This window comes from Haemaphysalis longicornis, unplaced genomic scaffold (assembly GCF_048455015.1).
Source record: "Haemaphysalis longicornis isolate Haplotype H1 unplaced genomic scaffold, Haemaphysalis longicornis Haplotype H1 scaffold_1, whole genome shotgun sequence".
NCBI lineage: Eukaryota > Metazoa > Arthropoda > Arachnida > Ixodida > Ixodidae > Haemaphysalis > Haemaphysalis longicornis.
In genome coordinates, this window is record NW_027526203.1 from 457,210,256 (window position 1) to 457,354,434 (window position 144,179).

A 144,179-nucleotide genomic window follows, 5' to 3' on the forward strand; every position below is an offset into this window, starting at 1 on the left:
ATAGCCCTGCTGGTCCCAACTGAAGTTCTGCTGGTCCCATGGTGTTTAACGAGGAAGCTAATACAGCACCTGTAAGGATTCAACAGGGAGCCATACCATTAGTAAATCAGTACAAATACTTGGGCATCCGTGGCTTAATGAAGGAAAAGGCTAGCTGAATGCCCATGAGCACTTCAAACTGAAAGGTAATCTAATGAAACATAGAACACTTGGGGAGGTAATACGAGGCATTTGGAAGGGGGTAATGGTGTCGGCGCTCACGTTCTTTAATACCGTATTTTGCTTAAAGTCAGATATCCTGTCGGGACTGGAGGTTAACCAAAAGGAAGTCGGCAGAATAGCACTGGGAGGTCGATATGGGCCGGTTGGGCTTAATCTGAAGCGAGGGAAGAGCTAAGTAAAATACGTTTTGAGGACGTGAAAGCTGGCCGCGGCAAATAAACAATGGAGGGGGGGGGGGGCAGTTAAAAAGAAAGTGAAGGAAACAGATACGCTCATGAGGGTGGAGAGGATGGAAAAAAAAGAATCATTGGGAAGCAAGCAAGCAGACTAAAGCAAGCAAAGCTAAAACAAGAAAGCAAGCAAACTAAAGATCCGGATCCAAAAGATAACTTTCACGACAACAATAGTGCGTTGCTCTTTGAGGTCTGGGCTGTCTGCTTGAGAGAACTTACAGCAGCAAATATTTGCCCCAGGATGAGACGTGTGGGAGGTTGGCAGGGATAAAGAAACAATCGACCATGTCAAAAGATTCAGCCAGCTAGAATTGGGGGAAAGTCCAGGCCCACGTCCTGAGGCACTGGGCTTTGCAGCTGATCGAAGCATTAACTGGCCAGCAGAATCCTCCCTGTTCTGTGGTACCAGAGTCCCTCAATATAAAGGAGGTATACGGTCCCTACATATTTCCAGGGACCATAAAGGAGGGAAGAAGTCGATAAAGTGTCATCACAGCCAGAGATAGCGGCAGGGCAGAATTAAAAAGAAATACGAGTTGAAGGTTAACTAAATTTAATTAAATGACTAGGACAGGCGACATGGCGCATGCCGCCACCCTATTCATAAGGGAGGCCATTCATCGTCATCATCATCGGCGTTGGGGGGTGACATGCGCGCGCAGCCTAAAAACTATCCCGAGGAGGCCTAGCGTTGCCCAAACTCTACTTTCAACTTTCAACCAATTCTATTTTCTCTCTTTCTGCGTATCAATTGCTAGTTCATAATTTTCGGGCGTTTTAATTAAGCGCGCGCATTAGCCCCCTCACGCCCGATTCCTAGCCAATCCCCCACGTGGGTATATGTGCCAAGTAGAGTGAACTAGTTCTAGTTCACTTTGGTGCCAAGTCACCAGGAACAACAACTAAAAACGTTGCGCGCAACCGCGCCACCGTCAGTTGCTCCTGTGAGCGTGCCTGTGTCACTCCGCGTTCAACCCTGGTCTGCGTTCATTCGACCCGCGTTCGAGCCAAGCCCGAAGCTTTGCTGAACAGAAGTGCTGGACCACGCCTGCAAGGTATTTCAGACGCCGAACGCATGCCATTGCCATCTAATGCCTAATCGATTAAGTGAATAAAATTAAGTATCGCACAGATTCGCGCTTTGCTACTACAATAATCCGATGTTTGCTATGACATTTGAGCCGGCTTGAATGGACCTTTTGAATGGACCTTTTTTCAGTACCGGTCCTCCTAGCGGCCGCCACGGCGAGCCTAAACTGGCAGTAAGGCGCGCCCCTTAAAACGTTTGGCTTTCGGGGAACCCGTGCACGAAATATCCTGGCCCTGCAATACCTCCCGCAACCACCCATATCACCCGTGCCTTTCACATGAATGTCACGTGCATGCTCGCGGGACTAATCTGCGGTGGCCGAAGCACCCCTTTTTTTTTTACTTTTTTTCCATTTTCGTTGCTCCCTTACTGGTTGGTAGCCAAGTGCTCGCAGCGTGGTCAGCCTCAAAAATTTTTCTCCTTTGATTTCTTTGTAACCGCTGCCACTCGCGCGGCAGCACGGCTGCGGCAGCACGGCTGCGGCTCCGCGTGACGGGTGGCTTTCCCGCATGGCTTTAGAACTCAAGATGGCGGATGACCAAAAATAATTATGTAGTAGCAGAAATAAGATCAATATGCTCATACGCTTGTTCACACTGTGACAAGTGTGTGGCGTGACCCACTTACATCATATTCCAGATGATGTAAGTGGGTCATCACGGCGCATGATGCGGAAGAGACTCTTATCAGCTCCTTCGTCACTCGCACCTTTCTAGAATCAGAACATCAGCACCCGTCGTGAGTGCAGGTGGCGCCGATTAATCGCGCTTTGCTTAGAAATACAGTAGACTCGCGATAAACGGAACTTCAAGGGACCGAAAAAATTAGTTCCGTTTAACAGGAGTTCCGTTTACCGAAATCGATGTGTGAAAGCGCAAATTTATGTGCGTACACACTATCAATACCATTTCATGGAACTCGAAGCATCAGAAGGTGAATGCAGCTGATAGTTTTTCAGAAAGCATAAAAACTAAAAGTGGTTTAGGCACAGCACTCACAAAGTTAATTTGGCAACAATGAGTCCCTGAGCATCAAATGCATCAAATATGTTTGTTTGAGTCCTTGCAACAGCATCTTCACGGAGGCTAGAGGCCTCAATTTCGCGAGTGCTTACGAGCCACCGAATGTAGAAGATGGCAACGCGGTAATGAAGCGCGAATAGCACCACGATGGCACGAACGAGGCAGTAGGAGCAGAGCCCTGTAATCTCGGCGTCTTAAATCGAGACCATACGACTGGAACAAGAACTGCGATGCTGCATTCGTTGCGCTAACACGGCTGACCATTAACGAGACGAGGCTTATGAGGAGGGAGGAAAAAAAAACAATCACGAAACAGCCGGAACCGTAAAAAGCTGATTCTCATGCCAATTAGTTTCACAAGAAGTTCCATTTCTGGTTCCGTTTAAACGGTGACGTGGAAACTTTAGTTCCGATTACCGAGAGTTTTTTTACGTTATCTGAATACAAAACCAACCAACTTACTGGCTACTGTTCCGTTTAAGCGGCAATTCCGTTTAAGCGATTTCCGTTTATCGACATTCTACTGTAGTTTATACAGCGGCAAAACGGTATATATAATAGCCCACTCGCTTTTTGTGCCGTGTATATTTGTAATTTTTATTCGAAATTTTGCCCTGTGGTATGAAGATACAAGAGTTCATAGGTACACGAACAAGTCGACTTCGTGTATTGAGTAGCTATTTTCCCGTCTGCCTTGGCTACAAGTTTTCGGTTTTAATCACTCCACCTTTTCGCATACTGGCATTGTTTTCCGTTTTGGCGCAAGGCGGGTTATTTGAACACGAATATGTTACTCGCCATGCTTTCGTATGATTTCAAGGTGGCATTTTTCTTTCTGTTGCTCACAAGCTAAAACCGGTTAAAACAATTAATCGAGACTAAAGCTTTAATCTATTAATCGGCAGGTTAGTCGATCAATAACCTACCCCTAATAATAAATAATTGATTTGGGGTAATAAGCGAATGCCCTGGTACTCGCTTATTTCTTCACAGAAAACAAGAAATCTTGATAAATTTTAGTTAATTGATCTGGCTGACAATAAAAAAACGTAAGGAGGTTCTATTTTGTTAATTCCTGTCTTATCCTTTGCCTGCATCTGTTGGATATGGAAAGAAGTGTACGTGCATGAACTAGTGCAGAAAAATTTAAATCCTTTAAGTAAAAAAAAAAAAGCTCCACCAACCCAGCTGGAATTCGAACCCACATCGCTGCAGTAGTGTGGGCGCTTGTATCACGGTCCCGACCACTCGACCGAAGGGAACCGGCACTGTCGAGCATGTTGCCTATGATTTACTCATTCCGAACCGGTTTGGCTGTAAAGCAGCAACATATGTGCTTTCGAATTTGACGTCATATATCGTACAAGCGACCATTTCAATAATTGGCCCCCTCGATTTACCCGTCCGGAAGGTCCGCCGGCAGTCCGAGGACTGCGTTTGGACCAGAAGTCCCATAGGAATACGTGGGAAAATCGAGCACCCGATCATGTCTCGGGCAGTCCGCGGACGATCTGGGACTGATAATCGAGGAACCCCAATGTTGCGTGTGAATTACACATATAGAGCGTCACGGTATTTGTTGCCGTTAGGTGTAAAATTTTTTTGTGCTTTACGTTACGCCGGTCGTAACTCAAAACATTGGCTTTAAGTTCCGTCGGACGTAACTTTAGTTTTCAATATTGCGTTACGGCAGACGTAACTCGAGTTTTCAATTTTGGTTTACGTAGGACGTAACTCTAGAAACTGCAAATTTTTTTTGCATTTGATTGGCTTTAAAGCAGACATGAATTGAAGTAGCAAACGATAAACCTGGCAAGCTTTCACCGTTGCTGGTCCTTATATCAGCTGTCTGTTCGCCACGTACATCTTTATTGCCAAAAATGCTCCGGCAGTTTGCTTTACAGTCAGTAAAACCACAAGAGCATCAGACAAACTTGCTATCTCGAAGCAAAATGGGGCAGTGAAGATGGTTTCAGTGCATGCAAGCCACTGTGGACAATCGTGCCACTCGCTCAGTTCGCAGCGCAGGACACTGTGGGTGCTACATTCCAAAGGAACGAGACGCTGCGGGCAAAATAAAAAAAATTTACATGCATTGAGTACCGAAGGACACGCATACCTGCAAAGCTATCGCGACAGCAGGCGCTGGTCCTGTAGGTGTTGTCACACACTGCTTGCTTGGTCAGTTTTATTTTGTCGCCACCTGTATTACCTTGTTGCACACACCCCATCTGCTTTGAAAAGGTTAAGAACCCTGGTGGTCTTTATTAATTCATAGACTCTCTGTGGCACATCACATGTCTGGTGCTTTTTTGTTAGTGCTTTGGTACCGAATTTCGGTTTCTTTGTCCACCTTGCAGGTCCTGCACATGAAGACCTGCATTATGCCGCAGCCCGGTGACCCAGATTCTGTCGCATTGCACGCAGCAGATGTGCACCACGGCCCACACGGTCTTCCAGCAGCGTGGTTGGTCCCTGGGCAGTGTTCCTGACTTAACGGCGCAACACGGCGAACGGCAAGTCCCACCCTGGCGGGTGCCGGTTTCCCTTTGTCCCTCGTCTTGTTGCGCTGTTAAGCCAGGAACTTGCCCTGCCCCCCTCCCCTCAGCCTGAAGTCCACTACCAGCAGGTACGAAAACTCAAAGGGCAGTTGTTTGATGCGCTTTGTCTCTGCCACCCTTTGTTCCTCTGATTTGTTGGTAACGTCCAGTGCTTTCTGGAGTGCACAGGGCCAGGGGAGATCGTTGTACAGTGAATCGCTCCAGCTAGTCCAGTACCAGCTCCTAATCTGTTCCTTTATCCACATGTGCCGGCAATCAAAAGGAAATGTTTGGCTGAAGCTCTAAATAACCACCTTATACATATGGGTGCTGTTTTTTTTTTTTTTCAGTGTGATGCTGGCAACAAACTGCAGATCTAGTTTCTGAAAATGCAGTTTTATGCAGGCAAACACAAGTGTAGACCAACATCAAAACTGGGGGATATACCATGCACTTTAGCAGTGGCCTTGGGTGTTGCCCGGGGATTATAAATGGTGCCTGTCCGTGTGTTAATTTTTCAAGCCTGCACTCGTGCCATTTGTATTTGGCACAGCTATAACATTCTGACCTCCTTGCCAGGTTTGGTCGAGTAAGGCACGTCTACTTTAGTGGGATCTTGCTGCTAATAATTTCTTGGGAAGTTAAAATTGGCACTTTTACGAGGGGCTTTTACTTTCGTTTTTTTTTTTTTTTTAGCCTTGCCTTCCGCTTTGGTATTGCCTGTTATTTTACAGCCCTTAGATTCCTTAAGGTTTGCAGGTAGTTATCCCACCACCGTTGCGACAGTCACGCAGGTAATGGTCTCCTTGAGACAGGTGGGGGGAGCTGGGTGAAATCAATCGCATGAAGGAAAGCGAGAATTTCCGGGGCGCCATGTGATGCGTGTCTCGCAGTCTGTAAGAATTGGGCAAAGCCTGGTGGGAATCAATGGCTTCGCATGCAAGCCCTTGTGTGTGTGGATTCGATTCTCGCTGTGGGAGCCGTTTTTGTGGTGGTGGACAATGGAAGCACCCTTGCGTTGAAAATTTGGCTCGCGTTATAGACCCCTCCCTGGTGGTCGAAATTTATCTGCTGCACTCTGCTACAGCGTGCCTATAACCCCGCATGTAGCTTTGGAGCATAAAATAGCCTTATTTTTTTTAATCCCTTTACAGGGGCACATGGGCTTTCGGGACCAAGAAATACCCCAAAAAGCATTGTTAGATCTCGACTTTTTCTGCAATTTGCAGTTTTGCTCCGAAAAGTTGGTACTTGAACAGTACCAGGTACTTATAAAAGCCGTACAGGCCAATTTCGATGAAAAACATTTCAACAGTGAAGCTGTTCGAAAACTCCCCGAGAAAAGGCCGAGCGCTCGTGCATGCGTACCTCGAGCGCACGTTCGTCATGCCAAGCATACCCACTTAGAGAATTTGCCAACATTGGCCACAAAAACACTCCAGTGTTCGCTGTGTCATGGCAAAACTTGCTCAGAATGAGGAAGACACGTCATGGTGTACGCCTTTCATTCGTTCGTCCTCGTGTTGTCGTGTGCATGCATGCGTTCCGTACCGTAGAAGAGCTTCGACTTGAATGTGAAAGCTGCTGTAGGGGATCATTCACTCCACATGGCCCAGCCGCGGATAGTTCGCCCCGCTGAGGAAGAGGCCGCGCTTCGAGAGGCTCGGCGTGCAAAGCATCCGCTAGAGACGATAAGTCGCGCTTGGAAAGTGGCGTACGAAAATGTCGGCCAGCCAAAATGACGAGCTCACTCTGGCCTTGCCCAACGTAAGGTCATTGATATGGCATGCTGCCGGCGTCAACCACGACACCACAACGATACTAAAAATCCACTTTGTGCCCATCAGTGATCACCTACAACAGCTTTGGCATTCAAGTCTTGCGCGTGAGTGCAAGCTTCCCTGAATTTTTTACATGGTTTTTTTTTTTTTTTTTTTTTTTTCATTTTCGCCACAGGAAATTCTCGAGGTACGTCCCATCCTGTAGTGCAGCTGGGAGATCATTTCTTTTGCAGTGTAAAGTTTAATATTTAAACCGTGCAATGTTGGAAACATTCATGTTTCAATAATTGTTGAATTAGTATTATTTATAATTGCTTAGCAGGGCTACTTCAAACGTAGAAGTTAGAATTGATGTAAACTTGCATGTGATCGCCATACAGAAAAACATTGCATTCTCCAAAACTTCTAGTATCTATTTGGGCCTTGCTTGTAATTTTTTGTTGACTAGATTTTTTTTTCGGTTAACCCTTTCGGCACTGGTGATGTCAATTGACGCCATCATACAAAAGTTCCTCTAGCGCATAGAGAACGAAACCAAAACTGCTACATAGTAACACAGATTGAAGGCGGGCCAGTTGGTACATAACTGAGCTATAAAACAGCGCTGGAAACAGGACTTTTTTTTTGTGTTCTCTAGTTGTTATTTCTTTCTTCACGTGTCTTTCTTTTCGTATTTATTGCCCGTTCAGTGACAATAAAATCAGTTATTAGTCAGCGCCCCGTCTGCGTGCCCTTTCTGTAGTCCTGTTTCCAGCGCTGTTTTATATAGCGCTGCTACATAGTTTTTTGGGGAATTGTTCTTCAATGATGCCTATATTGCGATAGATATCACTCTTGTTTCATTTTAGTGGAGCTGCACGCTACAAAGAAAAAGATCCGGTGGCGATGAAATTATGACATTGAGGCTGAAAAAAAATGGCGGTCTCAGTTTTATTCCCAAGCCTGTAAAGCGATAAATATGTGCACTACAAAGCTAATTTTTGTTTGGTTCATGTAGTCATAACGTTTAGGAAAAGCTGCAAAAGTGATGTCTGCTTAACATAAAATTCTTATTTGCCAGATGACCTAGCTAATTAATCGTATCATTAATAAATCTGTGATTACTTTTACTTCCAGCCCTATTTTTTGTTTGTAGGCATATATGGCACCCTCAAATTTAGGAAAACACAGAAAACACCGTTTTGCTCGAAATAAAAAAATCGGGGCTGAAAGGATTAAGAACAATCAAAAAAGGTATTTACCTCTGAAACTAATTACCTTCCATCAAAACTAATTAAATATTAGAAATTAGCTAAAAAACTTAACAAGCCCATGAAGTTTCATCAAAATTGGTTGGACAGCAAAAAACATTTCTAACAGTGTGCCCCATTAAAGGAGCCATGAAGACAAAATACAAGTTGGTGTATTAGAAAGACTGCTTAGTCCCGATAACAATGATACCAATATCATCGCAATCTTCAGAAAAATAACGGAGATATTAAAGAAAACATGTGAAGCAGTCGCGACTCCCTAGCCAATTTCCCGCAGCTTTTCTACGACGTCACGGAACCTTGTTTGTGCGATTGGCAGCCACCTAACTGACCTGTCGCAACGACACGACTGGACGTCTGTAATGGGGCCTCTAGTTCCATTTGACTGCATCACTTGAATGCTAACGTGCAGTTAGCGCACTGAAAATTATGCTTTATTGTTGGCCCGTATGACGCCATTCTTGCTCATAACACGTCACTGTGGCGCAAAATTTGAAAGTTTTTAAATACTTCTCGCTTTTTTTTTTTTTTCATTAAAAAACATCTTTTGTGGCTGTAATGGAGCTGAGTGAGATACTGAATCCTAAGTCTTTCAAATTAAACGAAGTTGTATTTTCTCTTCATGGCTCCTTTAAAGTGGCCAGGCAGGCAAAATACAAGTTTGTTTTATTCAAAAGATTTAGTGTTTTACAGTGCCCTCGGCACTTGTCTGGAAGCACATGATGCTTTATTCTCTGAGAAATTAGATTTTAAGTCAAAATTTTAATTCTCTCACTAAACCGTGTTTTTGTGATGTCGACAATGATGTATTCAGAGCAGGGCCTTAAAACTAGATAGCCTGCTGACCAGGGCTGCTACCATCTTGCAGACGGCCGTTTGGTTATCTTGTTTATTGCCCACTTTCATAGTGCAATACTGCTGAAGTGTCAGTGTTCGCACTTTGCTTCTGGCTGGACTTGTATACTTGCTGTATTTTTATTAGGGTTCATACTAATCGTTTCCTAAAACGTCAGCTGTGACTCGACAAACACGGCCATGTCAGTGATCGTGACACTTATGTCAGTCGGTCAGTGTGTCCAACACGTCCGACGGGTGTGTTAGGCAGTGTCAGTCGGCGAAGTGCCGCACTAACTGCTTGGGTGTTTACGTGGTCGTTTGTAACTTTAATTGTTCACCCCACAATTCTTACTGCTATAAAAAGAATGCGCCTTAAGTTTAAGCTCGAATAGCTCACTCGGCAAGCTTATAAAAGTCCTGCCTAATTTGTGTTTGCTTTTGCCAGCCTCAGCCAATCGCACAGCTGGGCATATGGCATCATAGGTTCTGTTGCAGGAAATGAGCCAGTGGGTTGCATGGCCATTATATTTTTTCCTAATTATGTAGCTTATTTGAGCGATGTGTACTTAAAAGTGGTGTCAGTAGGATTCTACCGAGGCAGTCTTTCGAATGAACCAAAGTTGTTTGGTCTGCATGTCCCCTTTAAGCTTGACAACCATTCTGTTCACACGGTCCTAAAGTTCTGCAAAAGAAATTACCTTAACCCTAAGCTGCATTTGTACTTTGCAAAGTGACAGTATTCCTCTCCGCTTTCTCGCTACGTACCCAGTACTCATAGGGAAACGTTGCGCAGTGCCATGGGCTCACGCGAGTCAGGTGGGGCTCCTGTCTAATGGTGCCATCTTTGCCATGCTGCAGGCCACCAGGCCCCTCCGGTCTCCCTCGATATGGCCAAGGCAGTGTGGACTTTGGTCCTCGTTCACAATCGGTGAGTGGAGAGTCAGCACTTTCTGCTTGTGAGCATATGAGCAGAATCCTTTAGTGCATTTACTGGTCACGTAACTTTGGTGCCCGTTTTATACAGGGACAGCACCTGACTTATCCTGCCGCAGCTTGAGTTAACTGCTTCCGTGTCCTCTGGCTTTGGGGCACCATTACTGATACCTTAATTTTCTCTTTTTTTTTTGTGTGTGCTTGTTATAATCCATATACAGGCGGAAGTTCCATAGCAAAATGAAAGAAAAAGACTGAATGGAAGTAAATACGCGTTGTTCAGAATAGTGCACAGTTGACAAATCTGTTAATTTTGTTACAGTGCGCAGTACACAACAGGAACAGAGTAACACTCGAAGCAAGAGCACAGTGTTTTTGATTGGGTGGCTTTGTGCATACTTGCAAGGATTTACCGTATTTACTCTGGTAACTAACTTGATCTCCACTTTGCTCCTTGAGAGCTAGCCTTGTTGTTACCTTGATAAAAGTCCGATGCGAATGTTGTGCTCAATGTTTTTATCTCGGCGTGATTGGTGAGGCCGTCGACGACCGCAGTAACTTTATATCAAGAGTTGAAAGTTGGGCGAGTTGGTAATGATGCGTCTCAAAAAACAAACTGCGCGAAAATTAACGGGGACAAAAACACTTTCTAGTACAGTGGGTGATTCGTTATGTAGTAACATTAAACTGCGCTTGTGCTGTCTTCATGTGTTCTTGTCCCAGTTAATTTTCGCGCAGTTTGTTTTTTGATATCAAGACACAGTACTTGCAAGAAGGGAGAGAAAAGCATTTTAAAAAATCCTGTAAATGTCAACACCATCGCCTCCTTTATTACTACAATGCCTGCGGCGTCACCCCAAAGCGTGCCCGTCTTGCCCTCTCCCACTGCGCCTGAATTCCGTGTGGTGGCGCCACCCACCGATCCTCCCGCTACCGATCCTCTCCCGCTAGTCCCGTCGCACGGTAGCAGACGATCCGCGGGCAAAGCGCGCACTGAGCATTCTCGCTTCTTGCCAGCATTCCTGTCGTTAAAGCCGAGTAAGTAATGACTGCCCGCTAATTAAGCGACGATTTTGCTCGTGAAATAAGTATACCTTCCCAGCCGAAGAATGCGATGTTGCTGCGTTCCATTCTGTACATCAAGCGTGCGGAAGAAGGAGCCCAATGTCTCCTACCATGAGTTCCCAGTGGACGAAGCCCTGAAAACGCAGTGGTTAAAGAACATTTCTAGGAAGAACTGGGAACCGAACTCAACGTCGAACTACTCAGTGGTCTGCAGCCTTCACTTTCGGCCGGAAGATTTTCGGACTGACACGAAAAGGCGTAGGTTGAAGCAAAATGCTGTGCCTAGTGTTTTCCTGCACTACCCTAAGTACATGAAGCCGGCTCCGAAAAGAGAAACAAGAAGCGACGCCAGCATCAAAAAAAGAAAGCGGGAACCCTCACCAGCAAGAACGACTAGTGCTGCACACAAAGCATCATCCACGTTGGTGTTACCAGCAGTGACTTCACGAGATGCTGCCACGGTCGCAGCATGTTCAACTCAAGGCGAAGTCTCAGAGATGGAGGGAATCGATGTTTTTGGCCAACGCACGTCTTCAAGCGACTGCCAAGATTGCGAAACGGACATGGATGAGGCAGAAACGATGGCAGCAACACCTCGCCCTGCGTGTGCCCTACGGACCATTGGCACGCAAGCAGAAGTACGGTACACCTCGGCAGCTTACTTGGAAAGGAAAAAATGGACAGATAAACAACGAGCATGGAAGGCACGCAATGAGAGGTTGCAAGCAACTGTTGATGCCTATAAAAAGGAGCTTGCTCGTCTGAAAGAAGATAACAACGTGGTCAAGTTCCTAAGCATTGTGAATGACGCGCACCAGGGAAATGCAAAAGCAAGGCTCATCATGGATCAGGTGGTCAACTACGAGGCGAAAAAGCCGGCATGGAGCGAAATTACCGTCAGACATTGCATCATTCTCAGAAACCTTTCAACAAAATCCTATGAATACATCAGAACTGAAAACTTGCTCGGCCTTCCATGTCGCACCACGTTACAAAAGTATTTGGGAAGCGCTTCAGGAGAAACCGGTTTCAGTGACCTGGTGAAGCAAAGGCTGAACACCGAGCTGGAGTGCCTCCAAACGCCGCAGGCAAAGGTCTGCAGCCTTGTTGTGGACGAGATGCGGATTAAGCAGAGGCTCGAGTACCATGCACAAACAAAGAGACGTGTTTCTTGGAGACGTCGACGTGAGCAAGGATCTTGACCACCTTTTATCTGCATCGGATAAAGGTGAACTCGCCAACTCACTTCTCTGCTTTCTGCTCTGTGGGTTGCACGCCAAATTTAAGATTCCCGTGGGATATTTTTTTACGAAAGGCTGCACGGGCGAGCTGCAATTGCAGAAACCATCAGACATGTCATAAAAAAAACCGAGGAACTTGGATTTCAAGTTGTCCGGCTGGTTACGGACAATCACAGAACTAACGTTGCAGCGATGGAAATCTTGTCGGGAGGGCAGCTGCAAACTCAAGTAACTCATCCGGCCGACCCATCTAGGCAACTGCTCCTTGCTTTTGACCAGAGTCACGTTATCAAGAATATTCGATCACAGTTTTTATCCAAGGACTTCGGACAAAACCAAGAAATATCATCGACGTATGTTAAGGACCTCTACGAGCTGCAGCGGGGAAGCAGTGTGAAGCCTGTCCGGTTCCTCACCAGAAGACACCTTTACCCATCGAACCTCGAAAAGATGGGAGTCAAGACTGCACTGCAAGTGTTTTCGCCAGCTGTAACCGCTGCCTTGAGTTTCATGAAAGACCAGGCAGGACACACCTGTGACGCAAAGTTTGCAGGAGTCGGCCCAACAGTCGAGTTCATGAGCAACATGCACAAGTGGTTTGTGCTTATGGATGTGAGCAATTGCCAACAGCACATCCACCAAAACAATCCAGACACCAAGGAATTTTCTGACCCTGACGATCCACGACTTCAGTGGCTTGAACTTGTATTCATCGAATACATTGAAAACCTCAAAGAGACAAGCTCAGAAGACAGCTTTCTCACAAAGGAGACCTACCATGCTCTCGTGTTCACCACTGTCTCTAACGTGCAGTGCATCAGGCTTCTGTTGAGTGAGCTTCGGTTTCAGTTTGTTTTCACAAGGAAACTTTCTAGCGACCCAATAGAATCATTCTTCGGAATACTGCGGCGCTGCGCGGGCTGTAACGATATGTTGGACGTGCGGAGCACCCTTTGCGGCATAGAAAAAATGCTGAAGACCGGAATCGTGGCTTCTTCAAAGAGCAGCAATGTCAGCAGCTCGACATCTTTCTGCTCATCCCGGGCCATTGTCGGAAGCAACGTGCACAGCACTGAGATCACCCCGTCTCCCACCGTTAAGCTGGCACAGCAAGCGCTACGAGACGTCTGCACGTCGGCGACACCATTCCTGCCAACAGCAGACATGGCCGCGCTTTCATTCGTCGGAGGATACATAGCTCGTGCTGTCGCAGAGAATATCGCATGTGACAAGTGCGTTGCTTTGGTCCAGAAACCGAGGGGAAGCTGCGCCGGACGGGCTGATATCCCACCAGGACAGAGGTGGGCTGTCATATCCGACGCAGCAGCTAGTGCGACTGCTGCATGGATTGAAGAAGTTTGTTGACGCCATGCTTTCTGATCGTCGCTCACTTACGAAGCCCCTAGAAGCATGCTTGACGCACAGTGTTGAGGTCATCACGTCAATGCCAGTCTTGGTGTGCGCAAATTCCGACGAGAGTCATCGGCGAGAGTTGGTGGAACTTATATGCAGAAAGTTCATCAAGCCGCTGCTGACCAACCATGCATTTGATATGACCGATAAGAATGCAGTGAGAAGGATGTGGTGCACAAAGCCTCTCTCACGAAAAGTTCTCAAACTTTGAAAATCGGCTTTCCACATGCACGTGCAGGTGCGGCGCATGCAGTGTAACATAACAACTCTGTTTTCACATCTGTTTTGTTTGTGTTCATTTACAATTGTTCTTGAGCTGTTTTATGCCGGTTAATTTGTCTGAATTTGTAATAAACGTACGTGTGTTGTCGGATGCGCGTCTCGATCGTATCGTTGCCCAATGAAACCGACAGCTTCACCGCTGCTGTCATGAGTCGAAACACAACCATTCAGAACATATCAGAACAGCAAACTGTACAGGAAGCTGATTACGTGTAGGGAGTTACACCTGTCTATTCAAAGTAGCCAATATATCCGCCAAAGAGCAACAAAACCGATACAGTTAAAGCGCGTACCCATACACTGTACTAGGGAAACAGAATCTGTTCATTTAATGATTGCACTATAAAGCACTCTGGAAAAGAGCACAGTCATCTAAAATAACAACAAAAACGCAGGGATACAAGTTTTATTTTGTAATATACTTCAGATGGAAGCAAAATCGCGCACAAAAACCCGGCATGAGCTGACGCCAGCAACCGCTACCGAGGATCGGTCACTTGCGCCACCCAGCGGTGAGTGAGTGAAATAGGCTGGCGATCTGGCAGCAATGGGAACCGGCGCGACGCTGCAGGCATCGTAGTAGTAAAGGAGGCGATGGTCAACACAAGCATGAATGCCATATGGGTCACAGCTTAAAAATTGCACCCTATGAATGAAAATTAAATTGGGATGTTACATAATTGCATAGGTGTTTTACAGAAAAGGTAAGGTTTTGATAGCTCTGCTGAGCACAAGGCCGCGGGTTCGATTCCCGGCCGCAGCAGCCGCTTTTCTGATGGAGGCGAGAAGTAAAAACGCCCGTGTGTACGAGATTTCGGCGCATGTTAAAGAACCCCAGGTGGTCAAAATTAATCCGGAGCCCTCCACTACGGCGCGCCTCATCGCCTGCGTTGCGTCGGGGCGTTAAACAGTTCAATCAATCAAGGTTTTGATAGCTATTCTTACTGTTTGAAATGTCAACTTGTAATGATTTGTTGAACTTTCTCCCACATAATCACCCCACCCCCCAAATTCATACTGAATATTCTGCGAAAAAAAAAGGGTGGGTTCGTTATGAGAGTAAGTACGCTAAGTGCTTCAGAAAGACAAGGGATTAAAATATCAAGACATAATGGATCGTTTGCCTTTCAGCTTCAACACCTTTAAATGCTTGCAAATATAAGAGTTTGGGCTCAGTGATCGCAATTCAAGTTACCTATGCGAGGGCATTCAAAATAGAGAAGGGAGGTGGTACGAGAGTACTGGCATGAACTTCTAAGGATGGGGGTGAAACAATTTGGCAGGTGACTGCACCAACTTGCCACAGTTATTCAGCATTGGCTTGCCTCGAGCTTCTGCCTCCTGTGTAAAATGTCATAAATTATTGCTGGAATTGTCAGCCACCGCTGTTGCGGTTTTCCAGTTGGTAGCTGTCTTGCTGCCTTCAATGCAGTACACATGTGCCAGGGGTTGAGCTCCCTTTAGCGGCGGGCCTTGGTGGTGATGATGCTGGTGCATTATAAATGACCGACATTTTCACCCTGGCAACCAAGGCTGTAAAAAGTGCACATCTAAGCATGTGGATCCTTTTTACTCTATCACGCTGAGACATTTGCCATACGGAAGGAGGAGCATGAAAGCAGGTTACTCCAGCCAGAGAGACATTTTATGGACTCGTGAGCAGGAGGATATGGCTATCGATTGAGCATGGCATTTTATGCACTGCCCTTCGGGGGAGCTGAGGCTACTAGTGACAGTAAGCTTGTTTTCCGGCACGAACTGAAAGTGTATTATCTATTGTTCCATCCTTCGAGTGCTAAATTTCCCAGTTCTCGCAAGCTGAGCGGCAGAGTGGCACGGCGTAGCTAGCACACGAGGCGCAGCTGCTCCCACATCGTGCGGTCAGTGCGCGTGTGCCAGCTGGCAGTCTCCGATTCTTGCCACTTCTTGGTGACTGCACTCAGCAGTTCCCTTTAACAGCGGACCTCACTGTACATGAAACAGACAATAGTATGTTGATTAAGGCTGCTGCAAACAGTGAAATGTGTCTTTTGTTGTCTTTGTTTGCTGTCTACCTTCAAAGGTGGTACCACAACACCGTTCTGAGACTGCTGTCCACATTTGTTGTGATTTTAACCGGACTTGTAATTGGCTTACTTGTGTTACGGTTGATACTAATCGTTTAGTGAAATATTGTGTACAACTCAACAGGAAGGGTCACATAAGATGTCGCTTAATTCCAGTTGGCCAGTACGTGTCATGCGAGACAACCCCAAAGTGCCAGACTGCTGTACAGCTGTAACCAGCATAGTGCCCGCAGTATGCACTAGTGCTTCGATGTTTGTCTTCATAACTTAATTGCATGCCCGACCATTCTTCCTGCTGTAAAATATAAAAAAAAAAGTGCACTGAATTTAAGTGCAAGAAGCATGTTCTGCAAGCTTTAATCCTGTTTAAATTGAGCTGGCTTTGTCGGCCTGAATCGCAACTATCTGCCCATAATCAAGGGCGTCCGCAGAACTTTTTGCAAGGGGGGGCATCCATTGGGGGGGGAGGGGGGGTACGGTTGGATAGCAAAAAAGGCGCTATTTGTGGTCACAAAAATTACAAACAGCGAATTAGAATCATACTTGGAGAATATACATGGGATTTTATTACCGAACAAATAAATAAAGTTAATAAAGAATATGCGAAAAGTTACCGTCACTTTGTAAAGAAGAGTGGCCAGTCTCGCTGCGTGAGGGTTCTCGACTCACGCCAACTGAGCACCAGCACACAGCACAATACGTTCACATACTCACAACCAACTGAGCACCAGCACACAGCACAATACGTTCACATACTCACAACTGCACTCCGTAATTCTTCCTTGAATAGCAGCTGCAGACACCTCGGGTTTTTCTGGGCAAATTGAGAGATGACATGCGTGACGAAGTCTGCTGAAATGGCTCACACAATAAAGATACTACTGGCCTCCCTGGCTTTCAATGCCAGCACAGTCTCTTTCACTGCGGTCACATGACCGGCAATGTTAGTCAGTGTATAAAGTGCAATGTTGTCCGCAGTCCTGAAGGGCGTTCCATACAGATACGCAGGACCTGAGTGTGCTAATCATTTGAGTAGCGTGGACTGTTGGGCTAGTTGGTTCACGTACATAATTAAAAATAAAACCTTTGTGCTAAAGGAAGGGACAAAGGAGAGAATGTCGGTGTCGTTCTCTCCTCTCTTCCGTCCTTCAGGGCAAAGTTATTTTAATTATGGGCTAACCAAGCTGTGCAGCTTTTTTGTAGTGCATAAAAATATCCGAATTTCGAAGGGGGGGCAGTTGCCCCCCCTTGCCCCCCCCCCCTTCCGGACGCCCATGCCTATAATGCATTATAGGTTCAGTATGGAAAAGTAGCTAGGGTGTCACATGCCTATTCTTTTTTTTCCTCATTATGTAGCTTATTTGGGTGAAATTCACGTTAAAAGTGGTTTCAGTGTTATTCTAACGAGGCAACCTTTTGAATAAACCAAGCTTAAGCTTGAATTAATTAATGAATTCATTTGTCTTCATGGCCCCTTTAAAGGGTAAGGGTGAAACAAGAGTCTTGAGGGGCCCCTCTGGAGTTGCCTAAAATGTTATTTAGTCCAGGCAAGTGGGGAAATATTTTGTGGACATTTCAGGAACCACCTCGCACTTCAAATAAGCCCCAGTTTCAATCGTAGTGCCATCACTGACGTTACACCTTGGCTATGAGGTGCGCTGTTGTGAGCAGCTTCAGCTAAGGGGGAACTATCGAAAGACCAGACAGATCTCTGGATGGTATACCATCCAGAAATCTGTCTGGTCTTTTGATAGTTCCCCCCTAGCTGAAGCTGCTTTTGTGTTCTCCCGTTTTGGGGGCTGTGGCTGAAGACAACACTGTGCCCACCACAGGAACCACGTTGGAGACCTAGCGGCGTGGCCCCCACGGTCACTACACTGCTGGTGCTCCACCACGACTTGCGGCTGCCTGTGGACCAGGCTGTCCGGGTGGGATGGTGGTACTGCGGCCGGTCGCCCAGAGCGAATCCTTGGGACCACCCCAGTACTGGCCTGTGGTCGGCAACCTGCATGGTAAGGGTGCCCATGACACGCAACATAGTGCTGCTGTTCTGGCACGTGATGGAAGCACCATGCGTATTGACATGGAGGGCATGGGCAACCAACCATCCATGGGGAGTGCGAAGTTCTCCGTTGGAGAGGGCATCAGACAAGGGACCTCACAATGAATGGAATGGGGTACCATTCCATTCCAATGAATGGAATGGAATGGTACCTAGGGGCCCAAGGACAGGCCATTTCACTGAGCTGACCTGCAGCTAGCCTAGACAAGGCGTTTTGGAGGCTTAATTTAGAAGAAATGGACAGGAGGGCATACTATGAAATACATGTTTATTTATAGGAATAAGAGTACTTGTGGCAAAATCTGAGATACTAGAAACCACACAAGAAATGAGCATGACCACGTCCACCTCCTTTTAGGCCGTCGTCAAATGCCTAAGTCGTTGCTACGTGACCGAAAACATAGCTCCTTGAAGGCGTTTTTCACTCAGTGTGAGGGCCACCACAGGTGACAAAGGCGTCACCCCTATCAAGTCTATGGAGCTTCCACATATGGTCTCAGGTTAGCGCATGTTTGTGCTGATACAAACGCACAGTTTTCCTAAACTGCGGGCCAATATTTCCCATGGTATGATTAGGCTCGGCTAATTTCTGATGCATGCTTCCTTAATCTAACACGTTAACACCACCTTCCTCTCTGACCGACAAAGTACATCCCTCAGGAGAGGGGAACACTGTACACATACGTCTCACTGCGCTACTTTCTTTGCATGTGAAACCACACACACACTCCTGTCTGGCCATGGTCATTTCTCGGTTGAAGGCAATTCAGGCAGTATTGATTTACTGGCATGTTTTAAACACAGTGCTGTAGAGTTCATTATAAAACCTTGTTAAAAACGCCTAGGTGGGTCAAAATTAATGTGGAGCCCTCCACTATGGTGTGCCTCATCACCTGTGTAGCGTCGGTGCATTAAACCTCATAATGAATCAATCAAGCCTCCTTGTTTAGTAATGGACGACTGCTATCAAGTCTACTCATTCAGTTTGGAGGCTAATGCGAATGTATTCCCCCAACTTGCTCAATTACGAAATGCCAATTGTGTCAGTGTCATTTAGTATACTCGTGTAGCGCCGAACTTTGGTGTGTGACATGGGTATACATAGTTTGTTTTTTAGTGCATAAAAGCCTGCATTACGTAGTCAAGTGGCCAGGCAATACACAAGGGTATCTTTTCTTTTGCTGCATCTTTTTTTCCGAGTTTTTTTCATGTGTCTGTGTGTGTGTGCTTTCTAGAAAATTAAAAATTGCAGCTTGACCCCAGAAATCTGCCCCCAAACAGACTTTCACTGCTCCAAAACTCCTTTTATTGCTCCAAAGCTTCTCCTAAACAGCATTATTCCTGCTTCCTGAGCTGCTCCAAATGACGCGTACAAGCCCGCTTTTATCCCGGTGTATGATACGTGTCTAACACGTGTAGTTTGATAATTGGTTTTTCGGAATACTTTTGCAGCGCTCTCTGCCAGCTCTGCTCCTCGGTATGTAAAAAAAAAATTAGACTCTGACCATGCCATTGAAATTGTATTGTACAGTATATGTGATTTTTTTTTTTTTTTTTTTTCCACGAACGGTGCTAGGAATTTTTTTAGTTTGATGTTGAATTGCAGTAGGGCGCCATATTGGGGCTTGATCTCATCTAGGATGGATGCGGTTATTGCTTACCATTTGTCTGATGCTGGTTGCAGGTATCTTGCCACTGCAGATGTTGGACTATTGCGAACAGGGAGAGTAATTTAGGAATGGTAGCCGGTACCGTGTTGGTTGATAGCATAAACTGTATTATGCGTGCTGTCTCCTTGCAGCACTGGAGCTGTGGCCAGGGCACTGCTGGCTTGTGCTGCCTGCTTGACTCGCTGGATCAGAGCACGTTGTTCGTGCTCGCCTCTCCCCGGTGAGCACGTTTAACCCATTTTTCTTCAGGGGGTTGATGGGCGACCACACTAATCGGTTTCAGCTTCGGCGCATCTCTTTGTGGGGGCATTTGCTACACGGGGTGTATACGTCTGTATGCTAGGCCATGTGTTATGTTTAGTAGAATGCCCTGTATTGCAAATACCCCCTTCTGGCTGCTGACAGTTGAGGGTGTGTGATCCTTGACCTCATAGCATGATCATGTAGTGAACTGGAGACATTCATGCCATCATTGTCAGGAAAATCGTATCAGTAGGTAAGATGTAGGGCTGGTCAGGGTAATCTTCGGATTGTGTGGTAGATACAAGGGGCAGAATGCCCTCGTGGAATATACTGGAAGATTCATATACAGAAAACGAGTACAAGTGGTCTTTGGTACTTCTACACTTTTGCCTTAAAAGTGAATTTGTCAAGCTCCCGTTTTTGCTTGCACTGCGTAGACTGGCTCAAATTAGCACACTTTTCATCGTTTATCCAGTTGACAAATCGGTAATTATTTTACACAGCGCGAAAGAAGAAAAACTACTATGCGCGGTTTGCGGTGGCCGCACCAACTAACGCTGTGACGTTGGGAGGAGGGAGCACCGTGATTGGACGATGCCCAAGGTTAGCAATCAAACAAGTTTCGGTTTCGGTTCTGTAAAACACAACCGATGGCGTTGTTGGATGGGCATTCTCAATATCTCAGTAATCATCGTACCGCGCTTCTGCCATGTTGTCGGCTGTAAAATGCATAAGATAAGCCTCCCAGGACGGCTTGGAATCGTAGCATTCACTAGCAGAGGCCTACGCATTGCATGAACGCCCTCCGCGTCCCCGCAGACGCTCAAATGCCATGCACTTTTCCCCCCATTTTTGTAGCTTGCCTCACTCATGCCTGTATCGTAAAAAGCGTGTTCGCACCAGGCCAAGGGTCTGTTGATTCTGGCCTGTGCCCACTGCCTGCAATCATTCGGTGCTTATGGCAACAGCACGCCAACGAGAACTCGCTAGCGCGCCAGTGCCAGCCTGCGCGCGTTCTGTGAACTAGTTCGCGGAGCAATGAACGTTGCGGCCCAAAAAAAGGTGAACTCGGTATATAAAACATCGGCGGAAAACGAAAAAGTTAACTTATAAAGCACGTACCCGCGGGGATTCGAACTCGCGACTTCCAAATCACTTCCGATGACATACCTAGCGCTCCAGTATCACTTCAGTATCACAGTATCACTTCAGTATCACTTCAGTATCAGTAACGCTCCAGTATCACATATCACTTCAGTGTCCCTTTAAACTTCACTGAAGCTACATTAAATTTTGGTAGATTAATTCAATGTTCAAATTTCAGTTTGGTAGCTAATGACTAGCTAATTTTAATGAGTTCACCTGGTATGGGACAACTTCCAAATTTAACGAAACAAGTAGATTTGCCAACTTTTGCAAGCCGATAAATGTTGCAAGACAGGAAGACAACAAAATATAAAGAACCACAATGAACAGCATGTCCCATCGGGGTTGGGGGCAGTGCTGGTTGCAGATGGCGACAAGTCTCCGCCTGTAGTTTGGAAGACACACTATTAAGAAATCTTTGCATGGACGGCCTGGCAAAACGTTTTTTAGCCCCTGTCTGGCTTGAAACTGGACGGCAGATACTTGTTTCTTACTTTGAGTTGCTGACTAATTTGTGCTCGCCCTACAAATGGTTAGTCTTCCTGTTGGAACAGTTAAGGGGGGATGGATAGTGGATGCAGGTGTCCCACTACGTCTCCGGCTAAGTTCGCTGCTTTTTGAGCAATCGACTTGAAATCTTGGCGGGTATGTATGAGTCTACTAACCGTGTGCAAAATTTCATACAGAAATATGTAATAGTTCTTACAATAGCTTTTGTCTCGTCTTAAGGAACATTAGGCTTTCTTCTGAACCAAAATAATAATGGTGGTTGTAACCGTTTATTTTTAAAAAATGTATACACACCACAAACACAAATTGTATTCATTTTTGAGAGAAAGATGGAATAAAAAAAAATTTCGTTGAGAACATGCTTTTTCTGGTTCAGAATGTGTATATTGCATTGATAAAGAACTCGCAAAAAAATGTTTCGGGAACTCAGATAGTCAAGATGTTTCTTTTCTCTGCGGAAATGGTGTTTTGAGAAATCGCACTTCAAATTTTGCGTTTCACTTTTTCTGAAATTGTCGCTTCTTGCGCAGATTCGGAGAAAAATGAGACTATGCTACTAGCACAGCGAACTTCAGGCTTAAAAGATCACTCTAATATGTAGGGAAAAAAAGTGTGCGTGCAAACAGAATGATGGGCGACCGACCTTGCGTTCAGCAATGCATGCGCAGTACTATTTCAACTAACGCAGTGCCATTGAGGCATACAGTGAACTGCAGAAAAATTTAAGCCACTATGCGCTATATTTGTACATAATTATAAAAATAAATGTTATCACGTGTTTTAAAAAAAACAACAATCTAAACACCACTGTTCATCACAAGAATTTTGCAGAGATCAGGCGGGGCCACATGGGGGTACGTTTGGTGCCATTTTTAAGACTTCTGGTGTGCATCTGAGGATGCCACTTTGTGGGGACATTCTCAAAGAGCGTTAGAATATTTTGGAACTATAATAAAACAATCCAATTTTCAGTCGGTTGTTCCCTCCATCCCCCGTTAAGAGCAGCTGCTCCATGTTCAAAGCGGCCATGAAGCCAGATACAATGTAAAAAAGACTGCTTTATCCAAATAATGATTCCAATTTTACTGCAAACTTCAAAAAAACAGTTGAAATGTTAAATAAAACAGATAAAGCAGTGGCAACTGCCCAGCCACTTTCGGGCAATTTGACATCACAATTTTTTTTAGAGATCAGCAGCGGTCGGCATAAGCCACCACAAGAAACGTGACTCGGTGATTGTAGAAAGGCATCTAGTTCCTTTCGATCGTATCATTTGAATGCTGTTTTTAAAAAAGTGCTGGCCCATAATATGTCCTTTCTTGGAGTAGCTCTGAGGATGTACACCCGCCCAATTTTTTACCAATATCACGGGAGCGTCGACTGTTCGGTCGATCAGCGCTGCGCGATGGAGTGATACGGCAAACTCGGCGAGAGTAGCCGCATGCGTGCTAAGCAAAGGCCGCTGCTGCCATCGGCTGCTAGGCTGTTCCAAGAGCAGACGACCGCCCCCGATTTTTATTACTAGCTTATCACACTGCTTGCCATAATTGAAATTTTTTTTCAAGACCAGGCACGTGGCGCCAACTGAAAACAGAGTAATCAGCGTTGCCGAACGCAAAGTTTGTTCAGCGCAAGGTTCCTTCGACAATGCTGATTACTCAGTTTTCAGTTGGCGCCACATGCCTGGTCTTGAAAAAAAATTTCAATTATGGCAGGCAGTGTGATAAGCTAGTAATAAAAATCGGGGGCGGCCGTCTGCTCTTGGAACAGCCTAGCAGCCGATGGCAGCAGCGGCCTTTGCTTAGTGCGCATGCGGCTACTCTCGCCGAGTTTGCCGTATCACTCCATTGCGCAGTGCTGATCGACCGAACAGTCGACGCTCCTGTGATATTGGTAAAAAATTGGGCGGGTGTACATCAAGGTATGCAAAACCTAGGCATTTTGACAGAAAGCACACCTGATCTCTTATTTCTGTTTCACGTGGCTAGCCTTTGTTTCATTGGGCTACTTGGTTAACTCAACTTTAACAGTTCTTGCCAGAGTGCCAGGAGCATAGGCGTGCGCAGGGTTCTCGATTAGGGGGGGGCAAAGTCTTACCTGAGCCCCCCCCCCCCCCCTCGGGAACTCCCGACCCCTCCCACTGAAGGCTTAAGGTCAGAACGCAGTGTGGAAAGACGAGGAATTGTTATAAAATTTTTATTTCAATGAAATGGAATTGTAACACATACAAAATATTTCTGGGCAGAAGTTTTTACTTTCATGTGTAACATCGGCAAAGGGGGCAGGTCCCAGGGCGGATGCGGCATCAATTTCACAACGCACTGCCGAAAGAACTTCCATTCTCCCTAAAGCACATGACACATCTGTCTTTTGTGAACTGCAATGTGGTTCCATGCGTAGCGCTCGAATGCTAGCTTTTGAAATTCGTAAGAATTTAAGAAGGTAATATTTTCTGTTCTGAAATTCTTTTTATGCGGCTATTTTGCTCAGTACTATAGGCACGTTATTTGCGAGGAAAAGTAGGAGGACAAGCTCCGCAGTAGCTGCAAATATGAAAATTAAGTGATAACATGTTTCTCACAGCGACCTGCTTTTAGTCCTCGCATTTCCGGGGCTGAAAGTAAACAGCTTTTGGAAGGTAACCTGAGGGTTCTTCAGCTGCCATGATCGTGAAAACACACGCGTGGTCGACTCATAACCCTACGGGACAGGTTCGATTGAGTTAAGGCATGGGGCAAATTTGGCGCCCCCCCTCCAGATTATTAGGGGGGGCGGCCGCCCCCCCTGCCCCCCCTGTGCGCACGCCTACGGCCAGGAGAATGTCCGTAAATTTTTGCGAATTTTGTTGTGGCATGTTGCATGCGATTGTATGCTTTGGAAGGCATCCAGTGTGCAGCGTCAACCCGTTAGGCTCCACACTTTAGGTGCCAACTATGGTGTCCATGGTCTCGTGAGCTTCATATTTTTGTGACAGTCCACAATTTTTCTTTCCACCTAAAGACCTGAGGGTATGGTGTCCATGGTCTCGTGAGCTTCATATTTTTGTGACAGTCCACAATTTTTCTTTCCACCTAAAGACCTGAGGGTATGGATGCTCAGTTTGTTTGGCTGTGACTACGCCTAACGTGTGTGAATCGCCAGTGCAACACGCGTCTAAACCATTCAGTGTATCACGAAAATATAAAACACAACCTACAAATAGCGCGATTTCTTTCGATTCATGCGAAATTGACATGTGGCTTAATTACAGTACCGAAGTTTCGAAATCTGGCTTTCCAAATATACCAACAGTGCGCCATTATTGGGCCTCCACGAACAGTATTTTTCTATTTTGCATGCTCTGCTTCTTATTTTCGTGTTTGGATTTCATTTGCTCATGACTGTACCTACACAATTTCTTTTCTCCGCAGGCAAGCTGAAAGGGCTGGTCAGAGCCACCAAAAGTGTGGCTCTTTGTGACACCAGCCACACCCCGGAGACATTCGCACAAGACCTGGTCATTAAAGGCCATGCTTCAACCGCACCCTGGAGGTATTTGTGCAGGACCTGGTTGTTGAAGGCGAAGCCGCACCCCGGAGGTGTTCGTGCAGGACCTGGATGTTGAAGGCCATGCCTCAGCTGCACCCTGGAAGTGTTCGTGCAGGACCATGCCTGGTGGCTGTATTGTTCGATATTGTGGATCAAGAATTATACAAAAACCTGAGAAGGACAATCCCCCTAGGGGTGTGAGGCAGTTAGAGAGATGGGCTGGGGAAGAGGAAGAGGAAGACAAGGAAGGAGATTGCGGGACCGACTGGTTAGGACGGGTGATTTAACTAGTGCTGTGTTCTTGTTAACCGATGTGTCCTTGTGAATAGTCGCCCATGTTGCAGTGCACAGGTTTGCTCCAATAAACCTGATTTCCTAAAAGAACCTTGCATTTTTATTTGCCACTATATAATCAGTGTGCTACGAAGAGTGGTCAGCTGAAAAGCTGCTGCCTCGGGTGGCACAGGGGAGTGTTGTGGTCACGGGCCGAGCACCTCGTAGGTGCCATGCACGAGCAGCCTTGCAACAAGGACATGCATGACTGGCCTTCTGCACAGTGTGGCAAAGGCTGCAATGCTCACTCGCAGGCAGGTACAAGGACTGCGATTCAGATTGTCACGTACACTAGATAGATGGGCCACGGTGTTCAGGGCTTGGCATGCTGCGAGGTCGAAAGCTGCTAGTTGCATTGCAAGCAGAGGGTGGAATGCTTCAGGGCATGCCTTTTGCAGTGTAGAGTTAAGACTGCAAAGCAGCATTCAATGTTGCCAAGTGTTTCATCATTTAGTGTGGAAGAAGCTGTGCAAATGAAGCAGTGAAAACTGCCACAAGGAAGTGTCCAAAGACTGGTGCTGAAAGCTTGCTTCAATCGTAAATCGCCAACGGCAGCTACAGGTTGGGAAATTGAAAATCTGTGGACACTGTGGGGACCCTTGTTTTCCTATGCCTCATCTGCATGCAAGGCGAACTGGGGGGGGGGGGGGGGGGGTACCATTTTATTTTGGCAGGTGTCTTGGTCCCAGGCTGCATAGGGAGGCGAAGCTAAAGTTTGCCGGAGTGCCGATTCTATCGTGAAGCGGTGTCCTTTTCGTTTCGAGGGAGTGAGCGGAGTTCCCGCTGCCCTTCGTGCGTGCTGGGTTGTGTCCCTGTCTGTTTACTACACAGGCTACATGGGTGGGATGGTGCGGATAAGGAGATGCATCCGGGCAATTCTTCGGGGGCCTAAGTATGCATTGGTTATCTTCATGCACTTTATTCGGGAAATGTGGTGCGCTTCCTGTACTTCTTCCCAACTGTTATGCACGTCTAATTGTAATTTTTAATGTCAGTCTTGGAGGGCAACCTGAAGGGTGGTTTTACAGGCCCGGCAGATATTCGTTTTAAGTTCCATATGCGATTCTACTAATGAGTATGGCTTGTATAATTCTATGAGAGTGTCCGATTCTTTGAGGCCGTAGCAATGGTGCGTGAGACGTGCTGAACAATATGCATGAGCTGGTTAAGGAGAGGGGCGATTGCGTTGATTCCGGACAAAAAAATTTCTTGCTTTGTACTTTTTTCAGACCTTATATAAATGAGGAAACAGTTTTTTTTATTTATTTATTAGAACTAGACTTTCTTCTTTATCCGAGCAGCCTTCTTTTGCCCTTTCTTGGCTCCTTTCTGAGCAGCCCAGAGCAGTTTCTTGAACGCCTGTGGCTTCTTCTTGAACCTAAAATGAAAGCCAGTTGGAAAAAGCACTTCAGCAACAATGCGCAAACAACCATGTGCAGACACAATCATTCAATGCTGACTGTGTTCCATCTCTTCAGAGTCGCTGCTGGATTGGTCAGAATCGCTGAAAATATAGCTAGTTTAATACAAGAAGATTGCCACGAAACTCGTACTCTGAGAAGACAAGGAAGGAAGCCACTCGCATGCCCACCTTTTGTTCAGAGACATCCGACTCAGGGGCAGATAGGCATAGGGCTCCAAGTTGCCCTTCTTGGCGTCTCCATCGGATGCCTGAAGGTGGGGAAAAGGAACAAGCTAGCAGCACGGTTCGTTCACAAACACATGCACCAAGGAAGAAAGCGTAAAATTATAGCTGCCCACCTTATCCACCTTCCTTTTCTTAGAGGGTCCAACAGCTAGTGGGGAAAACATGGCTTAAGTTACCTACACTGAAAGGCTGTTCAATAAAGCGGGACTCGTAGATGTGGTGGCTACTTACAACTGGCCGTCTTGGACGTTCCCTCACCAGCATCCGCATCACGCCCCGCTTTCCGCTTTCGGTTCTAGAACGTCCAGATAGTTTGGCACATTAGGAAACACCACCACACAGATGCTTGTGGGTACTGACCGTGTAATGGGAAAGCGCTTCCAGGAGATCACTGGCTGCTTCTTCAGCTTCACTCGACTCTATGGGGGAGAAAAAGGAAACCTCCAGTGATGCAAACACCCACTTGAATGCCTCTCTGTGTACACAGTTTGTGCTGCCTGCTCACCATCTTTCTTCTCAGCTGACTCCGGGTCCACAATAAGCAGCCGTCCGTCCTTACCGATTTCAAATGGGCATTTCGACTTCTTCTTTGGCACTGCCTTTGGATTGGTAGCTGCACGCAGAAACCAATGCATATGGCAGAAACTTTGAAGATGGCAGCAACAAGAAACAGGATTTTTTTTTTTAGCCACAAAATACATTTCTTTAACCAAAAATATGCAAGAAATATTAAAAACTTTCAAATTTCACACTACAGTGATGCAGTGTGGTCAAGAGACAGTTATTGGGGATACAATCAAACAAAACTAGAGGCCCCACTACAACCACCCAGTCATGTTTCTTGGCGATGGCTTAGGTCGGTGACCGCCCATCGCATAATATTCTGTGACATCACCGAGAAATTGCAGGAAAGTGGCTGGGGAGTTACTACTTAATCAGTTTCTTTAATATCTCCTTATTAGTTTAAAATTTGCAATGAAATTGGTATCATTGTTGGCAGGACAAAATTTTTTAAAGAATTGAACCAAACTTATATTTTGTTTCCATGACCCCTTTAAAGGGCTACTGAAGCGCTTTTAAAACAGGGCAAAACTCTACTTTTTACAATTATTACATTGGTCAGTTTATGCCTGTAAAGTTTTTTTCGTCATTTTTAGCTTGGGGACAGCGGTATTCATCATTAAAGCTGACGCTACGCCCCAACCACTGCTCCCTGACGCTTCGCCGGAAGAGCGAGAAACTGAGCGGCAGCGACCGGAAGTAGCGTCATATTCGGAAGACGGCTAGTGACGTGCGCTGCCGCTTTGCTGCGTCCCAGTTTTCTGGGCGAAGTTCCGAATTAAGCAGGCGTGTAATCTGCACTTTATTAATCATCATTGTCTAGAGTTGCTTCCGTGTTTTTTTTCCGATTTTTAACTGGAATGCTACTGCGTGATGAGATTTCCTACCCGAGTGCCCGTGGCTACCACATTGCCTTCACGAGTAGTCGCGGGGCCGGCCGTGTCGTCGGGCGCTCTGTGCTTCATACGCGAAGCGACGGGCTCAAACAAATATGGAGGTACCCCAAGTTCCTGATCCATTATTATAAGGGAATTAGAAAATTTGTGGGACCACAGCGCTCTGGGCCTCCCGAACTTCTTGCTCGTTTTCCCGATCAACGTTGTTGGCTGTGACAACAGCTTAGCTGAACAGCTAGATTTTAAGAACTCAAGCAAGCTAAAAGAATGAAGCATTTTCTGCGCGTGGAAGCGCTCCACACACTCGCCGGTCGTGCATGCCCGTACGGCGCACGAAACAGCTCGCACCACACATGCCGCGGCAGCGACCACTCTTCGCTGCCGTCCAAAATCAAGGCCGCCGCGAAAAGCAAGGTAAACGTTCAAGAGAGGATGATAGTGTGGTGAAAAATTGTGCTAGGGATTGTCATCCAAGGTTATTTCGAAAGAGGTGAACGAATTTGTATCGCGATGCAGAGCGCCGACCGGTCGCGGAGGCTCGTCGACGGCAGCAAACGAACCTGCCCGAGCACGAGATGCGGCGAGAGGCCGATGGATGGCGTTACCTGCGCGCAAGAATGAGCACAGCACCGATCGCTAGAATGACTATCAACGTAGGAATAAGGTTCCACATGCGAGAAAGGGGATGATAGTGTGGTGAAAAACTGTGTTAAAGTCATTTGCAATTGTATAGATAGCAGCGACCAACTATCTCCCTTGGTGGTAAGCCTAAAGTTCCCAACATCAGCGGTGATCCGTGCAACCTGAGCCGGCTGGAGCTGTTGGGGAAGGCGTTCTACAGCTCGTCGGGGACCAGCATGCTGCGCTTGGGTTCCTCTACATTTTGGGGGGCGACCAACGTTCTGCTCCCCTATGCTAAAACATGCGTATGTGCAGCAATGCCACGTTCCGCTGACCGGCCGAGCAGCGACCCGTCACCAACACCTCTGCGCGACGCAGTGACCGGCGGCGGCTGCGCTGCCTGTGCGCACCGCAGGCCACTGCAGAGCTTGTTGCCGCCTGTCGAAATGTAAGAACAAAGTTCCACATTCGAGGATGGGGATGATGGGTTGAAAAATTGTGCTAGGAATTGTGACTAGCGCTGGTAGTGCTCCCCTGCACCCGAGAAACAAGTCGGCCATAAGTCGTCGGGGGAGAACCCCTTTCTAAAGCTCGCCGCGAGCGAAACTTGCGTTTATACTTCCCTCAGGCTCTCCTATTCTAAGGAAAGATTGTGTGAGCCCTCCATTCACCAGAGGACCTTCTTGCCAGTATCTGAACGGGAACAGAATGAGATCTTCAGGCCGAGCAGTCCCCGCAGCGCCGGCACTTCCGAATATGACGTCATCTGCCGCCAGCCAATCGCAAAAGGCCGCCAGGGCTCTCAACGCGCCCGCGGGCAGGGGTCGTTTGTTTTGACGAAAAAAGATGGTTTGGGTGTATTTACACATAAAATAAACATGTTTTTCGAATTCAGCATTAGGAAAACCATAATGTAATGCCCCCAACAAAATTTTTTTGAGAAGCTCTTCACCAGCCCTTTCAGAAGTGGTGCCCCATACATAACACAGCAGCCTAGTTCAGCTAACAAGGGCGTGAAGTGTCATGTAGACAAGAAAATTCGTTTAGTGGGAAGATGAGCCGCCCATCAGTTCGAAGCCCTTCAACCTGCAGCGGACAGATACAATGATGATGACAATGACAGCGTCGCCTTTGCTACATCAACATAGATGACCTATGTCGCCATAAGCTATCTGTGGTTACACCTTAAATCCTGCGAAAATGGCCAGTTTCTTTAAAGGGAAGGCTATCTGTGGTTACACCTTAAATCCTGCGAAAATGGCCAGTTTCTTTAAAGGGAAGGTGAAGCGGTTTTAGAATTAAAAGAAAAGTTGACTAGCAGCAAGTACACATTGAATAGTTCATGTGTACGAAATATGTTCGCAATACATGCAATAGAAGCGGCGCAATGAGCAAACAAAAGTGGCCCGATGCCCCACCCCCATCTCGCCGCGCGATGCCGGAAGACCGAAGAGCACGGGCAAAAACCGGCTGAAAAACGTCATACCTGGACTTCCGGCCGGATCGGCCGCCTCGGCCATGCTCTTTTCGCCGTGTTTCTTTGTGAATGATACTTGTTGTTGTTGTGGTTAATAGCACTCATTTGTACAATTTTCGTGTTCAAAAAGTATGCACGAACGCCAAACAAGGCATACGTTATCATGCCGTATTCCTAAGCAGAATAATGCCACGCCGGGATGCTTGATAACATACAGAAGCGACAGCCGAGGTGGCTGTGCTTGATGACAGAGAATATACTACACTACGTTAAATACTTTGTAAACCGCTCCAATGCGTTTTTTTTTTTTTTTTTTTGATGTGACGTACGTGAATGTTTACATTAGATTCTAGATTTAGGAAGGATGGGGAATACTGCTGTACTTTGGCCGGGGATGTTTCGTTCCATTCCAGAAACCAAGTCACATTTGTTCAGGAAATACTTGTTCGTTAAACGCGTCGGTTTTCTTTCTATGGGCTCAGGACAGTGTTCAAAAAAACAATTTTTTGGCGAAACTAAAACAAGGGGCCAATCCTGATAGAAGTTCTCTCCCGGCTAAGAGGTAAACAGTATTCCTACAAAGTAAAAGAACCAAGACAACCAGATTACTTATTTTGCAAGTATACATGTCACGATAAGGTGATGTTTGTCTGGAATTAAAAAAAAACACCACTCCGAACCGCCACCGTGCCATAATTTGTGTTGACTGCGGGGGCCTAATTTTTTGCCCAAGATTCCGTGTGGCTGCATATTATAACCTGGCAAGCACTTATTGTCACTGAACCTCAAGTGTGCTCCAGTGATAGTCGGTGATATATATAATGATGATACTAAAAAAATTAGGTGCAAAGAGTAACTATACGGCCTCTGTCCGACTAGTGCGGTAAATGCTTAAATCTAGAAATGCTGAAACAGGCCAACGATTCATTATCAGAAACATTTGGTGATTGTTACCTAAAGTAACGTAACTACAACGTAACTGCCTTGTCCGACTGGTCTGTTAATTATAACGAGGTGGCCGTAATATTGTAGCAGAATGCGCAACGCACAAGTGAAAATCAAGCCCTACTACAGCAAATAATGCTGAGTAGGCACTAGTATGCTGCAGTGTTTTCAAAATAAATGCATGTGAAGCAGTAAGACGCCACTCATCGAAGTGCAGCTAGCAATCGCGGAGGCGCCGTAGCGCCGCTGCCGAAATTGCGCGCGCGTGTCGGTCTATGTACGGGGATGAGTAACGGGGCTGTGGTGGGCGACAACGAACAAAGGAAATGCGGAAGCAGATCTGCTGGTTGGTTTATGCGTGTACCGGCAAGATGTAACTCGCATATACGTTTACAGCGCATGAACGCTATTTTTTCGCGCAGTGCACGTACGTGCTTTTCACTGGTAGATTGTTTATAAAACGCCCATTAATCTTTGGCATAAATGGTTTTGTGTATAATAAGAAACAGTTAAGGCAGTACCTAATATTAACATAAGGTATAAAATCCCCCTATGCTTGTTGCCTAATTCAAAAATATTTTGATGGAACCCACTAGTCGACGTCACAGTCACTGCTTTGGGGTTCTCTTTCGTGTAAAGCAAATTTAAGCTCCAAGATAATTGAACCAACAGCACGGGAAATTATAAAACAAACTTCCAGTCATGTGCGAAAATGAAACTGGAAGCTAAAATTGCCGCAAAGGCAACCATGCGATCGTTCGCAATGCTTCCGACAACCCGCGCGGCCGAAGGGTGTCCTCCTTTGACGTCATGACGGGCGCAACCAATCAGGGGCGTCAAAAGACGAAAAGCGCGCGTCTTTCAAACGGGGCCGCGCTTTTTGCAAGATAAATGCCACTTGGACTCATGTACGATAAATTTCAATGTGATATTCGGAATCAGCGTGCAAGAAACTATATAACTGTTAATCTAACTCAAATTTTTTGAAAAACGCTTCAGCTTCCCTTTAAGCTAGTGCTCACAGGTGCTCCTTGTCTTGTGATGAAAGCCACCAGAAGTAAATAAACGCTCAAAAACAGCTTGGAAATCTGATGCGCAGGTTTCCAAGCTTCAAATATCACAGTCACTCTAAGTAAGGAGCACTAGCACTCCCGGAACAAGCCTTGTGGAGAAGAGATACAGAGAAGAGTGCATACAGGTGATTTGCTTTCCAGCCGATGTGTCCAGGAAGTCAACAATATCGTCCTCGCCCTGCTCTTCAATCCACACAGGTGCAGCTGTTTGGTTCTTCTTTCGCCGGGGCTGCTCAGTATTCTCGTCTTCCTCTTCATCCTCACTGCTGTCTTGCAGAATTTGCTCAATCCTAAAGGAGGAGATTTCAAGGGACACTGTCTTATTTGTGGAACTCATGTAATCCATACTACAACTGAACTGATTTCTGACTGTCGTAGTATTTGGGAGCCCTCGCCAAACAATCATACAACCGCCCCGCATGCAGTCGCCACTGAATCAGCACTAAAAAACAGCAAAGCATCAGGGGCCCACGAAATAACTGGGGGAGAGGAAGAGCTGCCTACCCTTCAGTGGCACCACGTCCCACGGCCACACTGTCGCCGCCATCACCTTCGTCTTCGCTCTGAAGATCCCGGGCACGCTCCCTCCTGCGTTTCTTGCGCTCTTCTACCTTGCGGATGTTGGAGGCCATCTTCCGGTAGGATGCGGGCAAGAGCACGGCAATGTTTTCATAGCTGCAGAAAAAAAAAAAAAGGGTGAAAACGGGCAATTTTGGAGGGCTTGCATAGAAACAGTCCCTGCAAGCAAATTAAGCGGGAAACAGCATGTTAAAATCCATTTTGCTACTTGGTATGTTCCGTGGAGGGTTCCATAAATCTGTCAGGCTTGGAGTATGTGTGGCACCCTCTATGTCATGCAAATCAAATAATCATAGCACTTTTGTGCAAAAAACAAAATACTGGTTAAAATACTAGTCACCAAACAATAGCTTCATAACTTAGCAGAGGGTTCTATCATATAACAGTACCAAGCTACATCCCCGTAAATGCTAACAATCACACGTGGTTACTCAAAATGGCAATTATACCTGCAAAAAGAGGACTGGATTTTTAAAATTTTGGCACAAGAAAGGCAGGTTTTAAAGGGACACTTTAACTGAAAGATAATACGTTTCGTAGCTCTCTCAGCTTTTGTTCGACGAGCAACGATGCGTTATTTCCTGAGAAATAAGTAAATAAAGCTGCCGTTTCTCTCACCCGCTTCCCTTTCATTTTTTCATGACGTAGCCATTGCGTCACAAAATAGGAGCAAAGCTCCGGTGCGGTCTAGAGTGCAAGCGCTGGCATCGGTAGCTTTTACGTCTTGAAGCCATGGCCGACTACATACAAGGAGGCTGGCTTGGACTTTTATGAGTTTTCGAAAAACGCGTTTAGATGCTCGCGCGGCCGGTGTGCCTGCCTACTCCAGCGTCCCAGCCCCCATCGAGTCGGCTGCAGCACTTTTGCAGAAACAAGCGTCGTTTCAAATATCAAGTGCGGCGTCACGGGCTTCTGGCTGGCGCCGTTCAGGACGGCGCCTTCACCTTGTGTGGTGATCACAGCTATCTCAAATTACCTTCTCTCGCGCGGCGCGAGCATAGTGCGAAATAAACACTTCACGGCAGCCATGTCAGCAGCCGTCCCCATGGCTCAAACATAACAAGGGCAGGGTGATGCACGCTCTATCGATTATCAACGACAGCTCGAGGTGAACGGGCTGATTTGTCAGCAAACCACTCGCAGTAAGTTCATTTCACGGGTGATTATGTTCGAACAGGGCACACTTTACCGATTTAAAGTGTTTACTCCTCCTACTACTCCTCCTCCTTCGCACGCAGAGAACAGGAGATTAGAAGGTCAGGCAGGTTGCTTGACCACCTGCCGTGCATCTTGTTTATTTTGCCACTTCCAATGAAGGGACTTTAGCTGCTTCCTGCGAGGTATATTGCTTGCAGAAGCTCGGGCGCTCATCGTAGGTTATTAACTTTGCTAAACTGAAAGCAGCCTGCCTCGCAGTGTATAAAAGCTGTAGTCTGTTTTTTAGATAGGATGAGCTCATGGAAAGCTGTGATTTACATTTATTTCACATGCTCAACCACTCCAGAACTATTTATTTCAGGACAATATCTACAGATGCTTCTCCAATGAGCCCTTGCCGTTGACCACTTTTGTGACGTCACAAACCATAGTACCCAAAAGCGTTATGGGGCGTCGTCCCCAGTTTTCACGCTTCTGGCATTTTCTACCTCATTAAGCAACTAATAAATAGTTGCGGGAGTGGTGTATTTAGATTCTCAGCACTGTAATCCATCGATACAGGCCAATTGTCTCTCTTTAAAGTGTCTTCGTTAGCACAGCCCGCAAACTTTATCCCAGCCCCTCTGTAACTGGATCCCAATTTATGGTCTTTCTAAATGAACAGTCAGTCTAAGCAACCAAGCAGTACTATGATGATGCATCAGCTGCATACTTTGTCAATCACTGCCACAATTTTTTGAAGTGTAAGAATGAGACACAGGGTCACGTCATGCGAGTTACTACTATGCCGGCTGAAACATCACAATAAGTTTTAGCCCAGGAAATTTAAGAAGTTGGACGGGCTTCTTCTGGGTGGCATTTTAATGAGCTGTGGCAGATGGAAATGATTTTTTTCAAAATTATCCTTCAATCTTAGATGCTTCCCCTGCAGTGCATCTCTCTCAACGGTGTGGGCTGGCCACCGCTTGAGTGAAGGTTGGGAACTTGTGCAGCAATGCTTACCCAAATTTCCGAATCAGCTTTACAAAAATGTCTCGCAGCTTGAGTCGGAAATGCTTCTGACAGTCTTCTGACATGGAGCAAAGGTTCGGCACCTAAAGAGAGGCACACAAAGCATGAGCACAACAAACAAAGCACCTCGTGTGGCCGCAAACATTTTCAGCACAGCCATCGCGTGCATTGTCAAAAGAAATCCACCTAGAGCAGGGGTTCTCAAAGTGGGCTCATAGGAATACAGATCCTGGGGGCCCTCATTTGGCGCGCCATGACCACAGCCATCGATGCACCCATCCCCCCAGTCCACCTTCCTTGAGCAGCGCTTTAATCTAGTTCGGGGTGAGCTCCATGTTTTGAACACAGAAACCAGGTGGAATCAGCAGCAGTTATGAGACTGGCCCCCAAGTGAGACAGAGCCACTCATTAAACCTCCGCTGAATGCAAAGAAAGTTTCCCTCCCTGTCAAACATGCATGGTTTCAAGCATAACCCTGAACATTTGGAGTAGGATTTGCATCTTCAGCTAACCACTGATAATCTGAGCAACGCCCCCACACTCTCTACTCAGACGTGATGTAGGTGGGGCTCACCGACAGCTTCTTGGTATCTTTTTTTATAATCACTTTGCTGTATTGTACGTGTGGTGGCCTCAGAAAAGAGATAAGAAACTTGTCAAGAATTGGGTGTAGCTGCACCTAACCCCCCCCCTCCTTCCCAACCTCTTGATCTCACTAATAAAGTGGCTAGCTGGCTGTTTATTTTAAGGTGGCTGGAGACTGTGCGGCTGAAGTAACTCCTCCCTTTTCTATGCCCCCTTGAAAAACAGGTCCTGTGCATGTGCAGTTGAGCCCTCTTCCCCAGCATTCTTGCTGGCGCTACTCACCAGACTGTCCAGGTGCTCAGACAGCTCTTCCGTGCTAAGGATCACAAACAGCATCCGCACAAAGTACAGGGCTGCCTGGACAATCTCCCGGTTGGGAGACGATATGACAATCTGCACAGCTTCCATTATGCTGTACAGCACATCACTCTTGTAGCTACCTGTGCACACACAAAAAAAATGCAATTACACACACCGAAGTAGTATCTAGCCCATGGGCAATGACGTGGCGAAAAGCTACACATTAATTTCAACCAGCTGGAACCTTGTATACATGCCGTTTTTGTTTTTAGCCACAACATAAAAAAAGAGGCCAGGAGTCAAACTTGCAATCCCTGTCCAGCAGCAGAACCCTTACTAAGCAGATAAGCTTCGTTACGTGGCTATGGCGAGAGGTATGACCTGTACGTTAGCAGCCATGACGCATTAACAGCTGGCATATAAACTGATCAAGCCATTACCCTAAAAAAAAAAATGAGGTGCTTCTGTGTAAGAATAACAAGCTGCACATGGCATTTTTCTTGTGAGAGTGGATGACAAAGGAAACCCATAAAATAAGTATAACAAAGCCAACGTCCTGCAATTTGGGCACCACCCAACGAGTAAGAAAGTTAACCACTACTGGCATGCTACCATTGCAAGCATGGAAGGCCGGCACCTGCCTCGGTGCAATTTTACAAAGATCTGTCACAATGTGTGCCACACGCAGGGCTGCCAGCTCATTTTTTGTTCTTCCTAGACCTCATTCTTCAGAATCCCCTTTAAAGCACTGCCCGCCCCATGGTATCCCCTTTGGATGCAGAATCCCCTTTGGATCCCCTTTGGATCCCCTCAGAATTTCCTTTGGATGCACTGCCCCATGGTATGTGACGCGATTACTTTTTTTTTTATTGACAAAAAAAAAAAAAAAAAGAAAAGCCACTGGCAACTTCGTCACTACGAAGAACGTTTGGAGATGGAACAAAGGATACCCTAGTTTGTCAATTTTGCTGCAGCAACTATGACCACCCCCAAGGTCAACCCTGACAAAATTTCGCACAAAGACAGCAGAGCTCGAAGGTGGGCCAAAAGTGACTATTTGCATACATGGCAAAAAAATTTGAGATTGTGTTTGTTGCCACTGTAGTCCATATTTTTCTTTACCCTAGCTAGTTTTCTTGTAATCTTGCATAGCGGTGAGCACACTGCAAATTTAATAATGCTTAAACATTTACAATAGCAAAATAGGGTAGGGCAGTTCTGCAAAAGATAAAAAATAACTGCATTTTTGGAGCAGGGCCACCACTTTAAATCAGCTGAAATCAGCACATTAATCAGCACATTAAATTTATCTAATTAGGCTTCAGAACTGTGCACTGGCACCTTCGAGACATGCAACACTTTTCTTACAGGTACTTTTCTATCCCTATGTCTCCGCTTTGCATTGTTCAGATACAGAAAGAATTATCAGGATTGGTGCAGAAACAAGACAGTTATTCAATTTTTACGTTTAAAAATACAGTGTAGACCACTTATAACGTATGTCATGGCAGTTGCGGAAATCTGCACTACGTATATAAGCAATATTGCACTATAGACAAAACATGCACGAATCCAACTATATCGCAAGCTACCTTTCAATCATTCTTTGCTTATCACTCAAATGAGTGCCACTTAAAAATGGAGGTACGGTCCTTATTTAGTTTTTTTTTTTCCCACATCAGGCGGTGCTGCACCGTCTAAATCCCAAGAGCGGCTTCACCTTATACATACTTTGTATTTATGTTTTTGAGGGATCTACGTTTATTAGCGCTTCGAAGAATGGATGCCGCAGAGAAAGCAGCAGCCTGGATTATACCTGCGAGACAACATGATAAATACGCAAACTGTTTTTTTTTTTTTCTATCTGCGCTTAGTGTTTTCGATGACGAAGGAGGTTGCAGCACAATGTACAGCCACGATCAAAAGTTAATTAATAGCAATTTTAGGTTATTTCTCTTCCTATAGCAGCCCGACAAACTGTCGAATGCATGCGAGATGTCGTATAAGTACTGAACTAATAAAAACTACCGCACATAATACTCCGTGCTCCCGTGCGGCAGAGAAATGACTCAAAATTGCTGCTTTCGTGGTCCGTAAACTTCTCTTGCTCTTGGGTGTACATGTAGTGGAAACCTCTGGCGTCGTGGCTCAACTCGCTATCTCCAGATGTTCGAAAAGGAAAAGTGTGGCTGCTTATCTGCACAACGTGCTAATAGGAACAGCTCATCGGCTGGGGAGGGGGCTCACTATCTTCACAGGTGTGCCCAGAGAAAGGGAAAGTTGGGGTAATCACGCGAGTGCAAATAGAACAGGTGAACTGAAGGGTTCCTATTTGTTTTTAAGTTTCTCTGTCTAAGTTAGAGAAGAGAAGGGAGCGCGGGTTGGGAATGGAATGGCTGGATACACCTTTCCTTTTTGCAACCCTAAAACGATGCCTCAGCTGCACCGGCCAATCAGCAAACTCACCAAAAAACCGCACTATAAATGGTATTGTGCTTCGGGCAACCGCATTATCAGTGGTACGCTTATGCATTGAGTTCTATGGGAGGCCTACCGTTGGCCAGAAAAAAACGTGCTATATCCGGTCCCGCACTATAAGTGGTTAAGTTATAAATGGTCTACACAGTACAAGCAAATCCGGCATTGCTTATGTCACAGTCAAAGCCTCCAGATATGACGACGCAACGCGGGGACCCTACGCACCCTACGATTGGCTGAGCTCGCAATATTTTCCATATGCCATCGTATCGACCAGCATTTTTTTTTCTTAAAAGAAGCATAAAAACTTAAACGTAGATAGTAACAGAGGGAAGACACTACAGCCCACTTCGAGCACTTGTGTGCTCTTTCAGGCTGTGTTACGATGAACCACTCACCATCACCTGATTTCTATGCGATTCGCTAAAATGCGTGCCAAATCGTCCGTCTGAGTCCGTCTAATAGACGATGCCTATCCTCAGCAGATATCAGCGCCGACGCCATAAGTGGTGTAGTCAGTGAGCATCGCAAAGTGGACGGCAGCTTTGTGGTTTTCAGTCTGTCTCTTGTGTCTTGACTTTTGGGGATGCGCTTTCGCACTGGAAAGCGCCCTTCCGTTAACCAAAAAATCACACCTTTTTTCTTTAGCAGCAATCGGCTTCCATGGGACAATTTCAATCAAATTATCTGTTGAAAAGCTGTCACCAAAGACAATTCTAGTGGTGCATTCCTTTTATGACCAACTTGTGTGCTGAGGAGACCAGAATTGTGTGCTAGCTTTTTATGAGTTAATTGAGGGAGCTCTGGCTAAATTTCTTGTAGTATTAGCATGATTGGACTAATCTGCGAGATCGGTTTGTGATAAACAAGCGGTATCACTGCTAGAATTTCTGAAAGGAGACAAAAACTACCCACACAAAGATATTCGTTGACGCCTAGGCACTGTATGCCGAATTCTTGTGCCTCGCTGCGTTGTGGGAATGACCAAGTGGTTAACGCATCGCACTCTTTTGAAAGTCTGCATTTCAACCTTGCGGAGACTTTGCGAAGGGGGGGGAATGAGCATTGCACAAATTCCTTTTTTTTTTTTTTTAACCTGATATATGACAGTTTCTCGCCTTTTCGTGAACCCGCAAGTGGAGTTGTCAAGTCTTAGTAGCAAGGCAGCGCACACACTCTGAATCGCTTGGGGGATAACTTCAAGGTAGGCCTTGTTATGAACAGCCATATGAACAAAAACAAAAAACATATGAACAAAAATAGCTTGAAGAATATGGTAGAAGTTCAGAAAAATAGGCCCAGCAACACACAACACGGTGAAAGGCAGGTGACTTGGGTAATCTCTGCCTTCTACTTGTCAGCGCTGTGTCAGAGCAGATGGCGCCGTGCGGCCAACGCCGCCGCCAAGCAGCACAGAAAGAAGCTTCCCACGTCAGACAACCAGGGGCTTAAAACTTCCGGAATGTGGCGTTTTTCGCTGCCCTCATTGGCCACTCTCCACGATGCGATGTCATCGTGGAGAGTGGGAAGTGAGCAGCAGTGCCCTGGTTTTCGAGAGAGAGGGGGCAACGCTTAATTTATTTTTGAATTTGAAAATTGAATAACTTTTCCATTTCTGAACGAATCTTGATCATTCTTTTTGTGTATATATCTGCATGACACGAACAGCAGTAAAGCCCAAAAAGATTCTGAAAGAAAAGCATTGCAGGGGTCCTTTCACAACAGACGCCCACACCACCACAAAGAAGCACACCTTTGAACTCGTGCAGCACAGTCGAAAGGGCCAGGATGGTACAGCTGACCGCGTAGGGGCCCCCAATGAAGCCGGCCGTCAGGTTGCTCACCAACTCCTGGACAGCCGCACCGGGGTCCCCTGGCTGCCACCGCATCAGTGCCCGACCCACGGACAGGACCACTTCGTACGCTGCTTGTCGCACCTTGACGGCGTTCACCTTGATGCACAGCACCGCCTGGGAACCCCCAAGCAGGGTTCATCAGCTTCAACACAACCAGGCCCGGACAACACAACAGCTAGCCCTTAAAAAGAACGTCGCTGGCACTGCACCTACCCGGTCAGCACTTGTCCACCTGAGTTCTGCTTTTCCCCATATAATTCCCACACTTGGCAGGGCACCCTACAGCAATGCGAAGCCTGACTTGCTGTACTAACATATGCAAATATATTCGACATTCGCTTCGATAAGCTTCAGTATTCGACAGTAAGAAATGAAGGTTGGGCTGCTTTCTTCCTTTAAAAATGACATTTGGGGAGCACATCCTAAGCAAAGCAAGACTCAGCCCCTTTTTCATAATTTTTAATGATACCATCCTTGAACCTCTCATGAAAAGGGGCTCAACTGCTCTGACCCGCTCCCTGCGTGCACCCACAGGTAATGAAGTCTAAATTGAAATTCTCATAAGATGAGCGTCAGAAACAGAAACCTGCCATTCAAGGCACTGCCTTTTATCGTTTACCAGGCTAGAGTTTCCTTTCTGTGGTGCTATCTTATCTCTCACCTGTGTGCCTTGCAGTTTGAAGGTCAGGATCGAGGGGGAACTTGGAAGGAAATAATAGACATGGGCAGGCGCAATGCCTGGCAAATGTGGAAGCGCTTTTTATAACCTGACGACATCTACCCACAGGCAATCCACATGGTGGGTGTACTGTAAACTGCTTTTTAGCTCCGCTTGGTTAGGAGGGTGTAGCCCGAAACAACCCATTCCCGTTAGAACCCGTCCCGCTTGAACCCATTCCCGAAACGCCCTTCCCGTTTGGCCCGTCCCGTGTGCGCCCGTTCCCAAAACACCCTTTTCGTTTCAACCCTCTCCCAAAACGCCCGCCTCAAATAGTTCAGATAAGTTTCTAAGCTCACAGTGCACTTTTAGGCCTCCAAAATTGTGCTGAGCAAGGTAGTGTAGGTTACCAAGTAATGACTACAACACGTTTTACTCATTTCTTGCCTAAATATTTAGTGCGGGGGCTTTTCTATTTTACCTTGACTAACTCTACTCAATAGATGGCACCACCGACACGTTTTCTTTTTAAAGCTCTACAGGTGATAACTACAATTATTGTGAACGCTTCACCCGAAAAGTGAAATATTCAAACTACTTTAAACAAAAGAAAATACATATGAGCAACAAAATTATGCGTGATTTGCATCGAGACTAATTCATCAGATGTCTACTTGCGCCGCGGCAGCCAAAATACGCAAACCGCAAACAGTCTGCTAAAACGTGTCCTACCGTTTTCAGTGGCAAACGGAAACTACGGCTCCCGGTAACACGGTAAACGGTGACGCAAACACGGTAACGATATGCTAAAACTCTCTATTAAAATGGATCATACCACTGGCTTGGCCCATAATAGTTACCGCTTTCATAAAATACGTTTTTTCTGTAGTTAGCTAGATTTGTTAACTATATTTCGCGAGATCTTTTTCCTGCGTAGATTTAATAAAACAGTAGCCCAACTTCATTCTCAGCAAGAGCTACGGACGCTACAAACTGGCACTGCGACCACGGAAAAATGCTATTTTGTTAATTCTCGTCCTTTCTTTTTTGTGTGTGTTGCATATGAGTGCATGTGCATTCGTATATGCAACCGGAGGGACTGGAACCATCACCGCTGCCGTGGAGTACGCATGCGAGCAACACGTTCCAGACCGCTCGACCAACGAAGAAGCAAAAGGTAGGGTGTGGTTTCAGCTGTAATTCACCAACGCTGTACCGGGTCGGACGTAACGCAGCAACCTACGTGTTGTTTTTTCATTGGCACCGCATATTGTAAAACGGACCACTGCAAAAAGAGTGCAGGTAAGTAGGGCATCTGCATACTTTGGCTCCGCCAGCCGTAACGTTTTTTACGGTGAAATACGTTTGACATAACTTCAATTTAATTTTAAGGTTACGGCGGACGCAAGTAATTTTTAACTTTCGGTTGCGTCGGACGTAACTGAAAAAAATACAGTCGGACGCAACTTTAATTTCAAAAAATCGCACGCCTCGGTCTGAGTCACCCGAGTCGAAACTGGGTTCGTTATTGCGGGAAGGGGCTAAATTGGAAAATACGAAATGGGAAGGGCGTTTTGTACCGGGTTGAAGCGGCAGGGAACAAACGAGAAGGTTCAAATTGGAACGGGTTCAAATGGGAACAGGCGAAATGGGAAAGGGTGAAAACAGAAGGTCGTTTTGCGCCGCGTTGAAAAGGAAGGGAACAAATGGGAAGGATGAAATGGGAATGGGTTCAAATGGGAACCTCCCAGTTAGGAAGAGCGACACATTCGTTGGGCAGAGGGGAAAAAGAAACCTGAAACTTTGATGACCAGTGTACGGCATGCATTTATATGCAGTTACAATGCACAATGTAGAGTGCACACGCCGCGGTGACTAAGTGACTAAGGCATTTTTTGCTAAACCCAAGAACATGGCTCAATTCCTGGCTGCAGCGACAGCCCTTCAGATGGAGGTGAAAAGCAAAAATGCTGGTGTTTTGAGACTTCAGTACATGCTAAAGACCCCCAGGTTGTCAAAATTGACCCAGTGCCCTCTACTATGGCGCACCACATAACCCTGGTGTCACTTCGGCACATAAAACTTTTAAAGCAACAAAAAGAAACAGGTGCACATAATTTCAGTGCTTACAGGCCTAATGTTGGATGCACACATGTACATGTTTGCTGTCAATGGGGAATTTCGATGACAGGATGTGCCCACGGGGATCTGGGGTCGCCACTTTTTACATTGAGACAAGCAATGCGCGAGAGATGCTCATGCATAACAGGGGGGGGGGTATGAAACATGGCACGAGTCATGGAGCGTGTTACCCATTAAAAACATTTCTGCATTCAAATTCTCTTCCCTGCATAAACTTGGTGAACCTGCGTGTGTACCTCATAATAGTGATGGCAGCTCTCGATGATACCACTGGTGCTGTGCACCGGCATTTAAAGCTCCACTGCTACGAAATCCTGCTTTGGATTTTTGCGTTGCACATTAGACACTGTGGGGACCACATTGGTCCCGATGCCAGCCGCGCGGCGCCATCGAAGCCAGCTGCCCAACGGTGCCATAACGGCCGGCAGGCTGCCCCGGCAATGCGCGGTGCGCTGCTCCCCATGCCGGCCGTGCGGTGCTAGTATTAGGGAGAGCTGCCTGGCGCTGCCGAGAGGGGGAGGCTGCCTCGATAACTGAGCCGCGCGCGTGGCGCCATTAGAGCTGGCTACCCGGAGTCGCCGACAAAGAGTAAGCCACGTGAGCGTGCGTGCCCTCGCGCATGCGCAGCACGCGCTTCCCTATCGGCCATATCGATGCACGAAGCGCCGGCCCTCTAGCGGCCGGATTCCCCGTCGGCACCCTCCTCCCCCTCTGGAGACCCTCCTCTCCAACTGAGGTTACGTCGTAAGGAGGACCACTCGGCTGAGGGCTTTTCCTGCGAGGTCTGGAACCATGCGGGACAAATTAAGGAGCTGGCGCTCCTCGACCCTGAGTCGGCGGCCACGGACGGCTTACCGAGCTCGTGGGGCTCCGTCCCCTGCAGAAGCTCGGGACAGCCTGTCCAGTGCGTGCTCCATTTTACGACCGAGCAATAAAGCCTGGTTTGTCAACATTGCCTGGCTCCGAGCACATCCTGTGCCACCTCCCGGTGAGTCAAACGAACCCTCGGTGGTGTCCTCGTTACGCCGCGGTGGCGATTGCGGCTTTGGTTCTCGTGTTCTAGCTTGCTAGCCGGGCAATACGGTCCTTTTTGTAGCCGCGACCCCCCCACAACACTAACTGGTGTCCTGAGAATTGCTATTGCAAATGCACCTGCAAGTGCATGCACCTGCTGCAATAAAAATAATCAACTACATACATGGCTGTGGCTCGTTAAGCAGTCACTTTTCGCACATGCCTATGCTTGTATGCACTTTGCTGTTGTTGCCTTGTAAGTTATTAAAGATAAATTGCAAGCACATAATTCTCTATCAAGTGCGAAAGGGCTAAAATAACTCACATCCTTTGTGGAGTTTCCCTACCCAGTTTTGCATAAAGTACTTCTGCTTTAGATGCCCCAAGTGGTGCTGAAAATTTAAAACAGGTTCAAAATACAACGCTGTGCTTCACCTGTTTCGTAACTACCTCACGCAATGTCCCATGTGTTTTCAGATGTGTTTTCCCATTTCCGTTGGCAGACTTACCTCACGAAGAACTTTCATGGCAAATTCCTTCTGGTCAGCGCCCAGATTTTCAAGTACCAGAGCGAAACAACGGAGGCGTGGCTGTTGGAAAAAAAAATGGGGTGTGAAGAAAACGAACCAGAACCCTGGATTGCTGAGATGCTGCACCACATGCACTCAGTGGTACTAAGGTCAATTACTGTTTCTTAAGTCAAAATTAAGTCACAAACAGTACTAAATAAAACTGCATTTGCACACGTTCAAGAACTGCATACCATATGAAAGGAGAGAGAGAGAGAGAAAGGCACTTTATTAGAAGAGAAAGCCGAGATGTTTGCCGAAATTTCGACATCGACATGCTACTCGGCAGGGGAGGGGGGAGGAGGGAAAGAAAAGGCCCAGTAGATGACAGGGCAGAAGAAAGATGAGGAAAGGGAAGAAATAAAAGAAGAGTCTTTAAGTCTTACAAAGTAGAACGGGAACAACTTCTACAGCCCCCACATTTAAGCTCATATGTAGACTAAAATGGTTCGTAACGATAAACCCTGTACCCCTTTTTTCATGTGTGTGCTGCCAGTTCCTGCTGTTGTTTAGAAAAAAATGGTCTTAACATGACCATTGGTGTAAACTTATAAGCTTGGGAAAAGCCGGTATGCAGCTAGCATGCCATTCAACTGCCACTCAACCAACATGTGGAAGAAATCTACCCACCGCTCTCGATCCAGGGGCCACACTCTGGAAGCTGTCCAGAAGAGCGTCGTGCAGTTGGGGCAGGGTTTCTGCAACAAAGCTCTTGCAGGCAGGTGTCGAGCATTTGCAGATCTCCTCCACAACACGGTACGCTTTCTTCTGCACCTTGCGATCAGGGTCCTACAGAACAGGAGAAAACTATAAGCAACGTGCAGCAAAAAAAAAAAAAAATGTTCAACAATTCTTTTAACTTTTTATTCTGCCTCAGCTGACAAAAGTTTCAACAAGAATTGTCATTTAATGACTCACATCTTGACATACATTTCAGGGAGCAGGAAGACAACATACACTTGCTGTAGAAAATACACCAGTTGCAAAATTGCTGTGTCTGAACAACAGCCCTTTCGATTTCAGGTCAAATTTCAATCAAACATGTTACATAAATGGTGGCAACCCACTAGCTACTTCCCCACACTGAACTTGTGACGCTGTAAGTCTGATTAATTGATTGAATGTGGGGTTTAACCCGCCGAAGCAACACAAACATCTAATTAGCACAACTGGCTCATGCTGACCAAATCAACCTAATATTGAAATATAGTTCCGTGAGCATGCAGCTAGAACTTGTAAGGCATCATTCACACAGCCATCACTCTTGCAGTCATGGCACCATCACATCAAACAATCGCGACAAAGACGGAGCGGAGTAGCTTTCGTACAGGTAACAACGGGAAAACATAGCTCCCCACCTTAGCACAATGTCATTTACCTAATGATCAATTTCGCTGATAGTTGAGCATGCTTAATCTAAAAAGTAATCAGCCACCGTCCAGATGCCATGGGAAATTGCACGCACTTCCAGAAGCACCTCACTGCGAGCAATGCACAATCGCTTTGAAGTCAGTTTGAAATGCTGGCAGCAGCGCCACAGAGCTCTTCACGGCAGCGGCAGAAAACAAAGACTGCGTTTTCTCGGTGGATACGTAGACTGGTCGTGGCGGTTGTGGTGTGAATTTTTGTTGCCAACTGCGAGCTCATTTTCCGCTGAATTTAGTAGAATAAAGTTTTCTGATCAGCTAGTTTTTCATGGCGCATGGTTCCAACACATTGACAGAACTGAAATGCGGAGCTCAGGCTCCCATCACCAGCACCCCATTTTCAAAGAGAAATCGCCCGAAAAACCGTCGCCCATGATGGTAGACTTTGACGTGACGGTGACAAGGCAGGGAGAAAAACGGCTGTGTGAATTATGCCTAAGGATTTCAAATAAATTATGCTATTTTATTCTGACAATGCCATTAACAAACAGCTATGGTGCAATAACATGGGGAAAAATCATGTTTCACAGGCAAATGCTGCAAGCATCTTTACGAGTGGCCGGGACACTGTGCCACCTGAAGTGGCTCTCGTAGAGAGCAAGGACTTTTAAAAGTTGAAAGCATTACGAGCAAATTACGGCCGCAATTTTCTCAGACAGCACTGGGGGTTAAGGCCAGCTTAAGATTATTTTAATCACTTTCATCGCCTGAAGCAAAAACATAGCCCACAGCTACGTAGTTATGTGGCATAGGGTTATTACATGCGGCTATAGCCCCCTCCAAAATTTCACTAGGATTGATCAACGATTCCGAACTGTAGTAAGGTATTAGCAGGACACTTGAGGCGTATTTTTTTTTCTCCCTCCCTGCTACAAAAATGGGCCCCCTCGAAAGGGGTTCCGTTCTCCCAAAAACTGGTCATATGAAGACAGGCCGAACTGGCTCATGAGGTATTTGAGTGTAAATGTAATGCACATTCATTTTGCAGCAGTAAGAATGATGCAGTTACCAAAATGCACAAAAACATAGAAGTAACAATGCGCACTTCTGTTGGTACTGGGCGCACTATTCTTGTTTTAGCTGCATAGCAGTCCACCACTTTGGAGTTGTCTCACACGACCCTGGCCGATTGGAGTAAGCAACTGTGTTACGTGACCCTGTTGTCAAGCATACCCCATGTTTCACGAAACGATTACTTTCTACTGTAACAAAACAAGCCAGGTTCAAATACGGTCAAAAACAAAGCAATGGCGGACAACGGTCCGCGGCTGAGTGTGGCAGCGCCATCTGGGAGGACTGACGGTAAGCAAGGCTGCAGAGTCTAATGACGCACTGGAAGTTCATTTGAATTCCCACCCCTGTGACTTTATGGCAGACGTCATGAAAATGCACAATTTGACGGGAGAATCAAAATTTTAATCTAAATTGATTAATTTCTCAGTGAATACGGCATCGTTTGCTGCCAGGCAAGTGCTGGGGGCACTATAAGCACAAAAGCTTTTGAATAAAACAAACTTGCATTTTTATGCATGGGCCCTTTAAGGCCGCACACTGGTCTTAGCTTTTTGTTTGTTTGTTTTCCGACCAATCTTGATGAAACTTTATGGACTTGTTCAGTTTTTTTAGCCGATTACAAATATAAATTAGTTTTGATGTAAGGCATTTAGTTTAAGATAACTAAAAACCTTTCTTGATTGTTATTGAGAACAATGGAAAAACTTAGCAAAAAATTGCCAACCATCAAGGCATGAATAGATACCAGAAGTTGTGGAGAATGAAATGTGGGAAGCAGTTTTTTTTGTTTTGCAATCACATACAAGTTTACATCGATTCTAACTTCTAGGTTTAAAGTACTCGTGCTAAGCAATTAAAAATAATGCTAACTGAACAACTACCAAAACACAAAATGCGAAATCCGCTTCCCTTATTGGATGGTTTAAACATTCAGCTTGAAATTATCTTTTTAGCTGCTCTACATGCCGGGATGTACCTCTTGAGAATTTCCTATCACTGGAGTACTGCTCTCATCAAAATCCAGCCTGTGTGGCTTATACGTGCTATTCGTTGAAAAGTTTAGGCAACACTGGAAACAGCCACAGACATGGCCGATGCGCCAAGGACACGGCGCGGCTTGAGCCACTGCACCCGCACGCCGAAGAAAAAAAAACACCGGCGTGCGTCATCTGCTCCGTTCCAATCCGATTCTAAATGGTGGCGTCAACAGAGATGTTATTAATCGCACTTACATTGAACTCGAGGGAATACTGCGCGTTCGGTGAGGTAGAGTTTGTAACTTGAAACAGTCTATGTTTCACAGTCGTGCTTAGCGTGGACAAGTACCGCCGCCTCGCGGAGCCCGACGTAACAAGTGATGGCGCACCACGGCCGGGCTAGAGCGGCGGCACGCGCTGTGTTGATACGGCCTTTGCAGCGGCAGCGGCGGCGGCGAGAACAATGCAGCCCCGTCTCGACGTAAAGTTCCGCCACCAATGCGCGCACGCCGCTGCTCTAGCTAGGCCGTGGGCGCACTCACACAGTTGCATGGAGGAGAAGAGGGGTGCCTTATCTGCGGGCCGTGCGCACAACATCGCCTAGCAACAGATGCTTGGCCACAGATATGGCGGCGCACACGTGGTTGCCTGCATGCATTCCACGCCATTGAATACCGGCTACAAGTACCTGGTAACGTTCATTAAGTACCAACTATTCGGAGGAAAAACTCAGCAAACTAAGAAAAAAATGATACCTAAAAAAATGCTTTATTGGGCAATTTCTTGGTCCCACTGACGCATGTACCCCCTTAAACGGGACTGCAGTATGTAATAAATAAACTAAAAAAGCACTGTTTGTCATCCAACAGAAGACAATGCGAAAAGAGGAATCTTTCAGCTAAAACAGCAACTCGTTAAGCTCAAGTCCCCCTAGATAGAGTTCAAAAATTCAAGGGCTAGTTTCTTCCACTTTCACGTAGTGCCTAGACAGGGTTCCGCACAGCACGTGCGACAGGTGTGCAAAAGGAGCAGAACAATGATGCGTTCTCACCTCCAAGTGGCGCTTGCCCACCAGGTACAAATTCTGAATGTGCTCGGCATTTATTTTGGGGGCTAGAGCCCTGCCCAGATCTAAAATTGCCTGCCTGAAATCACAAAGACATAACACAATTTTTGCACACCACCTGTCACCACAAGGCACAAACTAAATTGTAAAATTCCAAAAAATCCACCCCAACCACCTGAAGGGGGACCACACTTACTTGGTGAAGGCGCTCAGCTCTTCGGTTGAGAGCTTTGCAGATGCGGTGACAAAAAGTGTGCAGCACAGCTGAAAGAAATAAGACCGATGCTGTTCCAATCAAGGCGTCCCTTTGCGAAGAGGATGCAAACGCTACCTGCTCGTCTGTAATTCCAACGAACACCTTGATGGTGTCATAGGCAGCCAACCGTATTCCTTCACCACGTGATGACGTTGCCTTGGTAGTGTAGATATTGAACAGGATAGGCAGGAAGTTCTTGGAGTACTTCTTAATCTCCTCCAGATTTTCTTCTGCAAAAGGTAGGCAGTTTGGCACTACTCTAGCCACATGCGCGCGTATCTCCCACTCACCGTTTGCCACGCTGGTACTGATCAGGTGTCTAAGAGCAGACATGATGTCAAGCCTCAGATCTTCACGGTTGACTAGATAGTTGCCAAGAGTTTTGGCAATCCTAGGGAAAGACTAAGAGGGAAAAAAAATTATGAAATACTACTGCAGCAATACACAATAACGCATTTCTTTTTCTCTCCAGGCCAACCTAAGCTGCAAGGGACCTTTCCAATGATTAACCACAAAGAACACACTAAAGGTAGCTAGTAAGGTGATGTCAACTGCAACAGTCAAAAGGTACTGGCTGCCTATATGTTAGGTTAGATTTTAGAAAACACAAGAGGCCCAAAAGCTAGGATGTTGTAGACATGTAGCAAAGAAAAGTCCAAGTCCAGAAGTAACTCAAATGCAAACAGAAAGGGCCACCACTGACCTCTTTAAGATCTGTCGGGCCAGTACAAAAACCAGGAAGCAGAGACCAGATCTGTTTTTCCAGCAACTCGTAGGACTTTGTCAAAGACGAGGGCCTTTCTGCAGTTTCAGCTGAAGAAAAAAGCAAGCCTGTCAGTAAATGGAGGTGAGGTCCCCCACTTGGCCACACAGTGATAAGAAAAAAACTGGTCGGCCTTAAAGCCCAGTCCGGCAAACTCACCACACTCGTGGAAGGCAGAAGCGAGTGGCAGGAAGTATGTTGTGAAGAACGCCAGCCGTGTATATTTTACGTTGTCACGCAAAACTGGCAGCATCCAACTACGCGAGAAGTCTTGGCTGCCTCTACAAGCAGATAAAAAAGAAGGAATGCATCGCAACATGCTCGTAGCAGGCTACCCAGTTTGTGTCAGAGGCCAAAAGAGGGCACTCACTCTTCGCCAGCCATCTGCAGTGGGAACGCTTTCAGCACACGCTCTGGCCCCATGGTTTTGATAGCAGCACCCACGGCTCGCTCAACGACGGCATCGTTGTTGATTGTTAGAGATCCGTGCATACAAGCAATCATGCGCAGAGGCTGTGGGAAAATGAAAAGCACAGGAAGCTTGTGACGCAGTCCATTCACATCCCAAACAAGACATATCAGGGCAACAAACCTCCATCATGACATCAGGACACCGCTTGCCAATGACCTGCACAGGGGCAAAGTGTTTAGCGCACTTGCTAGGAAAGCCACCGTAGCCCCGCAGGTGCATGTACATACCTCAAAAAGAGTGGCCCAGGTGAAGACCACGTGAACCCAGGCCGAAGCAAATCTAAAGTGCAAAGTTTGCTCAAAATGCTCCACAACTTTGCTGCCAGCAATGTAGCACAGACTGGTCCGAGACGTTGAATCCACTTCGTTTTCCAGGCACACCTGGAAAGGAGTCTGGAGCAGAGTCTGCAAATACGACAGGCGGCAAAGTTGAAAGCCCACCGCCAGGGCTGTTTTCCTGGTGGCATTAAGTATGGAAAAATAATGTGGCTTTGAAAGCAAGAATGCACACCTTAATTAAGTGCAGTAATTAAGTACCTCATGAATGAGTACACACTGTCAAAATCTCCAATTATCAACGCTATTCATTTGCTCTTCTCATACCGTGCATTTGCAGCCATTTAAAAGTTTGGCCACACCCAGCAAAGCTTAGTCACCTGAGAACAAATGCAATTTAAGTTCAGTAAATTGCAGCTTTGAGCAAAATGGACAGGTCTCTATAGTTCATACCACAAGCTGCATGCAGCACTGCGCAAGCTACTTTGTTGTCAGTAGCCTCCGCAAAGGAAAGCGAAGATAGGCGCTCGGGCCTTGCGGTTCCACCTACCGAGAGGGGAGACTGAAAGGTCCTTTCAAAAACCCTTTCACGGTGAATTAGGCGCCCCTGAATGGGCGCTCTATTGACAACAATGTGTGTGGCACTGAAAAGTATGTCAGCTCATACATAGCTTGCACGTGACGTCAACACCGCTCTTTCTTGTGCACTGCTCGCAGCTTCCCTAGCATTGCTCGAGATAAGAGCACAAGATAAATTCACCGCCTTTCACAGTTCACGCGGTTCACCAAAATGGCAGCTATCGTGACGTCAGTGCAAGCTATGTATTCAAGCTTCACTCAAGAAATTTAGAACACCGGAAATAAAGTATCTTATAAGCACAACTGGGCCCCCGTTTGACCTGCTTGAACTCCCTTGCCCTTTCGCGAGCTCTTTAAGGTTGAACAGCACTTGCACCTAGAGAATTAATGTTGTTCTCCCATATCCTGATGGGCCCAGGGTTGCATATTAAAGGTCCTGACAGGCCAATCCAATATCGGTACACACTTCCTGAGTGATGCAGACAAACATACAGTTGCAAGAATATGTAAAATAATAGGCACTAAAGGCAAGTTGCTGTAAGAAAATTCATTTAAGAACTTCAACTTGCAAAACATCAACACATTTTGTACTATGCAAAGCACAAAACTCCTCATAACACTGCGTACCAGTCATTAAATGCACACGATTTGAGGCATCCCGAAATTTGATAACTCTTGCCTCCTCAGCCCCCTTCCTTTACATTTTAGACTACTGTTTGGTTAAAAAATAAAACAGTGCCTAGAACTACATTAATACAGTACATGCTAGCTATATGGGCCCAAATTCTTTTTTGCTGAAATGCTTGCTTTATTTAAACAGTACATTCTTGAATGCCTTTCAAGGCACACTTGCTTTCTCAAAATGAAACAGCAACAATTTTGCCCATAGGGAGCTCCCTGGCACCAGCAAGGAAATTTCAAAATATACCAAAAGTTTGGCAGAATAACCTTGCCTTTCAAATACAGTGATGCCAGGTGCAAGAAATTATCTGTACCTAGAAAAACAGTAGTACTTATTTTTACCCACTTGGTTTTCGATGTTGTGTACATAAAGAGCATTTCTACAAATGCCTGTTCATGTACTTCACATGCCCGTGCATAAAGGGCACATCCATCAACACACCTTCACCAAGAGACATTAGAAGGCAAAGAGGGTTAATACTAAATGATTAAGAAGTTTTTATCAAATCACACCCGTCTTTCACATTTTTCTTCAATTATACGTTATGCCTTTATGGTCTTCCATGCCTTTATGATCACCATACAACCCATCTTTTTTTTTGCCTTTATAGTCACCATGCTACCAGTCTCTTTTTTGAACTACTGCAGCTGAATAAGCGTCTTGGTGGCTAAAACTCGACTGCATAGCTTGGGCAAAAGCCATGGCAAAACCACATGCTTACCGTTATGACACACACTACGGTGTCATGGATCTCCGGCTTCCCATGCTGCCAGCAGTCCACAGCAATTCCAACGAATTTTGGAAGGTTGTGCAAGAACAACTCATCAGACAAACTGGAAACAAACAAAACAACAACGGCCGTCACCTAAACACTCCTTTTCTCCCCCTGGGTGTCACTGGTAATCATAACCACCTCTGAAGGTTCGTCAAAGCGCTTTGCATCAGGCCAAGCCAGACTTCAATCAGTTTGGTGTCCCGCACACCAGGCTTGTAGTCGTACAGTGCCTGCAAACACAGTTTCACGTGAAACCACAGATGGTGGGGGAAAAGAAATTTTAAATGCATGCTTTCAGCACGAAAACGGGATACATACATTGATCAGTTGTGCATTCAGCTCAGGACCTAAGGTCACATTCGGGCGTGGCTTTGATGCAAAGAAAGACTGCAGGGTTTGCATTCCGGTACGCACAACAGTCTATAAAAGATGAGAAAAGAAAATATAGTTGTAAATGTATTGCAGTGCCCTGAATTTCCGGTAAAATGGAGTGATTGATTGATCGATTGATTCTAGGGTTTAACGCGCCGACACAACGCAGGCGATGAGGCGCGCCGTAGTGGAGGGCTCCGGATTAATTTTGACCACCTGGGGATCTTTAACGTGCGCCGAAATCTCGTACACACGGGCGTTTTTGCTTTTCGCCTCCATCAGAAAAGTGGCCGCCGCGGCCGGAAATCGAACCCGCCACCTTGTGCTCAGCTGCGCAACGCCTTAGCCACTGAGCCACCGCGGCGGGTGGTAAAATGGAGTGAATGTACCAAATGCTAACAGCATGTGCACAGTCATAGCGCAATGGAACTAGCAATAAAATTTAGTATGTACTTAGTGGGACACTTTGCGCAAAGAAGACGACGGTGGCAGACGAGAAGCGCCTGTCTTGTCTGTCACAGTCACCGTCCTCGTCGTCTTTGCGCTCAGCCCCCTATTCAGTATGTACCAACTAGCCCAACAGCATGTTTTATTGTAGTATGCACTGTCAAACTAAAGTGGGGTCCCGCCACCCTGCCCATTTCAGTTAACTGCTCATTAAGGCATGCAGACAAAATACAAGTTTGTTTTATTCGAAAGATTTGGTATTTTATAGTGCCCCCAGCCCTTGACCGGCAGCAAGTGATGCTTTATTCACTGCGAAATTATTCAATGTAAGTTTAAATTTTGATTCTCCCACCAATTCATGTCTTCGTGATGTCTGCCATGACGTCACATGGACGGGTCTTCAAGCGAACTTCAAGTGCGCTGTTCAGTATGCAGCAGAGTGTGCAGCCTTGTTTACTGTCAGTCCTCCTAGATGGTGCCACCATACTGCTCCACACCTCTATTACCCTTTGCTTTGTTTTTGACCGTATTTACACCTGGCTTGTTTTTGTTACGATAGGTAGTAATTGCTTCATTTTGATTTGATTATGAGGTTTTAACACACAAACGATGAGGCGTGCCGTAGTGGAGGGCTCCAGATTAATTTTGACCACCTGGGGATATTTAATGCGCACTGAAATCTCGAACACAGGAGTTTTCGCTTTTCGCCTCCATCAGAAAAGCGGCCGCCGTGGCCTGGAATTGAAACCCACCCTTGGGCTCAGCAGCACACCATAGCCACTGAGCCACCGCGGTGGGTAGTGATCGCTTCATAAAACATGGGGTATGTTTGACAGATAAGGTCATGTAAGACAATGTCGCTTATGCCAATCGGCCAGTGTCGTCCGAGACAACCACAAATGCACTGCTGTGCAGCTATAACAAGCACAGTGCGTGCAGTACCAACAGCAGTACGTACTGGTACTTCTATGTTTACATGTACTCCCATAACTTCCATAGTTTCACCCCCCCATTCTTACTGCAGTGCTGTAAAATGAATATGCATTACACTTAGGCGAAAATTGCTCATTTTGCAAGCTTATATTATAAGCTCTGCCTAACCTGCGTTTGCTTTTGCCGGTCTCAGCCAATCGCACAGCTGTGCATATGACATCTTATGCGCTAGTGCGGGAAATGAGGTAGTGAGCCACATGACCACTCCCTTTTTCCCCAATTATGTAGCTTATCTGAGCGAAGTTTACGTTAAAAGTGGTGTCAGTATAATTCTAACAAGGCAATCTTTCGAATGAACGAAACTTGTGTTTTGTCTGCAGGGCCCCTAAGCTTTATGACTGGCCGGTGAATGCCGGTCGGGCTGTTATTTTCATCTGATGAGTTCTTTCTCGCACTCTTTCCTTCTGCTCAAAACTGGAAATTTACAGAGCTTAGGGAGGGTAAATGCCCCCTTCACTCAGGCCTGGTTGCATACGTTTATGCTAAATGGGTTCTAGTTTCTTCTCTCTCTTCCTGATGCGCCATATCGCCACGAACTATGCCTTGGGATTCATTTTGTTAATGTTCTGTTACCAGCGCATTACTGCGTCTAGTTATCTTATATTGTGTTTCAAGCCAAGTGTTTGTTTGCTCCTGTTGTACACTGCACCAGGCATCTTGCTTGATAGGGAAGGGTGTCACCTTGTCACAAACCCAGGCTGTCCTTGTTTAATTGACAATGTTCTCAATCTAATAAGATGGTTTTGGAAAGGAGGGCGTTTAGAGATAAATGCACAAGGAGAAAACGCCACCGCATTCGATTTACCAAAGCCCTGCCACTGAGCACAGGTTCACTCCAATACATCTTATTTACTGGCAGCACCTTGCGTTGTTATTTGCCAGTGACAACATTAGACTGCCAAAGGTCACCAAACAAGCTCACTGTGCAGTGGTTGTGCTAGAACAACTTTACTCTTGACAGCGGCAAGTTAAATGCGTACAGAAGAATCGCATGGCATAGTTTGGGGAAATATTTCTACACGGCTCATTCGGTGAACTCAGGCCACAAGGCCTGCGTAGCCTGCCATGCAACTATTTGCAGCCCCTCTTCGTTTTGTTGGCCACCTAGTCTCTTTGTGGTGCTGGAGAGTAATGGAGAGCAGTGCGCTCAAGGGCTGCTGCAGGAGTGTTGCAGGAGGAGCGTGCTTTGCTGCATGGATGAAATCGCTTACCGGGTGACCAGCGCCCATGATTTCAAGCATTGCTTCACACGTAGACTTCACTTCAGACTGCGAACACAGCGGCAGCACCATCTTCAGAAAGCCAAAAACGTGTAGAGTTGATATGGGCACAGACGTCGCTGCAATTCAGACAGAAATAACAGCATAAATGTCATGCCCCAACCAAGCCCATCAAACGAAGCATCAAGGGAACAATAATGATGTGACAGTGAACGAGCCCGGTTTTTCAAAAATAATAATGAAAGACACTGCCAATTATTTTCATTCCAGTGCAAATTAACCTCAGCTCTTTTACAAGGGCTGCGAAGTCAAGTCAGAGCACTTATCAAGCTTGGCAGAGTAAGGCCTTGGAACTTAGCACTGGAATGTGCGACAAATATTTACATGTCTGAGTACACATGCGGGAGGGAAAATTGCAAGCCTGGAGGCTGATCAACACAACACAGACTGAGCAGTAAAATGGAATGGAGGAAATGGCACAGAACAAATTCCACAACAATGGGATGGAGGCAGCAGGGCTTTACCTATCAAAAAAATTTAGTAAAAGTAGAAGTTGTAGGAAATTGCGAGAAAAGGAATCACTGCTCATGTTGCCACCTGAGCGAGACAATTGCGAAAACCAATGGAGCCACTTGTCATACAAAACTGCTCCCATCAGCAAGCATGTGCCTTACCCCCTATAATGACAAATACAGGCGTAACGGTCTTGTCCTTTCTAAAGTAAGAGGGCGGGAGGGGGGTGAGGAGTGCTCTTTTGATGTTCAGATAGTATTACTTTTGTGTCACAACTACAATTCATGCTTTTTTTCATAACCTTCATCTTCTAGCATTTTATTATGTCACTTTCATAGTTCTGAAAATGTGCAAATTTTTATAATGCCCTTTCTGGTAATTTTACCATGTAAACTATTTTTGACGTTAACCATGTAAGCCATGGAAAACTCTAGACAGCATGCCCATGCATTATGCTGGTGGTTGCATTTACGTTAATAAGCAAATGTAGATTGTAGAAGACTAATGCAGATGACATTAAAAAAAAGCATGAATAAAAATGGCCTTTTTTTTTCCCACGACAATGCAGTGTCACTTGCTTAGACACTGTCCTGAGTACCAAGTTGGCAGACCATTGGGCAGGGCATACTATTTATTTGCTTGATGTTCATAGCAATATTCAGTGTGTGCCTTTAGTGGGCACATCTGGCATAGGCCTACGCACTGAATAAACAAGACAAGCGACAGAAAATTAAAAAGACAAGTTGGCATTTCCTTTCAATAAAGACAATTTGTTGCTAAAAGAGCTTGCCAACACCTCTAACACTGTAAGCAAACTGAACGCAGCAATTTGAATTTGAAAATAGCAAGAAAACACTTCCTGCTTCCACCCTGGAAACAAATTATTTGCTGTTTTGTTCTGCACAGTAAGATGCAAGCAACAGGTCACCCTGACGGGAAAGTTAGGGAAAACATGCTGAAAACCTGAATATCGCTACATGCCTTTAAAAAAAGAAAAAAAAAAAAACACTTCTAACACAAAGAAAGCTTAGTTGTTCTATTCAAAGACAATTGTTGCATGGCCAGGCAATCCACAACTTAAATGTAGCTGAAGTGAACATGTCCACCTGGCCCCATGACAACGGTGATGTCTAACATACCTGTCGAAAAACTGTACCAGTGAAAATGGCCAAAGACGTCACCCCATGTTTGGTACCAAAGATGCAGTAAAACGTCTTAAAGCGCATGGGCCACTTACATGAAGGTAACACACTTAGAAATAGACATATGAAAAATATGCACCAGTTGGTAAGACAATGGGCGGCAATTCTATGCCCTGCCAAGCTTTAGCTAAAGTTTGGCACTAAGAATGACACACAAACACATACCTCTGTTTATTTTAGCTTTTACAACTAGATGTTCAACAAACTTGTGCATGCTAGCTTCTAAGTCCAAGGGGACATTTTAAGGTCCGTCTGTACAGCCTTCATTGAAAGTGAACACCTCACCACCTCCCCTTTCCGACAAATGTCAGCCAACTCCTTTAACAGTAGGTTACAGCTGTGCCCCCCTCAACTACACCATCACTGCTTCCGGTCCGAAAAGAATTCCCAACCCGGCCCTGGCAGGCAACGCCTGTGCCTGAAACAGTGGCAAGGGCAACTTACTTGTGGATGCCCTGATCACTTGGATGCAGAAGGTGGTAATCCAAGGAATTGCTGGGTGTGTGGCTGGGGCGTTAGGTGCACTCATGACGCAGCTGCCAGACAGGACATTGTGCAGGGCCTTATGGGCATACTTGCGAAGCTTGCCACAAAGGGGGAAAAGAAAGTACAGGTCAGTGATCCCCAAGGCCCTAGCAAGGCACAAAGGTAGTATGAAGCCCATAACCAGCAACACACACTGCACTACACCGGTCAAAGCTGCACACAACCTCCCTACTGATGCAAATTCTAACAAATTGGAGCAAACCCTAAAATGTATTCACCTAATCCCTCTTCCATTTCTTTTACAGCTCAGCCATCCTCCTCCTACGCAGTTCCTGTCAAAATTCAAACTGGAGTTTTACACTACACCTGATCTATAAGGCATGTCACAGTAGAGGGCTACCTAATTATTCAGGCCCATCTGGGGATTTTAGCACTACAACCCCATACACACAGGCTCATCCCCAGCTCTAGAAAATCGTGGGTGACTAAGCCACACAAAGAGACAACCACGTTTCTGGCGTTGTCAACATTTAAAGGGGCCACGAATACAAGATGTACGTTTTAAGTTTGGTTCATTCAAGCCTGCCTTGTCCCAATTTGAACGCAAACACCTAACAACTTCGCTAGTTATGAAAAACAGATGAAGCAGTGGTGACTCGCCAGCCACCCTTGGCTGGCCACAGGGACTTATCCATGAGATTGGCAGCTGACAGCCAGAGCCAGAGCCAAAATACTTGGTTTGGCTGCGGAATTGCAGTGGGGCCACTGGTTCCATTTGATTGTACTATTTGAATGCTAACATGCATTTAACACACTGGTTACTTAGTATTAAACCTAGTATGTTACTGCTGATGTGTAGCATGTAACTGGAAAGTTTTTCCATATTTCTTTGGTTAAAAAAACCTCTTTCAGGGCTGGAAAGAAATTTAGTGAGTCATTAAGGGCTAGTTCTTTCAAATTAAACAAGTTTGTATTTTGTCTCCATGGCCCCTATAAATTCCCTTTAGTTGCAGAGGGACAAAATTAGTTACAAAAACAGCAAACTAAAAAAAAGGAATTCATGTAGTGCTTAGCTTTAAGGCTGATTACACTCTCTATATGACACCTGACGTGACTTTAGCTGGTTAAAGAAAAAAAAATGTCAGAACCTACGAGCTGACAATGGTATTTTTTTTTTTGCTTCCTTTAAGCTAACATGAACTGCACAAGTCATCATTAAATGAGACATGATACATTCTAATTACAAAGGTGTAAGGGCATCATAAAAAACATTCAATAAAAAAGTTTATACAAAAAATGTCCCAACTGTCAAAAAAATCTGCAAAATGTATACCATGGGCTGAGAAAGCACCTCATTCAAACCCTGCACTGCAGAGGCTGCTGCCCTGGGTATCATGCATGCAGACAAACTTCAGGCACACCTGCCCAGTTCCCAGCTTCTTTCGAGCAGTGAAAAAGCCTGGCATTTCACCTCCTTTTCTTGATGCTTCCAAAATTCGTGATTGAGATAGAAAAAGTGCTAAAGAATTCACCAGGGAAAATATCCACCCTCACCAATGACACAATCCATGAACCAGCACAAACCCGCGTAACATAACTGTAATAGCATGTTTGTGCTTTTAAATTTTCAACCCCAGCAGATATGGGCAAATGATGGCAGACAACCACCCCAATCTATGAAATTCGAAGTTTACAGGCACTGAACGCTACACCTGGGCTTCAAGACATGGCACAGTGAAGGAGGGGGGACAATTTGGACCACCTATCACACGATATATAGGGATACATACGAAATAGTAAACCACGATGAGTGCAAGGCCACTAGGCTCGCCGCACAGGCATAAATAAAAGCCTTCTCACCCTCGGCTTGCTGTGAGTAGTGAAGGGACACATGAAGGCAAAAACTTGACGTGTGGACGACTCATTCCAAGAGGCCAGTTCCAAGCTTTTCAGGCAGGAAGCCATCAAGCTCAACAGCTGCACAAAATTGAAGAAAAAAGCTCGGTTGGCAGGCATGGGTACAGAGGAACCAGAAGACGTGATGACTGTGGGTGCCGTGACTGTAGCTCCGCACCACTACGCATGCACCTTCTCAGAATAAGCTCAAAATTCACAAGGTCAAATTGACACGGTCATGGGATGGGGTTTTGATTAATGCTTTCGGGGTTACATAGGGACAGACAAACTGATTTTTGTCAAGTATATTTTCTTTATCCCAAATAAAAGGGCCTCACTTAAAACCCCCTAACCCAAACCGGTTTTGCTGATAGCGGCCTAGAACTTTTAAAATCGGAAGTTTTAGATCTACCAGGCATACATGTCCCGCCAAAAGGAATGCACAACATACTTTTACTGCACGTGAGATTTTTAAAAACTTGCCCTCGGCTAAAACAACAATAATGTGCAACCTTTCGTATTCCTTCATGGGGGTTTTTGAATCATGCGTTGAAGTCGGCGGAGTTGTTTGGACACATAATGAAGTGTCAAAAGTGACACTACCTTATGCGTCCAAACAACTTCACCGAAAGGTGGCGACACGTAGTGTCACATTTAGACACTACATGGCCACCTTTCAGACTTCAGAAAAATTTTAGTGCAAAATTAAAATTATTTTCGCCTGTTTATTTAGAAATTCCCTACGGTTAACCCAGTGTATAAAACACTGGCTTTCATACGAGCTAGACAACATGCATGCACAAGGCCTCAGAAATCTTGTGTTAAGCAAGTGTAGCTGGAGTTCCAAAAGAGCCAGAGAGTTCGAACTCGCATGTGGTGTTCCCATATGGCAAAGCAAGGCATGCAACACTGTGCTGGCCCCAGCTGACTATACGGAAGGCTCATGATAAATGTACATACGTTGCGGATCAGTAGGATGTGTACAGAGGTCGCGTAGTGTTCAATTAGGTTGATGCACATGGTTGTGATCCAAGAGAACTTCTTCCTCAGCACAGCAGGTGGAACCCTGCCCCAACACAAAAAGAATGTGCAAATAAGGCCAAAATTCGAAGCTGAGCTAAGCTTTTCAAGCCTAAGCACCCACCGGTTGGCATAAATAGCAAGCAGTGCAGCTGCCGATGTGCGGGAGACATCAGTGTCCACAGTCTCCAATGTTGAGCTCTGTGAAAGCAATCAAAAGCATGAACACAAACGTCACTGCCACTTAACAAAGGATGTGCCACAGGAGATATAAAAACCTCATTACCAGCACAGCAAAGTACTCTGTGTCAGTTTCTTGGCCCCCTCTAGTCTTTATGATTTCCGTGGCCGCAGAGTACATTGCCAGCATTTCCTTATGCAAGGCTGATGTCGGGTCCCATTTCGTGAGGAGCCTGAAATTGCCAGAGTATAGATGAGTTAGAATCGCAGTGCAAGAAAGCGACATGCCACACTGACCCCTTTTGTCTCATTCCGAAGCTTTATCAGTCCTCATTAGAGAGATAAATGCACCACTGGCAACAGACAAGGCACTCGGGCACTGACCAAATTGTATTACTATATAATCGCCATGCAGCATTGCACCAAGACAATGCTTGGTGCGTTCATTGCCTACATGCTCTTACTGCAGACTGTTGTTACATGTTCCACAGCATGGAACACTTTTTTTGGCAACACTTCAAGCCCGCCTCAGCATTAGCACTAGACCAACACAAACTTCCTTTGCACTACATTTTCCTCGGCATACCATTGGCTTCAGAAGGACTTTCACAATTAAACTTGTACTGCTAACTAACATTAATTTCTTTTACCACAAAGGGTAGCAAGAATTTGAAGCATACGTGCAGGGAATGAGTATCAACCATTTGGCTGAAGTAGTTAAAGGGATTTTGCGAAGTAGGACTACGTAGAAAAGTTGAAATCTACAAACCTAAAAGTATTTTAAAAATGATAGGTAGAAAAAGAAGACAACAACTGACACGAGATATTCTAGTGAGATATTGTAATGTATAATAAAACAAACTTATTTGCTGCAAATCCCTGCTGCACCCACCACAGGATAGGGCATTCTGGCACGCTTGTTTAAGGTACCAAAATGGCAAGCACAGATCTTGATGATGGCATTGGCAACGGAGCCACACAGGTGTTGATGAGCAAGCACATGGACGACCGTTCTGACCTGGCAACCCAGACTATGCCTGCACCAGATGACCCCGACCTAACAGCTGATTTTGGCAGCCAGGACACAACGGAAGCACGCCCTCCGGCAGCCTATCATAACCAACGCACACTCACGGCCACGAGGACTGCTGTGTGGAGCTCAGGTCCTCATCCACAAGGCATGCGCTGGGGCTGTGCCGACACTAACACGGCAGGCCCTGGGCCACCGACAACTACCAGCAACAGGACAACATAGTGAGCTGTTCCACTTGCACAATGGAAGTACGCCAACACTCGAAGCCGCACATCACTACTCTCTCTACAACAGCGAAGCACCCCTGACAACACCCTCCTCTCCCTCTGAGCATACACAAACAAGGCAGACATTAATCGCCCAATGTAATTGTGTGCACGTGTGTGAATGTGCATAGATGTGTGCATACATGGATATGTGTGTGAATATGTGTGTGAATGTACACATGAATGTGTGAATACACTTTTACTTTTTTTTTTTTCTTTCTGAACCCTTTTCCCCTACGAGGCCAAAGAGCCATCCTGCCATAAACAGACTTTTCCTCCATTCATTGATGCATAAAATGGCATTTTGTAACTGAGAAGAACAACTACCACAATGTCGTTGGAAGCCTGATACACCAGGTAAAAAAGTTGGCACAGCCACGAAAGGCACAACTTTGGTAAACCACTGTGACACCAGTAGCGGATCATGCCAGCAGTAGCAACATTAGATCTCATGCCATAAGTGCAGGCCACTGGGAAGGGACGTGTGGCAGCTGTCGTACGAGCATATAAGCAAGCACAAATTAAGCACATCAAAAGCTGCCTCAATAACAGCGTGCCTGGCTGACAAGTGATCGATCCAATGGTGCAGCAGTTCAGTCAATGCTCGAGTGCCATTGCAATTTGGTGTAGACTGGTCTTGTATTATAAGGACACACAAGCACTGACGATCAACTGTAATAGTGCTTGCGTCCTTTCATTGCCCCTGTCCTTGGAACTTGTCTGACTAGGGTTGACACTGCTGCCCTACCCTTCACTGTTTCTTTTTGCTTTTAATCCCTTTAACTGTTGTACCCGACATAACTGACACGAGATACAATAGACACCGTAGCATAAAGCGTTAGCTTGTCACTGCTTTCTTGACAAGGACAGTTAACAATTCGTTCATCTGCTTACTTGTTCATGGTCAGCACAGAGGCAAGGGTCCATGCCGAGTCAACTGTGTCACCGCCATCAGTCTCTCCGACACTGAGCCGGTCAAGCGAATCTTCCGCCAGCTGTGAAAGGTCCTGGGTAGAACCATTGTGCTTCTGGAGCCGCTCTACCGTCAGCGTTGTTGGACCTGGGAGGCATCAACGCAGACCACTAGTAACGTCAGCACAGGAGTTGCACTTGCCCCCACGACTGTGCAAGCCTATCAACTTCGCAGAGCTGTCCACAGGCTTTGTGCCCAGTGGTGCAAGTACAGACTGACAAACAGGTGGAACAGGTGTCGACAACAGGTATGATCGACCCCAGTTGTCGACGCCCGCTTCAACAAATATTTGGGGTTAAATTGGGTCCCGAATAAAGCTGTGTTTTGCCTTCATATGTATTACTCATAATGGCCAGAAATCGCACTGTTCACCTAGGGCATTGCCTCAAAATGCCATAGGTGCTAGGTCAACAAGGCAGGCATTGAAGATACAGCACTACATTCTGTTCTCAAAATCAAGTCAGTTTACTTGACAGTGAAGCCAGGAGTCTGCCAAGTCATCAGTACAAACTTTTTCAGCCACCACTTATCCACACCAACACTTCCCTCTACAAGCTGCTAGAGGTGCACAATAAAGCGACCACTGACCTGCCGACAGTATTTTTTTCCTGTGCAGTTACAGGAGAATGGAAAGAAAATAAAATTCAAGTACAATGTAGCGATTGGGATAAGCCTGCACACAACACACGAACTTGGCTCAACTGACACGCCAAGCAGGATGTCCGAAAGGATCTTTTCCCCCAAACCAGATTAGCTGCCACAATTTTGCATGTTTGCCACTACATGTGCCTGTACGGACCCTGCTAGCACCAGTTTTTACCAACTGCTTCCATGCTAAAAGAAATTCGCTTTAGTTATATACATCCGGTGATCATGAGACCAAAAGGCGGAAGCAAAAGAATTTATTGCACCCTAATACTACAGCACTCATTTCCCATCAACTTGGCAAGGTGGTAAAACGTGCCCTTCGTTAGCCGCTTACTGCGTCACGGTTACGAGTTGGGTCGCAACGACGCTGGTAAAATGCAATACAGCCGGTACAGTCCTCACAATCAACTCATAGCAGAGTACACTAAGTCGGACTAACGTCATTACAGCAGCAAAACGACACTTTCCCGAGCCCCAGTTTCAAGAATAATGCCATGAAATAATGACAGCATGTCCTCTGCTAAAGTAAATCAAGAGTAACGAAGTGTGATCATTCAACGCTTTGCGTCAGGTCAACGTCACACCGACATTGTCAAATGAGGCACTGGAGCAAACCGGATGACAGTGACTCGGAGCAAATAAGCTAGCCACAGGTAGTGCCGCTTGCGCCTGCAAAAGCACTGAGACGCAGATGCCACCAAATATGGGCTGTACACGTGCTTGGCGTACCGACCTTTGGCAGGAATGGCTCCAAACGAAAACGCCTTGCTCTTCGCTTCCTCGCGGAATTTCCGCTGACTAGGGTTGGAACTGCTGCTCTGCCCTTTGCCGATTCTGTTCGCTTTTTTCTTCACGGTCAAAGGCTTCCGAAAGCCCTTCGCGTTAACTTTTTTACCCGACATCGCAAACGCACGTGGTACTATCCACGCCGTAGAGGCAGGCGTTAGTCATTAACCAAACAAAAACAAAATGGGGACGTGAGATTCGCTTGGCTTGGATCACCTTGGATCGCTAATTTCACAAAAAAGGGTCATAAAGTAAAACAACAGCAATGCAAAATAAAATATGCTATGATTAAATTAAAAAAAAAGTAATTTTGTTAGTTTTTAAGTTACTTTTTTGTGCTTTGTATAATGGTGATGATCAGAGTTACTCTGGGTGATGATCAGAGTTACTCAATATAGACAGTTGCGAAACTCCGCTTCAGAATCCGGGCGGCGCTAGCCCCCCCACTCCGTCATAGAGAAATAAAAAATTTTCTTTCTCTATGACTCCGTGGAAGCTGAGGGGCAAGTCGACGCGCGCGGCACCTAGGAGATGAAAACGGAACTTCGCTAAACTATTATTATTCAAAATTCTTCTGTAAAATAAAGATTGCTTTTTAAATTAGAACACAATAATTACGTAAAATTTACTTGTGTGTTTGCGGCTTTTCTTTTTATGACTTACGGCAGCAGCCGCAAGCACTTGAGTACTGCTTCAACGTCCTGCCGACAGACGACAGGCTAGTCAACTTGCCCCGTGCTTGTCCCGGCGCAGGGGGGCACCCGAAGACCGGCTTTCGATACATGGGGCCTATGGGGAGTTTCGCAACTGTCTATATCCAGTAACTCTGGGTGATGATAACTAAAGGCGGCCTTTTTGAATTGGAGTGACGGCTTATGCCATCTGGTTCGTGTAACTCATTTTGTTTTAAGTAATAACATGGTGCTAAGGATGTTTGATGATTATTATGACTGGATTTTAATGGCACAAGGCCAACTGGTACAAAGAGCGCCAAAACTAAGTATGATTGTGATCTATACGTACACTACAGTGAGCTATATGTACACTATTGTAGTAATCAAATTTATTAGATCCGGTAATTAGCATTTCCTTTAAACGGGACACGGTGCTTTTTTGGCCAGCTGTTCGAACACTGTAGACCTGGGCTCCCACAAACCCGCCCCTCAGATTCCAACATGTTTTGGTCATGCATGCGCCCTTTGGGGTCATTCCATGCCAAACGTCCCAGCCGTGAAATCGACCATCACGGATTTGCTCAGTAAAAATTGTGGGTCATCCTCGTATATCCTCACCACCCTAACCCCATCCCATCCCCCAACCCTGAGCAGTGGGAGTCCGAGCTGACCAGCTCAGCACCAGAGCGACAGCAAGCCCTGGTGCAACGAGCTCTGGACGCAGCTCGGACTCGCGGCCTCCTGGACTTGGGAGGCTGAGCACATCGTGGTGTGCACAATAAACGTTTATTCCTCCTCCTCCTTTCTCTAGCGGCCCTTTTACCTCCAGGGTTTAAAGCAAACTTACGTCTGTGAAAAAAATTCATTAAAAAGTAACTTCTCTTACAATGGCCACCATTTTTTGTTTTTTGTTAGCATCATGTTGAAGCGGCTGCTCTATGCCGCATTTTAAAATATTTTTCCTTTTCTTTGTTGTGATTACACCATTCAGAAAATACACGATGACGAGCATTTTCAAACATTTTTAGCAAATACGAGCACATTCTCTCTGCCAATTAAGCATTTGTACCTGTATCTCAGCATTGTGGAAAATTGTTAAAACTATATTTGCACTGAAAAAAGGTGAAATGTGCGAGAAAACGTTTGTCAAACTTGGATAAGACTCCTTTCTGGCCCATATTCACCTTGAAATTGCGCGTTGTTGTGCTCGTAGTGAAAATATCAAATACAAGCCATTCACTAGTAGAAATGATCTCAATTTATTTCAGGAAGTTTAATCAGAACAGTTTTTGTTTTAGCAGAGAAAAACATTTTTCTATTTGTACAGCGACACTACTTCACCCCGCTGTTCCACAGAGCGTCTTCTCTGCGCGGCATGCACCTGCCTGCATGAAAGAGGCGCGAGCCAGCGGATTTGCGCTTCAAGAATACCTTTCGCCGCAATGGTATTTGTAGCGTCAGTACAGGAAAAAGGAATAATTCGCGTGTTAGTGGGAAAAGTACAACATGGAGCTAGCGGTGGTGCGCCCATTTCATGAGATACGGGTAACTCAATGGCTGGCTGGATGGACGGGCATTTAATTAAAGAAGCAGGGTATGTTATACGTGGTATCTTTTAAGCATGCCGAAAATTACGAAATAAGCAGCGGCGGAGTCATCGAGTTAAACGGATTTATTTGTATGCGTTAGCGGGAATTGCATAACCCGATGCTTTAAATTCACATCTGATGTCCAGCCGTTGAGTTACCCAGTGTCAACCTTCCGAAACATGAAACTGAAATAGGACAAAAAGGCGACCCCCGACCCCGCAAAAAAAAAAAAAAAAAAAAGTGTCAGATATTTTTTGGGAGGAGGAAAAAAATAAGAAAGGGAAAGCGAAACTTGTGTTAGAACCGAAAAGCCAATTTCAACCACCACTTGCAAACAAAGAGGCCAACCCACCCCCTAGGAAGAGGTCAACGAGGGACCAATTAGCTGTGCTGAAGCCACAAACTCCCCTTCCTCCCCCATCTTCCCCTCGACATCTGCCAAAAATGGAACTGAGAGACGAAATTTCCAAGAACGAGAAGGTCGTGGTTCCACCCCTTTCCCTAGTACGGGATCACCTAGAACCAGATTCCCTCCTTGACCAGTTCACCTATGACCAGTTTTCCTATGACGAGTTGGCTGAGACGAATGGGCCTATTCCCGGTTGTTACGGCCCTTGATCGCCTCCTTTCCTGCTTTTTCTCCACCAATAGTCTAGTCGCAATTTGCTGGTGCAGACCAATTATACTTTCTTACAGTGCAAAGGTAAAACCCAGTGCCCCTGGAAGATTGACTCCCTGCCCCACTTAATTTTGAGTTGGATTGATACTTTGGTATTCCATTATTTGCTTGATTGTTTCAATTACTATGTGTACGATTGGTTTCGCAAAAATTCTTTCGATCTCTCGCCTGCCTACTTTTATCCGTTTAATTCGCCCCTGATTGGTGCTCGTTTGCCCCGTTAATTTTGTACTTCGTCTTCAGATTTCTCGTCCTCTATCGCCATTGGGTGTCCACTCTTTTGAAATGCAGGTAACTGAACCATCCTTGAAAACATTTCTTCACATCAACGCATCTGAACCTCCCTTCAAAGCTTGTTTTACCTTGTGCTTCCCTTGCTTCACAAGAAGCCCAGCCGATACCTACCCTCTAAGCCGGTTCGCAGGCCTCTAGCAGCCGGTCGCGCGCCCTCGCCGAGTCCAGCCGTACTGATCGGCTCTTGCGGTTCATTTCCCCCATGCGCCATGCCTATAAATTTCCCTTATACACAATTGTGCGCTTTTTAAACGATGCAACTGAAAAGTGGGCTTAGTGTGCACTTGAAACTATTCGGTAATCATTCCGCATAAAAACTGTACACTTTCCCGCCAGAAACTATTTCGGCGAGTTTGTAGCAAGTTAGCATTTATTTGAACATTCCCGACAACATCATAGTGTCACAGCAGCGCCAATGCTGTGTAAGAAGGCCGGCCCCTTTCTCGCCACTGTTTAAAAGAATTGAACAGCAGGTTCATGCTAAGGCTATGAAAAATGGAAAGTGAGAACAATAAAAAGGAAAAAAAAAACAGAACATAAACAAGAAAAATCATTAAGAACCCTAAAAAAGAACTAGTTCAATATTTCGAATAAACTTCGGGATTCCGTGGCGCACACTAATGAGCTTCCTATTGTGTTTGTCCTGGGGGAAATTCTAGAGTGCCAGATTTTTGGGCTGAGAGCAGACGTCAAAGCCGGGTACAGGGTTGGTGGTAATGGTCTGCGCGCGCGAGTTTGTTGCTTCAATAAAAGAAACTGCGTGCCTCTCGGGTTGAGGGCACCACAATCAAGAGAGTTAAGGAGAAGGGGATAGGCATACCGCGAGAGCACTAGGCGTCCCATCTCGTGAAATCGCGTGAGTGCACGAAGCCTGTCAATCAATGCAACAGCTAACGAATGCCGCGCGAAAAAGGAATGCGCTGCCAGGCAGACCCGCTTCCTGCTACGCGCCGCCGTCGCCCCTCCACGTACTACCAAGCACTGCGCCTACTTCGAAACCAGAATAAGCGGCTGGATCAGCTGCCATCCAAGGCACAGCGGCTGCTGTTATGTGCTAATGGAGAGCGCAGTAGCTTCACAGGATGCACAGAGGGCGACAGTATGAAGAGAAGGATAGACCGGCTCTGGCTTACGTCATATTTCTCCTCGTGTTTGTCCAGCCAGTGTACTGCCTCGACCGTCTCGCAAAAGTTTCGGATACATACGCAACGAAGCTGTAGTTTCAGTGTTGACGGGCCATGCACTTCGACCGAAATTGAATGCTCAGCGTCGCTCTCGTCGAGTTGGACATTGTATACGCGACGCCTCCCAAGAGATTATACAAATAAGCACTCCCTCCATCAACGCGCTAATTTGCTGTCAAATTTTGACGTCTCCCCTCTTCTTCTGAACATTACAAATAAGCTAACACTCCGCAACTTCGCTAAACAGTCAAATGAGAGTTTGAGTGAATCTCTTAATTTTAAAAATTATTGGGTACAATTTTACAGCGTTGTACGTATACACGGCAAGAAGCTCGGTAATAAACTAATTGTCGAAAATATGCGGGGACGACAGCAGCGCTATACTGTCAACGGGATTCGACAACCATTTATCATGAATATCGGACAAACAAGTCCCCTCATCTGGTAGCATCAACTGCGTTTGAACGCAATTAATCCGCAAACTAACGTTCACAATACTGTCACTTCTGTATAACCGAAGATCCATGCCCACACAGGCGCTCATTCACTGTACTTGTGAGGCGAGCATGCCCATTCATATCCTCACTGAATGTAGCAGTCTTCATGTCTGTCTTTCCCTTACCGACCACGACACTCCTATACGAATGCAAGCACGACGTTTTGCATGGTGTGAGTGAAGGTCACGTTTTAAATCGTATGTCCCGCGTCGTTATTCGTCAAATTTCATATCTCGTGGACGAAGAAATTGGTCATTCAGGTACACTGCGGTGATCCTTGGTTGTTTTTAAACGTGTAGAAGAGCTAAACCGCGAAAATAAAAATAAGAAATACGCCAAGAACTTTGGTGAAAAACTCTGCCGAAAACTAATCGTTTCGGCATGAACCACGAGCTCCTGCGCTCCATCTAAGCGTCTCATCCCTGAGGCGGCGTTCTTTTGCATGTGTTCGCATTCCCGCAGCCGGTGCCCGAGAGCTTGGTGAAGAGGCCGCTGCAGAGCAGAGGAAGACGCAGATGGCTGCAGCCAGCATGGTGCGCGTCCCGCATGCATGCATGCGTGCAGGCGGCTCTCGGTTTGGGTTTGCTTTCGAAGGCGTTCGCCACCACATGGGGCTTCTGCCGGGAGTTGGTCAAGGCATGATCGGCTACAGCTAAACAACCGCAGCCTATACGCGGTGCCCGTGGTGTTTTCCGGGCATGGGATCTGCTTATACGTCGGTAATTATGCGAGTTGAACCTCATTCGCTTCGTTGGTATTCCGGAGGTCGTGCGCTTGGGTCCCACCCGGGGAGGATGTTTTTCTCCACTATCTTTCTTTCAAATCTTTCGAGACGAAAAAACCGATGAACTCCTTCCCCGCCTTCCTCGGCGCATTTTACTCTAGGAAGATAACACACTTTTTTTTTACGCAGAAATAAAGTTTTCAAAGTTTCGGAAATAGGAGCATGGGATCAGAACCCGGACTACACGTCGGGTGGATTGGTAAAGCAACGGGCGCGTAGTCCGAGAATTGCTGTTGTGTCTGCGTGTGTGTGTGGTGGGGGGTTCTTGCGCGAGTGAAGCAAAATTGAAAGCTTTTTAAAGAATAAGTTGGCTGAATACCTTGTCCCTGATAAAGGTTTGGCGTATGCATGGGGTCATGATGGGAGCGCAAGGCAAGGCTGCAGAGTCCCTCCTTCGCGAGAAGACGGGGATGGTGCGCTTCTGGGTCGACATGCTCGGCTTGCGAGCTCGTGACGGGCCTGCACTTAATCACTTAGGCAGCTGGATCGTAATCGGCGAGGAATCAGAAAGAGAAGAAGGCTGCCACAGAGAGCACTGCTAGAGCGGGCGCATACGTTATGCATGCATGCATGCATGCGACACCGCGCCTAGGAGGGCGTGGGTTTGTGGAGACTTCCTCTCGGCTTCACTACGCAACCTCTTTGCGCGGTTTGTGTCAAAACATGGAAACGCGCAGAGGGGGAGAAATCGAGACCAGCCCAGGGGAGGGAAGTTTAAAACCTGTAGTGCACTGTGGGCAAGATTTATTTCCGTCTCGTCTCATGATTTTCGATACAAGAAAAGACATAGAAAACGAGCGACAACATCCCGCACAAAAAAAATATACATATATATTGCAGCAGAGGTCAATGTCGTTTACGCGTGCGCTAGAACTTTCGGAGGGAATAACGGTTCAAAAAATTATGCATGTTTCGTAAACAACATAATACATGACATAAAACAGCCTCGTGTAACACGAACATAGCTAAACTTCTTTCTAGAACGTGAAAACAAAATCGGGCTGCTAGAGAGAAGTGAGCGGCAACTGGCGCCACGCATCGGACGCACGGAGCCGAAAGAAAAGCCAAAGGTGGTGTCCGAGGGTATTAGGAGAGAGTTTGCAACGCGGTTTGAATACGCCGTAAGACACTATCCTCCAACTGCGGAATCCCCTGCAATGGTACGAAACTGAAGCCCTACCGCGAACACATTTTTAAGGGGTGGTCAGGGATTAAACCGTTGAGCTTTGCGTTATTCAAATACATTTTAGAAAATTCAACTACAGTTTTAAATCAATTAACGACGCTGCCATTATGCCACTCGTCCACACGTTCTACTTAATGGCGCGTCATTCGCCGTCTTTTATGTACGATAAAAACGTGACAATGCTTTCAAGTTTGCGCCTAAGGATAAAATCGAGTTGGCCCAGATACACGGTGTTTACTAAGCATCGGCTTATTATACGTCGGTCGAGCTATGCGCCTTTATTCGCTTGTTTGGGGAAAAAATACCACCGAATTTCTGTCTTTACCATTGGTTTATTGTTAACCTTCCACAAAGAAAGGACATTAAGCGTATTTTTTTTTTTTCGAATACCATTGTCTTTGTGGTGAGAGATTATATATTGAATGGTTTCCTCGCATTATACGATATGCAATGCCTGGACGACTTGGTATTTACGAAAAACAGCGTGTGTTTTCTGCGCTGTATAGTTACGATCGCGTCCAGAAACGCTTACATGATAGGATGGTGTGCATTCGAAAGACGTTCGCAAGGAACGTGACTTACTTGGCTCCGGCAAGAAAAAATAGCATACAACCGATGAATACTTCAGGTGCTGACGGGCCACCTGCTCGGTCTTTGATGCGAAACTATACCAAACCGACAATTTTCAGTTATCGTTCAGTCGTTTTCGCGTAAATATGGGCATAACGCTCAGTGGTAGAAAACGTACATAATGGATTCGGGAATGAACGCATGTAGAATACATCCTATACAGCCATGATTAAGAGGAAAGGTGATGTCGGGCCGACCATGGATGTGTTGCGAAGACCTCTCAACATGGGGTCCATCGAATAACAGAATGAGAGGGCAGACAGCTCGAACCGGGGGATGGGGAGATGAGCCACGAAAATACTGGGGAACATTTAAGAATCCATGGATTAGACCACTGGTTCTCAAATGGGAGCCCGCGGACCCCAAGGGGTTTACGAGGGAATTTCATGGGTCCGCGAAGCCCTTCTCGAAACTCCCCCACCTCCCTATTTATTTTTCTTTTTTGCTAAACCTTACTGGAAACGCAAAAAGGTGGCTTCGCTATATGACGCTTAATTTTTGGCTGGTGTAGCTAGTGTAGCGTAGCCCATGGTTTAACGTTGGCTTTTTGCACGACACGCCAGCTCTGCGGAAAAGCCAGACACACAAAAGGCAGTTTGTATGTTTTTGTGTGACTATCAGCGGCAAGAGCCAGAAGCGCCAACTACGGGGGGGCAGTGGGGCTCGTGCCCCCCCCCCCCCCCCCCCCGGACGGCTTTACGGGGGGGCAGAGCCCCCTCCGGCCCCGGCTGAGGATTTTTTTTAAGGGCTTGGCTCGGCTCTGCGCCCGTCGACATCGGACTGTTGGCCTTCCTGTCTGCAAACCATTGTTTACAATAGGGGTTGGGATCTTGAAAGACACTTCCGTCCTCCCGACGGGCAGGTTGAAACGCAGGGCCGTGTCGCTTTTCTTCACGGTGAGTTAGACGTGCTCAGTGTGCGGATTGTTGACAACAATGTAGCGCTGCGCTTGGCTTCAGCAGCACGACAGCAAAGCGACATTTTGTCGGGAGCATAGGTCGGCGCACTCACTCGTGAGTACACTCATTTGTACTCATTTGCACTCAAACTCACGAGTAGATGATGAGTGAGTACACACCCAGATTAAAAAAAGTTAGTATGATGACGATTGAGTACAGGAGTAAGTCCACTACTCGTGAGTACAGAACTCATGCTTGCACTCGTGAGTACATGCACTCGTGAGTACAGCAGTGCAAACAAGTTCTATCACAAACTCAAGTCTGGACGCACGTGTACGAGTTTCAGACAATTAGCGGTGGCGCTGTGCTGTTTAACTCTCAAGGATGGTAAAATCAGACAACGAAAACTGCACCTCCCTCCTTTGCCTGTCCTTGTTTGGCGCTGTTAGCGTTTTTCGGCGGTCGCTCGCTAAGGGGTCGCGGTGAAAAGGGAAAAACGAGGGGGTTAGGTCCCGGTGGGAAGCGCGGCCACAGTTGCTCTGTTTCTACAGCACCTGTTGATTGGAGCAGTTATTTTTGTTTACAAATGCGCGGCCTGGGAACGCGTAGCGGCTTCGTTCCGCTTGCTTCATTCAAATTGTTTTAGGGGAAGCGGTGGGGGCTGCTCACAATGCATGCACTACGCGCATCGAACTCGCTCTTTTCCGGTCTTAAGCAGTTTCCATAGATGCATGTCATGCTCTGGAGTCGTTTCGTGAGCGCAACCGCTCATTAAACAGTCGCAGTTAGTTTACGTGATTTGCGTAAAATCGACTTCATGGTTTGTGTCAACCACATGGTTTTATTAGGCTCCCGTTTTGAAACTTTTTGCTCAGGTTTGGTAGGACTATGTCCTCGTGCTGTCCATTTACAAGTGAGCATATAGCCCCACCGTGCAGGTTGTGGGTTGTTAATCGGACATCATAATGCCCAGTCGAACGCGTGTGACGCCTTGTTTCGCCTCGCATATTTTGTCGAACAGCGCTGGTATCTTGCTGCTGGAGGAGCGTTTTGCTTTCGAATAGCAACCCGATGCGCTGCTTCTCGTTTATGCCACCGTGTAATGACGAAGCTGACGACGACGGTGAATTTCGGTGGTTGTTCTTCCCCTACCTTCATCTGCTGCTTACTGGCGGGGCGACCACTCTTCGCTAGCAACTTGTGCCGAGTTTAAGCTCGCACTGTGGAAGGCCTCGTGAAAGGGCCGTTTTATATGATGAACGCCAACGCCAGACGTTGGGTTTTTACCTTTAGCTCGCGTCTTGGAACGTCTCGTAAAACATGTTGCTTGCCCATAACGACGCCACCGCATTTTTTTATCGATAGCTCTTAGCACATCAGCGCTTCTCGAACCAAGAGCTGCAGATTTCCACTGTGCAACCAACGCACCAACACGGGAATGCAGTGACGTCAGTGCAAGCTATCACGCCTCCAAAAAGCCTGTGTGCAAACTTTGTTTTCGAGGTCACAAATCACGCCAGAGCAGTTGGGCAGTGCTGTAACGGCTGCCAAGCACCGGCAGCAACTGGGTGCACTGCGGCCGTCGACTGCGAGCGATACCCGCTCCAAGCCTCCAAAACACATACACTGTTGGGACTGGGCCATCCCAGCTCAGTCACTACTGTTGCGACGTTGCCCTGCCCAGTGCGCTATCGACGCGGCGTAGACCATAGCGACGAAGTAGCCGAGCTGACGGTTATTTGAAGCAGTATTTATATACAATATATACAAAGGTAGCAAGAGAGTTACATGGCTCAGACATCCGCGCGATAGCACTTCTCAACTTAGGGCCTTCGATGAGATGCCGCCGCACCACCGCTGCTTCCGGGCTGGTTTTATACCCCCAGGGTTCCGTTGCAGCCGCGTGCAGTTCCAATGCCTCCAGTAGGAGCTATCACTGGCCGCATTATGAATCTGGTGGATGGAGGCGAAGCGATTGCGTCAGCCGAGCCGCCACGGGAAGGCGACTCTGCGGCGGCGTCTCCAGGCGCTACTTGCTGCGTGTCTGCGGGGATTAGTTCGTCCCAGGCATGATTTGGTCCAGCCGTCGCTATTGGAAATGGAGAGCAGACTCGGCGGCGCCTTTCCCTCCAGGTCGCGGCACGTCTGACGCGGGCGGTTTGACCTAGGCGCGAATCAACCCCGCCATCAGCACGTCGCCAGGTGCAGCGAATTTGTGTCGGGCGCTTTGGCACAACACACACACGGATACAAAAATGAGTGGTCAAAGTCAGACCCGTTTCGGGGGCTCTTAACGGAAATGAACATAGCAGCGCGTAGCGCCCCTGTCGTGTCCCTTTCTCGTGTCCCTTTCTTTTTACCCCCGAACTGCCCATTAAAAGAAAAACAAATCGACTCGTTTTTTTGTGCTGATGGTTCAGTCATGCAATATTGTTGAATAAATGTGACCAGTAAAACACGTAATCAAAGAAATTTCTACTGGATGCGTCAAACCGCTGAAGTTCACGGTTCATAGATTTGCGGGGCGTCTTATTTGGGGACACCTCGTAGTTAGCCGACACAATGTAAAAGGCCCTCACTGCTGCAGGTGCCCCTTATGATGATGATGATGAGGATGATGATGATTAGTGGTAGCCTCTTTGTAGCGGGGTGATGACGTGTCATCTCATAGGGACCCCCCCCCTCCCTTCGCCGCTTTGAGGCGCACTCCAGGTCTGCCCCCCCCCCCCCCCCCCCCCGGCAAAATAAGAAGTCTACGCCACTGGCAAGAGCCAATTGTTTGACAAAATGACACGCATTAGCGTAAAAGTCAGACAAAAAAGGCGGAAGTCTGTTGGAGACTTTAGCTGCAAGTGCAAATCTTGGAAATTATGACACATAGTTCATCGTGGGGTCCCCCATCACTTTTACAAGCCTTGAAGGGGTCCTCCATGGTACCCAACACACGTTTGGTTGAGAACCGCTGGATTAGACATTCACCCTGTACGGGACACAGCAGGATAATGACGTCCTTTGTACCTGGCAGAGGGAGGTCAGCAGCGCCATCCGCCGCTTTCCGACAGCCCCTGGGAACGCCACCGCATTCCAACCAACCTTCGCAAGACCCATGACTGTCTCCAATTTGTTATTACACATTTACTTTTTTGCAACTTATAATTTATCCAGATAAGAGAAAACCGAGGCTAAGTCGTCGATTTTCGCTTATTAATACATGGACGCTAAAATTCAAGTTCGATCTAAGAAGCGAAAGAGAAAACTAGTTTGCCCTGATGAGCAACAAAGGCTCACATGATCTACCGAACTGGGTATTTCAAACAGCGAGCTCGCGGAATCACGCTGTGCTGTGGATCGACCACAAGGAAACTTAAATGTGCTGCAAAGCTAAGAGCCAGAGGTATACAGATGACAAATTTCAAATAAGTATTTTCTTTATGAACCCGGATCCGTAAGATTCTCGCCGGCTGATTTAATACAATTTGTTCAATAAAACGGAATGCTACTGCGAACGTCGCTCAGCACAGTGGATAATTTAGTCATAATATGATGCCGTGACAGTTAGGAGGATCTGAAATCAACTACTCAAATCTGTTAGTGGTGTAAAGTATCTTTCCTTTGTTTCTTGGAAAGAAAACATCTTTGCAATGGGATAATACTCAGCGCCAAGATAAACCGAGTTAATTTCCGCGGCGCAGCGCGGCCTGCTAGCTCAGTCGGTTAGAGCGTCGTGCTAATAACGCGAAGGTCGTAGGTTCGATCCCTGCGCAGGCCAGTTTTTTTTTTTTTTTTTTTTTTTGAGGCGAACATTTTTTTTAGATCAGCAATGCGTTTTTCTCCGGCCCTTTGGACGGATTTCTAACAAAGAGCGAGATAATAAAATTTGCTTTGTTGTCGGCATGGATTCGTCATCTGGTGAATTGCGGTATAGCGCCTGGAACTATAATTGCGGCGAGGTCGAGCCACGGGATTGCCTTGAATTTTAGATGCGACTGCATCTCATTCACTCGCCTTGTCCCTCCATACGGCGTTGTTGTCCGTCCACACCCTTCCCCCTACACCATAAAAAGAAATAATAGTTAGCGGCGCCCGGTTTCGATCCCACGACCTTGTGGGCGGAACTCGAGGTACATGGTGCTCTTCCCACTGCGCCACGAGACAGAATCAAATGCTACGAACGCGCCTTATATCCTTGGCTTATTCAAACTACGTCAAGATGCTACTGATACAACGCATGATGGGGCAATGATTAACACTTGCAATAAAAGAAAAGAAGCTCCCACTTACAGCAACAATGATGGAGTAAAGGTCGTTGCGACAGCGAAGCCCCAAGCATACCAAGATTGGCCAAGATTGGCCAATAAAACATAATAATAATCATAAAACATAATAATCATACGCGTTCCCGACACGTTTCACGCGATTTCAGAATCAATCCAACGGAAACACCAAGTGAACCCCACGATGCGTTGCATCTACACAGGGTTCCCCTCGCGGGGAACCCGGGGAACCCTGTAGCATTTATAAAGCTAAATCCTTTCGACCTAAAACCCTTCGGTAAATATAGCGTCACTAAATAAATATTTAGTGACGCTAGGTAAATACAGTATGATGGATGTGCGCACTTCCACGAGCGCAATCCGCAAGTCCTCCTTCCATGTCTTCTTCGCGTACCTCGTAAGGTCATGGTACCCCCACCCCCTTCCTCGGTTCTGAAGATCCCGTTCCCCACTCACGCAAGATTGAACTCGACTGTCTTGCACTAAGCGACCTCGTCAATTCTTTACCAAACAACCAGGTAACGTTTCCAGCGTTGCATAGCTGTTTTGTTGTATAGTACCCAAACGCCTGCTAATTTTTTCGCAGAACGGGATGTACATAACCCGAAGCAAACAATTATATGCACATATCACTATATCTCGGCCCATCCTCATTATCACCATCGTCGTTAACATCGACAAAAAACAAACTATGACGGGTCGCGATGTACGTATACGGGGTGTTACGACAATAATTTGAACACTAAATTTTTTCCCTGAGTGAACTGCTGCTCGGACGCGCTCACGCTTCACACAAAGCTCCCATTTTGCTGTATATTTTGTTTGACACCGGGAACAACGACGCTACTTACCTGTTTATTCTGAAAATAAATAAAAACGATTTTCGCCTGTGGAAAAATGGTGGCCGATTTGAACGTGCGAGCCAGTGCAAGCTGGTCTTGGAACGGCGGCGCCATGTAAGTTGAACTTAAATGGCAGATCTCCTGACGAAAAGGTAAAAATTCGCGCAGCTCCATCTAAACACGTCCGCCATGACGGGAAGTTAGCTACGGTGACTGCTGAGTCGCACGCAACTAAAACAAACCTAGCTAACTCCCGCGACTCGCGTTATCGCGTTGCTGTTTGGATAGTTTGACAAATCAACTCGCTAAGCACATTTTTGGTAAAGTTACAGCCAAAAGCCGAAACTTTAATTATGAAATTAATAATTTTAAACTTAACGGGTCGTGACGTTTGTATACGTACATCGCGACCCATAGTCTGCTTTTTTGTCAATAGAGAGTTTTAGCAGTCCGTCCGTTCCGCCGTGTGCGGAGTCCGGGTTGACCGGGACCTGTCTGGGCACTTGTGCATTCGTCGCGGCAGGGGGATTAGTTCCGCCGGCCTGCCTTCGCCATGTACGCGCCTCCTCGCCCTTCCTCCTCGCCCTTCCGCGCGCGCAGGCGCAGACGGGTCCGGTAAATTTGGTAACAGCGTAAGCAACGGAACGGACGGACTACTAAAACTCTCTAATGTAAACGATGATGTTGACAATGAGCATGGGCCGAGATATAGTGATATGTGCAAACGTACACCGATTACTTTAACGGGCAGGTTGCCCCCCCCCCCCCCCTTCCGAACTTTACGTTTACTCCTGCAGGCACGCCAATTCCCAAAACAATATATATATATATATATATATATATATATCAAAGTTGATCCTTTGTTCCTTTGGGTGCGACCGCGAATACACAGCGCAATCTACGTGCCCCCAAGCTTTGGTCCTGCACGTATATAGTCGCATTCTGCACCTTTTGTTTTTCATACGCTCTCGTGTTAAATAATCCTAATGCCGAGTTGTGCTGCGTTGCAAGATGATGCCTGGTGGAAGACAGAATAAGCTTGGTGATGTTATGAATGAAAAAAAAAAAACGACACAGGCACAAGCGAAGCACGCAGTGCGGGATTAGACGACATGCGACGATTAATGTGGCTGCTTCGGGCTTCATTTTACATTGTGCTGAAAGTTAGCTGAATCCTGTGAATTAGCTGTGAATTAGCTGTGCTGAATTAGCTGCTGAATTAGCTGTGCTGAAAGTTAGCTGAAAGTTACGGAATCCCTCGTCACGTACGTCTCTGTTATACAATATATATATATATATATATATATATATATATATATATATATATATATATATATAGCGAATCAGAATAGGAAATGAGGGGCTCGTTGAAAATAAGACAGAAATAAGAGTTGGCAGTCAAGAAGACCTCGGAAAGCAAAGGGGAGGATGTAGTAGCTCAAGATAAAGAATTTGGAAAATAAGAAAGTGGAGAAAAAATGCCCGCCAGGTGGGATCAGTAGTCCGAGTGGCGCTGGCTACCACCCCCAAGCGCAGGAAACAAAAACACCTGAACATAAATACCCCAGAAAGTGGAGGCTAAAGTAGCCCCGCCGGTAGCGTAGTGGTTATCGCACCAGACCGGTATTCTGGAGGTCGTGGGTTCGGATCCCACCTGGCGGGCATTTTTTCTCCACTTTCTTATTTTCCAAATTCTTTATCTTGAGCTACTATAGTATACATCCTCCCCTTTGCTTTCCGAGGTCTTTGACTGCCAATTCTTATTATTTCTGTCTTTATATATATATATATACAAGAAAGAAAAACACGCGCCCAGAGTGGGGACCGAACCCACGCCCCACTCTGGGCGCGTGTTTTTCTTTCTTCCTTTCTTCCGTATATTTAAAACCGTAGTAAAAAAAAAGAGCCTAACCACACCCCTATGCCTCCTTTGGCGTTGTAGACTGCCGACGTATCTTTGTATATATATATATATATATATATATATATATATATATATATATATATATATATATATATATATATATATATATATATATATATATATATCTTTTGGGCCCCGGGCCACTCCGAAATCACAGGAAATGAATCGGCACACGAGGATGCTCGAAAACTGATCATCCGAGAGCCCAGTGACGCTGCAGAACCTCCTCAACTGTTCTCCCATAGGGACCGCCTCGCGACCTTTGTTTATTATCAAGGAGTACATACTGAAGCAAAAATGGGGCCGCCAAAGCCTACAGGTGGGCTTGTGCGGCGTCGCCCGGCAGCAACGGGATTCACTTCTGTAAAAAACACTCATTGACAGTGGTAACTGAATAGGAAGGTAAAAAAAAGACAAGCAAACAAAAAAAGAGAAGAAGAAAAAAAGAGAAAAAGAGAGAAGACAAAAAATTAAAGGGAGGAAAGAAAAAAGGCAAGCAAACAACAACCAACAAACAGAATAGACCTACCGATGGGTACTCGGAATACTACCGATTGTCCAGGACTCGCTTCCCACCACCGAACCCTCCCTCTCCCGCCACGACGCTGTAGCATGGCGCCAACTTTAAACATACACCTTTCCCACCCCTGCCCTCCTATCACTCTACTACCCCGAGCTGCCCTCTATCCAGTGTCCTTCCTCTATGTCATCAATACGCAGACCTGTCACACGTGGTTTAGTCATGCAAAGAAAAACCCCTAAAGCATCCCGTTTCAATCCAAATTTAAGTGGGAGGCCGCGCTGCTCAGCACAGACCCTCTGACCCAGGCCTCGCTATAACCCAGGTGGCCGAAGACGCCGCAGAGAACTACATGAATCCTGCCGTCGCGGGAAGGACGCTGAAGTCGACCTGAAAACGGTCCCACCCGTGGCAACAATGAAGTTTTTTTCTGATCTGATCTGATCTAACATCGTCGTCTTCATAGCTGTGTTGTGTCTTTAAGGCACTTGAATTTGCTATGAGCCTGTCATAATAAGCTTTAATTTCAACCGCGCCAGTTTTTAGAACCCACTCAGTCTCTGCGATCTGCATACTGTTCCTTTGGGTGCGACCGCGAATACACAGCGCAATCTACGTGCCCCCATGCTTTGGTCCTGCACGTATTGGCGGTGAGCGCGACCACGGGCGGCGCTGCGAAGCGCGCCTCCGTGACGTCAGCTTAGGGATTCTCGCATTTGTCGTCTGCTTCAGTCGGGCTCGCTCTCCCTGATGCTTCTTTGCGCTCGGTTCACGTCTGATGCTTGTCCGCACCAGATTTCGGATGTCCGTAAATTTTTATCATAATAATAGACTTAAAATCGCATAGACTAGCTCAAGGCGTGAGTTGAAGTATAGTTTTGGATATCGCTACGGAAGAAACATTGCCAGCGTCGCCCCATTCCTTGCGAAGCCGGTCCTCTGCGGAGCGCGAAAAGTCGGAGCTGGGCGTCAGCTTCTGTATTAAGCAATATTTCGAAGAAACGTAACAGCCAGCTGCTAGTAACCGACAACAGTGAAAATACAAGACCAAAACAATTTACAGGCCATCGGGGCTGTCGGTTTTGGCAGAAGGCATTACGATTCCCGGCAATCATTTGTGCAAAACAGTATTTGCAACGTTTCCGAGCGCTCTAAAGTATTGTATCACATCACTTTACGTTGTCATGGCATGAAAGTATGCCACATGCACTATGGCGTGCAAGAAATGTAGGTTGAATTCCAAATAACCTACTCTGTGCATAGGCGCGTGCTCGTTTTATACCAGGCTTCTAACCAGTGTGGAGGTTTATTGAGCAAAACGAGTCACGTCTACGGCAAAGGTACAGTAACACTATGTTTGTTCAGGCCTGGGGAATATTTGGGTTTCATTTCTCACAGCCATATCGTCCCAGTAGTCAGATATGCGTTATAGAAAACTGTACTCAAGAGGAGGAGGAGGAGGAGAAAACTTTATTTAATAGTAAAGTCGAGCTGATTAGTGGGCCGGGACCTCACTCCAGGACAAGGGAGTAATAGTAAGTTTCTTCAATTCATAGAACGCCATCCCAAGTAGACCAGGATTTGCTCTTTACGACTGGAAGGGTTGGAAAACAATTGAGAGCTGCTTGGAAATATTCATCGGTTTCGGTTCTTGTAAAATATGCACGTATGCGATTTATTACGTTCGTTAGCGAGTGCATAAAGCCTTTAACACCGTAATCATGTCACAACTGTGCGGGTTGAGAGTCAGTTATGATAACGATAGTTACAATAGAAATTCGGAGCACAAAAGCCGCCTTCGAGTACTCTGGACAACGTTGTCTGGGGCGCGATCGCGGTGGCGTAGCACAAACATTCTGCTTGTATTTGCATGTGAATAAACAACGCACGCTGCGGATATGCATCTTCTTGCACGCAGCCATAACGAAAGCCAATTTGTGAAGAAGGGAACGTATGTCATACAGCCTGAAGAAAATATCCACACTATCTTTGGGAGCCTCCCAAACATCCCAGACGGGGCAGAAAAATTAATGCGTTGGGCACAGAAAAAAAAAAATTCGTCAGATACAAGTCGACAACAACGAAAGAAATAGAAGACAGCCGCTTTGTTTCCTGCTGTGCGATGCGCGTGTAGGGGCCCGCTGCTTGGTACGTAGCATTCGACTCTTGAGTCTTCATAAAAGAATCTCAAAAATACTGTATGGAAGACTACCCATTTTGAATACTTATCGAGAAGCTCTGAGCGCTGAACCTCATGAATAAGCTATAAAGGACGAGTTGCACACGATCTTATGACCGATGCTATTTGTTTTCTCTCTCCTCGTGTGTTGCAAACATGTGGGGGATACAGCTTGAAATTATTCAGATGTGTCAGAAGCTGGCACAAATAACTGAATTACTAAAAATAGGCTATCTAATGCACTAAAGCATCAAAGCGGGCGATTTCTAGCGCAGTCAATGCTGCCCCTCACAAGCGGAGCGGAGCAGACGACAGCGGCGCGATTCCCTAAGCCGACGTCAGAGCCAGAGGGCGCCACTCAAACATCTCACCGCCAATATAGTCGCATTCTGCACCTTTTGTTTTTCATACGCTCTCGTGTTAAATAATCCTAATGTCGAGTTGTGCTGCGTTGCAAGATGATGCATGGTGGAAGACAGAATAAGCTTGGTGATGTTATGAATGAAAAAAAAAAAAAAAAAAAAAAACGACACAGGCACAAGCGAAGCACGCAGTGCGGGATTAGACGACATGCGACGATTAATGTGGCTGCTTCGGGCTTCATTTTACATTGTGCTGAAAGTTAGCTGCAGGCGACCGCCGGCGTTCATCACCTAGTTCAGCGAACATCTCAAGCGAAGATAAGAGCCAAAGCTTTATTGCAGCTTGCGAAAAATTAAAAAAACCACAGCAGTCTGTTCGCTTACTTGCGAACTCGTTTCTTTCAAAACCCCCTGGGCTGATACATATGTGTTCTTGAGGAGCATTTTATCAGTCGCCACATCCTGTCATCATCTTGCAAGGATGAATGCACCCTTAATCTGTGTCTCGCCAGCCCTAATGGCTTTCGCACTGCTCGAAAGAGCCAGTAAAACTACTAGGGAGCCAAACCATTATAATTTCACGCCACTTGTTATAAAAAATCACAGGGGAACGTAAAAGGGGCAACAGGACAGCGCGTCGTCATTCGCGCACCGTCCTGCTGCGTTTTTTCGGTGTCCCTGCATGCGGTTTTGTTACAGGTAGCAAGCCATTGACTCGCCGGTGCTATTTCAGAAGATCGACAGACAGGGAACTATCCCTCGCACATTTACGGCTCACTGACGTGCACATCGGAAACGTTAAAATCCTACGCAATCAGCCGCGTTAGAATTCCGTTACTATCAGGCTATTTCGCGAAGTGCCCTGAGCAACGGGGGGCCCATCTCTACTATCACAGATCAATTACTTCGGAAATCGAATATATGTTATTGCGCCAAGGTAACGTAGTGGAATGTCAGTCAGAATGGCTACGAACACACGCTGCAAGGCCGCGACTGAGGACCACACTCCGCGGTGGATCAGCTGCCGCATCCAAGGTACAGTATACAGGCTGCCGATATTGAGTGGGTTTTAGAAACTTAAACCGTGACCTAACCCTCTCTACCCTCTCCTTTTACACATTTTATGTCTTGCAGGGTGGTTTATGTCAAAAGGATGCACATATTAATGGTACGCCCACTTTTCTACTGCGGAGATCTTGCGTGCATAGATTGGTACACCCTCGCCCTTCGGCCAGCTGTTCGTCCCCGTCGCTTCATATTTTGATATTAAATACCACATATTGCCCCTGAATTTTTTTCCCCCAGCAATGCATTTGTGTGACACAAGCAAGCTTGGTCTTCTTAAGCTGGCTTTCCCACATTCTGTGTTGCACAGTGAAGCCCACTCATAACGAAATAAATGTACAGGCGTCAATGGGTGGGAACGCGGCGGAAGGAAACCACGATCGGGCCACGGCCGCCAAGCGTACGCGTTGCCCCGCAAGACGTCGGCGCGGCTACATGCACGCTGAATACTTCCCCGCTGCGACGGCGAAGTTTGAGCGGGAGTTTGGGGCCGACCGATAACCTACAAGTTAGCACAGGACCGGGATAATTGGAGATTTATGGGAGAGGCATTTGCCCTGCAGTGGGCGTAGATAGGCTGCTGCTGATGATGATGATAACCTACAAAAAGCACCGCTGGTCATCCACCTGCATGCAGTGAAATGATACTGAATTTTTAATTTTCAGGTCAAACGTTCGCTGCGCTCTACTGTGGTCTATTGGGGCTTAGATGGGAAGTTGTTCGGATCCTTGAATGGACCGTCGTTACCACGTCCAGGCATTAGCAACCTGCGACCCAGTATGCACTGCGACGCGATGCATCTCGGCGTCGCTAAGAATCGATCAATGAAAAAGCCGACAACCAACGCTTAGGCGTAACTCAAATGAAAGCGTGTTGCCACGCTCTGCAGAATAGTCAAGGAATTCTTACTCGGTGGTACTGCATTTGCGCTAACCTCAAAGTGGCTGCAGTGTCGTTGCAATGTCGCAGCCCAGTGCACGGGCAGGAACTGCAAGAAACGGGAGCCCCGCTCCCATCTCCCCTCTCCTTCCAAGGAGTCTGGGGCAACACAAAGCACCTGCCAACAACAGTTAAATGAAGGCAGCCAGCCAGCTAGTCGTTCAGCTCGTGGTTCTGTTTGTGTCGTTTCAGAGGGAAAGGATGAGGTGTAGGGCTGCGATAACGGGTTCAAATTGTGACGTGCAGTGCAAGGTCTCGGAAGAGGGCATACATATTGCATTACGGGCCTGCTTTTTATGTTGTTTCCATGGTTCTAAAAAGCACGAGCGTCTCAAGGAAGGAGAGGAGGGGAAGGCGCAAGGAGGGGTACGGAAAAGCTTGCCGGGGGAAGACGCGCGCCAGAAACACCGGAAGTGGCATCAGTCACTGCGCGCACGGACCCGCCAACAGGCTACAGATGGGAGACGAGCCGCCGGGGAGCCCACCCCTACTGCAGTGAACAAGAACAGGAGCGCTCGGACGTTCTTTTTCTTTCTTTTTTTTTTTTTTTTTTTCAAAGCACGAGGGGCGAATGAATTCTTGGGGTGGAGACGAGCAGCGACCAGCGGCGCGGGGAGCTCTGTCTCGAAAGGTCTGCCGCAGTCCCGAGCGCCAACGTCCCCGAAGTCGAATATCCGCGCCGCCGCTTCTAAACTGACGAAAAGGGGCGTTGTCGGTAATGTGCTTGAAGCGGGCCGGCCAGATGCGACGAAACTGTTCGGCGAACCGTGCACCTGCATGACTGTCACCGAGGGAACACTGTTGCGAGGCGTCCTGGATAGAAAAGGAAGCCCGCTTGCAGAGCCATCTTTCGTAGGCCGGCCGTTCCGCTGACACGAGCGGCTAAGTTTAAAAAAGCGTGAGAAAACGTCACCACGCAAAGGCCTGTCTAGCGAGGGTAGTCGTAAGCTGCGAGATTTTATTTTTATCGTGGCGGCGTTGCCTGGTGAAGTCGATCAGGAGCGCACTCAATTACAGTGCGCGCATTCAGCGCGAACTGTAAAGCAGAGCAGAGCAGAGTTGGGAGGATGAGAAGGGGAACCACAAACGCGCATTTAGAAATCGAAAGAATTCATCTGAATTCAGCTTGAATTCGAATCAATTATGAATGACCTCTGCTATCTAGCACCCAGTTAAATGTAAGGTACCATGTAACACCGCCTATAAGCACTTTCACTCTTTCCTTCCTGTCTGGGAGCACTGCGAAACTTCGAAAGCTAATGTTTTCATCAAAGCAGAGTGGCAATGCGCGATTTCTCGTCTAAGATATTGTATCTGGTTAAAACTTTTAAAGCTGAATATAATTGTGTTCTCGATAATCAACACGCACTACAATTTTGTGTAGTACGTGGATCATTGAAAATGAAGGCGCAGTATACTACGACCTAGAATTCAACAACCTGAAATTTAGTTTGCATAGCATGGAAGAGAAAACTCATTGTATCTGTTCAGAGTACACCAAATACAATGATAGTGAAAAAATGAAGCTGGCGCTAGGGTTAAATTTGCTTTCACCATAATTGTTTCACTTTAATGACGGAAAGAATAGGTACACCCAAGAGCAAACAATTACTGACCACGAAAGCAGAAATTTTGGGTTATTTTTCTGCCGCGCGGCAGCCCGGGGTACTATATATACCGTATTTTTTCTTAAGTAACTATACGACATCTCACATGCACACGGCAGTTTGTCGGGCTGATACCTTAAGAGAAATAACCTAAAGTTGCCATTTTTATGGTCCGTAAACTTTTGACCATGGGTGTATACGTATATAACCACCTGCAAGAAATTGTGTGTTGCGAACGCTTCTATTCCATCTCAGTTCGGAGCATAGTAAGAGCGCCATACTCCTTACCCGAATAATTGGCGCTATACTGGTGTATGCACAATACGGTTAACACAGAAGACGAAAGCTCGTAGTTTGAGCAGCATGCACATCGGTCTTATTTTTAGCGTGTCCATGGGATTCAAACTCGGCGTTTCACGCGCCGAAGTTACACCTGCAGTATACACGGCGCGCCGTATAGTTGGTAGCGAAGGACTAATTTAGGGGGATGAGTCATGTGCACTGAAATGTCACGCGAACGGGCGCCTTTGCACTTCACTGTCATAACAAGTCGGGAATCGAACCTGCTACCTCGTGCATTTAACCGTAACCCCCTAACGACTACGACAACGCGGCGGGTACGAAGAACAGCGTCGAACTTCGGTGGTGCGATTAGGCAACGTACAGTATGTCAAAAGCTTCTAGAATACGGCAGAAGTTAATGGGACACAAATCTTTCAGCACGAAAGCTTACCCCTCGAGTCAGATTGAAATTTTGTATGCAAGAATTATGGCAAACAAACTGTTTTCCAACTGGCACCGAATATTTCGGCCGCACTCGAGCGCTGTGCTTTTTTGCAGAATTCGTTGCGGCACAGACACTTATGGAGTGGTCTCAAAACATTCGACAGAGACTGTATAGGTACACGGGCGTAGAGCATGTTTTTGTTGGAGCCCGGAAAAATCACATTTGTAAAATATTACGAGTATTTCGCCTTATACTTGCTTTTTATAGATGGTTGTTACGTCATAGCGATAATCAGTAATGCACGAACCAGCCATTGTCGGCATAGTCGGGGTGCAGTGACGAGGGCGTTGGTCCGACTCGTCGCTGCAGGTCGAAGAATCATCTGTTTAGACAAGGCAGACAGAGAAGAAAATGATTAGCTCGGTCGTTGTCATGCGGCCATACGATTGGCGGGCATTTCCTCAAAGCGTTGCCAAGGGCGCCCAAGCGGGCCGCGGTGGTCGAGGCAACGAACAGGGAGAGGCGAAATGACCGATGGGAAATTCGGCGGGGCCAACGGTAAACGGAGCGGCCGGTGCTTTCCCCCGCTGTTTGCGGCATCCCGTCCCAAGGGAAATAAAAGGCCCCGGAAAGGAACCATTGATCAAAGCCGCTACCAGGTCTCTTTCGTGCGTACTGGCGCGCTGCGTTTTATGACGCCCTTTAGGGACTAAAATGGTTTTGATGTTTCCCCCTGGCCTAAAAGATCAGAACACTTCTCAACCGAGATGTTCCTCTTAAATGAAATACCCCAGTTTGTCCTGAAATATGAACTGCGCATAAAAGCATAAAACGAGAACAAATAGCTGTAGCTTTAGCTCTCGGTCATGAAAAGTTGTTCTACATAAGGAAAACAACAAGACTGGAAGTAACTTTTTTGCATTTGGGGAAAGGGTGCTTCAAGGAATCAGGATGAACGGCGAATGAAACCCAATGGGTATTTGAGGCCGCCTGATGTGTTTACTCGCCGTGCATGGCAGAAGCAAGAACGAGAACATATACTTGCCCGGGAAGCCCAGAATTAGGCCCACGAGGGTCAATAAGTGTTCAGAACTTCTTTTCAAGACGGGCGCTACGGCTTGGGTTTGGTGGAGAAATTACCAGTGGAATTGGGTGAGGAACTACTGATAAAAAATAAAAGTGAACTATCGTGGCCTCGAAAATGCCCGTGAGTTTGCTCCACCGCAATGCAGCTAATGTACAATCACTGCGATGAAGATGATAAAGCAGGCCAACGGCAAAGCCCAATATGAATGATTTGAGTCAAAGAGTGATACGCGCTTTGACGTTAACCCTGGTGTTCTGAGTCCTTCCTCCACGCAGCCTCCAGTGGAGGAGGTCCTTGAAATTCATTTCCCCGTGCATAAGTATTGCGGAACCCTCCCCTCAGCCGAGTGGAGGGAGCAAATGGAGTGGAGGACGGACTCAGAATACGGCCCTAAGAAACGCGAGCATGAAGCTGTGCGTTGTGTCATGTCGCGGTACTATGTTGAGTCTAGTCGCCTGCCTGGGCCCGCTAGTTCCGCATTTAACGCCTGCCGCTCATTCAGGTGCACGGTGGCCAGAAACGCGGAATTATTTGAGTGCTCTCGTGGCCCCTGTTCCCGTCCCGAAATCGTAGCCCCTTATGTCAGTCTGGTTTATGTTACGGTTTCCGGCCCCTTTCCCGCTCAGACACGCACCAGGCGTCAATTGTTACTTCTCTTCGGGCAACCCGCGAGCGCAACTTTGCGCACGTGCGTGCCGCCTGCCTCGCAGCGCAGTCGGGGCGGCCCACAAAAGCTGGCAGCTGGCCGAAACTCGAACCCACCACTTCTGCAGGGGCTGGCGCGCGTGTCCTTGAAGCGGCGGGACGTGCCGTGCTCAGAGTTGTGCTCCTTCTCGCCTCCATTGCCGAATGAATCGACGCCAAAAGCAAAAAAGAAAGCAGGCAGGAAGCCGTAACGATCGGAATCGCCTGGTGCTCTTGTTGGGCTGGCCGGAGAAGAGTGGACCAACGGGCAGCCGCACGTGTGCGGCGCGCTTGCGGCACGTGCCTGTGCTTCGCGACCCCTTCTGCCATGGCGTAGCTGCACTGCGCACCGCAGATAACCATCATCATCACTCATGCTGGACGGTGCGCCCGCATCGTTTCTCGCTCCTGGAGGGGGTGCCGAACTTCGCACCTCCTGGCTGTGCCACCACATCCTTGCGGCACATGGCAACGCGCTGAGGGGAGCACGGCGGGAAAAACACGAACGTCCTTCCCTACTACGCCTCTCACTTCACAGATCTTTGAAAGAAACATGCCTTTTTTTTATGTTTGCTGGTGCGAGGTGGGATTCAGAGCATATGCACGCGTGATCTTAGCGTTTGAAAGGGGAGGAAAAAAAATGTGGTTGCGCAGTGCGCAAATCAATGGGCCAGCCATTACAGGAAATGTTAAGGTGAGGGGGGACGAGGGAGCCGAAAGTTGCAACCCGATGATGGCAACTGATAAGGCATGACAATCCCTTTTGGTAACCAGCAAGGAGACGAAAACTGCAGCGCGACAGTTGGCGCAACGGTAATGTTAACTACCGGGACAATCACGTACTGCATACAAGTAGTTTCTGCTTACTGGAGCTGCCGAATAAACGTGATGAATAGTAACGGACCATAAATATCCACCGTTCCATCGGGCGAGGGGGAAACGTACTCTCGCACTCAGCGGTCGCGGCGCGCGGACCGCCTTTCCCCCTCTCTGGAGTGTGCAAATCGGCCCAAATCAGCCAGCTACCAGACGGCGCTGCGCACGCAAGATGGAGGCGCCCTCGTTGGAATGGTCTATAACCGTGGACCACGTCCTGACTCCTGCCCAAGCATGGTGAGCAGCTGAGTGGGAAGGGAATCATGACACGTTGGTCGGACATTTTCAGAGAGTATGCTTCCCATTAGAATATGCGTCGCAGTGGCTACATATGGGTGGATGGTCGGAAAGAGAAAAAGTAGTCCTAGTCCGGACAATCTACTCCGCCGTTGTGGCCCAAGTGCAGCCCAGAAGGCAGGTTTCTCTTCTATGCGGAGCAATCCCCAGTGTCTACAAGCGGGGGGATTGGGGCCATTACCGTAGATACCGTAGAAGGTGCTCCATCTCACGGAAGTGAGGAGTGCGACTATGTGTGTCTGTCTTATTATACGGTGCCTTTCCTTTGCTATTGCGACGCTCTATTCCAAAGTTTCCCATGACACGTTTTTTACCAGTTCCTTTCAGAATTTTCATTGAAGTCTCCCATCACACTATAGTACTGAGTATTAAACTTATTCGTTGTTTATATTTCAGATCCTCCTAGAGATTGTCACCCACCTTATTGTGTTACCCTCTCATTAAAGTGTTGAATTCATCCCCATGCCCGCTATCTTTTTGATCGAAAACTGTAGCCAAATTCTGTCCTTTTTTGGGTGGCTTAGGTAACACGTACCCTTAAAAACCGAGTTCATGGGACCCTATGATACCTAACGTGACGTCGGAGATACAATCTGTATACAACTACGCTGCCTTATTTCGAGAATTTTCGCGTTAAACGCCAGTGTCCGCCTGCTCGGTCTCGGGAACTCGTAGGATGTGTTGCTGGTCTTATGACCGTTTTGGTCAGGTGCTGTTCAGCTTTTGGAGGCTGAGGATTGTCCGTTTAGGGAGAGGCTTCGCCGTATACAGTCATGTATCGTTAATATAAACCCCGTTAATATGGACACCCCGCAATATGGACGAAATTTCCGGCGACCAGTCTCTCGCCATGCAATTCTGCCCCGTTAATATATAAACGCGCATTTTAGGCTATGGACGGCTATCTTCGCGACGAAACGGGGAAATACAGGCGTTTTTGTTTTGTGATTATCGACACGGGTCCACAAAGCAAAAACTATAAAAAAAGACTGGTGACACCCAGAGGCCCAAGCGCGTAACATGAATTCCCTGTTGCCCGAAGCATACAAAGACGAAGCATGCATTTATCTCGGAACGCTCTCCCTTCCAGTGCCATCGAATTAGACCGAGAGCATTCATGATCCGCGAACAACACTCTAGGGTATAGTGGCGACGGGTGACAGCCTTTCCCTATCAAACAAGATTGCCCGGCACGGCATACGCCGGAAAGGGCAAGTTCTGAGGCTCAGGACAAGACAACAGTGCCATAATTTCTCGCGCCAATATTCGCTGCACATAAAAGGCAAGGCTGTGCGCTTCTCTGGTCAGTTCGGCGGAGCCAATGACCGGTGTTAAGCGTGAATGGAGTGAGCTTTCCGTTCAACTCCACACGGAAATATGCCAATTCACAAGTGAGACGCGTTCAGCATCTGTTTAATACGTGAAAGAGTTGGAGTAAAAAAAAAACCTTGGCATTGACCTGACAAAGCAGACGGTGCGCACAATTTTGAAATAATCTTTTTTATTATTGTGGGGTTTATTGCGCCGACGCTGCACAGGCGATGAGGCGCGTCGTAGTGGAGGGCTTCGGATTAATTTCGACCGCCAGGGATTCTTTAACGTGCGCCGAAATCTAGAACACAGGGGCGTTTTCTCTTTTCGGCTTCAAAAAAAAAAAAAAAAAAAACACAGGTCACTGACCAAGTCAAAAACAAATTGACGTTTCTGGAGCGCTACGGCTCCCTTGTTCACAATGGAAAATGCTGCCAGTCGTCTGGAGGTGCTTATGAATCGGCGGATTCCAGTGACGGCCCTTTGACCGTATTGGTGGCGTAAGCTGATGAAGTCGATGGTTGGACGGCATACCGTCTGGTCAGGTAGCATACTACAAAACAAGAAACACGGGTCACTGACCAAGTAAAAAAAAAAAAATTCCCGCGCCTTCCCGCGAGGGGAAGACGAGTAAATGCAGAGCATTGGGGCCTCAGTACTGGTTGAAGGCAGTGTTGCTTTCACCGCTTCTTCCGTGATGCTGGAGTAGCAGACACGAGTAAACGTGGGAGCGAGCGTCAACCAAGGAAGGAAGGAGCAATGCAGTGACTGAAGCACGAGCGACCGCTAGCCGCTTTATATTTGCAGCGCGCGCAGTAGAGGGACAGCAGTACGGGGGGGAAAGCGCGCATGCGCAAGCAGCGCGCGCCCTTCCACGCCCCACCGCGCTGCTATCACGCACCTGTTACGCCGAGACCGCGACGGAACGAACGGGCTGACTACGACGCATGCGCGCGCCAGCTGCTGTTGAGAGAGAGGAGGGAAGGAGGAGAGGCGCACCTGCTGCGGACGCGGAGCTGTGGACGCCGTCCGACGCAGGAAGAGGCGAGGCTAAGAAATGCTCTGCTTTTAAAACAAATTGACGTTTCGGGAGCGCTACGGCTCCCTTGTTCACAATGCTGTGTTCACAGTGACCTGTGTTTCTTGTTTTGTAGTATGCTACCTGACGAGACGGTATGCCGTTCAACCATCGACTTTTCGCCTTCACCAGAAAAGCGGCCGCCGCGGCCGGGAACCGAATCCGCGTCCTTGGGCTCAGCAGCAACGCCATAGCCACTGAACCACCACGGCGGGCCAGGTCCTGCACTGATGACTAAGGGAACATTTGTTTCCTAGGTAGTCTTCCCAGCACGGTTAAACCTGTATAGCTCCCTCTCCTGGATTACCGTGATCTTTAACCAGTTCCAGTTCTCTTGATTGAACACAATGTTGCTTAACTTGGATTATTTGAGCACGAAAGCAACCACACGAAAGCTGAGGAACATCTTATAGTAAAAGAAATGGCAGTGATCCTAAGTTTTGTGAAGACGGCAAAAATATTTTATCCGCTGCTGTCCGCAATAATATGAATGAAAGAGAAAGGGGTTGGTGTTTATTCGGGCAAGTGAAATCGTTTGAATGAAAGCGAATGAAAATTTTAGAAAATCTAACAAAATGGACAATATGACTGAATTTGCATCACTACGGGTTGGGTTTCAAACGGTGTCACCTTTTCTGTTATAAAAAGTCTAAATTTTGTTATTCTTGATGCTGTCACATAATGTATTGAGTCAGTTGAGAAAAGGAGTGAATTCAGTCACGTCCGGTAGGCGAATCGCAGGTGGGAGCTTGTACAAGTCTAGCTGGCATTTACGAGCGAAAACTGGGCACTTCCCGATGATTATGTGTCCTGAGAATTGGGCATTTCATATAAGTCCCCGGGGCTATGCCGTGCGTACACCGTCTCGCTTCCGCGGTAATGAGGGCGGCGCGGTGACGCTAGACCGTAGTCACCGTAATCCCAGCGAGAAGATGCCGGATCCAAATTACCGTCACAAAAAGGTACCTTCGCTGGAATGGAATATTGATATTCAGGGAAGTGTGTCATTGAGGGTTTGGCACCACTGGGAGTGAGCCGTAGACGCCACTTGGTCGTTGCCGAGTATCGGGGCCAGGATGTCCGCTCGAGGGGCAGCGGCCTCTTAGACGCTGTGTCACCGCTGTGACCCGGTACCCAACCGAGTTAATGTGACCACCTCAGCGATAGATTTGGGGGAAGACTTGATTTATTCAGCCGTCCTGCTCACAAATGACATGGCAGCATGTCCGCCTTGCGAGTAGGTATTGTCTCGTTGAGGTGCTACCCCGTGTCTCTGATAGAGAACAAAACTAGGCAAGATGAATGGCACGAAGCGTGGCCTGTTTGCTGCTGAAGCTCGTAGCTGCACTTGCGTACAACGGGTCTGTGAAAGGAAACAGTAATCACAATACAAAATCGTGTCCAGAGTTGAAGACGTGGCAAGACACCGAGCGTGAAGCGTGGCCTGCATTTCCCAACGCCCAGGGTGGTACTGACTGCAGTTCCAAATGACTGAGCTATAGGCAACTTCTAACGCAATTTCCTGGCTGAGCATATGGCCGTATCCTCTCTGGTAAGAATCAAATTTTAACAAGACCACGCTCATGCCTGGCCCACTGGCGTCCATGTGCAGGATTTTTGGAGCAGTGTCATCAAAATAACAAAGCACGGGCAAAGCGTGGGGGCGTCTTTGGTGGTCTGGGAAAATCGTTCGCAATCATCATTCCAAGTAAAAGGCATGCCGGAACGCAGGGGGGGGGGGGGAGGAGGAGGAGGAGGAGGAGGAGGAGGAGGATCGAATGTTGCAAGAGTGTGAATCGGCGCAAGTTTAATAAACGCTAAAATGTCTGTGCGTCCGCGCGCGTGCGTGCTTGTGCGTGTGTACGCGCGTACAAACTAAAAAAAAAATCATCAGCTCCTCCACTCTGTGAAGGACTGGCAGCGAATCTGTGGTCTCAATGGACGCATCTATGCACGTTTTGCGATTTAGCACACTTTAGTTTCATTATAGCGGACAAAATAATGGGGCTGTCCGCTTCCCTCCCGTAGACAACAGACGAGAGCAACTTCACTATTAACTATGCATTATGTATAGAACTCGGCGTACTGATAGATTCATCTTAGCGGCTACTTGTGTAATTTGTGTCGGGATAAATGAATTACGAAAATTGCGCTGAATAGACAAACAGAGGAAGAAAGACAAACGCAATTTTCGTAATTCATAATGCACCAACTAGCCCAACAGCACATTTTACTGTGTCGGGATAGTTTCGATAAAACAAGAGTTACAGCCGTTTTCTGTAACCATACTCTTTCTGTAGGCGGCCTTGTATAAGCAGCGGGGAAATTCAGAACGTTTACAACTTCACTGTGAAGTTATTTTGACGAGTAAATAAAACTCGGTGTGATGATAGAGTCTCCGTAGCAGCCGTCCCTGTTCGAGCAATCTATGCGTATATTGGACACACAACACTACACATGTTCTAAGAAAATCACCGGGCGATTGACTGCGCGTGCCAGTTCGCTGCATTGAACGTACTACGCAGGCACCCCTGTAAGCGTATGCCTTAATATTCCCGCTCGTACTGACGTGAGTCGTCACCCCTTATTAGCAATAATAATCGCTCCAGATAGACCGAATAAGCCCTGTACAGCCGCGAATTTACGCACGGACAGGCAAAATATTGCAATGGCTGGTGAATGTGCAGAGCACCGCGCTCCGAAAGGTGCCAGTAAGCGGCCGACTATGTAGGGCTGTCGGGTCTCCTCTCCACGCCACGCACCTGAGCGCTCACCCTGTACCAACAGCCGCTATTTCGAGCTCTTCGGGAGCGGGCGTCAATCTCCGGAGGGAGGTGAAATTGAGGAAGGGAACCCAAAGGACAACAAGCAAATACCGCGATGATGACATAACGGCGTATTACAGATTACGAGGGAGGAAAAAAATCGACGCAGGAGAAAAAAAAAAAATTCGGAGAATCCCCGAGCGGCTTCCTCGGCGGATATTCTCGAGCGGCCCGGATGACCTGGCAGATGGGGCGCACGTTTCTTGCACGTTCCCGTACACACACGTGGGCGCGCGCAGAAAACACAAGGCAGAGCCAGCGGGCGAGAATTTTTCCCAAGTCAATGAAGGAAGGGCGCTTGCGAGCACATATACCCGGAATAGCGGAAAACTCACCTCCGTCCTGGCTTCCACCTGTCTCGCTCCTGCGATCTGAAAAAGACAAAAATGATATGAAATTGCGTAAAAATACTTTTACTAATAGGAATAAGCCCTGAACTGCCCCTAACCAGCAGGCGACAAGACAGTGGCGCCATTCCTGTGGGACCAAGTGGAAACGCAGGGCAGCAGAACCAGGAGAACCGACTGGCCGCGAAGGCGGCGGGGTAATGGAAACGCGGCGTTTCCCGATGTCGCGCGCCAGTTTTTGCGTCGTCAGCTGTGCAAATGAAAACATGAGTTTTGCACAAGACGCGAAGTAATGATTTTCATCATGGCAACACTCTCAGGACCAGCGAGACCGCTGAATTATGCGGCTATCGCAGGAATTAAAACGTTTTCGTTAGTTTTTTTAGTGCTGGAAAGGAGCTAAACGAAAGCCGTCGAGGGGGTCGATGATCTGCAGTGCGCACTCAGCCATCCGTAAATTGACTGACACCACATCTCACGGGAACCGATTTTTCACCGCTTTGAGCAAGACAGCTAGCTGATTACGGAATCTTGCGCTATCACATGCGAGCGGTCTTTTTATTTACCTATCGGCATGCATCCTTTTCCACGTTCGTGAAACAATTGAGCCATTCCCAGCAAAACAAACAGACCTACATTGCGACGGGGACGGCGGGCTTTCGACTTCGCCTGTTTTTATAATGTTCTGCAAGCTACTTTAGCCCGGTACGCCATAGATTTTTTAAAATCAATCTAGCTTTCACTCGCGGCAGCCGGGAAAACTAACTGTCGATGCCGGGGACAGCACGTGGCGGAGCGGGTGCCTGGAGGGACTGCGTGCCAGCAGTTAGTGCCGCCGATGTGTAGTGCTCTAAGCGAAATATGTGGCAAAAGCCGTACTCTTCCCGTTAGAGTACCTCCCTCAGTTTAACGCTCACAAAACAAGTGCACGCTCCGTCGTCATTTTAAACGGGTGTAAATAAAAGTTATTTATCTATATCCGATAGTAGAGCTGATATTTCACAAGCCAGTGAAGAAAAAATTAGCAGTGGCTTAGCTCGTCTATGCCAGGATATACGTAGCGTGAGCCAAGGTTCAGCTGGTTATTCTTAGCTTTCCTGCTTGTCTAGGATTAGCTTGATTATCATGCTTACTGCTGCTTCAAAGGACACACACACGCTATACGCATTATATGACACATGTATATTTATCAAGCGGCTCCGGCGCAGCGTCACCAATCGCCCCAGAGCAGGTTCCACAGGCGCACGCCGGTGTTGCTGCGACGCACGAGCCATCAGTTCCACACCAGGCCACCCCTCGCGTGATCATCAAGTGGACCGGGCCGCCACGTGTGGAACGGAGGTCGGCGAAGACGCTGGGCGCGTGGGGTGTGTGAGATGCCGTGCGGCGAGCAACGTTCTGTGCGCCGTGTGACGTCACTACTCCTTGCGCATGCGCAGCACGGCTCTCCAGGAGCCGCGCGAAACTGCTCAACCTCGGCCAGTGTAGCTCACGCTACAAAAGCTGCAGACCGTAGTTGCAACGACGCGAACTGCCCCGTGTGCTTAACTCATCCTACTCTTTCCTCGTGCTTCCGCTGTACTTTCGTCCGCGTACCTTCTCGCGCCCTCTTCGCTGTCTGCGTAATTCTTTCGCCGCTCTCTGCGTTCGCTCTCTTTCATACTCGCCCTGTGCTCCGCGTTCACTCAGTTACGCCAATGGCGACGGTGACGTCAACGGCGCTCAGCGCACGAAAGTGAGCGCAAGACCTGTGCCCTACGTTCGCTCTCTTTCATACTCGCCCTGTGCTCCGCGTTCACTCAGTTACGCCAATGGCGGCGACGGTGACGTCAACGGCGCTGAGCGCACGAAAGTGCGCGCAAGACCTGTGCCCTAAAACGTGCACTCTCTTGCACTGTTTAGCGCCCTGGTCTTACTCGTGTCTCTAAAAATATACTGCCCTGGCTATCCGGCAGAAACCAGCCCGTTTAATTATAGCGAACGCCATCGCGAAGGCCTGTTTGCAGTCTATAGTGAGCCGAGGCCGGGGCGTTCCCCTCCGGCTACCGTGGATGTCGGCGCAGCCGTTAGCGTCTCTTATGGCACGGCAGCGTGCAGGTGTCGCATGGTCCCTACAGGACACAAGAATGTGCGATACGCAAAACCATTAGGATTCAGCAAAGCAGTGTCGTAGACGACTACAACAAGTGGATTCAGTTAGACAGTCGGTAGTGCTTCGAGGTTGCTTGTTCCGTTCTTACGGTGCATTTATAGTTTTTTAACACTCCACGCCGTATTTAACCAAATTTTGAACTATCGTCTCGTCGACTTGGTAGGAAGTGAGGAAGGTGCCGATAGTAGCCCGTAGTTACACTAATCTTAAAACGTTGCCAATTTTTATCCTGTGAAGTTACTCTCAAAGCGTGCTTTGAGCGTCGCGATGCGGCGGTTAAATTAGAGGTTAAAAACAGATCCTGTAGCTTTTTTTTAATCGTTGAAGCGCAGCACAGAGGTTAGAAAAATAGTGTGACTACGTACGGCAGCACGCTTTTGTATAGACGCGAAATAAGGAAAGTTCCGAATGTCTGTTATTTTTGTCGCAATCTGATTGTGTTTAGATTGAAGCAACGATGTAAAAACAATTACAACCCGCGGGCCATGGGCGTCGGCAGGGGGGTTCGAAAGGGGAACCCCCCCAAACCGCACCAGCACTTGCTCAGCCCCCTTCTCGACTGTTCCTCAGTTCTGACGCTCCACTCATGCGTGCTTTTTTCCCGCTGGCATAGGTCACCAGAAAGTGTCCGAATGTCAGTTGCGACACCAAGGTCACAGGTCACAAAAAGGAGGCGGTGGGTTCTTTTGGTTTTCCTTCAGCGAGTGTGCACAACCAAGAAGGGTGTATGCGAGCCATCCCTGGACACATTTGCCGTTAAAATTCCGCCCCTGACATGTTTCCCAGGAAACCAAAGTTTACGCTTTGAACTAATTTGAGACCTACCATGTCCGTCCCCAGATTAGCTATGCCTGGGTGCTTTGTTAGCGACCGTCTTGCGAAACTGGAGGTGTTGAGCCACCTCAAGGACCTTGTGGAGCCGGAATGAGGTTCCCGTAAATATGCTACTCCGTTCCGACACCGCAGGCCGCCGCCGCGTGTCCATCACACAAGGCTAGCGGGACCATCAGAATCAACAAAATAAATGCATCCATCAATGGCAGGCAGACACCTTCCCTTTTGCAACTCGGGCAAGGCGCCTCTGAGTGTCGCGAAAGCATTTGCTGACCGCCACGTTGAAACTTTTTTGGCCTCTTGCTACCACATTTTCTCTGCCAGTGGGCTCTGCCAGTTCACTGCGTCAGCAGAAGCCGCACTTTCAGCTTTCGTTCGGAAGGCGAATGAAGGCGGATGAACGGCAGAGGGAAGTGCCGGCTCTAATTATTTCATTATCTCAGTAAACAAGGTATCGTTTGGCTGTCGAACAAAGGCTGAGAGGCTTGGGGAACGCGCGATCTTCCAGTTGAAACAAATTTTACTCAGCCTTTAGTGTCCCTTTAACATGGCCAGTTGGCCCGTTAGGCTGCGTTATACATGCTTGTTGGATAAACGATGTAGTGACTTATTCTCACCCTTTACTCGGTAAAGCATCACTGAACCTGTATTTTCACTTCCGATTTTGTGTAATGGACGGAGCCTTTGCGTTCACACCGGGAAACTGGATGCTCTACATATGAAGAATGCATCAGTAGAAAAATGCAGCATGCACTATATTCTGTTCTGCGCACTCTGTTGAAAAATTACAAAAGGTGTAGCCGCTCATGCGTTTCCCAATAGAAACGATTAGCGAGCAGACGATGAAAACGGTAGTCTCTACGCACCTACATTCAGAGAGCGAGGGGACAGCAGGACAATCATGCACGCTAAGTGCACAGGCCGTACACTCCGGAACACATTGGAAGAGTACTCGTAACATATTCATCCCTTATTTTGACTCCATGCTATCCGCACTTGAAGTAAAAAAATATTTGGGGACATCCCCCATTAACTTTGTTTTTATTGCATCACCCGATGGCGTTGAATGAAGGAGCAAGGTTTCAAGACGAAGCTTTGTTATCCAGTTTAGAAATACTGCCATTTCGATAACTTCGAATGTGCAGCTGAAGTTAGGTGTCAAAAGTGGGTGATCACGGACCTCAATGGGCACCCGACGGATCTGCTGGCATTCACTGAGGGGATCTATCCCACTGTCACTCGCGCTATGCAAACCGCTATCATAAAACCCACGACGGCATGTCGCGATCGAGCGCGATTTTGCGTGTCGTTCGACGACGTCCGACAGCCGCTGTTTGGACTCGGTATACGCTTTCGCTGCCGTGAAAAAAAACTTTACTACCCCTTTCTAAAGATTGTTGAGGGAAAGCTTTCTCACATCAAAACGGCGTCAAAAGTGCGTCAGAACCTTCGCCGAGAGTGCGCCCAACCTTCACTGAAAGTGCGCTCAATCGATCGTATAAAACCTTCAAAGACCCAAATTGCGAAAGGAGAACAAACCCATGCGACGAATTTTCGCGCACTAAGTAAGCTCATCTACGAACGATTTAAATGTATACCGATACGTGGTTTATGAGAACCACGTATTGTACTCCATGATTGACGCGTGTATTGTCTTATCTAGAACCGTTAACGCCTTTTTCGCGATTTTCAAGTAACCGTTTTGATGCAATAGAAGCCCGGTTTCACGCACGCGTCGTGTGTCCAGAAATCTTATCAGAGCTTTTCCGTCGACCAACAGGTCTATGGGGAAGTTTTTTGACGGGACGCCATCGGTCCCACTACTGAAAAGGAGGGACAAGGAGTGTACACACGGAGGTCGATGCGCGCGCCTGTAAATTTACGGATAAGAAGGGGGTAAGAATGAGTTCGCACAAAGCAAATACGAATTTTGTGTAATCATGGCTCCAATTGTTTCGAAATGTCGTGCGTTAGAAGTTCCGTTTAATCAAATGCTTCCGGTATGTAACGGAGAATTTTCGTGTTGGGACACATGAACGTTAATGAACATTTTAATACGTGTAACCCCGAAGAGCAGAAAACAGCTTTCTTTTATTTTATACCTGATAACCCTCGGATGCTGTGGAATATCGCTTTCTCATTTTTTCAACGCACCCCCCCCTCCCCCCTTCCTCCTACGCCGGTGCAACGGATTTGCCCCCCTCAAGACCAAATCCTGCCGACACCCATGCCGCGTGCCAAATTTGATAAGCTTAGGAAGTTAGACAGCAGGAATCGCTTTCGAAGAAATACAGTCGGGATGGTGCAAGCCCACCTTGATCGTCGGATTCCGAAATCTCACTCGCGTCTCCTGAAAGTTGAGAAAAGACCAGAAGTGATTAATCACTCTAAGGATGCGAAGCACATGTCACTCCATTCACTTCAAGAAGTATTCGCGCTTGAGTTATTGATAATTTTCCTCGTTTCAAGTGAAGTCTGTTGTTTCGTTTTGGTATTTCCGCTACGCGCGTGTTCGTGTGCGTGTGTGCGTGTGTGCGTGCGTGCGTGTGCGTGCGCGCGCGCGCGCTTTTCCTGTAGTGTATTGTCCTCTGTACAGGGTGTCCCACCTGTCATGCACCAAGATTTTAAAGAAGAGCAATGGGGTTACTCGAAGAAAACCTAGGGCGTAATGTTTCCAGTACAGTCGAGTAGCGAACAGTATTTTTTCGCTGGGAGTGAATTAATTGTAATGATCTAACTCGAGAAGTACTTACTTGATCATTAAAGTGTCAATGAGGCACGAGAGGCATCTAACTACGGTATTTTCAGCGAGGATCTAATTGCGTACTCATTTATGAAGAAACGTCGCGAAATATGAAAAATACCACGTGACGGCGCTCCCACCCGCTTCATAAACCAGCGCCCTCGAATAAGCTGATTGAAAGCAACTGCTTTGCCTGTCAAACGCCGGAGGAGACAGCGCATCACCCTGAGTAGCAGCATGCGTGGAAGGAGCCGCAAGCGCGAGTTTAGCGGGCTGCGTGTGGCAGATAAGGCACAAACTCGGCCGCCATTTATTCTTTCTTTATTTCTTTCTGGCTAACTCAGAGGCAGCCTGTTCCGAGGGCACTGCCTGTTCGAGGACACAGTGGTTCAGTCAGCTATGAAACGATGACAACAAGCCCTGCCAGTGGAAATGCAACGTACCACCATGCGTGCCAGCGTGACCGCACACATGGCGGTCGTACGCATGACGCATTTAGTAGACAGATACTCATCCCTGGTACGCGTCTTATATAAAGGGGCTCAACTGTATACGTATATACTTATGCTCGCCCACTATTCTCCCTTATCTGCTTGTCTTTTATCCCCCTCCCCCCCACCCCCACACCAGCAGGCGTTCCGGTATCCACCCTTAGGTGAGACAAACTGCACCCGCTGGTGGACTTTTTAATTGGTGAATAACAAATTTATTCATTCATTCACCGATAAACTGAGGAGTTCTGCAACTCAAGGAATTTCTAACGTTGTAATAACAATTTTGCATGTATGCGGAATATTTCTGGAGGCAAACTGGGCTTTAGTATGTGGATTAGAACGAGGCTATTTTACGCTATCATACTCATCACTCATTGATTAATAGCCGCAAAGCCGCCGATGATTGCAAGCCGTTCTATAAACTATAGTCCTCCCTGTACGTACTCACTACTAAGTATGCGGCTCACGAAAGATGTGGCATTGGTTAAGAGTATCAACCAAGACGCGACAGTACAGTTACTCACTCACCTGCATTATCCGCTTATAGCTTTCTTTGCAAAGAAAAGGTTGGCATTTATGGAATGCCTCACCGATGCTTGTGTGTAAGGCTATTTCATCGGCTTGTATAATTTTTGTGAGCACTGGGGTCGCTGTGTGTTTCCGCGACAATACACGCCTTAAAGTTAATTACGCGTGAAAAATGACACACCGGGAATGCGACATCACAAAAATCCGTTGGATCTCACTGAAACATGCCTCGTGTTATGTGTATGAATATTATAGGTTATTTTAGGTGCTTGTACCAATTACACGCGACGCCACGGAGGCAAAACTAATCAAGATTGTCTTGAATAAGATTAAATTGCATTATCATGTGGTAGGGTTAAGGAATAGAGATACATTATTTTGGTAGCCAGGTACCACAAATTGATATGAAGGGTTAATGTAATATTGCACAAGGATACAATGGCACTAAAACTAATAAATTTTAGTCGCCCAAAAATCATCTTAAAGTAGTGGCTACGGGAGACAACGAAACATATTCGCTTTGGCAATCGACAGTGGGTTCCGGTTACTTTTGCCTTGTTTAATGGCGTAAATAAGAGCTCCAACATAGTAATTAAGACACTGATAATTTAAAAGAAATTCAAGTATGGCCCTGTAAATCCCATCAGGGGAGCAAGATTTTGATAATTATCCTATATGTTACACATATATCTCCGTTGAAATGCAGACAACACTACTTTGGGTACAATCCGGTTACTCCTAAGTGTAAATTGAGTGTATGAGGTTTGTTGCTAAAATTGTGATCGTTAGACGAATCCGGCCGTTCTATCTTGAACTCGTTCAAGTGTAACACGGCAATTATAACAGCGAATTGCTGTTGACGTACGGCAGCATATTCTGAATGTAAAATTGTGTAACAACATAATTTATTTTATTTTCTATGGACGAGTAATGTTTCAAAAACAAAGCAGACGCGTGGGCTGTAATTTCCTGACTAGTAAAAAGGCCGTGAATGGAGGCGCTTGCTGAAAAATGTTGCAGGAATAATGGCGCGCCCACCTTCGTAGTCGAGTTCCGTCAACACACTCGAGACGTCTGGAAGAAAAAAAGAATTGAGTCCTTTATTTGTTCATGACCATTTCTTCCGCAGGAGTGAGATATTACACACGATTTGTAGCTGCTTAATGAGAAAGCTATAAACTGACAGGAACCCGAAGGATTACTTTTATAAACGTTATGATTTACCGACCCCTGTAAAGGCAGATGGCGAAACTTTACTTGACCTTCTCCCACATTCATACGACAAAGTTCTAGCCCTGGTGTCCTTACCACTGGAATGAGTGACGACACGCCCTTTTTCACCCGTTAGTATTTAGCACAGCACGATGGATTAGCCTTTTGATAAAATTTATTTCTGGTCGTGGTATTGCCCTTTTCCGCAGCCTTCTTTACGGTGTTGCGTAGGTTGCTGCGGGTTTTAACTGCTATCCTGCGTCGCCCAGATCCATTTCTTGCCCCCAGATTTTATTCCCGCCCCCGTGGAGCCCCTCCGTTACCCTGTCAATCCCTGCCGCCAGCAGAAGAAATGCGGCGAATGACAGCAACGCGCATATCATTTGACTCAATCAAATATGTGATGCCACGGCTCGTAGCAAACCTGAGTAAAAACGTATGCTTGACATCGTCATTCGGCTAAATTTTATTGTTTTCTGCATGGATTGGTCAATACAGTCGTGGTGAAGCTGATCCACAAGATTGGCTCAGTGTGTATATACGCCAGCCGGCTTTAGTAGTGCATTCAGTATGTTCAAACTGCAGAAAGAACCCACCATCACGGTCAGCTTCTGCCTTCTTACATGGTTCATCTGAAAGGAAATAATATATTGACTTATTTATTATGCGAAGGTTTATTCACGTTTACATTACTGTGGTGTAGTGTGCGGCCTTATGGCACAAGGCAATAGCGAATATTTGAGGTTTGACAAAAAGATGATTCACAAAAGAATTTTTACAGGTACACATATTCTAAAACCGTCATGAGTAGCGTATGCACGCCAGGGTGCTTCAGTATATTCACTGTGGTCTCTAAGTGGAACACCCACCGCCACGGTCGGGTTCATCCCGCTCACTGAGTTCATCTGAAAGAAATAGAACGAATTGATTTATTTTTTATACACTGATTTGTTTACGTTCATGTGTTCTAGTGTTGGATACTAGTCTATAGCTAAAAATAATAGTTAATGAATTCCGGTTTCACAAAAAGATGCATCAGGTTAATAGAGGAAATCTTTCCCCAGATACGCAAATTCAAAAACCCTCCTCCTCAATAGCGTCTATACGCCAGCGTTCTTTAGCATAACCAATATGTTCTGGAAACGAAGGTTAAACACCCACCTTCGCGGTCGGTTTCACCCCTCTCACTTCGTTCATCTGCAATTAAATAAAATATATTGATTTATTTATTTGCATACAAAGTTTTATTTACGTTTACATTACTATATTCTACTGTGGGACACTATGGAAACAGGTAATCGCGAGCGAATTAAGGATTGACAAAACAGACGCTTAGATTCATAAACATCTCTCCTTAGAGCCAGATACGTATCATTAAGACGTGGCTGGCGGGGTCAGAACAGCTACATTTACATTATGTACAAAGAGGTCGTATTCACTGCATGGGAGACAGCAGCTGACCGAGATTCAATTCGTGCCGGGAGCCATACAAATCCCCGAAGGATTCACTGCATAACAGTTGCTTCTTCAACAAGGCTGCCCTGAAACCATCCCGGCGGAAAAAGCGTCGTACCGGCGTTTTTTAGGCTGGACCAGGAGGGCGCCGCCAGTGTCCGGTTTAAGTCTGGCGGCGTGAACAATGTGGGGAGGAGCCTGCGGGTGTAACTGGAGCAAGGTGATCTCGAACGTCACATTGATCGCCAGGCGCAACATATTGTAAGGGCCGTTCTATAGTGGGAATCAGTTTAAATGAAGTATCCACGGGATGACGAGGAAACCAGAGCATCCTGCGCAGGACGATGGCGGTTGTCGTACGCACTCTTGTGGTCAGCTAGGGATTTATTCATGCGCTTGCGGGCGATCTGTGGAGCTACGTCAGCGCGAGCAATGACATCGAGCGCATAGTCTGTGGAGGGAGCAGTGGCAGAATGAAATAACGTATCCAACAGCAATCTTCGTTGCCGCCCGTACAAAAAAAGGGTGTCACTTCGTGACGAGTTGGATGCGAACGTCACATACGGTGAGTTGCATCCCACGTAACGATGGTTCGATGGCTAGTTGTTAGCCTGCGATTCAGTCGGACCATTGGTCTGAGTATGTTAGGCAGTAGTAGGCTGGTGTTTAGGAGCACAAGCGGAGCCGGCGCTCCTCGAGGAGTTGTGCCAAAAAGCACCGACCTCGATTGGTCAGGAGTTGGTGAGGGGTTCCATGGATAATGACGAGGATGTCAGCAGCGTCGGTACCACAACTGATGGGAAGCGCCCTGGTATTGATGGCATAGCCGGTTGCATGATCGGAGGCGACGGCGACGCTTCTGTAAGTGGAAGGAAGAACATGTCCAAGCAAATCGAGGCCGATGTGATAAAACAGTTTGATTGGGACGCCGATGAAAGGCAAGAGACCAGCCGATGCCGCAGTAGGGGTTTTTCGTCGCTGGCAGGGTCCGCATGATGACACGAGGTCGTAATGTTTGACCGATCGGTGCATATTCGGCCTAAAAAGCCGGAGCCGAATGTGGTCGCAGGTTCGTGCATTGCCTAAGTGATTGGCGGTTGGTCTATCTTAAAGTTGGTGAAGGAAAGCCGAGCGTATGTGTTCGGGAGCGACGAGCAGGACCTTGGGAACGTCAGAACGAAGGTTTGAATATAAACAGGCCAAGTGTGAAGCGCCCCGGCGGGCAGAGCTTAGGCGACCAATGATGGACCGCAGGCACCCCGTCGTTGTTCATTCCCGATGTGAAGCAGGGTGGAGGTATAGTAACCACTCTCGACCAGCGGCAAAGCAGCCAGCATCCTGATGCAGCCGGAGAGCCCAGCAGCCTCCCTTTTGAGTCCTCCATGGAGGAAAGCGAGCTAAGCATCTGACACAAAGAGAGAAGGGCCGGTCAAAAAGGTGAACTTCGCGACAGGCACGAGCACGCGGGTTCGATTCCCGGCCGCGGCGGCCGCTTTTCTGATGGAGGCGAAAAGCAAAAACGCGCGTGTGTACGCGATTTCGGCGCACGTGAAAGATCCCCAGGTGGTCAAAATTAATCCGGAGTCCTCCACTACGGCGCGCCCCATCGCCTGCGTTGCGTCGGCGCGTTAAACCCTACAATCAATCAACTTCGCGACAGCCTATACAGCCAGGTACTGCGTTCAGTTTCGTTTTCAGAGGATGAACGATTGGCATAAGCGACCATGCTCACCTAGTGGCTACGCTGGCATTGCGCCGAAACAGCTCCGGCGCCGTGACTGCTATCATCAGCGCGGATCTCGGGGAGAGAGCAACGAAATGGCTTAAGATTGGAGGCGAGTTAACGTTGAAAATGCACGAACTTGATTTGCACTCGTCCGCATAACCTCGGACAAAGCATCAAAAATAGGAGAACAAACTAAGAAAGCTGAGCACTCTTTCGGGGAACTCTGAAGGGTTCCCCGAAAGCTTTGGCCTGCCGTCAGTTTTTTTGGATATTGAGTCTCAAGATGCGTGCGTTAACAAGGTGACCAAGAATGTTGATTTGCTTAAGTCCGAAACGGCATTTGGAAGAATTCCACTATACGTTCCACCGTTTTGCCGTGTCTCGCGAATGAACTGGTAAGTCCCCCAGGGTGACGTCGCCGCTGTGTTTGGAAGATTGGTGAAGTTGTGCACGATGCAGCGGCATTGAGCTTCTCGAAGCGCCGGAACTCCGCAATGACGTCGTCAGCTGTCAAGAAATCCTTAAAGATACGCAATTGAAAGGCGTCGTCGCAGTACCTTTCAAGATGCGGCCGATATTGTCTCACCCGGACATCGTGCGGTCGACCTTGTGCAGAGGGACGAAGAGCACGTCCTCGATGTAAGCCAAGGAAGGCGTTGTGGCCGTCTTGGCACATTTCAAAGGCTCTTTCTTGGCGGCGAGATAGCGACCAATGGGCTCACCAAACGAGGTCTAACTTTTCCTAGCAGGTCTCCCAGGTGGATGGTCGTGCTTGCGGGTTTGAAAACAGAGGCGCGTTGTTTCCTTCAGGTCGAAAATAGTGTTGGCTAGCATGAGCGTGAGATCACACTGATTAAGACTGCTCACACGCTCATTCAAACGAGCTTGTCCACATCGACGCCGTCAGTTCCAGTGAAACTCTGTCACCTCACGTGATTGCCGTTGCACTACCACCACAATGAAACAAAATTGAAGGGTATTTAGTTAAAAGAGGTAGTATGCACTGCAGGAGAGGCATCAGCTGACAGGTCCAGTTCGTGCTGGGTGCAGACCGATTGTCGCCTTCGTCTTCCTCCCAGCCCGACCACATACACCGCACGAAGCCGCTGCTTTGCAGCTGCTTCTTCACCAAGAAGGCTGCCCCGTGCCAATATTCTAAAATTTCGCTTCAGTAGCGCACATAAAATAAGATAGCGCGTTCTAGTATAATAGGCCTAAATATTTTCTGTGAATGGAAGTGGAACACCTACCTTTGCAGTCGGTATCGGACCGCTCACTCGGTTCGTCTGAAAGGAAATAACATACGGGTGTATTCCTTTGTTTATAAACTGGTTTATTCACGTTTACATTTACTGTTTGGGACTCCCGTTTCACTATAATATACCTTTAATTCATAGGAGAGACCTCCCCTGGATGCACGTATTCTAAAACGCTCTTTTTCAGTAGCGTATATACGCCAGCGTGTATCAGGGTATTCAACGTAGTCTCTAAAATGAAATGGAACACCCACCTTCGCAGTCGGTTTCCAACCTCTCACCCTGTTCATCTGAAAGGAAATACACGTTATTTATTTGTATACACTGGTTTATTTTACGGTGTCTAACCGAAAAAAAAAATACCGGTTCAGCTACAGTTCGGATTCAGATGAATTCATTTCGTTCCAGCTCAGTTCTGGTTTAACTTAATCACGTACCGAACCGGTTCGCGAACCGGTTCGAAAAGTTGAATTATTGGCGAAGTGTGAAAAATTATTTGCAGTTTAAAGCGACCAATACACAAAACAGGTTTCCGTTTTACGGAAAACAAACGAAGTAGGGACTATTCACCAGCCACTTTCTCGTCCAGTCCTTATGCCGTCCTAGGGACTATTTTACGCGACTGGCGGCCCCAGAAGAAAGCCACCGCTAAGAGACATGACAGAGTTATTGTGGCCTCTTGTACCGTTCGATAATGTTATTTAAATACTAGTTCAAATACCCAAAACTCTGTTTTTAATATTTCCCCTTGTTTTTCGATGTTTCATTTTTTATGGTGAAAACAACGTCTGTGAGGCCATAATAGAGCTGAGCGAGTAATCAAAGGACAGTTCTTTAAACTAACACAAGGTTGTGATTTGTGTTCGTGGTCCCTGGTCATAGTCATGGTTCCGTGCATTGAAAACAACGCGCTCCATCTAGGAATGCTGCATGGCAATGCATGGGACTAGAGGTCCAGACAGGCGTTAAATAGAAGCCCTTTTCTCTCTCGCCTTGGCAGTAGATGCATCCCTTATCTGTCAAAAAATTGCATTGGGGTAAATAAAAATCGTACGTTTTTCTTATGAACACTGCGTCATAACTGTCGCCAAGGGTAACTATACAAGTTCTGTAAGGCCACTCAACCCAATTTCGCGTATTAAGCAAGCTGCCTTGTTGAAAACAGTGAAACGCTTGTGTTGTCACCTCGTTTTCGTTTAAAATTTTACAATTTTAAAAATACTCTCTGCCAGGGAGTAAGCCCATGCTGCGTGCGAACTGTGCTGGGAAAATAATTAACTGAAGACTAATTTCTGCCAAATACAGTTGTTCGTAGTCGTGCTTTTGAGCGATGAGATGCTATGGATAAAACAAATCGCAACAGAGAAATGCGGCAGACATATCTGGAACTTGCTCAAGCGCAGCACAGAGGTTGGACATTTGAGGGTCCTAGACAGCGCAGGCAACGGAAAGGGGTCACCCACCTTTGCAGTCGGTTTCTTCGCTCTCACTGCGTTCATCTGTAAGGAAATAAAATATATTTGTTCGCGCCTTGGTTACGAGGATGCAGGGTTGAACGATGGCGGGTACGAATGTTTAGCTCCTTTCCTTTGGGTGGGACGGATCCGACAATGTGAATGCTCGTTATGCGCCTGTGAGAGTGTGAGGTGTCCATCTGCATGTGCAGAATTGTTTGCAGTGACGAGCATAGCGGATTATCGTTCCTGCATTAACGCTAGCAAGGGGCGGCCCAACCACCTCTGCTAAGAAAGATTCCGAAAGATTTAACGCGTCAAAAGCTCCAATATTGGAACTCTTGACTCGTTGGATCTCTTGACGTGGCTAACGTGAGTCAAAAGGTCCAACGAGTAAAGAGGTCCAAGCTGTAACAAATCACCTCAAATAAAAGAACCACGAACAGACAGAACCAAGAACCAATAACTTATGTTGTCACGCTGCCAAAGACGACGAAGTTGTCTGCGAGAAAAACAAGTCAATTGGAGCGAACTTGTGCTCCCCTAACAACTCAAAGAATACACAGGTGGCGAAGAAACTCTCAACAAAGTGACTTGCGCAGGCGAGCGTCGGCGAGTCGAATGCCGCGGCGTCTGCTCTGCGGGAATTTATCTTTGGGTGCGAGTGTTTCTCGAACCGTCGATTTCATCCAGAACACTGTAGATCAAAGCAGATTATTCGACGCTGTTGACGTTAGTTAGAAACGCTCTCCCTATCAAAAGAGATAGTACGTGCGGCATAAAAATAAAGAATGGAACACGGGCTTCACTTGGCCCACCGATAACACAGATAACACAGCCCGGTGCAGCCGGTCGGCAAAAACAAAACAAACAAACCCAATGCATGGCTCGCGGCAATATACATATATAAGTTGTGCATATGCATAAGTTTTTTCTTTTCCCTTTTGTCATTCCCCTGGTCATCGATTGATACCTGTAACTGTGCCTAACTCTTTGAGTGAATATTTTTCCTTACACTTTTCTCATGTTAAATAACTAACATAACCCTTAAACCGCACCTGCTTGACAGGATGTACTTGACAGGATGTGTCTGCGTTGTCGCACATACTAGGCGGAGAATTAATTATTTGACTTTACAGGGACGAAGGAGCGCGAATTCTGCTATACGCGCTGAAAGAAGATTAATTAGGTTTGGAGACCATAGCATTCGGCAACCTTTTCGATGGGCCCCGATCGGTAGTTACTATTTCAAAAAAGAATATCAGTAGAACACACGAGATCTTAGGACTGACCAACTTACCCAAGGAAATATTTGCGATTACGAATGCTGAGTTACATTAAAGGGGAAGCTAAAAGTGAGGTGCTGAGGTACACTTCCCTAGAATTGGTATAAAATGTGTCCTATACTCGGGTGCAACTTTGAAACGACAACGGAAGAGCCTCATCACCGGAGCCAGCTATTCCTCCGCGCGACGCAAAAAGCGCATTACTGCGAGTATTTCGACCGTTACGAGACGTTTCCGTGACTTTTCGGACTTTACTGCACCGACGACAAACCAACTAAGTGAGAAAAGAAGACGATGTCACACACTAAGCGTTATCTCCTTCCAAACATGCGCGAGTGTCGACATCGCGGGCCCGTCGATTTAGCGGAGCGATACACTACATGTACTATTGCTACTTTTAACTTGCTACCGAGTAAATAACACAGACTGGAACACCATACTAAATTCAAAAAGTCCAAAATATGTCACTCAAGCAGTCGAGCAGTAATCGTCGTCAAAGGCCATTAATAGCAATATAACTATGCATTGGGGCAAACAGTATGTCTAATTTTCCCCAGTGACCATGCAGTATGTTGTGCAGTATGTTGACCATGTTGTATTGTCCAGAATTATCAAAATAGCAAAAGTGAATAACTGCCATACGCAGACATTATTCGCAATATAAAATCGCATAAATTATAGGACAAGAGTTTGCGTGGACATTTTATTGGCTATAGCCGTTTTATAAAAACAGCTGAAGGGGTTGTTAAGAATGGCTGTGGGGTATTAAACGGAGGGAAAAAAATGTGCTGAAATTCGAAGAATTGTGACTAATACGTAGAATACGTATGCCCCTTCTCTAGAGTGCGAGTTCTTCAGTCTGTGAGTAGCCAAATGCGTTGGGTTATTTTATTGTTTCTAAGTTTATTTTGTTTATTTTCGCCAATTATTTGTAGCAATATACCGGTTAACTGCCTTCACTTCGCCAATTATGTATTTTCCCCAGATGCAAGGCGTACCGCAGTGTTAGTCTGTTATTATTTTTTATTCACATTTCCAACGTTCTTTCCCAAGCTTTTTAGTTTAGTTTTGACTTAATTTTTTGGAGGACATTTATAATATGCATATTTTTGATTTCAGGAGTTAATTTTTGCGCAATCATTTTTTTGTTTTGTTTTCTTTTTTTCAAAATTCTGTCCGTCCAATTATATCCATTTACTCTATTATAACGATTACAAGGGTTACTTATGCCAAATATTCATTTTTGTGGAAATACAGGGCGTTACACGGCTTGCTAATTTTCGATACTTTTTATTTGCATTGGGAACGGTTTTTTTTTTATTCCGGTCTTTTGTTTAGTCTTCGCTTTTTAGAGGGGATGTATAACGTGCATACTTTTTAATTTCGTCAGGTCATTTTCGTAAAGTTTTCTATTTTCCTATTTTTCCTTTTTGGTTTTTCAAAATTTTATTCACCAATTTTCTCCGTTTACGCTACTATACCGATTAAATGTGTTATTTCCGCCAATTTTGCATTTTCTGCGAATGCAGGGCGTTACACGGTAATGGCTGTGGGGGTACCCGTCAAAGAATGCAACGCATTAAAAATAAAGCTCGTTGGGCCTCTTGACGCGTTGTACCTCGACACAAATTGGACCTGTTGACTCGTTGCACTTGTTGACTCGTTTGACCTTTGACTCATTGACTCGTTTGACCTTTGACTCGTGTGACATTTGACTCGTTGGACCTCTTGACCAGAAGCGCTAAGGAGCGGCCGAATGACCCATGTGGGCACTTCCGCCCCTATTTACTTTGCCACTAGTGAGCGTCGCGGTGACTTTCAAGGGACCATGCAGACAAAACACAAGTTTGGTTCATTCGAAATATTGCCTCGTTAAAATTATACTGAGACAAATTGTAACGTAGACATCGCTCAAATACGCTTTATAATTAGGAAAAAAGGGAACGGCCATGCGATCCACTAGCTCATTTCCCGCACTAGAACCTACGACGTAATATGCACAGCTGTGCGATTGGCTGAAGCCGGCAAAAGCAAACGCAAGTTAGGTAGGGCTTATAAGATTGCAAAACAAGCTATTACCGCCTGAATGTAATGCATATTTATTTTATAGCAGTGAGAATGGTAGGGTTAAACAACGGAAGTTACGAAAGTAAACGTAAAAATGGAAGTACCAGTGCGCACTTCTGTTGGTATACTGCGCGCGCTGTGCTTGTTATAACTGCACAGCAGTGCGGCGCTAGGGGTTGTCTCATACGACAGTCGCCGAATGGCGTAAGCGACATTGTCTTACCTGACCCTGTTTGTCGAGCGTACCACATGTTTCACGAAACGATTACTACCTACCGTAGCAAAAACAAGCCAGGTGAAAATACGGTCAGAAACAAATCAAAAGCAGGCAGTGGTCCTGCGCAATATGGTGACGCCATCTTGGAGGGCTAACAGCAATAATGGCGTTCGGCTTTATGCTGCAGAGTAAAAAGCGCACCAATGTTCGCTTGAAGACCTGTCCTTGTTACGTCATCTCAGACGTCACGAAACACGATTAGGCGGGAGGATCATTTTAGCTTAAACTGATTTTTTTCTCAGTGAATAAAGCATCATTTGCCACCGGACAAGCGCTTGAGGTTATAAAACACCGCACATTTCGAATAAAACAAATTTGTATTTTGTCTGCATGGCCCCTTTAAGAGAATAGTCCTGACACGGAGCTAATTATTGCGCGTCGTGACGTCGGTGGGTAGCACGTCGTCCTTCGGTTACTGGGAAAACGGTCGTAATGATAATTGCTGTGATGCGACGTGACTTTCTCAAAGGCAGATATGCATCACACTCGAAAACCCTGCTCTTCAGACTCGAGTAAACGCAAGCGTGCTCAGTATATTCACTATGGCCAGTGAACGGAAAGGGAGCACCCACCTTCGCAGTCAGTTTCTCCAGTTTCACCTGGTTCATCTGAAAGGAGATAAAATACAATATTGATTTATTGCTTTATTTGCTTGTACACTGGTTTATTTGTGTTTACATTCCAGTATGCTAGTATGGGACACTATGGCAAAATGTAATCGGGAACGGATTCAGGTTTCACAAAAAGGATGCCATAGATTCATCGAGGAGGCATTTTCCTAGATAAGCATCATATACAATACCCTTCTCAGTAGCGCATACACCCAAGGCGTAACAGATTTATTAGAAACTCGTGAAGCAGCGTCACTTTTCAATAACCTTCTCTGTAAAGAACAAAGTCTTTCCAACAACAACAAAAAAATACGAGCTGTCAGGAGGGGTGTTTTTAACTTAAAAAGATACAGCCTTACGAATAAATGGGGAAAACTTAAGCCGCGTAACATTGGCTCATGACATTATTTTTTGCAGTCAGGCCAATCGGAACTCGCAAAGCGTGCTTCAGAAATTGTATTCAGGGAGTTTGGGTTCAGGGCCAAACATCCAGAGGAACCCGCCTCGAAGGTAAGGGACGGGACACTTGAACAATTAAGTGAACTGAGTACTATCGGAGTGATCTAATTATCCCCCCCCCCCCCCCCCCAAGAAAAGGTAAGTACAAGCAGAGTCCTTCAATGGTACAAGTCTTTTTTTTCCACATCCCGTGCCAAACCTCGAGATGGGCTCACAGCAAGGATATATTTTTCTCCTTCGGACCGGCCGTCTAGCCACGCAAAACCTGCCGGCGGGACTCATGCAGCCCACGGGCCACATGTGAAACCCTGCTCTATCGTAAGCACGAAATTTAAAAAAAAATATCGACTTTTTTTCCCTTATTTTAAAAAAATTTTCTTGACTAGCAAAAATTCCAGTGGACAGGAGGTGCTCGCAGCAAATATAGCAGGAATAGTGGGCAGCTTACCAACACAGTTCACTTGTAGCATGTCCGCTGTCACATCTGAAAGAGAAAAAAACATTGATTTATTCGTTCACGACAATAACCTGCGGCTCCACGAAGGCATCATAAGATTCGAAGGTTCTGTGATTACGGGTAGACGACATCAGTATCCGTTAGAGATAAAAAAAAAACCATGCGAACTACGTCGGGTATTGACTGTATACTCGAAATAAGAAATAGACACGAAATTAGGAAAGCAAGGTTTGCAGCTTTTGTCGTGTCTCTATTAATGTAAGTATCTAAAAAAATTAGTATCCTCCGCAATGAACCTGTTCCGACCAAAACTGGTCGTAACTGAATGTACCTGCGGGGAATAGACGTATGTATGGGGTATTCTAAGGCGTGCAGTTATTTAGTCGTGCGAGTATTGATACAAAGGTTGAAACATCAGATGACTACCCATGCATAGGGTACCGCGCGCAATATTGCTGACATAAAACAGTGGTCCTAGACAGATCCTTCCGACAGAGAGGGTGTGACTCGTGACCAATTCGGATTGACAGCGATTTAGATAGAAACCTAAGCGTGTGGCCTTACTGATAATTTCACATCCGAGGGTGAAAAAGACGTTGAGACGGTTCAAACAGCGTGGAGGTAGAAAAAATGTTATTGCGCATATCTTAACCCCCCCCCCCCTCCTACCCACACACACACACACACAAAAAAAAAAACGTTAGTGCGAAGGGTTTGCTGACGGACTTGTTGGTGCATTTCTACTTCGAAGAAAAACAGCGCTACAGACGGGGACAAAATCGGGACAAATAATGAACGTGAAATCCTGGATCGCAAAGGCATCAGCAGCGGCGGATGTTGACGCTGGCGTGCTATGGGATTGCGGCCGGAGAGGGTGAATAAAAGATTCCGTTTTTGCTCAGCATTCTATCGCACAGCGATCCGCGCCCTGCGCGAGCCATGTAAGTGAATTACGGGACGTCGCGGGTCGTCGTGATGACAGAGAGACCCCGTTTTCGCCCGGAAATGCACAACGAGGCTGTGTCGCACGCACACCCAAAATCCCGTTTCCCTTGCTCTGAGCTTCAACAGGCGTTTCAAAACTGCCGCGACACGAAGAAAAGAGTCGTTTTGCGGTGATGACGCAGGCGCGGCGGATGTGTGGAGGCGCGCACGAAGCTTTCGGGCCGATCAAGAACTCCCAGGCTGTCATATCCGCGAAAGCGAATATATGCAACCGGGACCTGCGATTCCATTTTTCGGGGAACCACGTTCTCCGGCCATCAATCGTGGAGGCATTTGGAACAAACACCGCTGCCGTCGAGAGCGTTGGGACTGCAGGTGGAAGAGGCGGGGCACCCCGTCGGGGATATGCACAGATGGTAGAAAAAACATTTGATCTCTGTCGTCTTTGGATCCCATCATTGTGAAAACCAACCAACCAACCTGCATGTAGCCATGATGCCCGACGAATTGTTGAGATACTGTCGGTATTAAAAGAAACTGAAAAAAAAAGAACCGAAAAGGCAACCCTGCATGTTGTTCCTGCTCCGCAGCATCTAAATTACAAATATGGCAGATGCATGGTTTACGCGCAGCGATTTCACTGTGCTCAATGATTTAGAGGATTTCCACAGGAGTGGTTGGTGGAGATCTGCAAGATAAGGAAAGTTCTAAACAATGCTTTTGGGGACCTAAAGGCGCCAGCAAAGCGATGAAAACGTTCAGGGCCTTTCATAGAACTGCGAATTGGACAGTATTCTTCCTGATGAGCTTTTTTTTTTTCAGAATCATGTGGTTTACACATGAATCACTATATAATGCTTACCTCGAATGCGTTGCTATATTAGGGTTCATGGTTCGCAGGAATTTTTTTCGCATACAGGGTACGCCTTCCTCCTCATGCATCCCGAATTGCTATCTGGGCTGAAGCTCGTTGGGAGCGACGAATAGCGGCAGGGAAGGGGGGGTCTATAACACGCTGCCGCAACCAAAGTTCACGCCTCGCAGGAATTTGCGCACAGCTTCTCAAACCTCCACGAGGACAAAATGAAGACTCCTCATGTTCTCCCCTTTCCCCCTCACTCTACACATTATGAATGCGATATGGGAGTATGTTTAATTGAAATTATCCCGCTTTAGCAGTGATAACGCGACACTCAACTATTGAAATTCACGACTGACTTGCACTTAACCATGGATAATAATCTACAAAGCGATTGAATTTTTTAGACTACTCTAAGGCTTTTTGACCGCGTCGCCCACTGCCGCCTCATCTCTAAATTATCGTCCCGTTAATTAGGTTCCGTTACACTATCGTGGCTCCATAACTTCTTATCCTTACGCCAGCAATTTACAATAGTCAATAGCTTCAGTTCCCCCTTCACTGACGTCACATCGGGCGTCCCTCAAAGTAGTGTTTTTGGCACTTCACTTTTTTAATTTACATTAATGACTTGCCTACTAATATCTCGTCTTCCATGCGGCTTTTTGCAGACGATTGCATTATATATCGTCTCATAAGCACTCCTCATGATCATATCGCCCTTAAAACTGACCTAAACCTAATTAATTGGTGTAAAACCTGGCAGATGACCCTTAACTTATGGAAAGTGTAAAATTTCTTTCTCTCGCAAGCGAAATAATTTTAACCTCACAATACCACTGACTTGAAAAGGGCAACGTCACGCAAATACCTAGGGGTACACTTAACACTCAACTTGTCATGGTCGTCTCATAACCACAGACTGTGCCAAAGCACCGAAATCATTACGTTACCTACGCCGGAACTTGCGTAACGCACCTATTGACATCCGTAAAATAGCGTATTCAACTTTCGTTCGTCCACAGTTAGAGTTTGCTTCATCTGTATGGTCACCACATCAAGCTTATTCAATACGAACAATAGGATTCAGCTATTCAGCTATTAGAAACTTGCCGCTCAATAGCTCTTCTCTGTCTTCTGCACAAATACACAAATTCAGCTACGTTATCCCCATTGCCTCTGGAAGCACATATACGCATGTCAGCACGGCTTCATAATCAATTCAGTTTCAAGCGAATATTTGGTAAAACACGTTCCTTAAACAATCTGCCCTGCCACGTGCCATTTCATTGTGGAATGATCTTAGAAAAGCCATCGCTTGCTTATCGAACCGGGATGCATTTCATTAGTGGCTCAAAAGCCATTTTGCTTGAAAGCTTATTCACTGATCGTAATCTTCTTTTAATATTGTAACGCTTTCTTTTCTTTGTTTAAAATTGACATTGTAGACTAAAATTGTTTAATGATGTCATATAATATGTTTTATGCCATTCCGTATTGCTTCTGTTTTACCTTTCTACCCACCCTGATACCAAGATGTTCACAATACCCTGCATTACCAAATTCATGATGCTTCGTTGTCTTCATTCTTTGGCCCAATGAAATTCTAATGTACAGCGCTGTGTATCTGTTTTTTATTTTGTTCCCCCTCGCGCAACAAACTTCGGCGCCTGAAAATAAATAAATAAATAAATAAATAAATAAATAAATAAATAAATAAATAAATAAATAAATAAATAAATAAATAAATAAATAAATAAATAAATAAATAAATAAATAAATAAATAAATAAATAAATAAATAAATAAATAAATAAATAAATAAATAAATAAATAAATAAATAAATAAATAAATAAATAAATAAATAAATAAATAAATAAATAAATAAATCTTAGACTTTCGAGCGGAATCTTGTAGTGCTTGCTTTTTTTGTGTCGCCAATCTTCCACACCATTTTTAACGGGTAGTTTTAATGTCCTATCGTAAGAACGTTTAAGACAAACTTGACAATAACTTAACTCATTAGATGAACAATCACGACAGAAATAAGAGAAAATATACACCCACAGGAAACACGCGTTCACTTATTGGAACGGAAATCGGAATGCACCTAAAATAACATCTTTTTGTGTCAGCAGCATCTAGTCAAAATTTAACGGATTTGTATCCTATGAAGCAACGTGGAGCTGTGGAAAGAAGACAGTTTTGAACCCTGTGAAGGCGTGAATACGTACTTTTTTCTAGCCCTTTAACAGAAAAAGTGAGAAGTGTATGTTTCGATCTTCTCGTGCTGGTAGGTCATATTTGTAAGTAGCCCTCGGAAAGAAGCCGGTCTCGAAGACCAAATTATACAGAGCGGCTCGAAGCTGGGAGATCAATGGCGTATGCTTACTGAACAGCTCTCCGCAATCAAGGGTATGGATAACACCTGTACGCGTGCAACACTGCAGGCGGCGGCAGTCTTTTTAACTGTCCTTATGAGCTTGTTCTCACTTGCAAGCCCAGTGGCTGCTCTGCAGATAAGGCGCTACAGCCGACATTTAGGGATAATCAAATATTCCCGAAAAGGAAAGAATCTAGCGGGCAGTGCTCAGGAAGGAAGCTCACGTTCGTCTGCGTTGTGGCTACCACTGTAGCTTCCACCGGTGTTGCCGCTGTGATTGAAGCTGCCGTGCTGGTAGGTACTTTTGTAACTAGTTTCGTAGTGACCACCGCTGTAAGCACTTCTGTAGGTGCCACGGTAGCCTGCGCTGTAGAGGACCGGCTTCGGTGCCGTCTGTGCCGTCCCATCTGTAAGCAAGCAAGATAATGAGCCATAAATAACCTAACCACATAAAGAAGATGTACGGCGGCTAACGAGCTGTAGCTCCACTTCGGCCATGACTCCTGCGAGGGGAGCTATAGCAGAAGGCTCCGCTTTAATTTAGATCAGTTTGCGTTTTTGAGCGTATGACGGAACGTTTGTTATACACGGATACTTTTGTACAGCCCCAACGGTTGGGGATTCAACATTTGAGCACGTGCATTCCAGCCCTCTTGGATTCGTCGCAAAGGCTGCGCCGCCAGTTCGCACTTTGCTGAACCATGGCTAGCTATATGAAGATCAACTCTATCGGCCGTGAGCCTGCTTCTTGGCTTTCCTTTCCCGAATCCATAGAAAATATCGTGGCGCGTCATTGTGTAATTTTGCTAAAGGCAAAAATAGCACAAGCTCAAGGCTCTTGCGTCATACCTTTATGTGATGCTTGATTTGCTTGTTCAGTCTCAATAATTAACCTCGAGCACAGTGCGCAGCTGCCTGAAATTTACTGTTTGCTAAGAACACCTTCTTGTGCGCCGTGGTCGGAAGCAGGGCATGGAGTTCGAACAAAATTTTGTAGTTCTGCTAAATTCTATTGACGATTTCGACCGGTTCAGAAGTGGTTAATGTGAACTACTGACTAATACTGCCAAAATTGATCATATTTAAACTGGGAAACAGCGCTTTAAACGAGGACAGCGAAGAAGAAGACACAGACACTAGCGCTGTCTGTCTAGTGTCTGTATCTTCTTCGCTGTCCTCGTTTAAAGCGCTGTTTCCCAGTTTAAATATGAACCAACTAGCCCAAACCCAAACTTTAGCAAAATTGATCAAATTGATTAACTGCTCAATTAAATCACTGCTGCACCACGCAAGGTTGAATCAGAGTGTAGCTTGAACTGCCCCTCCCCCCCCCCCCTTCCCCGTTTGTTTGCTTCCTTGAACACTTATCCCATCTTTAAGATGTAGCGCCACTTGTTCATGAAGGCATGCGCAAACACCTTGATGAGTTTACCGCAAGTATCGGAATTACGCCGTTGCTGACATGTTGACTGCCTGTCATTCTGAGAAACACTGCCCCCCCCCCCCCCTCTCCCAGATTTCTACTGTTTCCCATTTTGTCTGGGATGATATTTCTCATTAAAAAGTTATTAACCGAAGAGGACGCTGATACAAACCTTTATTCTTTGCATTAATCATAACAATTTGAATGGCCTGCTGTGATTCATACGAGGATAATCTGAATGCCTTGCTCTGATCGGTACAAGGATAAGGTACGATATTTACGTGTGTTCGTGCTGGGAGACGTCGCGCTCACTGAATCACTTCAGTTTACTCACCAAGTAAACACAACTCTTAGGACACAGCTCTACACTCCATTATAGGATAAATCGCAATTTCGGAGCAGGTGGACATTGCTCCGGCCATCGCCTAGCAGCCGATTACATCGCGACTGACTCTTCCGGGCATACGTTGGTGGTCTGAATTTTCCTGAACTCCCGTGGTTTCATTTCGTGCTCAGCACCACCCGTCAACATGAAGGGAAGTGGATTATCAGCATAATCTCTACTCCATACCATACCGAGTCTGAAGTATAAGGAGTAATGACCGAGCGCACCCCTCGGTAGGTGAACAAGCTGACGCCCGTGCCATGGTTCTAGGGGACAAGAGTCAGAAGAGCAATCGGACAAGAACATCAACGTACAATCTGGAGCAACGGCGCACTATACAAGCACCTCATCATACGCTCCAGACACACCTAACTTACGTCATCCAGACTCACACTTGCTCTACCGCCGCTCTACCCCTCCCCCGAATGTTTTAGCTGTAAAATAGGACCTTAACCATTTAACACAACATGACGCAGCGCGACCTAAGAGACCATCCCAACCCCTGAGAGACGGACATCAGGGCCTCGTACGCGGAGTCAGCGTCAGCTGAAAGTCTACGCGGATGGAGCCTGTAAGCTCAATTGGATCCCGGACATTGCACCTCCTTACAACCGAAGCCATCTTCTGCGGCTTCCGTGAAGTCTGTTCCTGCTTCCTCCCCTCCTCCCCAGCGAACTCGATGAAAGAAAAGATAAATAGTTGCTTTTATCACAGTGTGATGCATTCAGGCACAAATTAGCAGGAGGACGGAATGAAATGTCCACTAGAGCACGTCATTTTTCATTCGCATGTGGATTCACATGTGGCGCCCTTGCGAGGCGGCTTCTGAGAGAGTTATTCACGTCATTTCATGCCCCGGCAGATTACCGGGGAGGATGGTTTTTCAATAAATGATTCGCATTTAAAACTAATCAGCGGCGCGGACGAGCCTTTGGCGATGAAATGAATAAGAGCGCTTCGCTTTTAAAAGTGGAAAGCCAGAGAGTTATCTGGCCCCGTTCACATCGCATTAATTTGCTTGCCATGCTCTTGAGTCGCAACACTCAACCCCCAACTCTTTTATTTGAACTGCGCCCGCGAAAGGGCAAAACTTTCCGCTCCAGCTCGCACGTCAACTCAGAGGCAGCGCTTAACGACCGAGGGAGTTTCAGTGGACACCGCAAGGTGGCGCTGCGGCACTTTTCACTCATGCAAATTTTTCGCTCATGGTCATCAACGCCATCCATGGTCAACGCCGATGCCGACGCCGGCTTTACTGCGACACGGGACCCTAATTCACAATAAAACGAATAAACCTGATATTGTGAGCATGCCTGCAAGTCGTACGACTTCACCGGGCATGGCACACAAAAAAGAACGTTCAGTAAAAGGCCGTATCAGACGGAACAGCTTCTGAACAGTGTACGGGGGGTTAGGAGGCGATTGAGTGCACAGCAACAATGTCAGGGTCCGAACGTGTCCGCAAGGTACAGAGGGCGATCGAATATATATGGGCTCGAGGAACGACGGGGGGAAGTTGTTAATGAATAAGATTTTAAATACGCGGAATACGCAGATCTAATTTTGCTACCTCTGCTGACTCCTCTCCCTTACGTGAGCTCCAATCCTTTTCTTATCGACGTGTTCAAGCGCAGCACAAGATGAGGGACAAGAAACACAGAAGACACAAACTGCTCTCTGTGTGTCTTCTGTGTTTTTGTCCCTCGTCTTGTGCTGTGCTTCAACGCGTCGCTATGTACCAACTCGCCCGAACCACTACTCTGCTGACCTTTTCCTGTGCATTGCAATGATCTCCGATCGTACTGGGTGAAGAAAACGGGAGGGTACCGGCTAGTTGGCAATCCATGAGCTTCACAGCGCGAAATCGGACCACGGACAAGAGGAGGGAGACAGCGTTCGTTTGTAGTCCCTCTTTTTGTCCCTGGCCCGTTTTTGCACTGTGAAGCTCACGGTTAAAGGGACGCGTGCATACTTGGGTACACTTTATTACTCGTTCACTCATTGGCTACTTTGATAACCGTGTGTACACAGCGCTGCTGTTTGTTCTGCCTTTGAAAAAAGGATATTCGACTAATACGATCTGGCCGGGCGCCATTTTTCTCACTCTTGCGCTTTTTTCGCTCTTTCACCATCGTGTAAGTGAAAAATGTGCCCATTCCTGAAGCCACCGAAACAACAAAACTACTGCGCAATTTTATATTGACTGTGACGCTTTTCTTCACGCGCATCAGGCTCGATCCAATCATAGCTATAATTCTATAGCTCCATTTACAGCCAAGGGAAGCGAGAACCGAAGCGTTTACACCTGCAGTGCACACGGCCGCCTGGCAACAACATTCGGGAGGACCGGAGCCCAGCCAGGGCTCGGAACGAGTACAGCGGGGCGTGCCAGTTGTCTTTGCCCGGGACCGTGTCCATGCTGTTCCCGGCGAACGCGAGCCTCGTTGGGGCGAGTGATAACGTGTCCAATGCAGACCGCCGTCTGCTCGGGGCGCCGTGACCGGCACGCGCTGGGCATAAACACGCGTCCCATTGAGAGGAAACGCGCGGCACCGACCGCGACGATGCCGTCTATTGACGAAAGCAAGTCTGGGCTAAGAGAGCCCCGGTTTTTTCGGGAGCCGCTGCTTGGATTCGCAGACATCTGTGTAAATACTGGACGCGCGCCGCCGGCAAGGGCTCGCTCCTCCCTGCCCGGCTTTCCGCGCTCAAGCCGCCCAGGCGAGCAGCCCGGACTGAAAGCGAGTCCTTGAGCGCACCAATGACCACGGGTACAAATCTAGACCCTGAGCGGGGCGAGAAGTGGCCCGCTTTTTTTCGTGTTTTGCGAGGGCCGCGAATAAGGAGGGTACGAGTTTCTGATTGCAGGCCGCGCTTAAGAGCATGCGAGCTTCAGGAGGAGCGTTTTCGCTTTTCGCCCTCGAAAGTGGGCGAAACCGTAGAGTTTTGTCATACGTTAAACACGTAGTTCAAATAGCTAGATGTTCGCTGCTGTGTAGATACCTTATAGCCCCTCTTTACACCATCGAAAGCGTGGCAGTGCTCCAAATAATAGAGGCGGAGAGATGATCGAAACCGCGTCTGGTTAGCTGTATTTGTGGGGCCTCAGTGACATACAGCACGGTGACGTAAACAGTGTCGCAAAATACTGTTTCGAGCTGCGAGGGTAGGAAAAGCGAGCGAAGAGAAAAGAAAACAAGCGACAGAAATTGTCTGTCCGTAAGACCAACCGCGAGATGCTCGTACATTACTGCGGCCTGCCCTTTCCCGGCAGTTTCATTCTGCGAGCGAGATGTGTGCCGGCGCATTAGGCGAGGAGGACTCTTTCCTCGTGCGTGTTCGCCACCAGCACTGTGCATCTTGCAGACTTATTTCGGGCCTGTCGATTTTCAAGAAGGAAGTCAGTGACCTCGGAAGAAAAACACGAGCTTTTGAATCGCATCCCTTTCACGGGAATCAAGGGGCGCTTTTGTTTTCGATGCCCTCCTACTGACGGCTTGATGTTGCCTAGACACAACTTATCGTGCCGGCCGGAGTACGTGAATGCAGTGCGCATGGCTCAGTTTACGTTATTCTCCGCTAGTGCTAAAACTTTGACCTGATTGTTCAGGAGAACTCGAGGAAGGCCATTTTCCTCTGTGATCCCACACAAAGTATAGACACCCGTTTGAACCGAAGCGATACAGTTACGGAAAGGGACCGCTTTGTAGTTGAATGGAGGGCTTGCACGACCGCAGTTGCTTGGTCTGCGGCTAACCCTTATAATCACAAGGCCAATTGAATTCGCGGCCGCGCCAGTTGTTCTAGCAGAAGTTAGCGTTCGCGAGCCGTTTATGCGCCACTGATCTATTTGATTACGGCCAGAAGGAGAAAATATTGAGCCCTTTTCGAGAATATTGAGCCCTTTTTGTCCATTATTTCGTAGATCAATTCCTGGCGGAATCGTATGTCAGGAGGGTGTGCTCTGGGCATGGCTTGGAATGCTGCATTCGGTGGCATCCGTGCACTGGTGCATATACACAAAATTTCATTTCAGAAGAGGATCCTGACTTTTGTGCAACAAATTAAAACGGCAAAACAATATTAAGCAGAGGAAAGGAATAAAAAAAAAAGAAGAATAACGAACAAATTTTTTGGGGTGCAGCTGGTGCACATGTATCTACATAACCTAATATTTCCTTTAGTTCTGCACTGCGAAATTGATCGTCGCGGTAAGAGCAGACGTCGAAATCGCGAAAGCTTGGTTCATCTCCTCCCACAGAAAAATAGAGTAGTTTGATGATTTTCAGGTTCCCTCGCCACGTGCATTACACCTCCCCTTCTCTTTAAAATTTTGAAGGGGGGCGTGGGAGGCCCCTTTCCCTGCTGGTGGCTCAGTGTATACGATCACTTCCATGTGTGTTCCATTTCAAGTGTTCAAAATGTCAGCAATATTCCGGAAAACAAGACAGATATACGTAAATGCATTTTCGGCGTTTAAATTGGCCTCCGCGTCTTCATGAGTGAGCGTGTCTGAAGGGTCTCGCTCTGTGCAGGCGACGAAATCGCTTAATCGCACGCGAGTTTAGCGCGTGGTCTGTGCAGTGTTCCTAGGGGGTATGGGAGAGGGGAACACAGGAGCGCGCCACCCTGCCATCTTGTAATGCAAAACGGGGTGTTTTTCAAATGAGGACTATAAAGCGGAATTCACGTGCAATGGAGAGCCCGAGGAAATCTTCCTCAAATAAGTTACCCTACGAGGAGGTCGAGTTTCTCTAGCTTTCCGCAATGGTATGGTGGTGATGATGACGATCAATTAGGCCGTATTGGTAGCGCATCTTTGAAATAATAGCGCAATAACCTGGCAGCCCGCGCCAACACAATTTCGGCCGGGTTATTAACATTCTGTTTGAACTTAACTGTTATTGATAAATGGTACTTTTGATCCGATTTGAGCCAGTTAAATATGTGCGGACCCGGTGCACCTTTCACGCGATTTCGTTTCTCCGTACCCTAAGATCACCCGTTACCACGGGGTGGAGCTGCACTATATGCTTCAACAAAATTCCAGTGTCCTTTTCGAAGGCTTACAGCTGGCCCGAAAGAAGCCGCCGCGCGTGCATTCAATCCACTGAGGTGAATCTTCGCTAACAAGGTCGAAAGCTTGAAAAGCTTTGCAGGAATAAGCGTTTCCTCCATCAAAATTTCGGTCCTCAACTTCAGTCGTCGCACTCAGTCGCTGTCTTTCCTCCCCCTGCTTTCCGGGAAGCAGTTTTACAGCGACGTTCAGTCGGATTGCCGATGAGCAGCAAACAAAGCAGTGCATAAGCGAGTTGGAGGCCCTGCCACTTTACGTAATGATCGTAAAAGGCTTTAGGTCCCCTCCCTGGTGACCAGAATACGGCAGCTTTCTTTTTAGCTTCTGTTTTATTCAATTAACAGTACTATTTACTCCCCATTCTTGGCCGTTTGCTTTCTATTCCGCTGAGTCGAAGGAGAAAAACAGTAGGGGTAGATTTCTCTGATGCCGATCGTCTTAAAAAAGTACTGTACTGCGTTTTCGGATGATGAGATGGCCTTCCCCCCTAAGCTATTCCCCGAGAAATCATTGCTCGTAAAAAATGCAAGAGTAAATTTATTCGAAGAACTTACTAACCATGTCAGTTACACGAACAGTTCTATAGGTATCATAACTGAAAGTTTATACAGCTTTTTTAGCAGGATTTAACTTTTTTGTGACGCCCCAATGTTATTTAGTGACTGAAATAGCCACCCACGGACAGTGGCGAACGCCGGACGTAGCTTTTCGGAAAGGGGAGAGAGGAGTGGAAGGGGAGGAGGACCGACAAGAAAAAATGGACAGCATGAACAAGGAGAGAAAAGAGTTCAAACGAGGTAAAAGCGCATCGGGCTTTTCTTCAAACTACCTCGCGGTTGTTTATTTTTGGTTTCCTGCAGGAGCATTGCAAAATGACACCGTCTTGAGGCCCTAAGCGTGGAACCCTCGTAAGCCTAACGCGCCATATACAACAGAATAAGAATTATCCGTCGTGCTTATTTCGTACTAGGCAAGATAAAGGGCCTAGTCCGCTCCTTATCCTCTTTCTACGCACGCCATTGCCCTGCTAACTGTTGTGGTCTTAGCAGGCTGCTGTCGACCCCCTTAACCTGTAATTACTCACATGAAAGAGAAAACGCCTGTGGTGGAACATGTGGAAATAAATAATTTAACCCTCCACAGCATTGCGCCTGATAATTCAAGTGCTTGTTTGTAATGTTTGACCTCAAATTTGAATTACCAACTTGACAGATCCACTGTTTTTACAATCAATCAATCAAGCCCCAGAATTGAACCTTGGAGTACGCCTAATCACACTTGCACCTATGCCGACCGCCCAAAATTATACTAAAGTACCCAAGTGTTCTTAATTTAAGGCGGAGTTCTTAAATACCATTCTTAAATTAGCTACATTTCACATTGTCTGGACAGATGCAACTTAAGCGATCTTCTGAGAATGACGGCTCAATGGCCGGAGGTCCATTTAAAGTCCTTAAAAAGAACGTAAGTTACCATTACCGGCACTATTGGTTGTGTTTATTTGTAATAAAAGGTTAATCCCAGTAAGAGTTCTGTCCGTCAAGAAACGCCCCATTTGAAACATTCATTTCGACTTCGAAGATGGCTGATAAGTCATAGTGCGGTTGGTTGGTAAATATAAATGAGCCCTATTGGCTGCAGACAGGGGAAGAAAGTACATCGGGCTAAAAAATATGGATGCAGTGGGCGCCCTCTTGATAACCCTCCGGTTGTTTTCTTCACTCTTTTTCTAGCGGTTTGCGCGCAACATCGGCACTCTGAGCGCACAGTTCACAACAGGCCAGGAAAGCTGGCACCTACCCTCTACCCCACCCCTGAAAATGGCAGCAGAGGGGGGGGGGGGGGGTTTGACGCTGCGTGTGGCGAGCAGTGTACACAAGAGGCGGCGGCGGGGGAGGGGGAGGAGGACAAATATTTTATTGAGCCTTTAAAGGCCCCTTAGGGGGGCGTAGTGACCGGCGTACCGGTGACCGCAGGAGCCCTCGCCGTGACCACCCGTTGGGTAGACAGGCCGGAGCTGCCGGAGCTCCAGCCAGTTCCAAAGGAGATGGTCCAGTGTTTCCACTGCTCCACAGGCCGGGCAGTTTGGGTAGGGGTAGACGGAAGTATAAAAAAATTACGCCCATCTTCCCGCGAGGGAACCCTGGTGTGATGCGACGCATCGGGGGGTTCAATTGGTGTTTCCGTTGGGTTGATTCTCTAAATCGGGTGAAACGGTTGTGTCGCGAAGTCGAACGAGAGCGAGCGCTGACTGAACCGCAGCAGCGCGCTACCCGCTATATATTCACAGCACCTGAAGGAGAGGAGACAGCGGAGGAGAGTCGCGCATGCGCGCACTTGCGCGACGGGAGCGGAGCGAAGCGAGCGAAGCGCACGCACGCAGCTGTTGTTTATGATAATGAGACGGAGTGAGAGTTGCGCACAGCTGTCGGAGAGAAGAGCGGAGGAGAGTCGCGCATGCGCAGGTGGCGTGCGGACGCCGCCGACGCCGACGCAGGAGGGACATGCCTCAGAGCAAGAGATACGTCGCATCTAATACGGTGCAGGTGGTAGCGACAGGGGAGGGTATGGGTTTGCACCAGTCGCCATAGCCGTTCTTCCCTGTTGGATAAATGGCCGTGCTTCACTGCGCAGCATATTGTGTGGGAAAGACAGCTTACAAAAACCGAGCTTACACCGATTCTCTGAAAGTCCGCTTCACCTCTCAACTAGGGGTGGGTGATTGATGAATTAACCTTCCGATTAATCGATTAATACTTTAGTCATGATTAATTTTTTCAACCGGTTAATCGGCTGAGGTCATGTGAGCAAAATGACCCCAGAGTGTCATGATAAAATTCTACGCAAGCACGTCGAGGACCCTACTCATAACTGGGCATGTTTTCTAGCGAAAAAAGACGGGAACTTGGAGAAGAATACGGACGGGACAAACTCTAGGTACTATAAACTACGGTGGCCCCAGGCCTTTTTTTTTATTATAATTTTTTTTGTACGCTGTACACAAATACCCGTGTTTTCGTTACCCACGGGCGCGAGAACTTGAGGGATTAGACACACAGCTTCGCTGCAAAACGGGGACAAATCACTTTCCGTCAACTCAAACCCTCCCTTCCCTCACAATACACTTTGGCCCTTGTTCTCCCCTACCTATCCCTTACCACAATGCACGTTTTACCTGAGGTACTCTTTACCGCATCGTATGGGAATGCTCCGTCACACTTGACCTCCCTCCAGAACCCCTTCATAGTGGGTGCACAGTGGGTGGTCCAGCTCTGAACCTGGCTCCCAGCTCGACCTGGTTAGTCGGGCCCGGACGGCCAGGCACAGCCAGCTACTCCTGCACTAAGGACTCCCCCGACTGACTGCTCAGCCTCTGAAAACGGACTCGGATCTGGCTTCAATAAAAGTATTAAAATCCAATCAAGACTACCTTTGTTTCGTAATATCTGCTAAAATATCCGGTCAGAGATCACCCCAAAACAAACTTCACTGAAAACCGACTCAGTTACTTGAGATCACTCGTGTAATCTAGATATCAAAATACACTTCAAAACGACCGAAAAGGCTGATAATGCCAAAGGCGGTGTTTTTTAATTCGGAAAGCTTTTCGATCCCTCATATCTGCACCGCCAAAGGCAAACCCATATTTCCACTCGTCCTAGAATCGTAGGTACATGGTGTCTAATTCTGTTGCGCACACGAAACTGCGGAAGTTTTGGGGGAGTTTTAAGAGCTTGGATTTTTAGTTCGAAGCCGTCGTAGCGCCCTACAGCTACTGCCCACAGCACGCGACCCCTGTCAACGAGCTTGAAAGATTTCCTTTGGAGCACCACCCCACGCAGACGTCCCCTGGCATTTTCGACGATTTATCACACGGAAGGATCGAGCACATAGGACGCTGCAGCGGCAACGAAAGACACCGGGCCGGTTCGACGAGGGCCTTTCTTGGTCTTTCATTCGGTGATTACAGTGCCCGAAAGGCGCGAAGAGTTTTGCCCCCTGCCGGCCTCGGGAATGTTATGTCTCGTCCTTTCCTTTCCACTTCCTTAAAAAAAAAAAAAAAAAAAAAACGGGGGAGGGGGAGGGGGGTGAACTTCTTTTGGATGCTGCATGCGGATTCACATCTGAATATTTTAACGTTTTCGCCACCCCACATGACAAATGCTATGACTGCGTGGAAGTTTCCAAACTTCCTGTGGGACTTATCGAGATGGGTCATTTTAACTTGCAGCACAGCCGCCAAGTTCCGACGGTTTAGTGATTTGGCTACTTACACCTGGCGGAGTTCTTTGAATCGCGTTTTCCTCGAGCGTCTCCGAAAGGTGAGGTTTTGTCACCAAGTGGTATACCTGCCAAGGCTAAAACACTCGACGCTTCTACCGGTGTCCGAAAAGGTAAACTTTGCCCTTAAACGATGCCTATAACTGCTGTCACCATTGCCGACAATGCGATTTCCTACCGAGAACCTACTCTGGGCTACCGCATGCACGCACAGTGGGGACAGCTGATCGACATCGAAGCGTGCTAAGCACGTATTATGAAGGGCGTGGGAACATGGTCCTAGGAGAAAGTGAACCTCGTGCGTAATACAAAGACACCTAAACATCTAACGACGGAGCTGTTGTAGCTGGCCGTAATCTGTGGCGCGTACCGCCGACCGTCCCCGACACACGCAGTGGCTTTAGCAAAAAAAAAAAAAAAAAAACCGAAAACCTCGAGGAGCGCCTCGCGTTAGGGAGCGCCTCGAGGAGCGCCTAGCAAGCAACAACGCCACAGCTGGCGCAATACCTGCCCCACAGTACATCGACACGACTCCAGGAGCGGCGTGCATGCATCGTGCACGTACGCGCCGCCGCTGCGCCCCAGCTGTCGTCAAGCGCTACTGCGCAAGTAATGCTTGGCATAGAGTTTCTTACAATATTCACTACAGAGGAATCTGGCGCTAGCGTCTATGCGGCTCACATCAAGGCCGTCTGTGTCGTCATGGACCGCCATTATACAATGCGCTCGCCTTAGTTTCATCATTGGCTTGGTTTGAAACGTATTAGTGACCGCAAAGTCAAACAAAGTGCCACAAAAACGAGAAGAATAGTGTGCAATGACGTAAGTGGAAAATAAAAACAGGCTGTTTTAAACTAAGGAAAAAGGAAGTAAAGCGTATTTTTGACGGAATGGTTGTACCCGCTATTACGTAGGCCAACGTTGTAGTTACGAACGATGTTAATATTTTCGTTTTTGTTTTTTTGGGGGGGAGGGGGGACTTATTAGAGACTCTTATTTTATTAATTTTACCATTATTTCAAATAATAAGTTGTTTGAAGAGTTTGGAAAGTATTTTAACGTGCCTATGAAAACGTTGCCTTCGCGGTGAACTGGTGCACCGACCGTCAGCTACAGTTTAACAAGAAAAAAGAAAACGTGGCGGTGGACGATGACAAGACAGGACGCATACAGGCGCCCGTATCTGTCATCTGTCGTATCCTGTCTTCGTCGAAGTACGTTTTGTTTCTTCTTTTCGTCGGCTACAAATTTCGTGGCGGCACATCACCCGCTCAGTCATACGTCCTTCGACTGCGACATGAGCAACGTCAGGTGCGATCGGTGCGATCACACACTACCTGCCGTTTCACCGAACACGGCTACCACAGAACAGGGAGGATTTCGGCTTCCTTGTAGCTCGTAGACATGTTAATGCATAGTGAAGAAAGCAAATCCACAAAACCGCTTAACGATCCAATTGTCATGCCAAGCCCAACGAAAAAGGGGGGTCTTCCCATAAACCCCCATGACGACAAAGCTTACCAGGCGCAGTTTCCTCTCTAGTACACTTCCTAAGAAACTGTGGTGCTTGGCATGAAAAACACGCCGATATCGATGCATATGACGATGACTACTACTAGCACAGTGCAAAGCGACGACGGAACACGTGAATAAACAATTTCAAAACTTTTACAAATGCGTGCTGATGTGTACTTCAGTGCTCACGTAGCAAGAGATCCTGCAGCTTCGCTGTGGTTCACGCCTTGCTCGACTTAGCGCAAGCTCCGCCAGTTTTTTCGCGTGTAATTCGCGAATTCGCGTGCAATTCGCGAAAAATTCGTATGTAATTGAGGACTCCTGATTTCGCGCCGACAGGAGCAGAGGCGGCCGCATCTCCGGCAGTGAGTGCCGCGGGGTGCCGCGCGGAATGCCCTGACTTACGTGACGCTGACTTAGGTGATGACTTTGGAGCGGCGGGGCTTGATTACTGAGACACACGCTACGGGGCGACAGGACGCAGTGCAGCCAGGGGGGAATTTATATCTCGCGTTTCAGAGAACCGAATTTTGCGCTGTGAGTCACTCAATGCTTTCGCATTAATAAATGTTGCAAAATAGAAGATAACACGTTGCTGTTTCGCACCCTTCAATAGCTGTTGTGCAAATTCTGGCGACTGAGGCTACGTGAAAGGAGTTGAGGTGGCCTGGTGAGTGCCGTGACGTGGTCTGCATTGTTTTTTTTCTCCTGTCAACCGAACAATTTCCCAGATATTTTTACGCGACCAGTACCCTCAGCGGAGCAGCACGCAACTTTGGATTCAGCGTCGCTTCGCCTCACTACACGCGCGCGGCGAGGCGAAGCGCGAATGGCTGCGGGCGCCGATTTCTCAAGCGCGTCTCCTTCACGCGAACACGATCTGCTCAGCTATGTGCACTCGGCCCCATTGCCTCCGTTTCGGTGTCGTTCAGATTGGCACAGGTTTGCACGTTTCTGAAGATACTTTTTTGAATCGACGACGACGACGAATTTCATAGATATATACGCCTACTGGGAACAGCGCGGGGCGACTCACTGGTACAATGCATACTTAGCTCAATTATTGGTTTCATAAGGAATCGACTCGCAGTCAAAACTTGCTTACACGTCTAGCCACCTTCTTAACACTAGCAGCGTGCAGGGGGTGTGATATCGGCGGTAAATAATTAAGCCTATTTGCTTATGAGCGCGCACCGACAGCTCTCGGCGCTGCCATGCCCTCGCCCGCTCTAGGGGCCAGAGGCTGGGGTCAGCGGCGAGAGCATAAATCGCGGCCGATCCCTCGGATTGTTTGGACGAAAGTGTGCACGTGCCTGCCTCTTCGCTAGCGGCGAGAAGCAACGGAACCGTTCCACCGAGCGGCTTAAATAAGCGACCCATAGGAGGAGGGAATCCCCGGATGTTGCCCCGCAGTCTGCGGCCGAGGCACGCGCCGGGCTCACGACGTCTGGCAGTCCGCGCGCGTTGCCGACGGGCCGGCATATTCCCTTGTCTCCACAGAACGTAACTTCACGCGTTTTTATACGACATCGGTCGTGAAATGACTCGGAGCCGTCGCGTCCGAGGAATAAGCTGCGAATCGAAATCGAAGGTCACCACGAAACGCTGGTACCCCTGAACATGCAAAGCCAATCTTATAATGCGCTGTCTCGACGTTCACAGCGGTTTGGGTCTCGGCCCCTAAATCTGTCACAGCCGCCCCTCCCACACGCGCCTCCCGCACGCTCGGTGCGAACTCCGTGGTCGTTGCTTTGCGCCTTACGCAAGGGCGACCTTCGCTGGGCCGCGGAGACACCGTGGTCGTATACAACCCGTGGTTACGCCTTTCAGCCGTCAGACAAGATCGTCCATCGAAAAGGCGCATCCGCACTGACGACCGGCTCTCGAATCGGATGCGCCTCCCACTCCGTCTCGCCCGCGGACCAAAAGCGGCATTGCGCACGCGGGACATAAGTCAGGGAGGCCACATACGTTTGTGCCTACTTGAGGCGCAGCGCGAGCACCGCGTTCGTGAGGGAAAAAGGCGTGTCGAAAGCGGTAACCGAGCTCCTTGTTTGAATGTACGGAAGATCCGTGATGCGGCAACTCGGGCACCAGCCATGCTGCGTTCCAAAGGCGTAACAGCGCTTCTACATAATGCAGCCGCGTCCCCCACCCCTGCAAGGTACGCGTTGCGTGCGACTACAGCCTTCGATTCCCGCTGCCATTCTGCGTCGGGCAGGTGCGGCATTCCCCGCATGCTCGCAGAGGGGCCCCCCGCATGGGTAAACAAGCGCTTGCATATTTCATCCGCCAGCGCGCGCTTTCGGCTATGGCGTGCCGTGATGAAGAGACCAAAAAGGCATGGTAATGCGCGCGCAGTGCCAAGGCCACGAACCCCGCCAAGGTGTCACCGGCAGACAGCGCCGTGCAGCAGCAAGATGTACTGAAAGTGCACCGCGGCCAGTCAGTGCGAGCCCGGGGCCGCCGCCCCGAGTGCGGCACGCGAGCGCGTCCTCGAACACCGTATCTCCGGCGCGCACGCGGCGACAGTTCCCCAGCTGGGATGGGTGAGAGGCTCACTCATCACCAAGGAAGGGCGCCGACACGTTAGCTTAGGCGAACCGATATTTTCCCAACATCATATTTTCACAAAAGTTCTTGAACGTTCCACGAAGTATTAATCCTCGCATGGTTAGTGCTGAAAGGAAAAGCTTGCTTTGTGTTCACGTCGCACACGACATGGTTTTAAAATCTGTTGACTATTGGCAGTACGAAAATTCTGAAGCACTCACTTCAAACGGAACATCGTCTACTAGATGTTTCTGCGAAATCCATCCTTTGTGCGAAAAAGTATAGTACTAAGTACGGAAAGCATGTTGCCTCCAAGGAATATCAGCAGTGAGTTCGGAGTTTTTGGGCTAATTTTAGGGGCGAAGCCCCTTAGGGGCTCTGGCTGTTGGCGTCTAAAGTCGTCGTCTCATGTCGTCGTAGTAGCATGTAGCCACGGTATCAAAACACCGGGACACTCGTTTTCCAACTCCTCGCGTTACAACGGAAAAGAACACACCGGGACACTTGTTTTCCAACGCGTCGCGCTAGAACGGAAAAGAACACACCGGGGCACTTGTTTTCCAACGCGTCGCGCTAGAACGCTTCGTGCTTCAAAGACACGAGGCTTACAGCAAAGCTGTATACCTCTACCCCCAGTGTTTTTTCTCCATAGGCAAAAACGCCAAGACGCCCGCCGCGGTGGCTCAGTGGCTAAGGCGTTCTGCTTCTGAGCACGAGGTCGCGGGTTCGATTCCCGGCCGTGGCGGCCGCCTTTCTGATGGAGGCGAAAAGCAAAAACACCCGTGTGTTCGAGATTTCGGCGCCCGTTAAAGATCCCCAGGTGGTCAAAATTAATTTGGAGCCCTCCACTACGGAGCGCCCCATCGCCTGCGTTGCGTCGGCGCGTTAACCCCTACAATCAATAAAAAACGCCAAGGGGACAAGAATACTTATACACTGCATGCTTCGCCCCTCCCCAGGTTTCACGTTAGTGGAGATGGCCCACGGTTTTTTCTGTTCGCCATCTAGATTTATTCGTGACTTGACAAAGGCGAGCGTTCAATTTATACTTACGATATAATTGTTTAAACATTACCTTTTCCAGTGCACAGATTTGCACTTTGCTGGCAACCTATGAAACACTACTTGTATAGGATTGAGGCTTTAGGCTCCATCGTGTGGTACTTGCATGTCACATGCCCGCACCCAATATGCATGTGGACCATCGTTCTTTCCTTACAAGCGCCAAGCCAATTACACGTATGAAAATACTGAAACACTGTTAAAGAAAAAAAAATAATCCTAATGGTGGCGTCAGATATCTTATGCCTGTGCTACATGACAACTTCCAATTGACAATAGAACGCTCGCTTACAACTGTGCCCCATGTATTTACAATGGGGAACTTGATAGACAATTGGTTCAACGGCCTTCGGAAGGCCTTGGAAACGGCCGTGTAACCACAGGTATTAAACGGCTGTCTGCTCCAAAATGTACAATACCAGTGACACAAGGGGCGTATGAAATCAGATGGGGTTATCGTTTACGATGTTACGAAGAGATGACACAGCCTAAAAATACCTAAAAGCACATACCACAGTTAAAAAATTTCGAAGTGATTTCACAACTATACTGTCCGGAGTTTCCCCAGAGATCAATATTGAGCCCTTCGTTATTTAACTGATATATAAATGACTTACGTTGTCATGTACGCGGTTCATTATATCAATACGCAGATGACGCCAAGATTGTATCCGTGGCGCCTATTTACCTAGAAGCGATATCCACATTGCAAGCTTGCTGTTCTGGAAGCGACGGGTTGGTTTTCGGCAAACCTTATTTCTGTCAGCTCTGCTAAAGCTCTCCTTATTTGTCTCCATAGCCCACTGCACTAAGTTATTCACGATCACCCTTTGTTTCTGCACGGCTCTCATTGTTCTCCTTGTACTTGCTCTCCCCTGGCATATACGCCTTTTATTACATATCTTGGTATGTTTTTGACACTGTCTTATCCTGGAACACTCACTTAGCATAAATTTGTCGAAAAAATCGGTCTATTTCTTGTGTTTTGTACAACATTAGATACTCTATGCCCTTGGCTGTGCGGGCTTTGTTTTATAGTTTACTTCGCTACAGGATCACAGTGTATGGGTTTTGCGCCATGAGCTGGATAAATATGGTTGATTCAATTGTCCGTTCTCTGATAACGAACATAAGTTACCGCGTAAATACTGAATGTAAGAGAGATGTGTTCAAAACTTTGATGAGTGAACAATTATTTAAAAACATTTCTGTTCAAATAATTTTAAACCTTCGGAGCAATGACAGGTGGGCGAGTTGGTAGGGAGACATGATGTAAAAGAAGCGCAAAAAAAATACAAGACGAAGGAGAGAAGCGCTTACTATCAACAGTTAATGAAACGGGAACACAAATCCTTACACTGTGCAGCTTTCAGGAGCACCACAAACAAAAAAAAGCAACAGTCGCAAAAGTACCAGGAATCACAAACGCGTCCAATCGACTAACTATCTGCGCGAACATTGGCTTATATATACCAACTAAACTGTTGTATATCCCTACGCGTAATCTCCGATTCCCCGTTGCAATGCACAATATGGACGTTGGACGAGACTGTACTACGTTTCGGCTACGTTCAACTAACTACGTGGTAAATAGTATTAAATGCACTGTCAGCTTCCTTCACTGTGTGTATTTGCCACGTATCTTTGTGTACGCTACTATTGCCTAAATTTGTTGTTCTCTTATCTGATTTTGTTTTGACATGTGTTTTCTTAGTGTTTTTGGTTTATTTGATTGCCAGGCTCTGCTACGCAAGCCCTACGTGGCTTTAGCAGTACGGCCAGACTTTTTGTCTTGTTTCAATTACGAATTAAACAATCTCATCGAATCTCATCTCACCGTCACATGTTCAAGCTAAAAATGTCAATGCTCACCGCCCTTCATAACTCGCACGGCCTGCCGAAGGCGTACACATGGTGTCATCCGGGCGAGGCAGCCAAAAAGCTTTGAAGTGCAGGAAAGCTTCACTGTTGCAGTGTTGGTTTATCACCACTTCAGTGGCGTATTGTCGCTAGCACTTGAGCCGGCCAAAATCTATAACTTCGTTCTTTTCATGAAATCACTCCAACTTTCCATTCAGTCGACTTTCTTTTTGCTACTTTCGTTTCTTTATCGATCAACGACGGGCTCTAAGGAGTCTGATGGCAGTGCAATGCACACTACTTTGAACGCGCCGGCGCTTACGGCTCGCGTTTGCCCTGTAGTTGTGTTCATGTCTGAGATCGCGTGGATACGCGTGGGTTTCGCTCTAAGCGGGAGACACCTCCATCAATACCGTCAAGGCGCAGCACAAGTCTACATTTCCTCTCCCCATCTAGTTTTACAGTTATTGGCAGCCAGCGAAGCTTTCGGAAGGGACGTGACCGACACGCACAACTTAATCCTCGCCGGGAAAAAGTTGCAGCTGCGCTTCTCGCAAATCGGGCCGACCCCGAGCCGCCTCCTGCAGCATCAATGCGGGGAAACCCCGAAAGGGAGGCTGGGGGATCGATCCCGCGTCTTCCGCGTGGAAGGGAGAAAGGAGAGCGCATCCTTGAAGTGTCTCTTCTGCAATGCAGCCGCGTGGCGTAACGGATTGCCCGGGGGAAAACCCCGCTGATTCACAGGCGGGCCCCAGCGGCGAACATCGTTGGCCGCCGAGAGCAAATTTCGTTTTGGCCCGGATGCTGTTTGCTCCTCCGGATGAGGGCAATGCGCCACGGTGACGCACGCTCGACGCCCAGCCGTCAAACAAAGCGGCCGTGCCATTGACAGGAGGAAAGTCCCGCTGTCTTTTCGCGAGTGGTCGTTCCATCGCGGAGAAGGCGATTCGGACAGCGCGGCGATATCGGATCGAATGTACCGGCCTGGAAGGAGATTTCTTTAGCATGGGCGGGTAGTACAAAGGCGCAGATTAACTGCTTCCCCGATGCAGTGCGCGAGCTTCCGATTTCAGTGACACAAGGGACGGAGCTCTTACCTTGATTAAAAGCACGCGTTCTCAGAATGAACGTCCTTGCACGCCGCACAAAGAAGACCCGCTAGATGCGCGAGGAAGAACCGGCGGTCTGGGGCGTGTTGCATATTCATGATTTTCCACCACCCGCATAACTGTTTGAAGAGCTCAAGAATGCAGTACTTTGTTGTGTGCACATTAAAACACAAGAGGGCGCGCTTAGGACGACAGTTTTTGCAGCCATTAAATTTGGGGTCGGGGAAAGATGGGCGGGTTGGGCGCGATAGCGGCGATGCGATGCGATGAGGTTTTTGAGGGGGAGGGGGGGGGGGAGAGGTAGGGAAAAGGGCCCGAAACTGTATGGCGTGCGGTGCCGACACCTTATCAGGCCCGAGGGGGAGGAGAGGGGGATGCAGTAGGAGGGGATAGTGGGAAAAACTCGCTTATTGCTGGTCTTCTAGCTTTTAAGCCAACTAAAATAACAACAAGAAAAGCTAACAGCAGCGCGGGGGGGGGGGGGGGTGATATGGCCGTTTAATTACCTTGGAGTATGTTAAAGCTGACATGAAAATTGTACGGCGCAGAACAGAAACGTGATAAATGCAAGCGCCGCAGCGAAGTTTTTTCCACTGTAAGCAGGTTTCCGCGCAAGCCAGTCAAAGTTGTGCTCTGTCCTCGCCTGGGCTCGTTATACTTGGTGAAAGCGGGGCGTCGTCATTGTTTTCCACTCTGTTCCGCGCCTAATGGGCGGATATCATCCCACAAGCTCAATGTACGGGGCGCTCTGGAGAGCACCGAGACCGGCGCGTTCAAGCGCTGTCGAAAATGTTAATTACCAAAGGGCGCCAATTAATTAAGCTAACGAGGGACGCAAGCGCGCCCACCTGCGATCCGAAAATTCCCCTGTGGGGTGCCCCGCCTAACACCGTTCAGGTAACGTGCGATAATGTGCCCCTCATCCGTATAATCTCTTGAGAGCGCGCTGCATCCCACGGCGCCGGTTCATGGGCACGGCGAGCTGGGGCGTCCATTGAACTGTTATTGCAGTGTGCTCGGACACGGAGCCGCAATGCGTATTCTTGACGTTCTCCCCGTGCGTACGCTGCGAAATGAAGATACTGATCCCTCTGCCCTGAACAGCGTCCAAGCTACTTCAGTAACTTCGACAGCAGGTGTTGCTTTTTGATCGAAATACTATGTCTTTCGACAGCGACGCTGCCGGCAGCATACCCATACACTCTAAGAAGTGCCCTTTGGGCCTCTTCACCACAGCGCTCCGGAATGTCCACCTAAAGTGACCCAGTGTGCAAATTCGGCGAATGACAAAGCCCAACGTATGATTTGATCAGCACGCAAGGCGTGGATGGCGTTTTGCAATGCGCAATGTCCCAGCGAAGATGTCCTTTTTAATTCAAATTGAATGCTCGGCCACGTCATTCGCCGAATTTGCACACTAGGTTACTTCAAGCGGCCATTCTGGAGCGCTGGGGTGAAGACGCCCTACGGGGAGTTCTTAGAGTGTATAATCCATTGAAGGCATACGTTGCTTGGCGCGTGTTGATCACAAATTCCAAGAAAGGACGTTGCACCACGCAAAGCAGAGAAGCCGTTCACCAGATCTCCTCGTCTCAACACGGAAAGAGTATTTCTAAGTAAAGGTGGTGCATGATACGTTCAACGGTACTGTACGCGTAACTAAATACGTACAGCAGAGCGCAACACGTTTAAGAAAACTCAAGCGACAAATGAAACTAGCGAACATATGAAACATAAGCCAGAACAAATATTACACATAAAATAACGGTGAAGTTCGGATGGTGCTATGCCTGCTCCTTATTATATTTGCAATCGAAATATCTGACGTTCATAAAAAAAAGCCAAACTATATGTGTGCATGAAGGCTTGTGTTCCTGCTCACGTTTTTATTTGTCCCTGACTGTCGCTATAAATGAACTCTTTTGATTCATACTTCTCGTAACTTAAAATACGAGAGCGTGGGGCTCACGAACGTCAAAAGATGCGGATAGTTTGTCGGTCACTAATTGACATTGATTGAGAGGGTGGAGACCAGGGCGCCTACCGGTCACTAATGGTCTGTGTTATTGTTACGAAGCTTCTTTTGTTCGGTTACAGCTGTCGTGTACGGAGGGGACAACTGCCCGCTTGCAGACGTGGACGCCCGTGAACTACCTCTGCGACCGCGAATATGTTTCTTTTCCCCTTTCCTGTCACAAAACGCTCTATGCTCGACTGTAGCAAAAATCTATCTGGGTGGTACGTATGTAACGTCACAATAACACCGCTAATCACCTTTGAGGGGAGTATTCCGGCAGCCTCCTCGGTATAACTCGAATGCCACTCCCAGCCTAGGTTACAAAACAAAGAGCTTGATTAAGGTGCCGGGAAAGGGAAAATGGCGGGGGGGGGGGTAGCTTGAGTAGAGGCCGTCTTCATTCGCTAATGAGGGAAGCATAATGATTGGCGCAAATCCTTTCCTCTTCTATTTTGCCCTTTTCTCATTTTCTCTTGAATATAGAAATATTCAATATGTGAGGCCAATTTCTCTCGAATATTCTGGTCAATTATAATTATTCGCAGTGTTTGACACATCGCAATCGAACATACATACATACATACATACATACATACATACATACATACATACATACATACATACATACATACATACATACATACATACATACATACACGTACATACATACATACATACACACACATACATACATACACATACACATATACACACATACATACATACATAGTGTTCACAAAGTATAACTATGCGTAGACTGGGGCACGTCTTCCAAAAAGGCGAATGAAGCCCGTCGATGCGGAAAAGTCCGTTGGGCACTCCGTAAACACGGAATGTGCGGCTTTCGTGGCCCAAGGAACTGAAGTTCCATTGCACGATGGAAGGCTCGCACGATAAACGTGCAAACGATCACGTGACTTACAGGTGCCTGCTATCGCTTCGCTGCGACCCTCATCGTAGCTTGCTTTCGTGTTTCCCCGTAGCTGATCGCCAGATTATGTGGTCACTGGTTGGAGTGGCGGCCACTCATTGGGAAGTTTCGATTTTCGTTCTAGCGCTCGGCAGGACTGGATATTCAACGCGTTCTTGCTCGTAAGTGAATTATCTTTCTGCGTTTTTAGCGACCGACGGCACTCAACCCCATTCAAGACGTTTTGCATTTGTCCCTCCCTTGAGCGAATGAAAAAAAAAAGGAGGTGGTTAAGGGAAAATTAGCTAATTAGGCAAATCACAGTGGAGATTCTTTTTTATCGCGGTAGCACAGAGAGAGAGAGAGAACTTTGTCGACCGAAGGTCAGGGTGTCAGTAAAGAAGACCCAAGAAGACCTAGTGCTCACTTGTAATAAATAAATAAATAAATAAATAAATAAATAAATAAATAAATAAATAAATAAATAAATAAATAAATAAATAAATAAATAAATAAATAAATAAATAAATAAATAAATAAATAAATAAATAAATAAATAAATAAATAAATAAATAAATAAATAAATAAATAAATAAATAAATAAATAAATAAATAAATCTTTAGGGCAGCCACACGTTGGACAGCTGCGAGTCTGGGTATCCGAGACGCGTACTCGCGCACACGCAACAAAAAAGAATTTACTGCAGTATCGTAGACAGTCTATACGTTGCACCTTACGTTATAGCTATACTTTGCCTAAGTAATCAAGCCCTCAGCGACAGGTAGCTCAGATCTCGTGCCCTAAATTTTCGCTCTAGCGTCTGCGTAAATGCATGACGGGAAATATAAAAGCGCATAGACGAGGACGAGAGAGATGAAAAAAACCACAGCGCGGACTTCAAATGAAGGTAATTTTCGCGTCTGCAGAATATGAACCCCAGGGAGTAGGCAGATATAAGCGTTAGAAAAAATACCTATTATGTCCCCCCTCATGCATTTAAAAAGCTGTCTTTTTCGCCCATAAAAGTATGGACGGTGCAGTGACATGAAGCTCTGCGATTGCGTGTGCCTCAGTGGCCTCCCGCTGCTCCTATAGCTAAAATTCTGCACCGAGAAAAATCTTGTGCCCAATCACACTCGTGGCAGCGAATGTCGATATGGCCGCTTACGCCTTTGCGCACGTTAGAATTGTGCTCGCTGAAGCGTTCATTAAAAGCAGCGGCTCTTTATGTTGACAAGCAGCCAACGTCTCTAGAGCGTAAAACAACCTCAATATTAGTGCGGCTTGCTACTTTTTTCAAGTTGTGAGACATGTTATGAATGGGTGACACCACAGCAAGTTTATTTATTTAAAAACAGGATCGCTACTGTTGACTCCTGATTTTTTTTTTTTTAGCTTTTTCAGAACACTGCTGGAAATAGCAGTAATTCTCGTGGATAACCCGCGGCTAGCAATTGCTGCTTGAAGCTTCTCTGGATAAACTGACAAAAGGACTTGGACTTGCCAAGTGAATTAAACGCAGATTTACAATGGCCCGCTTTCCCAGTTTAAAACGAGCGGAATGAAATGGCAGTGAAGGATTACTCCCGCTCGGCTTGTATAGGCCCAACGCCCTTGTTGAAGAGAAAAGCTGAACTAGAGATTGAGAAATCTGTTTCCATCAAGGGGCACATACGAGATAACACAAGCGGGTTCAAGGATTCAGTAAAAGTGGAAAGGGTTTCATACTGAACGCTTAAAATACTTTTAAGCCATAGCACAAAGGGGAAATGTAGTGATCCACAAACCAGACGATTTTCAACACCGACTGCTTACGGGAGACCCGATAAGAGTATCTTTTTGAGAAAGGTACAGATCGCTCTAAATGGGCGCTATACATCAGCTGATGCACAATCTTATTTCTCTGCAAGAATACGTCGCTATCCAGGGTGGCAAACATTGAAGTGAGATAGACCGCTAAAAGTTCAAGAATCCATCCACCATTCAGACGTTTTGAAATGCAACTGGCCCTGAACTCTCGATCGGGTCCTGAACACACTGCAAAAGTTTTCTTAATGGACGAGGGGGC

At 46.9% G+C, this 144,179-nt stretch overlaps 3 protein-coding genes and 1 non-coding gene across 4 annotated transcripts; 2 read left to right on the forward strand and 2 right to left on the reverse strand.

The window, feature by feature from the left end:
• The first annotated feature begins 1,096 nt into the window (after window positions 1-1,096).
• Window positions 1,097-25,517, forward strand: LOC144156086 (uncharacterized). Its single transcript, XM_077687878.1, has 6 exons — window positions 1,097-1,510; window positions 4,928-5,083; window positions 9,834-9,903; window positions 17,808-17,987; window positions 19,839-19,927; window positions 25,017-25,517. The coding sequence occupies exons 2-6, from the start codon at window positions 4,998-5,000 to the stop codon at window positions 25,063-25,065; spliced, it is 474 nt and encodes a 157-aa protein (XP_077544004.1). The 5' UTR covers window positions 1,097-1,510; window positions 4,928-4,997; the 3' UTR covers window positions 25,066-25,517.
• A 1,174-nt stretch (window positions 25,518-26,691) lies between these two features.
• Window positions 26,692-65,537, reverse strand: LOC144156087 (RRP12-like protein). Its single transcript, XM_077687879.1, has 33 exons — window positions 65,307-65,537; window positions 63,847-64,012; window positions 61,760-61,886; window positions 61,598-61,674; window positions 61,414-61,519; window positions 60,418-60,534; window positions 58,516-58,654; window positions 56,348-56,475; window positions 53,643-53,744; window positions 53,463-53,554; window positions 53,271-53,382; window positions 51,241-51,417; window positions 51,134-51,169; window positions 50,912-51,054; window positions 50,701-50,822; window positions 50,482-50,591; window positions 50,069-50,180; window positions 49,854-50,008; window positions 49,719-49,786; window positions 49,508-49,601; window positions 45,669-45,827; window positions 44,979-45,059; window positions 40,553-40,769; window positions 36,304-36,461; window positions 35,428-35,519; window positions 33,193-33,363; window positions 32,812-32,978; window positions 27,621-27,728; window positions 27,476-27,534; window positions 27,347-27,410; window positions 27,229-27,263; window positions 27,059-27,138; window positions 26,692-26,845 (listed from the first exon to the last, which is right to left on the reverse strand). Exons 1-33 carry the CDS (start codon window positions 65,473-65,475, stop codon window positions 26,743-26,745), a joined length of 3,846 nt encoding a protein of 1,281 aa, XP_077544005.1. The 5' UTR covers window positions 65,476-65,537; the 3' UTR covers window positions 26,692-26,742.
• Window positions 65,538-77,470: 11,933 nt separating this feature from the next.
• On the forward strand, window positions 77,471-77,544 carry Trnai-aau (transfer RNA isoleucine (anticodon AAU)). Its single transcript has one exon. It is a non-coding gene; the product is annotated as a tRNA-Ile (tRNA).
• Window positions 77,545-104,425: 26,881 nt separating this feature from the next.
• On the reverse strand, window positions 104,426-120,994 carry LOC144156088 (uncharacterized). Its single transcript, XM_077687880.1, has 10 exons — window positions 120,143-120,994; window positions 115,723-115,758; window positions 114,777-114,812; window positions 110,584-110,619; window positions 109,375-109,410; window positions 109,115-109,150; window positions 105,845-105,880; window positions 105,553-105,588; window positions 105,280-105,315; window positions 104,426-104,545 (listed from the first exon to the last, which is right to left on the reverse strand). Exons 2-10 carry the CDS (start codon window positions 115,742-115,744, stop codon window positions 104,445-104,447), a joined length of 375 nt encoding a protein of 124 aa, XP_077544006.1. The 5' UTR covers window positions 115,745-115,758; window positions 120,143-120,994; the 3' UTR covers window positions 104,426-104,444.
• Window positions 120,995-144,179: the final 23,185 nt, after the last annotated feature.

What these genes read in the sequence shown, in the direction of transcription:
- LOC144156086 (XM_077687878.1), top strand. Translation starts at nt 4,998, where the DNA reads ATGTGCACCACGGCCCACACGGTCTTCCAGCAGCGTGGTTGGTCCCTG. An exon ending in ACGGCGCAACACGGCGAACG is followed by an intron (nt 5,084 to 9,833) that starts GCAAGTCCCACC and finishes GCCATGCTGCAG; the next exon opens with GCCACCAGGCCCCTCCGGTC. An exon ending in TTGGTCCTCGTTCACAATCG is followed by an intron (nt 9,904 to 17,807) that starts GTGAGTGGAGAG and finishes TGCCCACCACAG; the next exon opens with GAACCACGTTGGAGACCTAG.
- LOC144156087 (XM_077687879.1), bottom strand. Translation starts at nt 65,475, where the DNA reads ATGTCGGGTAAAAAAGTTAACGCGAAGGGCTTTCGGAAGCCTTTGACC. An exon ending in GAGCTGAGCGCCTTCACCAA is followed by an intron (nt 49,602 to 49,718) that starts GTAAGTGTGGTC and finishes TTGTGATTTCAG; the next exon opens with GCAGGCAATTTTAGATCTGG. An exon ending in CCATGAAAGTTCTTCGTGAG is followed by an intron (nt 40,770 to 44,978) that starts GTAAGTCTGCCA and finishes GGGGGTTCCCAG; the next exon opens with GCGGTGCTGTGCATCAAGGT.
- LOC144156088 (XM_077687880.1), bottom strand. Translation starts at nt 115,744, where the DNA reads ATGCTACAAGTGAACTGTGTTG. An exon ending in GCTACAAGTGAACTGTGTTG is followed by an intron (nt 114,813 to 115,722) that starts GTAAGCTGCCCA and finishes ATCTCCTTTCAG; the next exon opens with ATGAACCAGGTGAAACTGGA. An exon ending in GGCAGAAGCTGACCGTGATG is followed by an intron (nt 104,546 to 105,279) that starts GTGGGTTCTTTC and finishes TTTTTCTTCCAG; the next exon opens with ACGTCTCGAGTGTGTTGACG.